This window comes from Myiozetetes cayanensis, unplaced genomic scaffold (genome assembly GCF_022539395.1).
Source record: "Myiozetetes cayanensis isolate MyiCay16 unplaced genomic scaffold, myiCay2020 scf24, whole genome shotgun sequence".
NCBI classification, from domain to species: domain Eukaryota; kingdom Metazoa; phylum Chordata; class Aves; order Passeriformes; family Tyrannidae; genus Myiozetetes; species Myiozetetes cayanensis.
Window position 1 is genome coordinate 2853253 of NW_026087456.1, and position 144179 is coordinate 2997431.

The 144179-nt window shown below is 41.3% G+C and overlaps 1 protein-coding gene and 1 long non-coding RNA gene across 7 annotated transcripts; one reads left to right on the forward strand and one right to left on the reverse strand.

Annotated features, from left to right (window-relative positions):
- Nucleotides 1-50257: 50257 nt before the first annotated feature.
- PCDH10 (protocadherin 10) lies at nt 50258-84430 on the reverse strand. 6 transcript variants are annotated; one of them, XM_050320485.1, is made up of 7 exons: nt 80744-84430; nt 79155-79213; nt 78474-78580; nt 69312-69617; nt 56176-56271; nt 54191-54265; nt 50258-51868 (listed from the first exon to the last, which is right to left on the reverse strand). In XM_050320485.1, exons 1-6 carry the CDS (start codon nt 83339-83341, stop codon nt 54231-54233), a joined length of 3201 nt encoding a protein of 1066 aa, XP_050176442.1. In that variant the 5' UTR covers nt 83342-84430; the 3' UTR covers nt 50258-51868; nt 54191-54230. The 6 variants fall into 6 exon arrangements, with proteins under 6 accessions (XP_050176442.1, XP_050176444.1, XP_050176446.1 ...); XM_050320487.1 differs by having other exon boundaries at nt 50258-51893; XM_050320489.1 differs by lacking the exon at nt 56176-56271.
- Nucleotides 84431-86932: 2502 nt separating this feature from the next.
- On the forward strand, nt 86933-102553 carry LOC126642707 (uncharacterized). The gene is made up of 3 exons (XR_007629506.1): nt 86933-87305; nt 102198-102259; nt 102416-102553. It is a non-coding gene; the product is annotated as an uncharacterized LOC126642707 (long non-coding RNA).
- The last annotated feature ends 41626 nt before the right edge of the window (nt 102554-144179 follow it).

Below are 144179 nucleotides of genomic sequence, written 5' to 3' on the forward strand. Positions count from 1 at the left end.
TCCTAAAAGGCTGTTGGCTTCATCTGAACATTAATGGCTGATGGCAGCACAGCAGCTGCAGTGGAGGACCAGTGGGAAATGTGTTGAGAAGCCCAGAATGGGCTCACTATTTAAGCACTAGATGAAAGTTGGGAGTTAAAAAAAACAACAGACTATTCAGTAGAAATTAAAAGACATTGAAAAGAGCGTTACAATCGTGACTTTCATTTCCACGTAATACCACACAGTGTTAAATTTTTGAAACAGCACATCTCAGCCTGTTGTATTTCACAGAAGTAGGAAATCGTAAACATAATTACCAGGATATTTATAAACTAAAGTGCATTTTAATAGCTCGCCTGACATGCTGCAAAGGAGTCCAACAGCATCAATTGTCAGATAGCACGAGATAAATATGTTTATATACACACTTGTACAAATATAGACTTATTCCTTGGATGGTTTTAAAATACAAAGCTACCACAGATAAGGGGCCTTTATTATACTACTATGCTATTTCTAAACAAACAGTTCATGTATGAGTGCACAAGACCCTACCCAGCATAAAGCAAACAGCATAACAGGATAAAGTCAAACACTGGGTTTTTTAAAATCACAATATATGAAAAACTTTCTTCCATCAGATTGTATCTAAAGTGGATAAGCATGGTAAGAGAAACTCACTTTGATGCATCAATATTATTTTCTGTCATCGCTATTCTTCAGTCCCTCTCTAATTGATATCACTTGTTCCTTTGTTTTGCAAATATTTATCTCCTGCCCAAGATTTGCACTGAATTACATCACCACAAGGTTAGAGAAAGAGTTAAAAACTTCATCTACTCTCAACAAATGTGTTGCATAGCTTTCAAGAGAAATATATTGCTGAAGGAGACTTTGCTCTGAGTCTTCTAGGGTAAGTCCAATACATACAGCAAATCACATCTGAACTCTCCTGACATATCACCAAAGCTTTTTCATGTCAGTGTACCTATATCTATAGCAAATGACATGTCTTTAGAGGATGAATACATAAATAAAACTAATCCCATATTACTCTGTTAAATGCCCAAGACAGTTCACAGTCTCTGTGCTAATGTGGCAAAATCCCAACTATGTTATCTGATATGCAATGTTTTCATTTCTTTACTAGCAACTGAACCAAGACCTACTCATTTCACATAAAGAAAACTGCCTGTTTGTTTTTAAAGATCACTGTAAATTAGTTTCCTTACAAGGCTGAAGTTGCCATGTCTCACTCTCTGTTCTCTGACCTTACCAGTTACCCAGCACAGCTCTAAGAAAATAAGTTCACGGCAGAGCCATAATTCTAAAGGTCTTTGTATACCCTCAAATCTTTAAGAATGGGAAAGACATCAGTATTAAAACAGACTGGACACAAATGTGATGAACAAAGTGATGTGCCTGATCAATTTTGCTCATTAAAAATGTAATGACTCTCTATCATTGCCTCTCAGTATCTAAATCAAGTTCAAGTTTCTCTCAATGTACCAGATAAAATTTGTAGTCTGAGTTAGAATTTGTGTTGCTGCTTCCTCAGTCAGAATTCTCCTGGAAAAAAGCAAACTGCCAGTGCCAAAGCACCTGCCATCCCCACCACTGCCACTGCACAGGGCCCGGGACAGCAATAAATGCCACCACTGCACATGCTGCCTGCAGGTACTGTGGTGCCTCATATCTGATGAGCAGCTATCACCCCAAGCAACTCCAGACCAATCACTGAGATATGTTACCTGGCTTGCTTTGCTGAAGTGATGGTGAAGAGCGCACTGAGCTCCATCTTTCCTACTTCACCCAACTGCTTTGTCAACCACCTCAGCATTAGAATGCTGGAGGACCCTCTGTTAAGTCAAACCCAGCCATTCAAACAAGTGCTAGAATTCCATCACAACAGCTACAAGATTTTGAAGCCCTGGTTTGCTTTCCCCACTTACGATTTAGTTTATTAGGCCTTGATCAATACCTTAAATTCTATTCTGTACTGCCTTTGAATATCAAATGGAAATAAGAATTTCCCTTAAACAAAGATTAACTTCCCAGTCACAGAACACCCTAGATGTTCTCCAACTGGAATAGAGCAGACTTCTGGCCTTTTTTATTGTTGTCATTTGGTTGGTTTTAATTTTTGGTTGTCTGGCTGGTTTTTTTAAGTTTAAACTCCCTAATGCTTCCAACTACTTAAAAATATTTCATTCATTAGCCTAAAGCTTTGGCTGCTTATGTGCCTATCCCTTCCTCAACATTTATTTGGACAGCACACAAATTGAGAGGACAGACTGATTATTCTTTAATTCCCACAATTAGCTTTACTCTTGCCAATAGCTCCATTAGAGTCAATGGAAACATTTCTTTGAGGGAAGTTCATGTGTTTTGTTTACTTTTCTTTTAGGCAAATAAGGTTGAAACAAAGAAGTTCATTAACTTCAAATAACTACATAGGGTGTCAGGGGTATGAAGTTGATCCATTGTTTAACATTACATGTTCTGACTCTTGCCTTTATTATCCTTTGAATAATTAAAACCCTAGAAAGCCTGTTCCATTAAACAGCTAACTTTCATATCATTAGTTGCTTGGATAGCTGAAAGGCCAAAGGTCATGTGAGCTATAGGTAGTTCTGAAAAAAAGTGTTCATTTTTTTATATTACATTATATATTAAATGACACCCACAAACCCTGTCAACAGAGATCTATACAGCCTATTTCACTGAAATACAATATTAATAGTATATTTGAGTTCAGCAGCAAAATATCACTGCTATTAATCATAACCTGATACTAAATTAAGAGATATTAAGCTCTTGAAATTTAAGATTTTTATGTTAACCACATTTTGCTCCATTTTTTCCCACATGCTCAAGTTATAGGGTACTTTTGATTTAGCAGAAGTACAGGCAATGTTTTTCCTCCGACTGAATCAATATTAAGGCAGGTATCGGCTATCATCTTTAGAGAAAGCTTAGACCCAAATGCACAAAGGACCCGATTCCTACCAATGTTCAGGATCAAACAGGAATAGTATTATCCCTTCTTTCTTCCCTAGAAAATCTTGTAGTCTATATATCATCATTAGTGGAGTGGAAAAAAAAAAAGGGTACCAAAATATCATCCCACACTTTCTTTAATCATATAAAAAAGTCATCACATAAGCATTATTCATTCAAAAACTGTCTCATTTTCAACAGCCTGGGGCTAAAGGAAGATACAGATGGGAGGAAGTTAACAGAACAATCTTCAGAGAGGAACTTGTCATGCAAAGCACTATTTCAAAGGAAATAAAAGATAAAGGAAGAGCATTCTGCACTTGCTCCACTGCTAAATATAGGCTGGAAGATAGCCATTTAAATGTATTTATTCCTATTTATATGCACATATATGCCAATTACTTCTGTAAATTTGTTTCCAAATCAAGCAGCTTTGTAAGACCATACTAAAAATTTGAGAAGGTTAAAGAAGTTTCCAGTATTGCATTTTCCTTACCCTAATGATTTACTTAAATAGTCCAAGTTACCGGATTCTTTTTTTCCATGTTAGTTATGAACATTCTTTAGCATCATTTTCTTTATGGCTTTATGAACTGTTGCAACATCCTTGACTATTTAACCAGTAGCAAAGACCTGGCTTTTGAGAACACAGCTATGTGACATCTCTACTGTCATAGTAGCAATACATTAATCATGTCACCCTTCCAAGTCCCATGTGTACAAACATAGCCTAGGAAAAACCTAAACTGAAGGACCCAATGTTCAAAAGGAATATTGCTGAGTAAAATATTTGATATGCAATATACATTTCACTATTAGAAGTGAAAGACCAAGCCCCTACTGCTGGCAAAGACGATCACAAAATCGCTGCCAGTGCTCGTTGAAAGCTCTGCTGTGTTACCAGCTCAGAGTCCTGTATTTCAACCGTGACACTTTTGATATGAAAGATGATAAAACTCTGACACTTGAGAGTGATGTCAATTGACAGACCTCAAGTACATGCAGGTAGCATAACCTGCAATTATCTAACCAGTGTCAAAATTTAGCCCCTTCTTTTAGAGACAGGATAATGATCTGACTGGGAGAAGCAATGTTTCCTAAAAAGAAAAGTTAGAGAAGACCCCTCTTAGTGAGGAACACTTCATAGTATAATGACCACTGGTTAAGAACAAGTATAAGCACAGAATGAGTCCCCTCCAATCTCAGCACAAACTATTATAGACAGTTTCCTAAAAAGCTAAGGCCCAAAAATCCAAACTGTGATACTTCTGGGGAGATGCAGCTTCAGCACTCTCGGTCCAAATCAGGCACGAACTCAACAGTTGTCATTCTTCTTGGATTTTGACCTCGACTGCTGGCTAACCTCAGAGCTCTCCCAAATACCATTTCACTGACACTAATTACTAAATTGGATAGGCTACAATGCATACTGTGAAACAATAGTAAAGTAAACTTATGATGTTCATAGTTAATTAATAGGAGAAAAACTAAGGCTCTATTCTGGCTTTTTTACTACTGCACTGCATATCATAGCAGGCTCGCTGGCATTAAAGGCCAAGAGCCAGCTGACAATACCTTAAATCTACAAGAGTTTTCACTGTGCTAAAAATGGTTAGGTCTTGAGTAATCCTATAGCAAAAAGATTCCTCACACTTTTCTTCTTTTCTTGACCCCATAAATTAGATGTGGTGTCACTTTTCTAACACCAGTCCATTCTAACCACATGGTATGTTAACAAAAAATCTCAGGTCAAACTGTTTCATGAATGTATCTTTTAAGTATAACTGGGATACTGCCTGATTTAAATGCAAATTGAAAATGTAAGTGTACACTAGAAAAGTCCCTACTGTAACATAGACAACATCCCCCCCCCACACTTTTCATGCCATCATCACCAGAGAACCCTTCTAGATGCGTGGAAGAGGCAGAAATTGAACAGCACATGTTAGAGGCAAGCAAGGAAAGAGCTGCTCGGCACGGTCTGCCTGAGCTACATCCCAGATTATGCCAGTTCGAAAAATCAGAAAGCTGCTGCCATCATAATTTTAAGATTATATCTTTCTGCTAAGCTACCCTTGATAGGCCAGCGCAGCTACAGAGTGCCTTGAGGGCAGAATTCTCTCAAAAACATAAGATCCTTTATATCCTTTTTTTTTTTTGGTCATAGCACAATATGGCAGCTTCAAGCATATTACCCATTGGAATATTACACCACTGAGCAGCACAAGATAGCATTCCCTTGCTGTGCCTCTAAAATAAAATTGCTGAAGAAGGAAATGGGCAGCAGGAGATGAAATGCACGCTCCAGTTTCCAAGGAAAGCATGTTAATGCCCAATACATGGTGGGGGGAGGAATAGTAAGAAAAATAAGAAAAAAAAAAAAGTATCCATTAGAAAGATGTTGCTCAAGTGGTGTCAGGGGAAGATCAGCAGGACCTATAGTGATCTGCTGAGTAAATGCCGGTCATGCAAGCTAAAACTGCCAAAGAGCAGCTTTCAGTGACATATCCAATTTCAGCGTTTACAATGCATGAACTATTAAACTCAACCGGTATGACTCCTTATGGCAGCCTTTCACGGAGCTATATGCTGACTAACACTTTAATATAGAAGAGTATTTTGTTTGCTTTTCAGAATATATTTCTCAAGGAAAAGCACTGGCTTGTAGTACAGACTGATTGAGATCCTGATGGCAGCAAGAAAATATCCCCAAACAAACTCCGTTTATATAAGAATTCCTATTCAGCAGCTACCTCCACACCAACATGACACCTCTTTTGTGGTGTTTTCTTTGAGAAAGAGGGACATAGAGTGTATAACTTAAAAGTAGCAAATTAAGTTTGGCAGGCATTCTTGTCTCAACCAAACGAACAGTGCCATTAATAAGGGACCGAGGTTAGGGTTAAATATTTGTCTGTATAAATGTTTACTTCTAATTTTAATGTATTCTGCTAATAATATAACACTATAATTATTTAAATATACATCTTGCATCTTGCATAAATATACATCTGGATGCCTTTATAAGTTACTCTCAAGCAACATTTTATCCTTAACTTCTCACTAGTAACCTAGATTTAGATGGTAGACAGGGAAGAAATGGCAAAGAAGAGCAGAAACAAACTCTGTCTTGCCCTAGTTCTTTGGTCTCCTTGTACACCATTTGATGTGTCAGCAAGAACCGCAAGATGGTATTACAAACTCTGGATTCAAAGTTGCACATTGTTGCATCTGTAGAATCAGGTTAAAGACCCACCAGCATTTACCACACTTGTGTAATTCCTGGAATTTTATTTCCTATGCAATTTAATGGCACAAGTACAACGGATTTCAACAAGGTCCACATTCCACTCCTGGAAGACATGTAGTGCATGAGCATTAGCCAAGAATGTGGAAAGTGATTAATAGTTCTAGATTTGCTGGTTTTGGTTTGGTTTTTATGCAGCATCGGTACTGCCATTTAGTGGTTAAGATTTTTTAAGTGTGGTTTCATCAGAGGGTTAAATTGATTTAAATTTGGGTTCTGAGGGACTGTCTGCCTACCCACTTTTTCAGATGAATCACAGAATATGCTGAGTTAGAAGGGACTCACAAGGATCATTGGGTCCAACTCCTGGCCCTGCAAAGGACCATCCCCAAGAGTCACACCATGAGCCCGAGAGTATCATTCAAATGCTTCTTGAACTGCCAGGTTTGGTGCTGTGACCACTGCCCTGGGGAGCTTGTTTCAGTGCCCAACCATCCTCTGCATGAAGAATCTTTTCCTGATATCCAACCTAAACCTCCCCCTGACACAACTTCAGGCCATTCCCTCAAGTCCTGTCACTGGTCACCACAGAGAAGAGTTTTCAATCATATCGGTACCTTATCTAGATCACCAGGCAATTATACAGATGCTCTGGGCACCTTAGGAATGCAGGTGTGGGAAAACAGAGTTTTGGGTAGGACTTCTTGAGAAAGAGCACCTTCCAGACTTCAGTGAGGTTCCTAATATTCTCATTACTCAAAATTTTATTTCAATGTTGGATACACATATCTCAGTCCAAATATGGTCTGGAAAGGTCATTGCTATTGAATCTGTTCAGCTGTGGTGCTGAGTACTCCAAAATGCCCATAAAAGTCACAGAGTTATCCCATCTCATTCAGACAGAACATTACTTACAGAAACCAGCCCTTTACTTGGCACTATGTACAAAGAAAAGCTTAGCAAAACACAGTTTTTTTAATGGACTGTTCAGTGACTCATGTCAGGCTAAATTAGGTTTTAATTTTAAGAAGGAGCAGAACTAACTGCCATGAGATATGGATTGGGAACAGCCACCAGGATCAGTACAAAACAGCCTCTCTCCACAGCACTACCCTTCAGGCTAATGGAGGGCCACACAGCTCTTCCCAATCCTTGCTTTGGGAAATTCAGCAATTCTCCTACAGAATTACTGATTGTGAGACCAGGTATTTTCCTCAAGCATTTAGCACTGTATTATTTTGTACTTATCAATACTGAAAAAACTCTTTTTATACTATCTACTTACCTAAATAAAACATCACTGTGCAGGGAATGCCCCAGGTCCTTTCAGTATACATTTGTGAGGTTCCTCACCTCTGATTGCCCTCCCCAGTGGGGTCTGGTAATTGCCAGCAACACATTTGTTCTCACTTCACAGTACGTGTGAACAAAGACTTGTTGAACAATATTAGTTTATCAAACATCTGCTGTGACACTAGGACTGACAGAAGGCCAACAGCTAGACTCCATCATTATCTAATCCAGCAGATTGATTTATTTCTACTTCTATCTATCTTACTATGGTAACCTTTAAGTTAAGTACTTTAGAAATTATTTTTCTCCCCTAATTAGTGCATAAAAATTCAGATTTTTATGTAATCATATGTTTACTCTCATTATCCCTCAAATAAAAAAACAAGTGAATTTTTCTATTTTTCAGGGTGAGGCCACTGTTATGTTTTGAATCTTGTTAGAGTCCACCTGCAGAATAAATTCAGATTAGTTCTATTAAATACAAACAGCAACTGCCAACCTTCCCCATGGGGACAGACTAGAATTGAACATTCAACCCATGGCCCAAAGGACAGCAAGAAGAAAACCAGCAACAGGTTAGTAAATTTCCTTGTGCACATGTAAAGACCTGTTCCATCAGATTGGAATCTGCAGCCAAGCTTGATAAGGAACTTAAACAGCAGTGGGAGGACCTACAAAGCCAGAAGAGGCAGAAACAGGTGCTTCAATGCAATCAAGTGTTACCAAAGCTTCAGAGAAATCTGAAGCTCAATCTCCAAGAAAAGAGTTTACTGGGCAGACTACTGGATTCCTTCTTCTCCTGGGAAACATTTTATTTTCCCTCTGATTCTACAAGGGTGGAAGATACTAGAAAGTTCATCCTTCCCTGTCTCGACGACATCAATAACAGCAGTTAGATGAAGTGAGTAAAATAATTACAGTCCATCCAAGAAATTGTTCTGTGCTGTAAGCAGAGCAACACCAGCAGTCTTCCTTGAAAGGGTATTTTTGTACATGCTGAGCCCAGTGGAGCAACAATATTAATACATGGTTACCATATTTAAAGTGGCCCATTTCAGAACTGTTCATTTCAGGCCAATTCAAAAATGAGCAATTATATCACCACCTGCAATTTCCTTAAGGAATATAGGAGATCACTAAAATGGAATGCCTGGAGCAACTGCCACTCATTCAACTAAGTCCAATAAAACATGATTCAAATTTAGTTGATGTAACTCACACAGTACAGAAAAAACTAACTGCTCATATTTTTTTTTTTTTTTTTCGTTCTCTGAAAACCACTATTTGTACACAACACCTGGATCATGGTAAAACACATTAGTAGCATGCACAAGTTCTTCCCTTCCACCCCAGCCTGCTGGGAGTGCAAGCTGCACACAATTTAAAAACTAAGCAGTTGGACTGGCTCTACTAAGATCTTCACCCTTGACAACTTCCAGAGAGTGTTACCAGTCAGCAAGCCCTATCAAGCCTGCTGACACCAAGCAAAGTGACATCAGTTGGTATAACAGCAATTTAAAATCTCTTAAAGAGACTTGTATGACTAAGTAGAGCGCTCTAGCACTTTTGGCATTTGTCTACATAGACTGAAATATTCCTGCAGATGGTCTCCACAAAGAAAGAGCACGCTGAAGCATCTTGGAGATACTTGGACATCAATGCGTTGATGGGGCAACATATGAAGCTAACTAATGCCAAAGTGTTAAAATAATGCCACTTCATCTAATGGCACAGATGGAGATTCTTACTACCACCGCTTTAGGTGGGTGTGCAGTCACCCTGACGCAGGAACAACAAATCATCCAGAGCCTTCAGTGCCTCTCGCTCAGCACGGTGATACTCGGCACTCCCCGTTCCCTTCACGGGTACACGATAATCACATTTTGTACAGAACTGCTGGTGCTGTTGCTGCTAATAAGGTTGCCTGTACTCAGCTTACAACTATTAGATTTAGAGCAAAAAGTTGAAAAATGTACCCACAAAAAGAGAACACAGAATTCACCCCGCATTTTTATATTAAGTCCATGCATGCAAATAGCCAAATGTATTAAAAACAAAAGAGCCAGTAGGCAAATATTTGCTTTTTTCCAAGTAAGTTTGATATTAAGAATTGCTGTTTCCTTGCACTAGCAATTTCTCTACAGTTGGACTGCATGAGCTTACCATTGGACTGCAACCAAAAGTCAAACTTTCCCCACTTCTGAACGGTGTTACTAATTTCTCCTATAGGCTGCACACTGGCCTGTCCTCTGAAATGTACAGTGAAGCAATAGGATACTTCCCCTGCCCTATAGAGAAATAATGTTTCTGATCATACTGCTGATGAAATGTGAGAATGTAAATTTCAACATGACCAGTGGCAACCAGTGACAGAACCCCAGGGAATGGCCTTAAGTGGTGTCAGGGCAGGCTTAGTTTGAATATTAGGAAAAGGCTCTTCACCCAGAGGGTGGTTGGGCACTGGAACAGACTCCCCAGAGAAGTAGTCACAGCACCAAGCCTGGCAGAGTTCAAGAAGCATATGGTGCTCTCAGGCACATGGTGTGACTCTTGGGGATGGTCCTGTGCAGGGCTAAGGGTTGGACTTCATGATCCTTGTGGGTCCCTTCCAACTCAGCACATTCTGTGATTTATACTGTCTGCATAAACCCAGGAGACCCTAAAGCTGATAGTAATTGCAGAAGGAGAAAGAGCTGGGTTTTTCCCCTGCTTTTTAACAGAAATAACTTAATAGGACTTTAGGAATGCCATTCCCAGGCAACCTAACTATGCTTTCTTAACATACTTCAAATATAGGATGTGACTACCAAATAAACAAAATTCTTTACTGTATGTGAAAGGTAAACTTCGTATTTTATTCATCGCAAATAATGACAACTACCATGAAATTTCATTAAAAGTGAAAGTGAGTTGTTCATAAGAGTTAGAACGCACATTAAGAAATGACTTTTTGATGAAAACTGATTCTCAACCCTACAAGTCTTAGAAGGAGGTCTAAAGAACCATGATTTTGAAAACTCAGTTCCACACTGAGTTTTCGAAGCCAATCAAAATGCCAACCCACTAACAGAAAAGAATAAATCTTGTTTTTTCTTCCCTCACTCAAGCCCATATTTCTCAAAATGATTCTAATAGATATATCCTTACTTTAAAGTATTTACCCATGTCTTTAAGCATCAGCAGCAGAACAGAATTGTATTACTTCTTGAGGCTTTCTCTGTTATGTATTTAGCATATTTTGGCAGGTATTTTTTTGTGTGTGTACACCCAATTGTCTTTAATTTAAAAAGTACACACGCATTTTGTGTAATATTTCCCCCTAAAACAGTCTCAGCCAGCCTGGGTCCTGCCCTGCTACCGCTGATTCAGCAACACAGCTACTCATGCCAAAGGCTAAAACAATTAGACATGAACTAGATGAAACAGCAGCACTTTCCATTTACTTAATGATGTTGAAGTGTTTTCCTATCTTCGAGTGTTTGTAACTGCAGGTGCCCTATGCATTAGCCCTAATGTTCTCCTCTGCCACTCTGACTTGTAACTGTGAACACAAGGAACAGATTATAACCTTGATAGTCTGATTATCTGTCGTGTTTCTCTGTGGTACTCTGTAATTGTACCAGTGATGTCTTCATGCCGACAACAGGATGCATTTCAGCTAAGCTGTCTAAACACCAGTTGTTCCACGGAGAAGAAAGAGAGGTCCCAAGCTCCAGAGCACGAGGAAGCAAAATTATCAGATACTTATTATCAGATAACATCAGGCAATCTGCAACAAAGGAATGTCATGCACATAGACCACACACAATATGCATCATTTTCACAATTACGGGTTAGTTGAATTTTATCAATAAATGTAGAACTTCTTTCTAACTTGAGTTAGAGTAACTAACTTGAGTACAGCTAAGAAAAGGGATCAAATTTCTATTCATACAACATTCAGTGATGAGGAAAAAAATACACCAGGTTTGTGGAAATTACAACAGAACATAAAAGAAAGTCGTACCTGATGACTGCAGAAGGTAAACCAGAGGATACTGTGTTTAGAAGTAGAGAGAGTCTCAGCAAGGTCATTTAGTTTCCATCTCAAAAGCATGGCAGAGATTTTAGTCTCTTGAAAGCTCAGGTGAGGGACATGGAAGTGTTCATGTTGAAAGAATTGAGCATGAGAATCAGGTCCCTGTTCAGACTCAGAATTTTGATTTTCACTTGCTATTCTATTCTTTTCAGGGCATAACAAGGTACTTTACTCCTTCAGTGCCATTTTCAAAACAAGGCTGCTGAGCAAACAAACAATGGAGCAGATGTAAAGTTGAGCACATACCACAGATCCTTCAGCTTTATCTTTGGAAACTGTTGCTCATCATCTATTTCTGTCACAGAAGCAGTGGATTTTGTTTTCTAGTCAAATAGTGGGGGTTTGTGTGGTAGGTTTTTTGGTGCATGAAATGCAGCCTTGAAAAGGAAAATATTAATACTGCCAAGGAAAATGTCAATATCAAGTAGCATCCAAGAAAATAAAAAGCTTTGGGAAATCCATGAATTTAACATTGTTCCTTTTCTCATCAGCAGCTGTTGCAAAGAGATGAAATGCAGGAAACAAACTGAGAAACAAATTATTTATAATTAAATTAAATATGAAGACAAATGAAGAGGCGCATAAAGACATTCAAAATTATATTTTAATCACTGCATCAATTGTTTTAAGTATTTTGGAAATGGTGTGTCTACAGAAGAAAATTAAAAGCTACAGAAAGCATACCTGTGGGCCATCCTTATGGGACAAACAAGGATATTATCCTAGAGCTTCTTAGGAGCAACAACTGTTACATGCAATTCAATTAGAAGACTAAAAGATACCAGCATAAGACCAAAGGCAACAAAATAGTGCTCAGCCTGCCAAAATAAAAAAAAAAAATTGAAGGGATGTTGCCAGATTAAGCAGGCAAGTGTCTTGTGTTGATAAATGCTGATATCATAGAAACCTTCACAGATGACACAAGAATTTGAAGACCAGTAGTTTGACTTCCCTTTTATTTCAAATGGGAAAAGAATTTCTTTGAGAAGACTCTTATGACATAAATAAATCAGGAAAAAGATGAAAGCAAGTAGTCGAGCACTGGGTGTACAGGTAAAGGATGAGCATAGTCATTAAGTTTTGATTCAGTCTAAATTCAGTAAGAAAATAAGTTTTTCCTAAAAGTATTCCACATCACATCCAGATGTTGAGTGACAAGGAGAAGTTACTGTATCTTTCAGATTTTGAAATAATATGTATTTGACATAATTGGCACTGTTGGAGAGATAAGTCATATGACAGTGTTGAATCCCTTGATAATAGTTTTTTGGGGAAGGACAGAGGGAACAAAAGGAAATGACGAGTGGGATGGCTGCTTCGTGAAGCCCAACCTTAAGAAAAGTAGAGCTTAATTTTGCATCACTGATCACTAAGAAAAAAGATAAAATAAAAACAAATACAGATCAAGATACTAGTGGGATGTTTTGAGAAATGATAACCAAATCTCAAGTAGAAGATATGGTTTACATGATTTATATTATATATATGATTTATATATTTTACAGGATTATGAGGAAGCTATCATAGAAGATAAATTTCATTGTTGCAAGGAAAATTTGCAGCTGTACTAGAATGAAGATGCACCAGAAGGATAGGTTCTAAAAGAGGACTTTGGCATTATTTAGCCCACATCACTTCTGTTAAAGTTAGGTAATAAACCCAAAGTTGAGTACCAGAAAGTAAGAGCAACATTTCTAGTACGAGCAAGTGCTAGGCAGGAGATGTTGCAGTCCAGCAGACACAGCCAGAGATTCTCACCATCCAACTCATCACAAACCCAGTCACTGGTAGTGACCTAACCAAGAGGAAACAGGAGGCTCGAATCTCTTCCAAGGGCTAGTTCTGTATTTTCCCCACCAATCCTTTAACAACAACATGCATGTGAAGCAGAAGGGAGTCCTTGCTTTGTCTTTCTGGAAACAGAAATCACAACTTTTAAACAGCAAAAGAAATCAAAGCATGAATTTGCATATCAAAAACTGATATTAAAGAAAAAAATACAATAATTCATCTTCCCTCTGTCTCATAATGAATGAAAGAAGTAGGGGCTTTAGAATCAGCAGTATGTTATTTATATAGCTGGGTTTACATAGCAAGAGGAAGACATAAGGATCCAACACTGGGGGGGAAACAGAACAAGTGAAAGCAAGTTCTCTTCTGAACTCCTCACAGAACTCTTGCAGGTGTCCAACATGCTCCAAAGAACAACAAAAATCAGAATGTTTGAAAGAGAAAGAAGCTTCCAAACCTCAGAAAAATAATTCTTTTTAAGCATTCCTTTTTCTTAAGCTTGGACACCTAAGAAAGAAGAGAGAAATTTTAAAAATTCTGAATTTTCTAGCTCTTTCTACAAAACAATCTCTGCCCAAAGGCAGAATGACAAACTGAGACATCACTTCAAGGAGACAGTTCCAAGTACCTGAATCATCACTGTAATACAAGCACATCTGAGCTTGGTTACTCTTCAGTCTCTTGGAAGAGCAAACCAGCACATCACTCTGGACTTTTTTGACTGACAGAAAACAGTCTAGTGCAACTGGAACACCAAAATGCTGTTAAAGAATTCAAGACAGTCTTACATGAAGCATGCATACACAGGAATTTATAGCAGTGATACATTTAAAAAAAAAAATCAAACTCCATTCCTGTCAAAAGTTCTAACTTCTGCTGAATTAAGGCAACTTCCTCACGTAGAACCACCTTGATCAACTGCCCACACAAAAGAATTACACTTTGACACAGTGTTCTGAGAGACATCATTGGGACTGAGTGCATTTAGTTCTCAGAGGAACTGAAGCAAACAAGTAAAAGATATGCTGCTTCTGAAGTATCCGAGTTTTTCAGAGGCAACCTATTCCTACAGTTCTGGAGCTTACACATCACTTCCTAATATCCCCACTGCTTCTGCACTTCAGTATTTTCCTTACAGCCACTAATTAACATACCAAAGTGTAGAAAAATTGACAGGTAAATTATCCTTTAAGAGCATTAAAAACATTTGCCAGATAAACAGTTATATGAAAATATGCTGAAGTGATGATTATTCTGTACAAAGTCAGGAAAAGTATTTCTAAACATCTACATTGCAAATTTGCATCCCACCTTAAGTTATCATTTGTAGTTTTTCACATAATGTACCTTCTAGAGTAACAGAAATCTTCCTTTCCTCCTTCATGCACTCCCTTTTAAATCAACAGGACCAAAAATACCCTGCCTGCACCTGGCAGAAACAGCTTCTCTGGTGATTATTCATTCTGGGCTCCTTCTCATCTGGCATCAAAGGCAAACCTGCACTTGGGTGCCAAGATCCCTCTTTACATAGTCAGTCAATGACCCCTGTCAAATTCACTTGGGTTTGTGTTAAGTGTACACAAAGCACATAAACCTAATTTTGCTCTGAATCCAAGATAAAAATAATAAAGGCATATTTTTACGTTGTTAGACCTCCCAAACTAACAGCTGTCATATTTCTACAAAGTAGTAAAAGTGGACCAGTTTTCTTTTAAACCTCTAAAATATGACAACAGCCTGTACAGAGCTGTTTCCCACTGCTAAACTACTTAAAGTATAGCAAAGCCAGTTTAATTATTTCTATTTCACAATATACCTCGAAAAAGCAAACACAGCCAAGTTTTGCCAGGATTTAAACCAACCATGCTGGTTAGAAGAATTACTGAATAAAGTTACTGTTAAATTGAGGGAGCGATTTCATGGGCCTTTGACTTCAGCTATCCAATTTAAAATTACATCTGAAAAGAAATAGAAAAAAATAAGATAACTCCCACACATCATGGGCCCCTGTGTTCCCTCAAAACAGGACAGAAAAAAATGCTTGTGTCTAAGAACTGGAGGAACATCACTAGGATATAGCCACAGAGGCACTCTGCTACCTTTTATAGCTGGAATGCTATGGCAGACAGACAAAATCATAGCAAACATACATCTGCCCACTGAGGCACATTCAAGCACTCTTTTGGACAGTATCACACAGCCTTGCCAAGCACATCTTAAGGGCATTCTATTAACAAGACATCTGCTCAAGATCATGTCTTTCGAGTATTATTTCTTGTGCTGCCTCTGATCTGCCCACAAAAGAGCCCACAAACAAGTCAGTAGAAAGCCTGCAACACAGTAAGAGGTCTTTTTTGTTTTGTTACACCATGTGGAAAGCAGTTTTAATTACAAAGATTTGCGAAAATAGTGTAATTAATTATAGGACCATTAAATTGAACAGTAACTGTTATTGATGGTAAAAAGACTGCTACATGTACCGAGCTATGAGCTGAGCCATGTACCAAGGAGAAAATACTAATTTTAGATCTCAAACTTCCCTTTAGAAACTTCTTCCCTTTTGAAACTTTTTCCCTTTTCTAAATATTGGAATAAAGAATAATATGCAATAAAGGAAGGATTTTCTAGTTTAACAGTCAAAGCTCACAGACAGAACCATCTCACACTCAGGAGTGCTTTAGGATGTGTCCAAGAACTTTCCAGGAGAAGCCCCGAACCATTATCTCCTCCCCTATCCCAGAGGAATCCAGATTTCATTTGGAGCACAATAGCTCCAGAGCATGAGCTTCACAGTAGTCACAGGCAAAATTCTCCTGAGAGACGGTGGTTTGACCAGCCTCAGGTGAAGAGAACTGAGCTCAGTGCTGCCCACAGCTCCAGTATGCACTTTAACAAACCAGTTACCGAGGAAAAAGAACTGCTGCGGTTATGACTGCAGGCTGCTACAGCAATATTTTACAATATGCAAAAAGTTATTAAAAATTCAATTCTTCCCCTTCAAGATTTTATTTGCATAGAAGAATTTCCCCATGGCTTAACTTACTGTCTTGCAATCTAGAGGGCTGAGTTGCATCGCAAGTCATTGGCTGGGATAAAAACCTTTCAGCAGGCTTCTCCACCAGCACTTGGAGGCACTGAGAGATTTCAGTTATTTAAACACAGAGCTGCATTTATAGCAAGGCAATATACCTTGTCACAATACCCTTGTCCCCCTCTCCAGATCTCGTTCTTGGCATTTACACTGAGTCTCATCTGCTTGGTAAAAGAATTTAGTACACACAAGGAGTAATCATCTCCTCTGTTCTCAAATCCCTCTCTGTGATCCAATACACATAACTGCTTTCCTACTCTGGCACAAACAACTAAAATCCCTCTAGGTCACAAAGACACCTGACAACTGACCAAAGTCTATTCCCATCTCACTCCTTTCACAGTCTCTTCCAGACAACTGCACCCACAGATTATACACAATATTGCTCTATGCAGTGCCCCTGACACGTCAGCAGCATTTTGCAGTTCAGGCTGCAACAATTCATGGTACTTGCCCTTCCTCTCAGTGAGGTGAAAAACATATCACAAGCTACCTCTTTGGTTACATGTCTTAGCCTAGGTCTCTTAGTAGAAAACAATCCAACCCCAAAAAGTGTTGAGATGACTTTCACTCCCCTGGGAAGCATGAAATCCATCAAACTACAGTCCTGCTTGTACTGAAGTATTTTCTATTGTTATGCTCTCAACAGCTGTTACTCTTCAAAATCTTGTTCGATTTCATTAAATATTATTAAAATCCCAACTGCAAATATAGAGTAATCAGTGCAGGCACTTACCTTGGTGAAGTAGCAATTGAATAATAATAGATTTGTCATGCAGATCTACACACAAAAGTATTTCCATCATAAGCTAACACTCAATACTGAATTGTATACAGGTTTGAGGTTTAATCAACATTATGTTTTTCTCTTACAGAGGCTGAAGCAGTCTCAGAGAGATAAGACTAGGACTCTGAAACATGCTAAGCAAGGCTGGAGAAGATATTGCAATAAGCAGTCTACCTTTCAGTAAGCCCTTATTATACCAAACCATTCTTTCCACCATCAGAAGACATAAATTCTGTCTAAGGGTTCAAAAAGAAAGTAACACACAACAAAAAGTTAACCCAAATTTGAAAATACCTGTTTAATAAATTAGTTGATGGCCTGTTCCTTTCCATCTTTAGTCTAAGATAGTATAAAAAACACCCAGAGTACTGTTAAAACACAAGGAGTTCTGATTTGAAAATGTTTGAATTACGCTGCTGTAGATAAAAATAAAACCTTTAGAAAATTCTGAATATGAAGTGGAGTACTCTTTTATATCACCCAAACAAGCTTTCTGGAAGCCCACACAGTTATTGCTTCATATTTTAGCATTCTGCATTTATGGTAGATTAGAGATCAAACTCAGACCACCTCCAGAGTGCAAAGAATTAAGCTTTTGCATTTGTTCCTTAGATTTTTTTAGTCACATCACTGTTTTTAGAGCCACAAAAATAAAGCTAATTTCAAAATAAGTTGTGAGCAAGATAATCAGAGTTTGTCTTCACCTGCACGCATGGGGAGTGAGGGGAGCAGAAACTGGTATCAGTTCCCCAAAAGCCTGACTGTATCCATTGCTCATTCATGCTTAGATAAAGGTTTGGATGAGATGAAAGTTTAGATATATTTAAGCCTTTAATGACCCATAAGAAAACCCTGCCTCAGCTATTTGTTTATTTCTTTTCAGCTAAATTGCTTTGGTAATGGATAATATGTTGCAAGATTGTAACAACCGATATAGAAACAACAGACAGCCTCACAACTACTGATCCACCCAGAGGGAACAGCTGTATCCCACATCTGGGTAGAAATTTAACTCTTGTTTATTCGTAAACAAAAACTCACCCACAATCATCTCATTTTTACCGAGAAATGGAAGGGGGGACACAAACTATTGTCACAGGGAATACACTGAGAAGACGGGTGGAATAAAAGTGTTTACCCACACACTTGTCCAGTTCTGACCACTGAAAGGTTTGGATCATATCTTTAATGCTATGAGTGTGGAAAAACCCACACACTAACTGGGCTTTTCGCTTGCTTAGTATGAGTTCTGTTTGGGATTCTGCAGAACTGTTTGAGGCGGAAAATTAACTCAGAAAGTTTCGATAAATCCTAAGATAGCTTTTAAATAGTCAATGATTTTTAACACCTTCACGACATTTATGGCCATCTTACTGAACAGGAGTTAAATAAAACATTAAATAAACACTTCTACATGCAGCAGTGCACAACCACTTAAAGCCCCCAAGTCTTTGAGTTCTCGCCACGCAAGTGCTTTGTGCCCAAGTCGGCACCTCATTCATTTAAATACTCTCTCACACAAATTCTCAGAGCCACTCAAAAGTTTGCTGGTTATTGCCCAAGCAGTTACTTCATTCAGGTGAATAAACAAGCCACGTGTCGAGGTGTTCATCAGCCACCCCATAACATAACAGGGTTCTCAAAGGCAAACTGGTGCATCTTACTCCAGTAGCTTAGCTGCCAAACCTGAATTCCCACACGCTGCCCTGCTGCAAGAGAAGAAAATAACTGACATCAGTCCAGACTCTGGCTTCCTCACATAAAGCCAGTTTAATTGATAATTTAAGATAATCCTCCATACTTTTTAATGAAGCACATACATTTCTCCCTTATGCCCTGGAGAGTAGATCAAAAAAAGGAATCAGATGAGAAGATGAACGTTAACCATTCCAGCAGGATTCTCCAGGGCTCACCAGTTAGCAACCATAATCAAAATTACTTATTGCAGCCAAAAGGAGAAATATTATTGTTATTAATGGGGGATTTTATAGTCCAGTTGAATTTCGTTTAATTTCAAATAAAAACAAAACAAAGGATAGGGTTGTGCACACAAAACAAAGTAAGCTCCATCTCCAGTGACCAGAGTGCAGTTGGACTCCAAAAGACAGCTATAAAAGAGACAGAGAAAAGGCTTTGGTAAGGACACTTCCCAACCTGGTAAAATAATTTCCCTTCTCCTGAGGTTCTACCTAAATTAAACAGCAGATATTTTCTCTACCCTTCCCAGATCATGGCAAACCAAACCAGGATTTGAATGACTAAGAAAATGTCTGAAAATTTCTGGTATCAATACGCAGTCCTGCTCATCAATGGAAGAACCTCAAGTGCAAACAGTCAATCCCTTGTTTGACACAGGTGTTCTATGCAGCCAAACTCCAATTCAGCTGTGTGTGGCTTCTTTTCCCCGAGGACCCAAAATACCTGGGTCTTGCATTTGCCACAAAGAAATCAGCTTAGGAAAAATGGTATCCAAGCATTCTTAAATTTTATCCACAACAGAGACAAATCTGTTTGATCTCAGACTTAGCCACTAGACATAGCCCAGACATTCAAGCACATGGGCACTATGAATTCAGGTGCAGAGTCATGCTACAGTGATATATCCTATCGTCTTTCAAGATAATCTTAGAGATGCAGAAAAAGCTAACATAATCTTATCAAAAGATATTTTCAGTTTCTTCATGGACTGCCCATTCCAAAACCAAAGAATTAAACTTTCAGGAATGTAGGCATTGGCTTTGGATGAGCAATATGTAAAGCAGAACTAAGGATTTACTTCTTGAGACTCAGACTTTCATTTAATGTCTGAAAAAACATGTTACATGTCTACCTTGTTCAGCTTACAGTGATCTGCAACACTTTATGAAGTGAGTATTTGAAGACATGAGAAATGTGACAGTAAGTTACTGGTAAATTGCTCTTATTCAAGGATGAAAACTATGCAGTCATTGACACAACTCAAGGTATAGGAATTAGCCCCCAGTGTGTGTTCAACTTTGGGTTTGTGGTTGGGCTTCGGGTTTGGTTTTTTGGTTGGTTTTTTTTTTTTTTGGTAGAAATTGAAAAGGTTTGAAAAGTCTGAATGGCTGTCTACAACTTTAGAACTAGTTTTGATCAATACTCTTAGAATTAAGCACCAAATCACTCTTATAATTTCTAAATCACTTCTGTTCTCCCAAGAAGTGATGCCCGCCAACTGAGCTGTGGTGTCATACTGTTAAATACGTTGTCTGCCTTTCCCATTTGACACCCCCACTTGAAGTGCAAAGCAAGCTTCAAGTGTCATAAACTCATTCCTGCAGAGAGGTCCCCACAGACATATAGATCCAGCAACAGAGGCTGACAAAAGTTATTTATGTGCTTGCTCTTCCATGGAGCTCTTGCCAGTCATCACAGCTGGGCACATCAGGGCTTGGCAGGCTTTAAGCCTACAGTATCTTCAGGTAGCAACAGCAGTCAGAATTTGAAGTGCAAAGTCTCTTACCAAGCCCTTGTGCAAGGGAGAATTTTAAATTTAGTTTTGCTAATGCAAATGGCTTACATCTTTCATGGACACAATCTGACAATAAGCAAACACCATAAGATGTAATAGCATTGAGTGAAGTACTTCATTTCATGGGGAGACTTGAATCAGGAGCCAGATAACACCTTAATGAGGCAGCTGCTGCCACGAGGCAGCTGATGATCTCTTCTGCACTATTTCATGTATCTCTCAGTATGTAGGAAAATGGTTGATGCAAGCTTATCCTTGCAGCAATCAATTAAAACATTTAGGAATCTTATTTTCCAAGCAATTTAAAAACCAGTGACACTTCTTTGTTAGAAGGCACTTTAACATAAATCCCACCTGCTATTTTGCAAATAATGACAATTCTGGAGTTAAGCTTAATAATAGATTTGATAGCCTTGATTCAAAAATAATCTTTCTCAAACTAAGTTTCATGAAAACAACCATTACTTGCTCCTGTAAAGTCCAACATAATTAATGTAATTTCCGCCAGATGTAATAGGAACAGTTTCAATTACCCTACTTTTCCATTATTCTCCATAATATCTTTTCTTTTGGAAAGACCGGAGTGTCTTTTATTAATAAAGTGTTAAACTGATAATGATGCTTTGAGAAGTTGGGGGGAGAGGGGAGGAACTGTCTACACAGGAAAAATTGTATCATACATTATTTACCCTATTTCACTCAAACTCCAAAGAAATGGAAAAGATAGAATAAGTGACTTAATGTGAATATCTGAATTGGACACGCAGATGAGTTATAAGGATTAAGGTCAAAGGATAGATAAAGGGCATAAATCTGCTCAACATTCATTAAGATGCAGATGTTTTATTTAAAGACACTCCTAATTCAGACCAATGTTAATAGAAAAAAAAAAAATCTGTTAAGACCAGCACTGTCAGATTTCTACTAAACCAAGATCTTTTTGAATCTTTTCATGTGACTTAAGCTAGTGGCCCAAACCCACAATTAGATAAAGTTCCTTTTTGACGAAGTGCTTAAATCCCATTTTGAGGTACTGTGGGAGTGTGGAAACACTGCATGCCATTAACAAATACTATGTCAACCCTTTACAGTCAAAATTGCTTTTTTCCAAGGAAACTTCCCTACCTGACTTAACCTATCAGCTAATTAGTAAGTGTTCATATCCACATATACCCAGTTAAAGATCTGTGAGTACAATGCACCTGCACAAGCAATAGCATGTTCTGTTCTGTTCTGAGGTCAAAGGGCCTTCAGAAAACAACAGTAACACACTTGTTCCAGTGATGTCCTGGTTATGCCAAGTGGCTTTCAGATATTAGAAGGGTTTTTTAAAATTCTAAGTAAAATAGGTTTCTGTGCTTTAATTTCTGCTTTTTAAAGTGCTGCAAAGATCCTTTCACATACTGACTTATGCAGAGGTTTAATATACAAAGATCAGCATGCATTCCTTTGGGGATTTTTTTTTGTTTTTCTTTTATTTTAAGTAATCTTCTACTTCAGCACTTTAGAATGCACCCCACTAATTTTGTTTGCCATTCCAGAAAGTCACCATCAACTTACTACATACCTTTTTGTGCTAGGCTTACTAGTTAAAAAGAGGTCAATTAAATTTTATGGACAAGCATATTTAGCAATATTTATTTTTACTATGCCATCAAATAAATACAGAAAATACAGAACAGAAAATTAAGAAAGTATAAAGACTTCTAAAGGTAAGAATTGGGATAAAACTGTGAGAGAAGTAATATTTAAACAAGAAACTCAAAAGATAACACGATATGTGTGAGTGGCACCTCAACAACATGCTACAGATTCAAAAGGCTATTCATATTTCCATTGTAAATCCTGCTTTGTGCAATTAAAGACTTATCAAAGTTAATTTCCATCAATGTGAAGCCTGGCACAACACTCCTCAATTTACATGCATCTACACTTTTCTAATTTTGAAGAACAGTTGATGTAAATCATTCCAGACTTTTTCATTATTAGATGAGAAACTCATAACCTTATTGCTTTTCTAAACAAAGAAAGAAAGCCAAATGACAAAGAACTGATGTAATCTGTTGAATCATTCCTTTTTTCTTATTTTCTATGAGTGAAATGAGACTCCAAGACCTCCATTACCAAAACTTTTTAACAAAGGCCTACACAGACTATATTCCAAAACAACAGCATCAAGTATGTAGAATCAAAAGGACACATCACGCAACACAATTTATAAATAAAACATATAACTGGCAAGTATGGTACCTTCTACTCAGGAAGAACTGTTTTTAATTTCAGCCTAGACAGTTGCAAAGTCCACAATCACTCTACATTAACGGCAGCCTTCTAATGGACAAGTTTTCTTATAGTGAACCAGTTTTTATGGGTCTTCACATACCAGAAGAACAGATTCACAAAGAAACAGTGATTGAACAATTCCTTGGAACTTCCTCACAATCTGTCCTGCCTTGCCAAGAACTGAGGTAGACTTTACAACAATACACTTCAGAACACCAGGTGCTTCAACATTTAGGGATCAGCAGATTTGAAATGCACTTTAAGAAGCTTTCAAACATACACATTTATTGTGCTTCATTTTGCTCAGTGGGGTGGATGTCAGGTTCCTTTTGGCTGAAGCTAAATTACAGCACCTCTTATAGTCCTGTCAACCAGATCCTCAGCCCATGGAATCAGATTAAAATTAATACAAAGTAAATAAATGAAAAAAAAAAGATAAAAGGTGCATTGATATGCTTCAAGCATACACATGAAGCCCTCAGCTCATCCCAGCTCACATCCATCCATCCACATTGGTTCCCACCACTTCCCTAGGTCAGTGCAGCCAGACAGAGTTCAACCAAACACCCAGGAGGAGAAAGCCCTGCCCTGGGTAGGAAACTTCATTCATTTGCTGCATGTGGCAGTCCCCATTTAAACCCAGCCAAAGCTTCACTAAATTGCCTGTATTTTAAAGATACACACAGAAAGAGATTATATTAACCACAGCAACCAGGCTATTGCAGCACAGTCCTCAGAGCCATTCACTCACATTTTCACTCCATTGCCAACGCTGTTATTTCACAGCTGAATCTGAATACCTGACCCAGTTATCAGCAGAAAACATCTTAGAACAAATTCAGAAAACGTACATAAAAGACAAATGACAGACAGCCACTCAGCTGTTCATCTAAAGGTCCTAAGGGAACTGAATACAAAGATGCTGAATAACTGCATCCTGTAACTTGTCATCTGCATGAGCATATACAGAAAAGAAGTTGTGTCTCTCTGCCATGTAATGATCTCTCAAACTGGTTTCAAGAGGACAGTAAATTGTAATCCATCCCTTGTGTGCAAAGCAACAAGTAAAATCCATTAAAAAAAAGAAAATTAGCAGGCAAGAACACAAACCAGGAAAAGAAGAGTGATTTGTTTAGGATAAGAAATCACTTCTCAGTTCGAGTTGAAGCCCATCAAAGGGGTCATGGAACACAGGGATAATCTTGTCAATAAAGTATACTCATGTTTCCTAGAAGCTTTTGTCACAAATCCTCATTAAAGTATCCTAAAGAAACTGAGTTGTAATTAGATGAGAGAAGATCTCACCATTCATTTCCTATCTTTTGATCACTTATTAATCAAAAAAATAAATTGTCCTTTCAAAGCAGTTGCTAAGACACTCCTTGAAATATATATATGGTTCTTAAGTGTTCAGGGGACTCAAGTGATCAAGATGGAGCAGAGAGGAAGAAGACACATGAAGAGAAAGTACAGTGGGATATCAAGTTTATAGTTAAAGAGCTGAGGACTACTGTGACAGCTTGAAAAGTACCTTAAGCAGATGGGTGAAGACAAAGATGAATGCAAAGATGCACATAAGAAAAAAAAATGGTTTCTGCCTCACACAAACATTTAAGGAGAAAGCTACCACTGAGGAAAAACACTACAATTAACTCACTATTCAAAAGTAGACAAATGGAAGGACTGAAATTACTAGGAAAGGAACAGTAAACCAAAAAGCCTCAAGATCTCTCCAAAAGACCACACAAACTATTAATCCCATTTCAAAAAGATCAAAAAATTAGAAAATATGCACAATGTTGTGCAGATATTCAAAGGTATGGGAAAATCTTCTTTAGAAAGGGATTAAGTAGATTAGTTGGCCATCTGAACACTAGGGGAGAGAAAGCAGTAGCCTACAAAATTGCGCATTGCATAAAGAAGCTGAAGAGGAGATTTACTCCCTCCTACAGCAGGGCAAGGGCAAAGAACAAGAGAGTCCCCAGTAAAGTCATCATGAAAGAAGTTTAAATGAAGTTAAAAGTAATTAATGCAAATTTTCATCAAAATTTTGGAAGTCACTGCCCAAAAGACACAGTAAATCTGACACTTCAAAGATTTGCAGAGAGTTAGTGTAACCACTATAACGTGACTGCCCTGACACAACTCCCAGATGGCGAGGTGCTGGTCAAGCATAGCTGGTCAAGTATGAATTCCATCTAATTCTTTGCCCATCCTCAGTGAATGCTGCAAGCTCTGGGGTGGTAGGGCAGAAAGATCCTTGGTTAGACCTGGTCTAGCAGTGCAAAGACAATCAAGTCTTTCTCTTAGCCTTGTCAATGATTGAGTGAAGGCAAGAGCAAGTGGCCTTCAGGCCTTCCTGCATTCTTAACCTCCAAATCCATATCCATGCAACACACACTGTGTCTTCAATTCTAGAAGGAGCCATAATCCTTCATAATCTGTACCAGTACTACTTTTACTCATGTTACATATATTACATGTGTTTGAGTTTCTGTGTTTGTTCGGGATTTTAGGGGAGGGGGTTTAAGATTTCAAGTTAAAAATATTTTGGTCACAACAAGCACACGCATCATTACAGGCTGAGGAAAGAGTGGCTGGAAAGCAGCCCAGCAGAAAAGGACCTGGAGGCCCTCGTTGACACCTGGCTGAACATGAGCCAGCAGTGTGCCCAGGTGGACAAGAAGGTCGATGGCATCCTGGTCTGTATCAGGAATAGCGCAGCCAGCAGGACCAGGGGAGTAGTTGTCCTTCTTTACTCAGCACTGGTGAGGTCACACCTCGAGTCTTGTGTCTAGTTCTGGGGTCTCTCACTGAAAGAAAGACATTGAGGTGCTGGAGCATGTCCAGAGAAGGGCAACGAAGACTGTTCTTGATGCCATGGTTTAGCTGACATGGTAGTGGTTGGTCAAAGGTTGAACTCAATTATCTTCAAGGTCTTCTCCGACCTCAACGATTCTACGATTCTATAAACCAGCTTGGAAGTACTTTCGCTTGGCCACTTCCTATGTTACACACAGAACAGTACAACCTGCATAGTGTTACAAGTGGGTTGGTGGAAGGGTTATTTTCCTATTCAGTTCCATAAAACATTCACTAAAATTAATGTTAGCATAAGACTTATTTGATAACTACAAATGTTAAGTTGAAGTTCCAGAAAAACAACAACAACAACAAAAAAGAAAACTGGTCACTGTCAGATACTTCACTATTTGCACTTACAGAACAGTTCTTTATTTTCTACACATTGTAGTCTATATATTCAAAACCAATGACAGTCCTTATCTGTTGTTCTCATGAGAGGCAGAAAGAAAAGCATAAGTGGCAGCTTTAGTATCCCTCACCTGCAGTTCCCCTTCCCTGGGTATGCAATTCAGAGAACTATTAAACTTCCACCGAAACCACCAAGACAAATGTTTGGATACTTAGTCATATATGCATCTGTTTCCTGTGTGATGCAAAACTTCATTTCATTTTGATCTGACTATGTCAGCTAAAAAAGGGTTGATGGAATTAACCTTAGAAAATTCAGAAAGTATTCTGCCCATATGTAACAGCAACCTAAAATCTGAAACTAGTCAAACAGCACTCTGAACTAAGTCTCTGCATAAATGCTGAACTACAGGATGCAAATAAAAGAAATACAAAACCAAACAAACCCCAACAGCAACAAACCTATAACCTGTGAGAATTAGCAACTGTTACACAGGTTTCCTAGTAAAGGGCTAACCATGGACTTTGGAGCAGCTATAAACCAGTGTGCCATGTTCACAAACAATTGGTTAATCAGAAGTCTGTATGTCTACTAGCCCACAGAGAACTGTACTACAATTGCTGGTTTTTATTATGGAGTTCTTAGGCACAATAGTTTGCCTTTCTTCCCACCCAGAAGCAAAGACTACTTGGTGCAACTTGGAGCAATCATATTTATTTCAGAAGTAATGCATCAATTTATATGAAGCATCAGTCTCACAATTTTTTTTTATTTTTTTTACACTAACAGGAAGATACTGAAAAGATTAAAGATCATGAACCATCCATTTAGTACAAAAGGATTCCCCCTTCAAAATCATTTTGACAAGGATTAGAAAAACATAAAAGCATTCCACACACTACTCTTGTTAAACTGAGCAACTCCTACAGCTCCTTAAGAAAGCAGAACAGAAAGGCATGCCTTTCATTGCAGGAAAAAATAATATATGAAGACCAAGCTCCAGCTTGACCTTTATCTTCATAAGTGATAACTCTCAAAAGTGACCAAAAGGTTAACCAAACTCTAAAAAGGTCATCTGTCTTTAATCTGGCTATATGGATCCTTTTCTGATGTTAAATAATACACAGCCACTGTTCATTAAATATCACCCGTCCATTCTGTGTTTTCACCTTCTGTTTTCAGCAGCAGCTAGATTTTTTGTTCTGTCATATTAAATAACTTGCAACTTCCTTCAGTCCAGCACATTTTCTGGGATAGGAGGTGTTTTATGGTTACATAAATAAATTCCCAACTGTTCTCCTTCTATAATACTTCTTCACTGCCAGATATATAAATATTTGTTCTGAGTACACTAGTGCCTTCTTTGGCCCACTACGAGTCTTTCATAGTTTTGAGGTATAGTAATCACCCCTTTTGCTCCTCACAAGTGATGCAGCTCAAATCATATTCAGCTAAAGCTTATTTCAAAACAAGTATATAAACCAAAGTTATACCAGAAATGAAACACTGAACTTCAAATTTAATACAGAAAGTAACAGTACGCAGGATCGGGTTCTTCAGATGTCTAGAGAGTTAAGAATTAACTGTGAATGAATATAAGACAACTTTTTTCTTAAAAAGTTGCACTGCTATCTGTGCAAACACACTCTGAAATCCACATTATATCTTACTGAATGACACAGGATACTCTTCTCACACTCTTCCAGTTTTGCTATTTTGCAAGCACGACTAGTTACAATTTAGATTCAATATTGCAGGGAATGAAGTTTACCACTTTTTCCCTCCTTTCAAGGACAACACTATTCTTCAAGTTTAGTCCCTTCCATGTTAATCAAAATCCAGCTGACCAAATATATAAAAAAAGGTGTTATCTTCTCATTTTTCATCAGGTATCTAATGAAACCCATGAAAAAGACTTTAGTACTTATCTGGTTAGCTTTCATGTTTTCTGCACATCTCCCTCAAAGTCAGTCTGGAATAGTCATTGTGAAGAACTTCACTTTTAAAGTTTTATAAATTTTATCCTTGTAAACTGAGAATTTTAAAAGATTATATATCACAGAAAAGCCTTTTAAAGACAAACTCCTCAAACTACCACCATTAACTTCTACAGAAACTATGTATCAAGTCACTCAAAGTCATGCTGGTACTGGCTGGGCTTCTCCAGTCCTCCTTGCTCCTGGAATTAAAAAATGTAAGGGACCCACAGGCAGGTGCTACTTGTTCACCTCACTAATAGCAGTACAGGAAGAAACAGAATGTACTTCCCCATCTAGACTAACAATTTTCTTCTCTCCTAGCTGTGTAATAACTGCTAATCATATTTATTGCAAATCTCAGAAGTAATTAATTCTTCACTGTCATGCCCAAATTTGCGCATGAAAAGTCAATTTGGTCATCAGTTGAAACCCAGCTCACCCCAAGCAGCACCGAAGAGCAATCACCATCCAGCCATGCTCGAGTGTGAAACGCTGAGGGAAGACAGGCTTTCAAAGCAGTGACAGATCTTGAAGGCAATGCCATCCCAGACAGACACATGAGAGATTCAAAAAGAGAGCAGGGGCATGATTTAATCCCCAGCAGTCACAGAGTAGCAGGCAGGGCTGCCTGTCTTAGGGACTGACGAAACAGACTCCTTCAAGTCCATGTTTCCTGGATGAAAAGCATGTAACTGTTCTATGGTTCCAAGAGAATCGAGGTTCAGGGTAATGAGGAACGCTCCTAACAGCACCTGGAAGTATGTCCTCTACTGGTCTGAATGCTGTACAATTCATAGCATGGAACCTAATTTATTAAGTAGCATTTCAGTCGAATTGCTTCAGGGAACAGTTATGAGTGAAACATCCTAAATCACGTAACTCACACACAAACACATGTACATTCCTTAAAAGAATTGAAGCCAAGGATCTGAATCACTAAGTACCATGGTTTACTGTGGTATCCTGAGATACCAAAATCAACAAAACTAGTGGATCCCAATCTACAAAAGGACGAAGCTAAGTAAGTCATAGGCATTTCACAACCTCGAAGGCTTCTGAGCAAGTTTGCAGAGGGTACCTTGTTAACCTGCACAGCTGTGTTTCAAGAGGAATGTTGGTTTGTGGATCAGTGGAGGCATGAACCTGCCTCGTGACTCTTGCCTCTCACCAGAGAAACAGCTTTCATGTCAAAGATAATCTAGTCTTATGACTCAAAGTGGAAGGAAGGATGGTTTCTCAAAAGCAAATGAGGATAGGACAGAGATGAAAGGGATTTAAGCAGAGGGGGTCAAGACCTCAGATGTTTATTGTTGCTAAAAAATGGCAAGAAAGGATCAGAATGGATGAGGCATATTTCTTCTGCCTAAAAACACAATCAGTCTAAGAGAAAATTACCATGGTGTCACTTCAGTCATCAAAATCCAACATTTGCTCATTTATTCTATTGCATCTTTTAGAAACAGGAAGAGGTTTGAGGGATGAACATACCATGTGCTACAGGTTAGCATCTTAAGCCTCAGGTGCATTTGAGGCTAATCACAGTCAGTCCATTGCTGGTAACATATTACAAAATTAATTATCTGCAGGCTTGGGACTGAGCTCATTGGAGACATCACCCTGCAAGGGGGACTTACCAGCCCACCTGCTACTATTTTCTTGTAAGAGGGCAAGCAATGAAGAGCTTCAGTCTTGGCATATGCCTTCATTTATACACAGACAGCTCTCAAGCACTGATTTTCAAAGAAATAAATCACTGAAGAGTGAGATGTAACATACCAGCCCACACAGCCATCAGTGTAGCATCCCCAAAATATAAATATAGTCTTAACCATCCAAAGGGTGGATAAGGGCTGCAGTCATTAAATACCTTCTTAAAACATGCAATGGCATGTTTGTTTATGTACATTTGCCTCACAAAAATAGTGGAGAAGATAAATATTAAGCAAGAAGTGAGCACCAGGGAAAATAATTTTCTCCCCAGCATGATTAAAGGCATTTTCACAGAAAAAGACTTTTGAGCAGCAGTTTTATTGTATGCAACTACAATAACCAGGTGCTTTAAAAACAGCAGTTTGAAATGCAATTTCTTTCAAATTAAGTGCGGTTATTTTGATCAGATAAGTTCAGAAACCTTACCCTCTATGAATGGAAAAGAAACCTGTAGGCAATTTAAAAGTAGCCTTTTTCTTAAATAAAGAAAAATAAGACTTTTATGCACCAGAAGACACAATCCCCCCTACATAACAAGAATTAAATGGCCAAGTATCTCTAACTTAAATTTGAAAGTATGCATCTTTGCTATTGAAAGAAATTATCTCCCATTCCTTCTTTCAAATTTCTTCTCCACTTTAAAGGAAAGAGACTAGGTTGAAACAAAATCCAGAACCATACTGAGACTTGAGCTCAACAAAACGTGGAGAGGGGGCTGCCTAAGCCTTTCATGCTTCTTCAAAGAGAACAGGCTCAGAGACTCAAACAGTATTGTATCAGAACGCACCAAGATATCATTTTACAAGAGAGCACATAAGATTTTAGCCCGTTAAAGTACACACTAAACACAACAGCTATTCTTCATGAGGTTATAGGACCAATGAGCTACTGAACATGGAAATATTCCTTCTTAATTACTCATCTTAAAACATATCAGCTACACCTCTCCTAAAGTTAGTTTTTTAGTAATTAGTCTGCAGCAAGTATCGTGTTTTGTGGTAAATCTGTTCTTTACTACACTATTGTCTGCACAACAATTGCTAGAGTTGCTACACTTGGATATTAGGAGAAATTTCTTCACAGAAAAGGTTGTCAAGCACTGGAATGGGCTGCCTAGGGAGGTGGTGCAGTGACCATCTCTGGAAGTGCCTAAGAAAAGACTGGATGTGGCACTTAGTGCCATGAGATAGTCGACATAGTGGTGCTCAGTTGAAGGTTGGACCCAATCTCAGAGGCCTTTTCCACCCTAATGGGTTCTTTGATTCTGGGAACTTTCATTTGACCAGTTGAGTGAAGCTATGCATCTGCTTGGAGCAAGGATTCTCTTTCAGAATGAAAATATACAATCTACTGCCTTCTCATTTCCATCAGGATTTTCATGAAATTTTCTGAAGTGGTAGGCCAAGGACAACTTTTGTTTATTTAATATCATTTCCTTGACTAAAAGCAAAAGCCAAACCAAATAATTCTAAGATACAAGATCTTACCAGAAAAATCATGCTTCTCACTAACTGCTCTCTCTTTTCCTACTGCCAGAAATTTGTTGGTTACAGGAGAGAAAATGTATTGTTCACACTGGTGTTCTTGTCACCTTTTTTTTCATTGCAGAAGTACAGCTAGCAGCAAAGAAAAGAACTAGCACCTAAAAATGAAAGTGGAACATATACCCAAACTTCAATATTCAAACTCGTGTCCAGTTTCTCAGAAATTATTAGGTCTTGATCTCAAGACCCCTTCAAAAAACTTAAAATATGCAAGTTTTCAGCTATGACTGCAATCTAAAAACTTCATTAAAACTTTCCTTGCCTTCACAAAACTTGAACTCTAGAAGCAGTTGCAAGATAAGAATCATAGCAAAGAGTATCAGCAAAGGGTATAACTAAGTTCATTAAGTATTTCCAAGCCAAATAATTCAGTTCTCACTGCCAGTGAATTTGAATTAAGATATTTGACCTCATGAAGCTGATAATCTAGTGAAGAATTTGAATATAGAGAAAGAGGGGAAGGAAATAGGATTGTTCTTTCTTTACCTTATCTTTTTTTCATTTCTATATTTGTGTATGTTTTATAATGTCCATAATTTATTAGCTCAGTAGTGCACATGCATAATTTATAAATACATACTTGTAGATTGGGTTTGATTTTTCTTTTACTGTTATGGACACAGTAGCAAAAAAGTTTGTGGAGCTGCTCTAAATAGTGTATCCATCTGAGAGTAACATTGTTAATGTCTGTAAAGTATTTTAAACCTGTGTCAAACATCCAGAACTACCACAATTTTCTGTTCCATCTCCAAGCCATACCAAACAACAAACAATTCAATAATAGTACCAGTTAAACACATTGAGCTACAGCACAACCAAATCCCAGTGTGTGTTCAGTCCTCTCTTTGTTCCTTTATAACCTCTGAAATGAGAGGTTCAAGTTCAAGTACTGGAGGAAAATGAAGGTTTTCAACTGGTCTATATATTAAAGTCTTCAAACTGGCTAGAGCAAGGCAGAGGTTTTTCATGGAGGTTGAATGAAAAAGAAGGGGTGGATACTTTTAAAGCTTGTATACAATCACCACCACCCTACCACGGCAGAGCAAGTTTCTTAAATTCTTAGATTTCAGCCTGTATTTAGCCAAAGCAAACCTCCTACTGCTTCATCCTTTAAAAAAATAAAAAAAGCTTTCATCAGTATACATAGAGAATTTCAAGATTCAGAAAATATTACCTCCACAGTAGTTATTTTCTGCTCAGCTCTGTTTCATTATTCATTACACCTCTATTTTTAGAGCCATCCCAATAAGCAGAGTACAGAAGCTGGCTTCTGTCTATCAACCAAAAAAACACCCCAGTGCTGAGGTTCAATGCTTGATACTGTTTTGGAAGAAAACCCACCTGTAGTAACACTCCAGAACACCTCCCTGCAGTGCTCCAAGCCTACAACAGTCCCCTGATTATGACATCTCAGTGGAGTTTTGGTGTCTTCTGGGGGTTTGGTTGGGTTTTTGAAGCCTCAGGTAAGGACAGAGGAAGCTCTAGCCCAGATGCCACCTATAAGCCCAGATTTTTCTCTTGCCACTCCCTAACCCATTTTTGTTGCCTTTGAACACTGACACATCACAAAAGAGCTCAAGCTTTCAGCCACAAGCAGCTCGGCTATGCTGCCCAGCCCTGCAGCATCTGGCAAGGCTCTGTTCCACAGACCCTACCACATGCCCTGCCCACCACCATCTCTGCTCAGCTATGCCAGACCCACCTGACTGTGGCTTCAACTCCCCATCAGGCCTTTCCTTCTCCCCGCCCTGCTTTAAAAACACTCCCCTCACCTGTCCCTCCAGGGTAGCTCATCCCACACCCCCTCATTAAACAGAGGGGTGGGCCTGAAGACTTTCTGGTGCTAATAGAGTCATTAGAGTTAAGTTTTTAAAAAGCCCCAGACAGAAAAATTCACTAGACCAAGTTGCTCTATGACCCATCCAACCTGGTCTTGAACACTTCCAGGCATGGAGCATCCACAGCTTTTCTATGCAACCTGTGCCAGTGCACACCAAATTCACAGTGTAGATTTTCTTCCTAATATCTAATCTAAGCCTGCCCTCTTTCAGTTCAAAGCCATTCCCCCTTGTCCTGTCACTACAAGCCTTTGTAAAAAGTCCCTCTCCAGAACCCTTGTAGCCCCTTTAGGTACTGGAAGGTGCTATAAGAGGTCCCCAGAGCCTTCGTGCTCCAGGATTAACAAACACAACTCTCATAGCCTATCATGAGTAGGGGAAAAAAAACCCCACCTTAACAATTCCATGGAGAACACATTTTAAGCAAAAATGGAATATATATGCTCATAATCTAGGCTGCATTAAAACATGCACATGAGAAAACAATTTACTTATGAAGGGACCTGGCGTATTTCCATTCATGGGAAGAATCTTTACGGCTATTCAATAATGGGACAGGGCACTACGTTCACAATATAATTTATTTATGCTGCTAAAAGAGCAGGAATAGGGCATATAGGAGAAGACAAAACGGCCTCAAGTTGCTCTAGGAGAGGTTTAGTTTGGGTATTAGGAAAAATTTCTTTGTTGAAATGGTGATCAGGCTGCCCGGGGAAGTTGTGTAATTACCATCCCTGGAAGTATTCAAAAAACATGCAGATGTGGCACTTGGGGACATGGTTTAGTGGTGGATTGCAGCTTTCCTGATGGGCTCCTTCTCTCACCTCACTTAGCAGCTGCTCACCTTTCAGTATTAAGAAAGGAAAATGCAAGATGATAAGCTATCCCCAGGCAATGTTCCTGTGCCACCCAAGACAGCCTTTATGGCTGCAAAGATCCCTCAATAACTTGTCAAGACCTGGTGTTGCTGCATAGAGCTGCATAGAGGTGTTCGTTCCTATATCTCATTTTAGACGGACACGCGTGCCACTTTCATATCCTCCAGCTCAGCCTAACATTTGCCCTTTCATGCTCTCCTTTAAGCCACCGGGAATTCAAAGCTATTTCAAAGCATAATTATAGCAATCTGCATATAAACGGCTGCATGTCCTGCAGAGGGTTCAGCTGTGTTAAAAAAAAAAAAAAAAAAGGAATAAATCCCACAACTAAGATTCAGTAAAGTTAACACGTTTTTCACCTGATGTGAGCACTCTGTGGATTCGCAAAGCCACCAGAAAATTGTCTAAGCCACTGTTCTGAGTCAGTCTGTGTACATGAAATAATTGTAGCTGCTACAAGGGACCCATGGCATTAAAGCTTGCTGCAGGTCGGGGTGCACAGCCAGGGTCCCTTGCAGAGCCCAGTAAACATTCCTTATGCTGAGCATGCAGAGTTAACCTCAACAAACTAATCAAAAAATCATTGGAGTGTGTTTGATTTACCTTATTCGGTTTATGGACCTAGCTTAAAATCTGACAGTTAAAAAAAAAATATGATTTTAAATTTAACGTTGAGCTGCAAGGAGTCACAGAGCTTGAGGAACATTACAATAAATTAAAATTGGATTATTTGCAACATAACCATGAGTGCTGGTAGTACTGATTTTCTGGGATTATTTTCCAGAGGTGGTTTACCCCACACAGCTTTTCCTTCTCCAACACTCTTATTTTCCTGGGATTATGTTTTCTGGGAATTAGGCTTCTGTAGTTTATGTTTCTTGGATTATGTTTCAGAGGTAGTTTCCCTACCACAGAGCTTTTCTTTCTTTCTAATTTTCCAGTCTCGTTCCCCACCTCCCCCCTCCCAGCTTCTCATCACACTCTCCTTCATGCCACTCAATTTTCAGTTCTCCTTAAGATCAGCCTCCTTCATCACCTTCTTTCTTCTTAAATTTGGACAGTCTGTAGAGGTTGTTTTCAGAGGAGCATAAAGGCACTAGGAAAGACATCCCAGCAGAGTTGCCATTTGTCTCTCCCACTACCTTCTGCAAAAGCAGCCAGCCATTCCACCCTCCCTTGGTGACACAACACAGACAAACCCGTGCCTTTCTGTTTTTCTAGGAAGAGTCCGGTAATCATTGTTTGGCTGAGAAAATCCTCTCAAAAAGTTAAAACTAGTATTAATAGATTCAAGAACTTGCATCCTGGATATCTAGAAATGCAGAGATACATGACTTTTTTATGAAGCTATGTTGTGAAGAGACCAGAACACAAGATTTCATTTTAATAATGGCAAGGGTAGTGTAACAACTTAGGGAAATCAGTCAAAAAAACCCCAGGAAATGTACAACCAACATTTCTGTATTTATAGTCCCTCAGTAATATGTCTGTTAATGTTTACCAACTTTGGTTTTTCTTTTCTTTGAGAAAGCTATTGCATTAATTTCTAAACTGTAAGAAAGATTTTTCAATACAGGTTCAGCTCTGATTAAATTTTTCTAGGCCAAACGACAGTAGTAAAATTAATAACAATGCTACTTTAAAACATCCCTTTGACTATAGGCAATTCCAGTGTGAGCATGTATTGGTGAACATGTATTACAAAAAATAAAAAGCTGGCAAAATGATTGCGAGTAGAAAGAGGGGACTTCTCAGAAGTTTATGACAGGCAGCATTCAGTCCTGATTAAAAGTGCTTTCTTGCTTGTTATTTGCAAACACCAGAATTTCCCTACATTTTAAAATCCTATATCTTTTAGAAAATGGGTAACTTCAGGCTTTTAGCACAGAGACATTGAAGCATATGGTAATCCCAGTCCCAAACACTAAAATGTGCCTGTCTGTGCCAGCTCTTAATTACCAGCTCATTAACACTCAGGTGTCAATTGCTGGTGGCAAAGGCAATACTCAGTTGGCCTGGTTTCTGTCATGCACAATGTAATTAAATTGACCTCTGCAAAAGGAGCCCTGTAGTTGCCTGATACCACTTGGACACCCATTGCCGCACTAATCACAATCGTGTAATTTACTGAATCACACAGTGTAATGAGGGAAAGACTCTGGAGAGTACCAAATTGTACTTGCATATGTAATAATGACTTTAAGGACAATTAGGGAAATGGTCGCTGCTCCGTTTTCTTCCAAGCTAATAATGAACTGCAGCAACTGCTTGACTTTCTGTTGGTTTAAAACTTTAGCTGCTATTTTCTATTTTAAAATAATGGTCAGAGGCAATTAAGATGTTAAAAAAAATTTTTTTTTGCTGGTTTTGGTTGGGGTAGAACTAATTTTCTTCACAGTACTTATATGGGGCTGCGTTTTTGGATTTGTGCTGTGACCAGTGTTGATAATTCAGGGATGTTTTCATTATTGCTAAGCAGCGCTTCCACAGAGACGGATATGCCACACAGAGATATAAAGTTATGTCCTGGTTCCAGTTAGGAGAAGGTTAATTTTTGCAGTAGCCATGAGGGGCACAGCCAGAACCCTGAGGTTATTCTACACCACCTCACATCATGTGCAGGGAGTGAGCAGGGAGGGAAGGGGTCCCTTTCAGTCAGGCCAGTGGTGAAGCGAGAGGTGAGCAATTGCCTGTGAATCATTCGCCTCTCTTGTGCACCCTGTTACTAATATTGCTGCTGTAACTGTTTGTTTTGCCTATTTCATTTGCCTTTTCCAGTAAATTGTTCTTATTCTCAACCCACGATCTTTACCTCCAGTTCTCCTTTCCGTCCTTCCGCGTGGGGAAGGGGAGTGGGACTGGGGACTGACTGAGCGGTGCATGGTTTGGAGTGTTTCAGTGGGAACACTGAATTAGGGAATACCATTGCTAAACCACTAGAAGCTACTAAAAAGCACCCAAAGAAGGGCTACAAAGGTGGTGAAGGGTCTAGAAGGGAAGTCATATAGGGAACAGATGAGGTCACTTAGCTTATTCTGCCTGGAAAAGAGGACACTAAGGACACTGGAGAAGTAAAGTCAACCTCAGAGGTGTTGACAGCTTTCTCACAAGGGGAAGTGGAGGGGCAGGCACTGATCTCTTCTCTCTGGTGACCAGTTACAGGACTGTTGTGACCCCTGTCTAAGGCAGGGCAACCAGGTTGATTGTTAAAGGATCCCTTCTGGTGGATTAAAGTGAAATGATGTTAAATAACTGATATAACAACACATTTTATTAGAACAACTGCTTTGAAACTGAGAAAAAATGTAACAGATTAGAAAGGGGGTGTATAGCCATCCTAGGATGTATGATCACCCTAAGAAAGGAACACTGTAAAGGGAAAAATAGAGAAAGAGTGAAGAAGAAATAGAGAGATATTACCACCCATGGCTCCAGCAGTGTGTGGGTGATTGTTTTCCATGGTTGTGATACACAGTCCTGGTCCATTGGGGGTAGGGGCCCACGTACGTACCAAAATTTGGGGGGTTTATAATGCTGTTGCTTCCAGTAAACAACCTCTTCTAGAGGAGTTCTGGTCATACACAGTCTTCCTGGAAGATTTTGGAAGTCTGGCAGCACTGGGAGGCGGGAAGGTGGGAAGGTATGTTTGTCTGTGTGTCCGGTTGTGCCTGGACAAAGTTTCCGAATGAAGTTACGGAGTAAACTGGCTGAGTTTTGTGACTGCCTGTGATGGCTCATTGTGCAGGAAAGAGACTGGCATAAGACCTGCTCCCTTCCTCTGTAGGGTCTAGAGTTAAATGGTAATTTCTTGTTTAGTTCAAAACCAGCTCTGTTTAAGGCAATGTTCTGCCACAAGGTCCAAGTGGACCCAAGGGAACGGCATCAAGCCATGTCGGGGAGGTTTAAGTTGTATATTAGGAAAAGGTTCTTCTACCCCAGAGTGTTTGGGCACTGGAACAGGTGCCCTAAGGGAAATGGTCACAGCACCAAGCCTGACAAGGTTCAAGAAGCATTTGGACAGTGCACTCAGGCGCATGGTGTGATTCCTGGGGTTGTCCTCTGTAAGGTCAGGATTTGGACTTTCATGATCCTTTTAGGTCCCTTCCAACTCAGGATATTCCATGATTCTATGATCTTATAGATGTGTATGAACACATTACTCGGTTTAGCCAAGATTAAAAAACGCAACTTTCTCTTGCCACTGTACAGCCTCTGAACTCTTCAGAGAGCTCTCTACCTTGGGACTTCAGAAGATGGGGCTCCCAAGATTGAGTTTATTGTACTGAAGTTTTGGTGCCTAAATGAAGTATCAGCATTTGGAGTCTACATTATCTTGAGCTGCCTCTTGGCCAGGTAAGGAGCACCAGAAGTCATTTCAGTGCTGCCTCAATTTCAACTTTCCCTGATACAATTCTCTCTTTCCCTGTATTATTTATCAACTTACTGACATATCCTAATGAGGTCACCTAATGTCAATGTCTAAACTTGGATGGGATCAGTCTAGGCTATGACATGCAACCACAATTCAAACTTGTGAAGTTCCAAAAGGTCAGACACACCTGACTTGAACATTTTGTCTTCATTAGTTCTGAAGTCTGTGAGGCCCTGGACCGATCTCTTCTTAGACAAGTACTGAAACTCCAGACTTAATACTTCTCTGGAGAAAAGCTCTTAAATTTTTTTCATCCCTGCTTACTGTCTGCCATCAAGCCATCTTTTCTATCTACCTTTTAAGAAGTACTACTGAATTTCAGTACCTCACAGATTGGTTTCCCACTTGTCATTGTTATTTTCCTCTGTGGTCCTCCGATTGTCTAAATCCTGCTATTGACTTTAATAATTAAACTGTTACAAGTGGGTGTCCTGTGTGCTCTTTTTTTACTAAAATTGATAAATAAAAATCTGATGTCTGCACCCAAGTATGAGAAAGAAAGGATATTTTGTCTTTGCACTGATTAATTGAATTAATTTCATTAATCAGCAAATCACGTGCAATATGAAGCAGAATTTTTATGATACATGTGATTAACTTTTTTATACATACTACAGAATGCCAAGTATATTTTTATAGGGACATTGGATGGCACCAATTTGTAACACACACTGAAATGTAAAAATTCAAGACTCTGCCGCAAGTATTTTGCATATAATAAAAATCTAGATCTTAGATTTTTCTTTTGCACTGATACCAGTAAGATATCTGAGCTCTGGGCTTGTGCATGATCAATTCAGTTGTCACGGTGAAAGGTTAAAAAACCACCACCAAAGACCGCAAGCTATCTGATGAATAGTTACTGAGCTGGGAGAAGAACAAAGGTGTTGTTCTTTTTTTTTTTTTTTAGAAAGTAGAAACTTTAGTTCTCTGAGAGTGAGGTAAACAGATTTGCTGACAGCTTTATGCAAAACATGTAGAAGGAGCAAAATAATTTCTAGAGATGTTAAAAACTCTAAAGAATAGATGAAAGCATTTTGTAGATGATGTGTTTATTAAAGATTGTGAATTCTGGAGAAGTGATCCATCTAACAAAGAGAAAGCAATGTTGTGCAGAGATTAGGAACAAAAGGGAAGGATCCTTCTTGAAGAGTGACAGGCCATCAAGGAAAGACACTTCCCAGTGAAGTGCTAACAGATGTATCAGATGAGACTCCATCAGTTGAAAGGTACCCAATCTACAAACAAGAGGAATTCAACGCTGTTTCATGCATAAGTTCCTACCTGCAAAACAGTGCTCAGCATGGATTGCATAAATATGCAGTTAAGGGAGGAAGAAAAATTCACTGTACCTTCCCAGCAGACATCTGTAAATGCGTCTTGTGCTCGTTGAACAAAGAAAGCTTAATGTTGAAGGAAAGGTGATGGAAAAGCTGCATCCATAATTGTGGGAGAAAGGAAGTTGGGCTCTTATTTAATGTAGTAACTTGCTTTTGAAAAACATTGAGTACCCCTGGCACCCTTTGACTCCTAGTTGCTCATAAATTTTAAAAATCATTCTTTGGAGATATTGTCCTGGTTCTGGCCAGGACAGGGTTAATTTTGCATTAACATGGCCAGGACCTGGAGGTTTTTCTATACCATTTAGTGTCATTTTCATGGGGGAAAATGAAATCTATCTACCTCCCTCCCTTCCAGGTCAGGGTAGTGTGGCACAGTCAGATATTGTCAGGCCCAGGTGGTATAGGGGTGAGCATTTACATGTGAATTGCTCATCTCTCTTCTACACTTTTGTCATTAGTATTGTTGCTGTTACAGTTCATTTTCTTACCTCACTGCTGTTTCCAGTAAATTATTTTTATCTCAACCTGTGATCTTTACCTTTTGTGCCTCTCCAGCCTGCCACAAGGGGAAGGGGAGGAGGAGAGAGGAGCGAGCTAGTGGCACATAGTTTGGAGTGGTTTCAGTGGGAACACTAAACTGGAAAATACCATTCCTGAGCAATGACAGCCAGGAAGTATTTTTAAATAAAAATTACATTCAACGGCTAATTTCTTTTCGGTTTCTTAGTTGTGAAGGAGCCGCTCTTCAGCCTGAGTTTGGACCAAGGGACAGTTCCATAGGAACGGTCTGCTCCCCAGTTCATTCAGAGAAAGGTGACCAAACAGTGGCTCCATGCTGAAGTCCCAGAGGAGTGAGCTTACTGTGCTAAGAAGCAGATGGTGTTATCCCCAAAATAGGTGAGTTAGCTGCAACCTTCTGAAACTCCAAACTTTTGCTCATTGTTCACTGTAGTAGCTGCTGTATGACACAAGCACACATAAACAAACCTAATAAAAATGCCTGACATTTAAAAGCACTTTCTTTCTCTTCAGTTTTTGAGAGGCAATACACAATGCCAATGCAGACAGAAGTACCAAGACACGTACAGGATCCGTATAAAGCACTGTGCCCCACATTCCTTGCACAATATTGATAGTTATTAATTCACCACCTATACTGCCTATACCACTCCATTTCTATTTTGTTTTGCTTTCTTCCCTTAAGGAACCAGGCTCTCATTTTTGTCTGTGTGTGTTTATCCCCTCCAACACAGACTACCACTCTTTCTGATCATGGCAGCTGCTGCTGATTTAACATACAAATGGCAGCCAGAAATCAGCAGGCTACAGGGTGTCATTTTTTATGCCATTTTGTCTTTGATTCTGCCCACTCTGAGGGCAATAAAGAGAAAGATGGTACTGATATAATTCATGATGATAAGCATATTCTTCTAACTTGAATGGGCTTCTTGTGATCTTCCATATTATTTAAGGGTTCAAAGCCTACTGAGGTTTTGATCTTTCAAGAAAGCCATTTTCTCCCAATTTAGCTTCTGTATCTTGAATAAGTGCAGGGGGAATACAACAGGGTGTTAAAATACATGATCAATCCAGAAAGGTATTCTCACCAGCAGCGAGACAGAACAGTCTCTGTTCTTTATTCTTTGAAAGCCCTAAGGGAACACAAATCAGACATCCTGGGAGCAGAGAGAGATCTTCACTTCTAGCAGTATAGACTGGAAGCAGTGTAGTCTCGATAGCTGCTGACAAATTGACAAACTTCTGCTACAATCAGCTTATCTCAAGAATGCAGTGATTAATTCAGATACGCTTTTATATTAGCTCTTTTCTTCTTCTCTAAATTGTGAGCTCTGTGCTATGACTTTGAGAGGGACAAACCCATACATCACTTTTTAATTCAGTTTGCATTCATTGACTATTTATGTATATTCACTCGACTATAAAATTGTAGCTCTACATAGATGTTTGGTATTTTGATTAATGGGTCAGTTTACCCTCTTTACAATGGCACTGGCAGGGCAAGATGTTCACCTGTAGTAGCCTTACTACATACCTTTATGCTCCTTGGTTTATTTAGACTAAACTGGAATTGAAGTAGGATTTTACCTGCACACCAAAAAATGCTCAGAATTCTTCAAATTAATTTCTTTTCATACATCTCTCATTATCTTACTTTGTCAGGCCAATTTAAGTGTCTTGGAGGAAGATGAAATAGGAGAAAGAGGGAGAGACAGAACTGTTATAGGTGCGAGGTTTTTCTTTGCAAGAGCAAGCCAAGACCAAGGAGATAAAAAAAGGATGTTGAGTAACATTAGTGACAACATATGCACAGGAGATGTTCTTGTTTGATTTATTTGAAACAGCTATTGTTTTGCAATCTAAATACTCTAATATTTCACAATAACATAACATCAAGGAAATGAAATTATCAAACCAAAACCGCATCTCAAAATGAAATATTCTTTTTCCATCCCCTTTGGGATCTCTCTTTTACCACGGAAGCATGTTGTGCCTGCATTAGTACAGTCTGTTAGGCAAACATGTATTGGTAATGGCATTCAAAGTGCTGATTCTGCAGCAAGGCAAGAGAAGTGGGAACAGTGACCTCTCTGACTGGTGTCAGGGGATGGGGGCTCCCCACGGCCATCAGGACAGGGCCCATCCCACTGTCCCTAGTAGATGGAAAAAGCCCCAGCCCTGGACACTGAGCAGCTCCCTGGGGACAGGGCTAGGACAAAAGAGAGCTGGAACTTTGGCCTATGGGTAGAGGTCAGCATCAGGCCTGGTGAGAGGAACCAAGAGAGATGCAGCTCCAGGATGTCTGAGACCATGGGAATCTGTGGGGTGGAGAAATCCTCCTTTCCTACCAGCAATTCTTACTTTGTGTCTTCTCTTTGTCTTTGCAGTGTACAATTCTAGTGTGCAGGTACTTGTTCCAGGGAAATGGTGAAGAAGTATTGTTTCCTGACTCAACTGGTATGGTAATTTCTGTCATCAATAGGATGACTCAGGGAAGACTTACCTTCCAGAAATTTATCCAATTGTCCAGAATCTCTGAACTTCTCAACATCTGTTGGGTAAATATCAGGTAAGTCCTTCCCAGCAATGTATTCTGTTAGTGTATCATTTTCAGACTACCACCATTATGTCCAAATATTTTGTGATAAGACAGTCATCAACGTGACAAACATGTCAGGGTTTGTTTGCTCTCCTGATCTCTCCCTTTGGCAAGAGGGAGAACTCTCTAATGATTTTGTTCCATGCCTAGTGCCACTCTCTGTGTCTTCTACAAATACCTCCTGAGGAGAACTTTTTATGCAGTACTAAATGCTCTCTGGAGAGTTAGAAAATGAGTCTGTATTTAATCAGTGATAAGACGTGTAAGGTGTCATGTGGGTCCAGTTCCTGCACTAAGAGATGTTTAAATGCTTTTGTAGACTGGAACAGCAGGAAAGGAGATAATCCTCCATCTTGCAACTGCAAGAAACTATTCTAAGGTGGATGTGGATGCAGAAATCATCTGAGATGAAAAGAACTGAATACAGATTTCTCATATTCTGAAGTCATATCATCTGCTCAGGAAACCTTAGGTATCTAGTCTTTGACATCTTAACAGACATCTTAACAGAACAGGATCCTATTTTTAGGTGTTTGCAGAAAACATGTATTAAACAGAAAACTGCCAAACAGAGCAATGCTGATAGAGGCCCTTTTTATGTCATACTGATCATTGTATTTGCTAATAATGTTGGCCACTGAGGACAAATGCTTCTTTAATATGATGGGATCTAAACCCAATTTCCTTTTCCCAACCCTCTCTAATCATCAAATCCAAAAGGATTTAGGCTCTGAGTGGAAAGATGAAGAGCTCTTCATTTTTCTCTTTGAAGATGTCCCATTTTGCAAAGAATAATTATGTATTCTTTTGACAGAGAGACCAAGGGCACCAAATTGCATATTGCTCTCTAGACTACTAGTTAGCTCATTAACCTGCATGTGGGGAGAGCTCAGTAGTGTAGCACCCATGTGATTTTACATTATTTTATTTTATAATCACTATTGTGGTGCTTTTTCTCTTATTATTTTGATTTAGGAACTGCGTTCTGTTCCCACCTCTGCAATAAACCGCATTATGAAATTTCTCAGTTATGCTTCAGGAAAATAAGGATAGTGATACAGGCATCTGTCATAACACTGGAGCATATTTTGCCTACTAATAAAGGATATAAGAGTGCACAGAACAGCATTCAATAGAAATCTATCTTTAAAATAAATGTTTTTTCAATTTCCATAGATTTTTCCAGTGCTCAAGGTTGTATTTTGCACAAGAACATAAGATTTTTGTTGGTATTTTTTTTTCCCCTGAAACTATATATCTATGAATATTAGCAATGTGTTCAGCAAAGTGGTAGATTTCACTCTGTGAATTAAACACCTAAAGAGTTTGCATGCAAATGGTGGTTTCCAGTTTATAACAGATAGAATGGAAACAGGAAAGCAATCTCCTCAGTCCAGTAAAACAGCGTGCAGACTTCACGTATTTTCTGTTACGGCATTTCATGTCCTTATTCCTGAGCAGTGGGAGGTCTGGAAATTATTTATATAAAAAAGAAAAAAGATAAACTACCTGATTTTGTGTGGATTTTTTTCCCAGATAAGTGGTACTTTTTGGATTAGATTTACTAAATAGAACACAATTTTATTTCATTCATAATAAAATTAAAATAATTCCCGTAACATGGGAAGTGACAACTGGAATTAAAGTAGCAAAACTAAACCTAGGAGCCTTCATATTGGTTTCTATATGATAAGGGCTAATTGAACTCCACTTCTAATTATAAAGGTACAATTTAAAAGTTAGATTGGTAAGTCTGTTACTAAACTATTCATAATGCCAGGAACACTCAAAAATAGCTGACATAAATGGTGAAAAGCATAATGAAGTATCATCATTAAAAAGCAGTATTTGAAGCAGAATACAGTAATATTATCTGGGAAGGAATTTTGTAAATTGTTAAGGACAAGGAACATTCCAGGATGTTCAAGGATGCACCCAGGGAGATGCTGGATGCCAGGGCTTCCCCCCCTTCCCGCCCCCTGGGAATAGGTCTAAGAAAGAATATGATACCTCAATTGCCATTATGTTTCAATTTAGCTGTGATTGATGGAATATAAACGAGTACTTGGAGTGCCAAGGAGTGGATTTATTTTTTGTTTTGGGCGTTTTGTTTGCTTGTTTGTTTAATTTTTAACAGATCGTTTCCAGCAGCTCAGTGAGGTTTAATGATACTATTACAAGGTATATTGCATTTCCTCCCTAGATTACATTAATTACCTATCTTTTACTTCCAGCACTCTAGCTCTCTTCTCTTTCTTTGTTGACAGCCAGAATATAAATCAAACCAACCCTCTCTCAAAAACTGAATGGCTGTGAGCTCCGAGGGCATCATTTAGCCTCATCTTCAGAGGGTTGAGAATGTTTGCTTGCATTCATTTTTTTCTTTTTCTTCAGACAGCGTAAGCAACAACAAATATATTGCTCTCATGGTGAAATTTTTCTCTTTTGCGATGTTTATGTTCCTGAACAAAGCACTGTTTAAGTACCAATTAATGTCATCTGTGAGACTAAGAAAAGCAGGGAACATTCTCTTTCCTCTCTCTTCCTCTATTTTTCTTCTTCACACAGGAACAGTGCCACACCACTGCTTTTCCATCAGCAACCCATAAAGCTTCAGACCTAAATTATTCTGATACCTGTCCAGAAAAGCTGTAGTGATGCAATTACTAGAGAAATGGGGATGGAATTACTAGGTAATTTTGACATCAGGTTTCATGTAGGTCTTTTTTCTGTGTTATTCTCAACAAATGGAAATACCCTCCCTCCACTGAGGTGAACATGCAAACCCCTCAGAGGACTGCTTTTCGACTCCAAGTAAAAGTTAGGCCAGAAAAGATGACAGGAAACATCTTTCAGTCTAGGTTTGAGAGGAGGTAATGTGCTTAGGACCTGTTTGTTACATTTCCAGAGCAAAACTTTCTAAACAGTCACTTTCTTTGCTTGTTTTGCTCACAAATTCAACCAACAGCTATGGCACTGTAAGAAGACTCTGCTCCAGTGGACTTTTAGTTTTCTGAACTTTGGCATAGTAAAGACATGAATCTTATCTTTTCAGGACGGCATTTCTGTTTTTGTTTTATTAGAAAACCTGAACAGTGACATCATTTAACTTGTTTTGAGATAAAATTTTCAGAAATGTCTGTTTTAAACTGACACATACACATGTCTAAACTTCCAAACTTGATTGAGCAGCTTTTTAACAGCAGAGCTAGTAAAGTTTCCCTTTTTCTGATGTCAAATAATTTTATCGTAGGCTGCTCTTGCTTAAAAATGCATAAAGAAATGAAAGCTTCCTTTGGCTCTCCTTCAGATCACTGCAGCTTGGGTCATTGCCTTTAATGGAATTAGGCTCTGATGCATATAAAATCCAGCTCAGATTTGCAACCTGAATGTTTGGATCCAAGACTTCTAAAACTTAAGGTTGGTTTGGTTACACTCCCTTTATCATGTTGTCGTAAGGCTTTGTTATACAATACATTGCTCTTTGCTGTTATTACAAAATATGCTTCTAAGTTGAGCATCAGATAAACTTTAAAGTGCATGTCTTTGAAAACGTTCGGTTTTTTAAATTGTTTGGCTTAAGTGGTTTTTCCATATTGTATAATATACATCAATACCATAGTATATATTAACTTACTGTTTTAGTCTCTGTTCAGTAGGAATGGTAAATGTTATCTGAGTCCTGTTTGCCATTTTTGGTATCTTCTGCTTGCCTAAAGTGGTTAACATCCAGAGGACACTTTAATCAGTGCTGGCACAGCGAACTAGAGAGCTTTAGCACAGTGTGTTTTCATCTTGACTCAGCAAGATTTCCAGCACTCACATTTATACAGTATTTGACAGGATGCTTCTTAAATGAAGCATCTGCCTTCTGGAGAACTACACCCACAGAGATTTCATTTTTCTTGATGTCTGTTAATATCATGAACTTTATTAACAAATTCAAATTCAAAAACAATTTCAGTTCAAGAAAGCTGTCCAAGTTAGTTCTTGCTCATTTCTTACATATGAGGTTATCTACAAAAGCACAGATGCTCAACAATGGCTGTGTGTATTTGTTTAAATATATGTATATATTTCTTAGAGAAAAAATGAAATAAAGGAGTTCTTTAAGAAGAATTTGATCTCTGATTGTAGGGATCAGTGCAAAGGATTTGACTCACAGTTTTAAGAATTTCTCATGGCACAGTCTTATAATAAAATCCTACTGGCTGCCTTTTACATTACTGCAAATAAAATAAGCAACTTTCTATTCTTTATAGACATCTGATGCCAATGTTTTGCAATCATATTGCAATAACTAAATGTATATCAAAGATGTTTATTTTGGCCGCTATACCTACATATAGATTTTAATTCACAAGTCCAAATGTCATAAAACTCGAGACTCAAACATGGAACAATGGCAGGGTAAGATCCACTTTCTCCATGTAAGACATACAAATATTTGACAGCCCTGCAAATTTGCAGTGGCAATTTATCAGCCTAGGAAGACTATCTATCCACCCTTTACCCTGAGGAATGATATTACTTTAAAACATAATGAAAAAAACCCTTCTATGAGCACGTAACATTTTGGAAGTCAAAAACCGAGATGTGTGCTTGGTTATGGGTCTAATGCACGAAGAAGGGGCTGAACGTAATTCTTGAATGCAAAACTCTGTTCTCATTAAGGACCAAGTCTAGTTTTGTAGTACCATACATGTGTTTCTGCCCTTCTATTTGCATTTAGTGAAAGGAACATACTCCTGTAAGAAAAAAAAAACCTGTGGCAACTTATCAGAATTTGAACTATAATTATATGCACACACACATATCTCACCTCACAACTATATAGTGGCTATAATGTGAGAATCTTTAAAAATTGTATTTATCTCTGTATTTTCGTTTCACTTGATTTTGCAACAATACCAATAATGCATTAGAACACCTTGTTCAAATAATTTGAGCATCTGTTCATGGAAATACTTCTTTTCTTTCCCTCAATAGGCAGATTAGTAAAAACTTGCATTAAATGACTGGAATTTTATTTCAGGCAGTGAAATGTTTTGGTATTTCTAAGTTTTGGAAGAATCCATCTGGAAGAAACAAAAGTCTGGTTTTGAAAAATTTGAATAGGCAAGCTGCTTAGAAATCCATTGCTATATATCTAAATCAGGAATTGAAGAAAGGATTTACAGACCTGATTCCATTTTGTTATCCTTTATAAAACCCTGTCTTCTGTGCTTGAACTCTAATTTACTCCAGTAAAGAAAAACAGTTCTTCACACAGACAGCTTATTCTATTATGCTCATAAATTGTACATTTAAACATTAAATATTGCTTCAAATAGCTAATTGAAGGATAAGAACATTCTTACCCCTACACCTGTGCACAGATCACATCCTCCAAAGCTTAGCATGCCCTACTAGGAACATTACAGAACAAGACTGAGAGCCTAGTCCATGCTTTTCCTCTGAGACAAGTTTAAATACCCTTATATCATCCCTGACAGGTATTTTTGAACTGGTTTTGAAAACTTTTAATGGAGGAGATTTCAGAACCTTCCTTATCTCAGTTTTATGGGTATTGATATTTCCCCTTAATATCCAACCTAAATGTTTCCTGATTACTTCAGTTCACTGTTGTGTCTAATACACAAATCAGAATCCTTCAACATTTGCATCACATATGCTTAAAGGAAGAGGCAAATACAAAAGCTGATGTTTAAAGGCATTTACATACCTATCTCTGCAGATAGGCACTAGTAGCATGATGGAATACATGGGAGATGCTGAGCAAGACAATTTCAGTGGGAGTTGGCCGGATGCAACAGGTCTCTTCCCCACTAAAACAGAGAAATGGGAGAAATTGAGCCTCTGTACTGCCCAATTTGGTTTTTAAGGTGTCCTAAGGCTTGTATCATCAAATGTTACTGTACTAAAATTCACAGTGAGCTAGGGGAATCGGCAAAAGCTACATCTTTGTCTCGAGAGCTCAGGCTGCAGCACCTAAAATCTTCCTTTTCCTTGACAGTTCTGCATGCTAGCATGATTCCCTCTGGGACTCTGTATCAGAGAACTCAGAAGGATTTCTGTGTATACATGGACTAGTGTCTACAGTATTTAATGTGAAATAAAACCAAAAAGATAAATAAATGTGTGTGTACATCACACTACTGATGGTAAGAGTTCACTTTTGGAAACTAATGACAGGGTATGATACAGTTGATTTTTCAGAAAAAATGGCATACAAAATGTGAAGGTAGTTTCATTAAATAAAAACACTTCAACTGTTCATGAAAAAGAAAAACATTTCCTTTTCTTCCAAAAGACCATAATTTACAGTAAATGTCCATATTAAAAAGTTAGAAACAAAGAAAAAAACAGTTTTAAGAAGGGCATGAACTTTCTTGCTTTAAAAGCAGAGACAATAATATAACAAACTCCTTTAAATGAAACACTTGTCACAAATTTCATTGCTTTTCTTCATAAAATTAACAATGCCTGTAGGCGATTATGTTGTGCTACCTACGGCTTGAGGAACAATTCACTGTTGTGTTTGCTCAATCAACAGCTATTGTTGCTGTTTGTCTGTTTGGGTTTTGTATAATATATACATTTTTAAAAGGACCCCATAAAACCATTTGTAGTTATACAAATGTGCTAGATGTACACATTAAAAGTGTTCAACAAGCATATTTTTTTTTGTTTGTTTGGAGTATAAAATTAACCTTCAGGGTTTGGTCCACTGGCTGTACAAAGAACTCTTGCAATTCAATAAGCAATTGGTTTGGATCCATAGCAGGGCAGTTTCCACACAGGTGATTTATATCCTCCTACCTAATAGAAACTGTGATTATAAACCACAAGAAAAACCAAAACCAACAAACAAAAGGAAGAAACCCAAACTCTATCACAGCGTGGCAGTGGCTTCTCACACATTCATCCTGTGGCAGCATTGGTGGGAACAGCAGAATTCCTATATAATGGCATGATCCAAATTCCACTGCAATCAATGGGACATTTTCTCTTGTCTTACTTAGTACTAAATCATCACTATGGATTGGTTCCTATTTGGCTAAACATTGGTTGATAACATAGTGCGCTCTCATTTGTTTTCGATATTTGATGTATTAAGATACAGTGGGGGGAAAAAAACCACAATACAAAAAAAAAAAAAGAAAAAAACATTTTACTAGATTTTTACATTTAGTAAATGGTACTTAAACTCCATGGACATGAAAGTAATTTTAAACTTTACCTTCGAAATTTTACTCTTTTTCAATATTTCATAGAAAAGAAACGCTCTAAGATACTGCTTCAGACCACAGAATTATTACAGAACATAAAGATTATATGCAAGGGCTTAATCCTTTTCCCAACAAAGATGGTGGCCAACACCATTTTTACTCCAATGGGAGAGGGGTCAGCTGAGAATGTGCCATGTTCCTAATTGGAAATCTCCTTTGTGATAAAAGAGTCAATAGTTTGGCATATACTTTGCCTTTGTAATTTCAATTCTATCAACAACTATTCCTAGCCACAAGAGAAATATTTTTAGGCAATATATTTGTATAGTTTCACAAAACTATGTCAAAGAGAGATGTGTGGGTGTTTGTGTGTGTGTATGTACGTATGTATGTATGAGTATTTATGAGCTTGGGATGATTTTCTTAAAATACTTAACTTCACTTACATTATATCTTACATTGCAAAATGTACAGACACCCAGTGTTCTTTTTAACAACATATACAGGTGAATTTATAGAGCCTTAAAAAAGATTTTGTGATTCCAAATTAAAAACCATAGAAACATAAGCAAAATAATGGAGAGTGATTTATACCTCTGATAGTACATAGCGCTCATTCGGGTAATATTGACAGCTGCATCTTTGGCATTGAAAATTCATTACAATTTTTTGACAAAATGTTGTTGCTTACAGCTTTTTTTTTTTTTTTTTTAAAACAAGAAAAATGGGATTGACCAAAATACGAATATTGGGGAAGTACTATTAAAGGTTTATTTTATTTTTGTTTTTAGCAAGGATAGCTTAGGAACCCTGAATTCTCTTCTCACTTTAGTGTATGGTGTAGACTGTATGAATCCATTTAAAAATCAACTAAGTTGTACCACGATTTTCGGAAAATTATATATAATATAATATATATATATTTTATATTTATTTAGAAGCTTTGAAATAGTACAGTAAACACTTTGCAACACGGTGTATAAACTACAGAATGTCTTTGATAATTCTGCGGGTCTTCAGATTAACAACATTTTTATGACCCACAGGTGAAAAGAACATGATCACAATCTCTCTTGTAAAGTTGGAATAGTTTGGGGAACACTCGATCACACAAAAATAATATAAAACAGTCAAGTTTAAAACAGTGATATTGCATTTATAATGCACATCTCTTTTATCTGTACGATTGGCTTCTTGTGGTGAATATAAACATCTAAAGGGCTCAGTGACATTTTGGAGAGAGAAAGATATATAGTGCTGTAAACAGGCACACACTGATCAGAGAGGCAAGATCAGTTGCCTCTGAAGTTTCTACAGTTCTACACATTTCAACTCATTTCTCAGGCCTGCTGAGAGCAATTAGGTCCTATTGTTGGCCATGATGTCTCCAACAGCACACAAATCCTTCAGTTACACAGAACTGGATGGCCAAGATAATGAAGTTGAAAGTTGATGCTTTTTGTTGGTCGACTTTTGTGCAAATCATGCTGCTTCAGGTAAGTCCTGTAGAAGTGACTAGCATATCCTTTTCCGTGCTGCGGGAAAGAAAGAAAGACACTTCTGAGAGAAAAAAAAAATAAATAAAGAAAAAAATCAGTCTCCAACAGTTCTTAGGTTTAGTATGTCTTAGAGGGTATGGAAACAATCAAAACTTGTCACAAACTGCCGCTTCAAATTCCCATTATAGCAAACAGCTTAATGTAGATTCACTTTTCAGAGAAAAGTCTTTTTGAGGCTTGATAGCCAGAATACCAAATTTCATAGGCTGTTTTATTACTCTGTCTAACATGTCATAGCAAGTATTTCAGTGTGCCTGTATGGAATTGGTAGAAAGAAAGGCAAATAGTCAGATTTACGGTTCAGTATTACTGGAATTTCACAGCCTAATTTTTCCCTAGTTCAGCTTGTTATTTGAAGCAAGAGCTAGAATTCCCCGAAAGATTCAGAAGCTAGTTTTCCTTCTCTTTCAAAGTGAACCATTATCCTCATCACCAAATGACCTTTTAGTCTGGTTTGACAGACGAAAAAATGGTGCATTAGTGCTACAATTCAAATTTCAGCATTTACTGTCAGGCTGGAAATTAACTCGTGTTACACGGATGAAGAAGGTCAGTGCATTAGCAAAGCCATATCCTAATCCACCAGCTGTGGTAGATATATTACCTCAAGACACTGGCTATTTTAATTGTAATTGGGAGCAAAGGTAAGAAATGATTTGTACTGGCATTCAGGAAGACCCTGGGTTAAATTCTGATCTCAGTCACACATGAAAACAAGGAATTAACTCACTTGCTGAAGTATTATTATTAGCATCATCATAATTATTATTATTTAGTAAAGCTTGTAATGACAAAATCAAGTTTTACCTTAGCTCCCAATCAACTAAATCCCTATCTGAAATGACGTCTATTTCTGTGCACGAAGCGTTACAACTAAAACAAAAAGGAATCTTATCTTCCAAACGAAACTTTGAATCAAGCCATCCATATATACAGGTTGATGTCTGCATGTTGACACATAAACACATCCAGTCTCCGTTCCATTTAACAGAAATATATACATTAGCCGCAGTTATTCCCTGTATATTTATTCACTAGTAAAGGTATGAAATCTATCTACTGCATCACAGGGAAGTTAGATTATTTACAGGTAAATGTTACCATGGGTGTTGTATGTTTACCTAATCTAGCCTGCCTGTACCACAGGACACACACAAGAAAATGTCAGAAACATTTCTGTATAAGCTTTCTTTGCAACATACAGACAATTGCCAGATGTGTTATTGGCATTAAAATTAAAACATCTAATATACTGTGTTTTGGATGTTTCAATTCTGTAGCAAATTAATAGCAGAATTAGAAAGAATTTTTAAAAGCTTCCACTGCGATGTTTTTTAAACACTGTAGTAAAGACTCATGAGATCAGAACCTTCATGATATTTTGATGCAGTATGTGATCAGATTAATCAAGTTTCTAGATGTCTTTTAAAATATCTTTTTAAATATTACAAGAAACCGTCGTTCCAATAACAGTAATAAAAATAGCAAAACTTATACTGGATCTTGTAAACTTTTTCCCAGAAGTTCAGTAGTAATTTCAGTTCTCTTGTAAATATTTAAGCATAGTTGTCTGGATTAGTGGCTGCCACTGAGGAACTCGTGCTGCACTACAGACACAGGAGGACTTTGACGGGAGAAAGATATACAGAGATGCAGTGGGGGCAGTCACTGCTTTCATGCAGCACTACTGTCCCACTCCCATCTGACAAGGTGCCTTGGTAGGATTGACATGGCACCACCTTGCAGATAATACAGAGATTGTGTTACTGGCTGTGTCTGGCCTTTTGCCATGTAAACTGATGCATTTTAAAATTTTTAATCTTCAGTTAATATGCTTATATTACAAAACAATCAGGCCCTTTTTACAGCAATAGCTAAATGTTGTGCATCAGGTTGTGGAACACCCGCAACTCTCCCCACCTACAAAAATCCTTTTCCCAAATCCTAAAGTATCCTCTGCCAACACATAAAATGCACTGGATTTCAAAGGCAACTCTTGTACTCCATGTTTGTTTGGAGTTTTTTTTCTGGTTTTGCACAGAAATTTATGTGCAAGCAAATCTCTCCATGTCTATACCAGTTTCCGTCTTTTTACAGATGGGGAATATAAATCAGAGAGGTTAAATGGAAAGGAGGATGGACTTAGCTTAAAACAGAGGGCAATGAAAATTCTGACTTCTGTTTCTGGCTCTGTGTGTGTGCATGCATATGTGGTCATAAATAAACTTTTAATAAGAAACACTAAGCCTCTCTGTATCACAACTTCTCCATCTGTAAAATGGGAATAATATTGCTTACCTATCTCCTAGAGGTGCAGGAAGGTTTAAATCACTATTCTTTATAATCCACTTTGAGATCCAGAGATGGCAAGTGCTATAGAAATGGAAGTATCAGAGTCAGTGTAAGAGCTGGAAAAAGAACACCATAATTTCTGGTGCCTAATATCTCCTCTGAGATCACAGCTCTCTCTTTCATCCCTGTTTTATCTCCTGGTCTGAACTCTTACTAATACACAGGGAAGCTGCAAGTCTGTGTGAGTACGTGTACTAGCCAGAAAGAGGGCTTTAATACTAAGCAGTTTCATAATTCTGCTAATGTAATTATACTATTTGTACATATATTCTAATAGTGTTTGATGTGAACAAGTATTACAATTAAAGTTCTTAGACTACAGGATTTGTGCTGTGCTGACTATTGATCCTTCCCCAAACACCTGCACAAAGATTTTGAGCATTACACTAAGAGTGTTTAATGCATAAAATTTATATGGAATAAAATAAAACAAAATAAAACCCAATAAAAATATATTAAGATTCATTTGATGCTCAGTACACACTAGGAAGCCTCCCATCCACGGTGAGCTAGTTCTGTAAACTGACAGGAGAAGACATGTAAAGACATCAGTGGTAGATGAACAGAAAAAGAAACTAACACAAGAAGCAGAAGAGAAAATAAAGTATGCAGTGATTATTCCTAGCTCAAGGACCAGAAATGAATAGAAAATACTGCAAAGTCCTTGTCTCTTTAGTAAATCTTCCTTTCAGCCTGTAGTGAATCATCCTATTGCATCCAAATTTGATGTCAGATTACTACTTTATAGCCATGAGTACAGGCAGGTACATTTCCTCTTTTGGCAAAGCCTAGGAGGGATTGCCTGTACTTGGAACACCTTCAAATTCTGCAAATCAAATTTTTTTCCTGCTTAGCAGTGGTAGCTAATCTATCGAGGACAGAGAAAGGGCCCACTGCTTCCCTCCAGAGCTGGCAACACAAGCAGCGAAAGAAAACACACCCTACACCTTTTATAACTTTTGTCACTTTCCCTCTGGACTATTTTTAAGAGCTCTATAAACTCCCCAGCATTGTATCTTTACGGAACAACTGTGGAGTCCTCCCAAGTGCCAACAGCCTGAAGAACCAAATGAACCCCTCGATAATAAAATCTCCAAAGAATAAGAAATGCCAGGCAGGCTGCTGCTGTTCCAGAAATAATCCTGATCCCCCTTCACTTAGGAGAAAGATGACCTAAGCCCCTCTCTTTTAAAAAAAAAAAAAAAAAAAAAAAAAAAAGGCAATGCAACACAAGAACGGGGGGAAAGCCAATATGTAAATTGTCATCTTCTGTTTCAGATCCAAATTCTTTGAGTTCACACAATATCTGAGTAATATTTGTCTCCATATAGGCTTTCATAAATGGCCTTCTACGCAAGCACTCAACTCACTGCATTTTCCTGTGCGTCCCCTGTAAAGACTGTGTGCTCCATCATGCCACTCACTCAGGTGTTCCCCACACAACACAAGGAACACAGAAAGCTTTAACCTCCTGTGCTGCACTCAGAAGCAGCTCAGCTAGTCTGGCTTCATTTGTAGTGAGCGATAATTTAAAAAGGAGTTAATTACCTCCTATGCATTCCAGCAATGTTGGTTCTAAATGAGCATTCATAATTTTAACTATCTTTTTTATTTTGATGGTTTGCCTTACAATCTGTATGTTACCTGCAGTAGATGAAATATGGTTCTTCACTAAATTCCATTAGCTTCAACAGAGGCATAAATGGACAATTCTAGTGACAACCAACAGACTACAAACTCAGCATTCCAGCTCTAACTCAGCCCAACTGAACACAGACCAGCACCTAAGCACTGGAAGAAGGTATTCTCTATGAAATAACCTGGCTGTTCCAGCTAACTTGGGGCTCAAGTTGAGATATCAGCAGCTATATTTTTGGAAAGAGGTCAACAAGTGAACGGGAATGCAGAGTAAACTGCCATAGCTCCCTCACCCTTCGTAGCGGTGCATCCAGGTAAAGGGTGAGACACACGGCTGGGGCTGGGGCTGGGGGATGGAGGATGGGGATTATTCTGCTGCCACCCATGTTCTGTGGATAAAAAAGTATTCCAGTCATTGCAGGTGTCAATTCAGTACCTTTTTCAATCCATAAAGCCTTTTTTTTTTTCTTTTTAAAATGAGCTGTTACTTAGAGAAGTTTGTTAAAGCATTGCTAATAATATGCTATGAAAATTCTATTAATGGCATTATAAATAGAGATTGTCTTATCCAGCCAAATAAAATTTGGTACACAAATATGAAAATAGCATTTTTCTCATATATCTTTTCCTCATGAATTAGTTTAAAGGGAACTTCTTCTTTTCTTTCAGGGTTTTAGTGAATAGATTTTGTGCTTCAAATCTATGTATTCTGTAGAGTACACTTGGATAAAATAGCTTGCATTCCAGATGTCCATGTTATATTTTACACAATCTATATGTTTGGGCTTTTTTAAAAAAAAGAGATGGAACATACTTACTTTTTTACTCAAAAATATGTATAAATAGTTAAATAAGATCAACCCTCCCTTAATGCCAGTGAATTCATTGGCTCTGGTGACCACTGTTTGTGTGCCCTATGTATGTCTGGAAAGTCCTGAAGGTGTAAGGTAAGAATGAGACCACACCCTGTCTGTCCAATTTAAGCATATAACAAGACAGGGAAGGCAGGAGAATCTCCCACACGTGAACCTGTCAGTTGCCCCAGGGCAGAATTTGTCCCTGATAACGATATGCCACTCAGTAGGGCTGAAATGTTCCTGCTGGGATCTACAAAACCCAGGATATAAATATTGTTTCTAAAATAAACCAAGAGCATTTGGACTGATGGGTACAATTACCCAGATTTCATGTGAAACAAAAAACCCAATTGTGAGCATCAGGTCTTCAGGCTGTGAATAAATTAGAGTAAGACAAAATGGAAAAGTTTTTAATTGTTGCACTGAAACTTTTCTGGAAACAGGCTTGCTTTTAGCTGAATAAATAACCCCCACAGACCATTAAAACCTTTCCTTCCAGAGTACATTTCTACTTCTAGACCAGATATGATTATGCAATCCCCTCCCATCTTTTGTCTAAAGAAAACTATGTGACCACATATATTGTCCTTTTCTTTGTCCTCCACTAAGCACATTTCCATGTTTATATTCACTTAAATCAATTCAAGAAACAAGGATTTCCAACCATGCCAAAATTTGACAGTGTTGGATACTCCACTGGCCATAACTGAAAGAACATGACAAACAACATCACCTACTCCAGGAAAAGTGGGCAAAATTGCACTTTGCAATATAAAACTGCCACTTTCCAAATCTGAACATCGTGTTCTAGACCAACAACTTACACAGCTTATCACTCTTTTTTTAAAAAAATGTAATGACCAAATTGCTGACTTGCACATACTGCCAATTAGATTAATTTTAAGATTGGAAGATACATTCTTAAAGGATATTTTGATGTTTGGAACATGTTTTGGTAACTATTTTCATATGGCAAGCAGGATGCCTGATACAAATGCTGACACATCATGACAGTCACTGAAATAATGTTTCTCCGCTGCTATTGAGTGCTCTGAGATTTGTATGTTACGTGGGTTTAGCTGATTCTCTGAAAAAAAACCAAACCAAAACAAATAACTTTTCAGTTCTTAAGAATAACTATCCAAGTCCCAGTTTGTGTAAGCACTAGATAAAATTGCTCTCTATTTAGGACTAGCCTCGAGCGTAGGCTTAAGTTTAAGCACTGACCTTAATCAACATGTGCTTTACATTAAGCACATGACTAAGAAGGATTGTCTTTTGAATCAAGTCCTGGATTTATTTTGTCATCAGTGTTCTGTGGCACACAAGATACTGTTATGTGCATTTGATTTTCTGTTCTAAATGCTGACAATTTTCTTTTCCACCGTCAGCAACAGCCCGGTGGCACAGCAGATGTCAGATATGATTTATCTCTGGTTGCCATTATTTACTACCGAAACAATGCTTTTTAGTTACTACAATTCAGCACAGAAAGTGCTAAGCTATATTCTATAATGTACCATAAAAATACAAAGACAGTTTTCCCACAAGATACAGTGGGAATAAAGCATCTTTGTCTTTCTGTACTATTATAACCATTATAATGGTTATCTACCTGAAAATTCTCAAGATAATACATTACATCACCATCATAGTCAGACAACCATGGAATATTTAATTCTGTAAGAGTTCTTATAATTATGTACTGTGTTAAGACCAGTTAAATAACTCCTAAATTACTCCTGATGTATGTCAAACTTACAGCAAAGAACATATTCCCTAAGAATATTTCCAAATTCTCCCTCAACAACTTATTGTAACTGGATACATGTTCTAATAGCAAATTCACATTCTTCCCAATTTACTTATTATAAGCTAATAATTTTGGTACTATCCTTAGTAATACCAATATTTGATTCCTTTTTTTTTCTATTTAAATTTGCTTATGTGCTTGCATGCAACAATCATTTCTTCTCCTCAGTCTTCTTCTCTTCTTCCTCTACGTGTTTTTGGGGGTGTTTTTTTTTTCAAAATTCATCATTTTTATTGCACTCTCCTGAAAACTACAGTATATATCTCTTTAAACTGACAAGCCCAAAACTTAACATGTCAGTTTGAGGGTTAACCAATGCAGAATACACTAAAGGCTGGCTACAACGTGACTTAAAATTTTCAGTGCCCTGGGGAGAAGAGGAGGGATAGGAACCCACCTCCTAAATTGCTCTGAAGTGCCTAAGTTCCCTATAGATTCAAGGGAGAAGCAGACATATAGATCACCATTTGGTGGCCTTCAGAGGTGCCTAAATTATTCATGCTGGATTTGGCCTGAAATAATTAAATTTACTTGTTCTTACATAAGATGACATGCATTAGAGCATTGTATCAGCATCACAATGTGTACTCCTAGACAATTTATGTTTGCCATGATGTTTTTTTCCCCCATTGCTAGCAGAGATCAGGTGTCATTAGGATCTGACAGGTATGTTCCGACTCTTTTTATGAAAGTTTTATTTTCTGTTTCTAAAGTATACTGCTTTCATGAGCAGCATACACTCTGATTTCAGAGTCCTTCTCACTTTACCAAGATAACACGCTTAAGTGTATCATATAACCTTCTCACAAGCCTTTCAAAACTTCTCTTTTTCAAAAACACATATTGGCTTGGTTTCTATCTATAAATGCAGTTTGCCCATCACCATTCTTTGTCACTTAAGACTACCAGAATGGAATGATTTATATCCACATTATTAAAATTTCTCAGCCATATCAAGCAATATATGGGGGCCATAGAGTGTGGTCATATTCAATCTGCTTTCTGGAATGGTCCCTGGCACCATTTCCCAGACTTGTTAGGGAAAAAAGTGAGTTGACAGAGGCTAAAGGCAGGACAGAGAGGGTAAGAGTACAGACCATAACATTCCACTGGTGGGAAGGATCCTATTTAATTCAACAGAGCAGCCATAAAGAATATTGGAAGTACAAAGCACACTGTCCTCTATCTCATGTAGAGCAGAAAAAAGTTATTACTGCATCTCATTTGTAAGGTAGAACCCTTTTAGATCTCAGTTCCTATCAATGCCCACAGCTGTGTGCAGCTCCATTCAATTGTCATCTAAATTCCATTTGAGAATAGATGGATGTCAAATTAAAGCCCAAATAGGCAACTAAAAAAGTCACAAAGTGACAGAATTTTACTCTCACAAAAGATGAATCCACAATATCAGCATCTATAAAATTCCTTATGAATAAAGAAAGGTTGCGTTCCAGCAGTTTCATAATGAATCCTTTTGCAGGGCTGAATGCAGCCGTGATGCTGCAGGTGAAAAGATAAAGTCAGAAGACTCGGCTCACTTGCAAAAACAGGAGTCTGTCACCCCTGTAACTTCATGGCTGAATCTACTCCGCATCCTTTATTTTTCCTTTCTAATCTACATTACTTCTGATAACCTGTGAAAGTGTCACGTAAAATAGCATCATTCACACATATGAAATAGATTCGTGTGTATGCAAGAAATGCAGATTTCCTCCTGCAACTCATGCATGCATGTATGTAACTTTCAGGTAGAATTTGGGAAGCAAGTTCTGAAAATGTCTCCCCTTTCTTCAACCCATAAAGAAATTGAAGAAAGAAATCAAATCACCTCAGAAGAGTCTGGTTTTCAGTTCTTCCAACATTTCACTAGGTATTGAAGTTAAAAATTGTAATATTCTAATTGTATCTCCTACTTCCTCTACAAGACAGTACCAATATACAATTTTTCACTCTTCTGACCTCACCATACTATGTTTCTAAAACAAATACATTCACAGTTACTTCCCAGCAGCAATCGTTCCACTGCTAGCATGGAACTGTGGATTCTCAGTGGCTGGTGCACAAATAGAGCTGTTTACAGGCTTGCCAGATAAACAGCAACACTGATCCCCACAGTGTGCTTGTCCAAACACCATAAACAGATGCAGCTCCCTCTCTAGTGGCTGTTTGCTGCATTCTTTAAATGGTTTTTCCTATTTTTCCTACTTTGGCCAAGAGGAAAAAAATAAAAAAAAAAAGGAAAGCCCTCAAAACTTAAAACAGCAGAAACGACTGTGGAAAATTAGCTATTGTGTACAGCAAAAGAGCCAAAACAAGTATAATTTCCTCTGCTCTGCAAGCCAAGAAGTTCCTTGGATGGAGGCAAGCAGAGAGGAAAAGACTTTGCTGTGCACAGACCCAAGATTAAGCACATGTTCAGTTCTCCAGCTCCTGACTGTCACAATAAGGAGGTTTGTACATTGAAGAACAGCATTTATTTATAATTAATAGAATTTGCCTATCAAAAATAAATAACTTTAGTGCCTTTGAAAATTTTAACTGCAAACATCTCATTGCTTTCCAAAGAATCTCATGTCCCTAAGTGGCTGGATTACTTTTGTCACAGGATTTAGATTTATAGGACAAGCGGCATTTTGGAATTTTAAATCAGTGTTACACAGTAATCTTAAAAATTACTTTAAAGTTTCAAACAATCTTTCTGCTTCTTCATATTCCACTGGTAGGAATCCAGAAAATGGTAGTTCATCATTTTAAAAAAAAAAAAAACATCTCCACAGATGGTATGTTCACAGCAGACATAAGCACTCTCAAAATTGACATAAATGAATAAATATAGCACTAGTCTGAGATAGTTAAGATATACAAGATTTCTATGTGTTCCAGTCAGAACTGGCAAATACAGACTTTTACAGCTATTAGAAGAAAAGAAATAATTCAAATTGTATAGTTTTAAAACAAACTAAAATATAATTTTCTTTCAAATAAAAGTTACTCTTTTTCTAAAAACTTTTTCAATTATTTTCCTGCACTGTAGTTGTAAAGAGCTCTAAAGACATCAGAGATAAAAGATGTTATGTAAATCTGAAATTGGGCACAATTTTTAACCAGGATTTTGTACAGAACTGGGTACTGTTAATTCTGTTCAAGGCCACAGTTACACAGAAATTGAAGCAAATAGTATTTAAATATAAGACCTGACATCTGTGCTTTAAAATTAAAAGAAGAATGCTTATTTCTTTTTCTTATATTCATTATTCCCATCAAAATTGATTAAAATAATGCAATTTATAGGTTTTGTTGGGCTAGAGCCACGTTATCTTTGCATATTTATATATTCCTTTCTAATTTGGCTTTCTGAACTACCCATTTGCTTTCTATTGCTGCAGTAACGCTCTGTGTGTGTTCTCCCCTTGAGCAAGAGCTGCAAGAGGAATACATTTGGATGAAGAATGCAAACCAGTCGTGAATGTGAGATAAAAATACCTTTCAGAGGTTATGCAATAAACACTGAACAGTGAATCATCAGAAGTGGTTTATTAAAAATCATAAGAGTACCTACAATCACGAGGAAAAATACATCACAGTCTTGCTGTCCCCCTATTGTATTTTAATTAGCGTAACTGTTTTATTTCAGGTTTGGGTTTAGTTTTGGGGTTTTTTTGGTAAGCTTTATTTACCTAATATTTACCTAACACTCATGATGTATCTGAAGTAGCCATATTGAGGTATAAGTGAATAAATCTCACTGTTTCAAATGAAGCAAAAATGGGAATGCTCTATCAGACGTCTTAGAAAATGAGAAGTTTTCAATTACGTTTCTTAGCATTATTAGAAGATGGCTTTTCAACTCAGCCTCTGCTTCTGCTTAGCAATTTTGGACGTGCAAAGTCATTCCCATCTCTGCAGAAATGAGAGCTGTATCCTGTCCCAGAGATAAATTCCTAAATATAAGTGAGGAGCTTCACTGTCTGTGGCAGGATATGCAGGATACCCACACAATTTTAACATTCTTTCTGAGCACAAAACTATTCACAAAAGAACAGCTCTTTGACTGTGCACGTACCATTTGTTCATTCATGGCAATAAAAATTTTGGTTTACTACAACTTCTTTTTTTTCTTTAATTCAGAATTGCAAGGTTTTTTTCTTCTTAGCCCAAGAACTGTAATATGTATATGCAATTTATTGGTGCTAATTCCTTTGCCTTTACTTCTGTGCCTTTTCACTTCAAGTCTGTGTGAAAATAACGAATTGAATTAAAAAATGATTAATGAAGGGATCAGACAGCTCACAAATCTATACCTGATTTGTGTTAGAAATCAAGTAGGCTAATTTTAAAAGCAAAAATGTAGACAGGCCTCATTTTTAAAAATTAATCAACTGTCCCATTCAAAATAGTTGTTATTGATGTTTATGCAGATGGAATACTATAATGTCCCTCACAGGTGTGATAGAACACAACACAAAAGACCACCCAAACAATTTCCAGAAATGACTTGTAACTAAACAAAAAAACCAAAGAAAATTCTTTTTCCATCATATTGAATGCAAAAAATTGTTATTCCTTCTCTTTTCTGATTTTAAGTTGTTTCAAGAGAGTAAAGACTTCTTGCTTAAAATATTGTTTCATATATTCATGTCAAACATCAGCAGAAAATGTTGTGTTACATATCCTGGCACGCAGAAATAGGCCTTTATGATCCTAACTAGATCAAAATACACAATAAATATTTACATGCACTTTTTTTATTCCTTTGAAAAATAATCAAAGGATTGTGAGGCACTTCTTGTCCTGGTATAAAGACATGAACATTTTTCTCCTCTAGGTCATTTATTCTAATCTAATTCAGGGAGATGCATAATGATCTAAGTTAAACTGTGCTCTGTGCTACCTCTGCAGCAGATTATCTGAAATAAAATGATGGTCCGACTCCTAAATATTCAACTGTGTAAGGACTTCCGAAAGGTTTTTCTTTTCATTTGTAAACCAACTTGACTTGCTTAGGTCAAGTTGAGCAGGTGACAAGTATTTTGTAGAACAAAAACATCAGGTTACATCTGTCCTTTCACAGAAACACGGGGACTTGTGCTCAGACCCAGCTGTGTTCAGACCTCCATGGTACCTCCACTGTGGAGTCAGTGGCAATCCCAGACAAGAAGCAGAGGCATGGAATGAGGCCAAACTCACCTTTGAATTCTTTGGATGACACTAACTAGTCTCATCCAAATCATTTGACTCTGCACCTATCAAAGGGAGGGCTGATGTTTAGCAACCAGGCCACACAAATCAAAATGTCCAAACAAAGTGATTTTTTTGACCCCTTCCAATCCACTTTGCTCGGGCACCAGCTCTTTGGGGAAGAGAGCAGCTTTTTAATTCTCTGTGTCCTACCTAACATGATAAAATCCTGGTTCATACATAAAGTACGTTGATGGTGTTGGTAATAATTACCATGATAATAATACAGTTCCATCAGTGAGAATGAAGACTCTTGGGTGTACATAGAAAGTGTTGCAGAGCTAATTAGGGGGCTACTTTATAACACAATTATTATTCCAGAATGTCTCCTTGTACAAACACTGTTCCTCCTTGCAGTAAATTGTGCCTTTATGTAGTTTATTTTAACCTGTTTTCAAAGTACATTACGGATTGCCAAAGTAATTTGGGTTTAGAGCAAAATAAGCATTTCTGCTTGGGAAGTTCATGTATTATGGTAATTTTTGACTCGTTTTAGTATATTTTAAAAAATCCTAACTTTTTAACAGGAAGAAAAACTATTCAATCACTAGTGTTAGTAGGTAACTTCAGGAAAGCTGTAAAGTTTTATAAAAGAACTGTCCATCTAGAATAAACCACAATTACATTAAAAAAAGAGAAAAGCTATTTCTTAGCAATTATAGACCAAAATACTCCTGAGGTGGATGTAATGTTGCTGTTTCCACTGTTACCGTCTCAGGACATAGTTTAAAGTATTAGATATAGAGCAGAATCAGATTGATTAGGTATTCATTGTGAAGACAGTCTCTGCTAGATATCTTACAGAATGTGGTACAACAGGGTTTGAATCTTGGATTAGGGGTTTTGATGACTATAGTAATATTAATTATAAAAATAATGGATAATATAAACATCACTGAATGAAAATTTAGATGGGAATTGTTAGAATCTATTTTAAATATACAGGAATTGTTTAAAAGCTACATTTTATTTTCCTCACCAGTGTTATTTCACTTATTTTATTTCTCCAATCAAAGTCCGAATCTCTTTCATGTTTTATGAACATTCAAACAACAAATTATGAAAATTTCTTAACTGTCTGTAGAAAGGCAGTGTTCAAACCACATGGATGAATAAGAAGCAGTAAGTGTTAGTTACACAGTAAGAAGACTATGCAAGTAAGAATCCTGGAGTCACTCTATGAGAAAACTGTTTCAAAAACCCTACAGTTTACTGATCCCATCACAATTTTATAACCTGTGATCATTGTAATTACTTGAAATATATATAAAAATATATATACTTCATGTTAGAGTACAAGGAGATCTACTTTCAGTGTACTCTGCTCAGTATAATATATAGAATTTGTATATTTATATGAGTGAGTCCAATGGATTAGACCAGCATGGTGAAAATCTGATAATGGAACACAAAGAAACCCTTCCAGGTATGAGGGTTTATATATTTTTCTACATTATAATTTGTAATATAGCTGCTGCTTTTTTCACTTAACCAAGCAATAACTTAAACCTCCATCAACAAAGAACCGAATACCCAAATGCTCACCATTAAGCCTTTAGTTTCAATCATGCCACAAAGTTTGACAGGTTGCTGTATTATTTGTGTCAAAAGGGTATCATTGTACCAAATGTGTATGATCTGATCAGACCATGACCTAGTTGTCCTTCAGCTGTTTTGCTGCCTTGCTGCTCTCTCGTTATTGAGAACAGCAAAGAAAGCGCCCAGCTCACCTTCTGTTTTCATGCAGCCTCCTTTACCTCATGTCCCTATCACAGCTTGTCTAAATTAATTAGCACTAAGCTTTTAGTATGACTTTGCACAGAAATATTTTCAGTATTGTTGTCGTTATGCCCTGTGTTTCTGTGGAATGAACAGACTGTCTAGAGCAACAGAGTGACATGTTCTGTGTAAGGGTTTTGGAATACTTTTTTTAGTGTATTTTCAATTCAACCCCTTTTTACAGCCTGGCATTTTTTTTTTTCCTTCTTGCTGGCTTTGTACTTTGGGGTACACTTCTAAGGGAATTACTCCATGGTCTTTTTCCTCAAGATGAGTTCAACTTTCTCATGATTATATAAATCACGTTTATTTATCTAAGTTTCTGCACTGAACATTTGAACACAGTGCAGGAATCACCAAGCAGACACACTGATACGGCACCATGAAAGGTCCACGTAGAGCTACCCAGTTAATGTTTGCAGCTGTTCACTAACAGCACAGCTCCAGTGAGTGAGTTGGCTCAGCTATTCCACTGTGCTGATACGGCTCTGCAGCTTCCCATTCCAGAGTGAGCTAGCTCGGAAGCAGACAAGGTTTTCTGGACCACGCCTCACTGCACAACATGGGTATATATAGTCTATTAGAGACTCAATGGACCTAAACCACTTCATGTCATCTGCAAACACCACCCCCCTTTTTCTCATTGCTGTTTCTAGATAATTAATTTTTTAAACTCCATGGATCTCTGCATAAACACTTGGGGAACTCTGCTTCTGCTGAAATGTTCCATTTATCCTTATGATTTTTTCCTCTCAGGCAGAGAGAGTCTGGTAATGCTTTGCCCTGTGACAACATGATTACTTTAGGAGCTTCTTCTACTACACAGAAGCTGTGCAAGGGCTTTTTTGACAGTTCAAGTATACTTTATTGATTAATTCTCACTCTTATCAAAATTCTAACAGATTGACAATCTTTCTTGTATGACTTTCCTGGACAGCTACTTTGTTCCTAAAACCCCTAAGTTACAAATTTATGTACTATGCTGAGGCTTCTCATGGATCTCTAATTTACAAGGTTTCCTAGTACATTTTTTAATGATAAACAAAACTTCTGACATTCTTTGGTTACTAGCTTTTGTTAAAGAAACACATAATCCACTGACTTCTTCCTATTTGTTTTAGCCAATTTTTTAACAACATCCTCTTCCATGACTCAGTCTAGCACATTTATTTGAAATGGTTACCTGGGATGGGTGCCTTCCTAAATACACCTCTTTCTCTGTTCTCCTCAGTAAATATAAATGAGAAGAAACAGTTTAGAATCTCTGACACATCCTTGTCCTCACTAACTGCAGCTCAAGAGACCCACCAGTTCTCTCCTTGCTTCCTACACCTGACATCTTTAAAGTTGTCTGTATTTCTTGTCTATATGTCTAACATGCCTTTGGCTATTTCCTCTGAGAAGTCCCTCTTAGGTCCACTAATTACTACCCTAAAATTTACTTGCTAGATTTTATGCTCTTTTCTGATCATTTTCTTTTGGAATCTTTCTATTTTTAAGAGACCTTCTTAGTTCAAATAGTTTTTTTGCATTCTGCAATATACTTTTCTTCTTCGCTACTCATTTTTCATGTGGCCATTTTCATACGTGTTATAACTTTTTATATAGTATTTTTGCTGAATATGAGGGTTCTGTTTCATATATTTTAATCACTTCTAAAAAATCATTCTACTGACAAACTGACTTTGATAGTCTTCTGTGTTAAGAAGTTGAAATTATTTTTATTTTTAATTGCAATTTTTAATTGCAATTACCCAGTGGCTCAACTAAAGTTCCTTCCTGAATCAACTTCCTCTTATGCATTTATCTTGCTTTATTCCTTGAATAAATTATTAATTATAAATTATTTACTCATTGCTACAACTACTGCACTCACTTTTTGTTGTTCCTGTTCCTTGCTATACAAATATAATCTAAATTAAAGAAAATATTAAATAAGGGAAAACAAACCAAAGCATTACTCTTCTTTTGTAAAAGTTTTGAGGATCAGGGGAAAAAAGCAAAACTAAATCTGGATTCTCAAGTGTGGATTATGTAATAACAGTTATATATGGTTACTCCTGACATTTTGCCTCCATTTTTTATGCCCATGTACCAGAAAAGTGTAAAATGTAGACTGATGTCTATATGTAAAGGCATTGTTCAACAAAACTACTTATGTTAGTATAACAAAATTTAAAATCCCTAAACTATCAACTAAATAAACATGTCACTGTTATTTGAAATAAAACTCCGAAGCCTACAACAAACCAGAACAGAACTACTATTGTGATGCCACCAGAAAACAGTAATCATGTCAATGTCCATACTGCATCAGAACTGGATTGTTATTAGACCATTTAAGGATGTACCAACTTGTTAAACTAAAATTAAACTTATTAACTGAGGTAACAGTATCACTACTGCTAAATTATGGCTTAGTGCCAAAGAATGTTTTGTAGAAGTAAATGATGAAAGACCAGTTTAGGAAAGACAGACTCATGAGCTGTTAGATCATACTGAAATCTCACATTGGACTTTAGGATATGACCAGATGATTGACACCTGATGTTCTAACTACACAAAATAAGCTAATTGTCTCAGGGTGGCTTTTGCAGGAATGGCTTTCACATATCAGAACTGGTAGTTGAATTTTGAAGTTTTCAGTAAAGCAAATCTAAAGACTGAAGAGGTAGAAAGACCTCTCCTGAAGGACTGAAATACCAGGACAGCTAATTAAGAAGGGAGAACTGAGCTGTCTATGCTGAGAATGATCTGTAGCAAAGATCTTCAAATATCAGGACTGCCAGCGTAGCACCCCTCTGAAAAACTGAATGTTTTAGAAAAATAAATAAATTATTATCATTCAGAGACATTCTTTTTCTTTTATTCCAAATCTGCTGCCCTGAAAGACCTTTGTTGCTTTAAAAAGGGTTGGTAATGCAATGTTAATGTCTTTGGCTTATTTGGATGAGATAAACATCATAAACTCTTGAAGTCAAGGAGATTACGGTCTCTAATAAAATAGAGAAGGCAGCTAAATAGAATGAAAGGACATATTAGATCAAAGTGTTACTCAAGGGCTCTACAGCTGGCTCAGACTCCAAAAGGAATTATGAAGGTCTTTTTGAGATCTATCACACTCTTTCATATCACCTAACCATAGTTGAAAGGCGACTAAAGAAAGAGGCAAAATTTTGGAAGGAGACAGAAGGCACGGAGGAGCACTGACAAGAGTCAACACTATGTAGACAGAAAGATGATCAGACTTAGGGCAAAAGTTTTTATCTTCTTCCTTCTAAACCCTTAAACTATGTCAATAGCTACTTCAAAATAATACACATACTGTTTATTCACAAGATACTTCTCAATCATAAAAAGAAGCTCCCAGGAAAGTTATCTCGATTTAATTCTAGTCTTAAGAAAACATAAGCCTGGCAATGCCAATGTTTACACCATCTATCCAAGAAAACTTTGACAATAATCCAGCATTAGAAAACAAAATTGAGCAACTCCCTCACTAATATCAGCTCATACGTTTGCTGTTGAAAATCATGTCATACTAAAAACAATCAAGGTTTTATCTTTTTTTGAAAAGCACTGAACAATGCCTTCTTCAGCAGTGCCTGAATCCAAGAGAAGCCATTTCTCCCCACTGCTCCTGAAATTGTGCCTGTATTATTCCTACCATGAATAGCAGAAAGAGCTAGTCTTTATTCCCGCGAAGGGAACACTTTCATACAGCTTTTTGAATGGTACTTACTCAAATATGGTGGTTTGTAAGGCGCTCGTGTATTAGACAGCAGTCCATCCAACTCCTTCCTCTCCAGACTGTTGTGAAGGGCCTTCTCTTTGCCGAAGGTGGAGAAGGACCTTTCTGCCCCCGGCTGGGCTTCTGGTGTTTCAAACACTTCAGTGTCTGGAACAGAGTCCATGCCAGGTACGTGCAGATTGCTGCGGTAATCTGCAGCTTGGCGTCCGTCGGATGGGACAAAGGAAGGCATCCAGCACCGATCTGAGTGGCCCAGTGCTTTACATTCCTCCGTGCAATTGGAGAAGAGATCCATGCCTGCAAGCATGAAAGAAAAAGAAACTACAGATATAAGCTTCAGCATCATGAACAGCTGCTGACAGATATGAAAGATTATGCCAAGGACAGAGAATCGGAAAAGGGAAATGGTGTAAGAATTTCTTCCACTGGTTTCATCTCCTCAACGACAACTACAAAAAATATCTGATTGTCTGGTCTTCAGAAGTCAAAGCATCCTTTAACAAGTGTAACTAAATGCCAGAATGTCACACAAGCACCAAAATACCACAAGAAGAGCATTGGTGGTTCTATCTCATAAAATCCCTTGCAGATCTCATTGTTTAGAACCCATTCACACAAGATTCAATTCCACCTGTAGGTGGGTGTCTATAGTTCAACGGTTGAAAATACTTGTTTAGGAACACATAAGGAATTGTTTCTCCAACAATATCTCTGCAAATCTATCTCTGACCAAAGAAATTAAGTGTCCGGATTGAGGAATCTCAGATTTCATTTATGAAATGGTGGCATACAGATAGAGCCCACTGTTATTAAAAACAGATGTTACAAAGCAAGAATCCAGCTTTCAAGTGATCAGGATAGCTTCTTTAATCAATTGTTACATCACTCTTTCAGAGACAGTTTTCACTGCTACTGCAGCAGTCCTTACTATCATCAAGTCCAAGAAATGGGAGAGGATCCTATAATAAAATACTGCAATTAGCAGTACAAAGGTACCCGCAGTCCTATATGAGGTGGTTGTGGATACTATCGAAAAGATTGTTAGTACTTCCCCTCTATAAACAAACACTTGTCTGTGCCAACACAGGAACTGTTTGCTTACAAATCCTTTAATGCTACTAAGATTTCAAATGACAAGCTATGCTGCTGTTGACTCCTTTCAGAGCGGCCTTCCAAAGGAACATTCCCTGGCTAACAGTTACTAAGCTGTTGGATTATACTTGTTTTGAGAGGAACGGTGTATGAAATCATAGGCACAGAGTAAAATAAATAAATCTCAAGTTGGTTTGTCCTGCTTTCGGCTGGGACAGAGTTATTTTCTTCTTAAAAGTTGTTACAGTGTTGTGTTTTGGATTTAATATGAGAATAATGCCTATGACACATTGATGTTTCAGTTGTTGCTCAGTACTGCTTACCCTAAGTCAGGGACATTTCCCATGTTCTGCCAGGGAGGAAATGCACAAGAAGCTGGGAGGGAGCATGGCCAGGACAACTGGCCCAAGCTGGCCAAAGGGCTGTTCCACATCACAGAGCATCATGCCCAGCATACAAACTGGGGGAGTTGTCAGGGAGGGGCCGATCGCTGCTAGGGGGTGAGCATCGGTCAGCGGGTGGCGAGTGATTGCAGTGTGCATCACTCCTCTGTCTTCGGTTTCATTCCTCTCTCTTTCTCTTTTTTGTTATTATTGTTATCACATTTGCTTTATTTAAACTATTGAACTGTTCTTGTTTCAGCCTGCAAATTTTGTTTTTTTTCTGATTCTCCTTCCAACCCCACAGAGGTGAGGGGACTGAGCAAGTAGCTCTGAGGTGCTTAGCTGCTGTTTGAGTTAAACCAGTACAATGTTCAACATCTTACAGGAAAGCAAAACAGTAAAGAAACATCCTTTTCTTGTATTTATAAGGAGAACTGTCTTAGGTGCATGTCAAAACTGAACTAAATCTGTTATAAACATTGCATTTACAAGCATTGCATTAGAATTACAAAAAATGACACTACTTGTAACAGAAATAGGAGAAAACTTTGAACAGTTGTAATAAGATTCATGTAATGTATCTCATTCACCAGCCTACATTGTGAAGAACTGGATTAGCTCGATGTCCAATGTGAGGATTAGTATTAAGAATTCTACTACTGTTTTGAACTGTAATTTGACTTATATTAGTAATATTTACATAGTACCTCACACTACGAAAAACAATCTCTTCAGCAAGGAAGCATTGTTATGAGCAATCAACAAGTGCTTGAGCACTAGAGGCAATAATTTAGACAGAAATAAAACATGAGAAAATGAAAAAAAGCGCTTTTTATCTCAGATTAATCTCACTTTATAATGACTTTTTAATTTAAAATTAAGCAATATACAATGCCAGGTCCAGTTTCAATTGGAACCCTGCATTGATAATTGGCATGCAGAAGTCTGAAAACAAATTACTGATCAGTGAACTGTTGAAGAATGCAAATGTGAACTGCAGATATGATTAAGGAATCAGATGAAGATCATCAGGCAAGGAGAAAAATAGTCTAAATATAAATTCTGTAGTGGTAGAAGCTATCAAAGACTGAAAAAGAAATATTTAGATGCAGAAAGAAATTAGCAACTAACAGTGTCTATAAAAGCACGTCTGTGTATCTTATGTACTGAAATGTCTGAAGAAAAATATTTCTTATGCAAGGAAAGACACATTTTATGGATCTAACTTTTCGCCATTCCAAAGATTTAAGGGAAAATAAACACAAAATGGTTATTTCAATTTACAGACTTCCTAGCAAAGTTACATGTAAACAATAGATAGCCCTACATTTAATAGGAAATGATTACAGTTACATTTGCTAACAGTGTATCAGTGACCATATTCATTCAACCTTTCCTGAAAGACAGCAGGAGAAAGAAACCTTAAGGATAAATATTAAATTATATTCTTTAGTCAATGGGGAGGGAGAGATTACACTAATATTGTTTTAAATATATACATTCAAATATAGACCCTTTTCTTCCCTTCATGCATCTTTATTTCCCCTGGAAAATTACCCTCCATTTTACTATTTTCTTCTCACATCAACTGCTATACTGCAAAATGTCTCTATCCAAATATTATTTTTTTTTGTTCCCTTTTGAATACTGCTTGTCTACTGCACTGCACTGAACAGTATTATATAACAGTTTATTATAAAAGAGATGTTATAGCCACTATAAATCAGGATTTTAAATAAACAAAGTAATGAATGTAGGAGACACAAAATGTAAGCCTGCACAGCAAACTTTTTCCCCCTTGAAGATGAGAACTTGTAAAAGGACAAAAAGATTATATACATCTAAATTTTAATATACACTGCTGGAACACACAGCTAGAATGTAAATGCTTGTTTAGGATGGGAACAAAATGTTCAGAGAGGCAAAGGTTAGGAATTGCTCCAGCTTGAATCAGTCACAACACTCCCTAAGAGTTTAGCTGAATGGGTACAGAACCAAGCCCTTGGGTTTAGTATTTTGACAGAAAAGAAATTCAAATTAGAAGCCTAGTTTCAAAATCCCTGAGCACCCATGTCTATTTACACTGCCTGTGGTATGAATGCTGGCTATTCCTCCTCCACCTTTTTCATGTGGGTCAAAGTATAGAATTCTCTGGTTCTAATTGAAGAAACATTTAACATAAGCCCGGGGGCAGGTAAAGGCAATTTGCAATTTTCCAAGAAGGAAGGACATATCATGGTAAATGAAGTAAGACACTTAGAAGAGAACTCCTTCATAGGCCAAGAATCATGTTCTTGATTTATAACAAAAAGAAATGTTCAGCAGTATAACACTTCCATCTCAACGTCCCTCATAAAGCTAGTTATATATATGTATGTGATCCTTCTGAACTAAACTATCCATCATAATTGAAAATCCACATAAAGAACAATGCTTTCTACTTTTCACTTAGTGATCCTAAGTTGGACCTTGCAGATAAACTGAAATTTTAAAGGTGACCCTGAAATATGAATTTAAAATGCCCTTTGTGGATACAAACAGATAGTATACTGAAGTTCTGAAAATTATAAGCATTGCACTATTCCAAATACAGCATACATATAAAACCTGATGGTAGAGGCCACTAGTTCATTCCTATTTGTTCAACTTTTATTACCAGATGGGCCAATGGCCAACATGAGCTTTCACACAACCTTAACTTTGCAGATTTTGAAGGAAAACAAACCCCTGGCCCTCACTCAAAAGCTGCTAAAAACTAGGAAAGGAGTTATTTATTGTTTGATGCCTGCATCTGAATTACCTGAACCCAGGTGCTTTGAATCACATTCGTGGTAGCACTGCATTTCAGAAGTAAATTCCCAATCTGCTTCCTTTTCATATTTCAAAAGGAAGAAGTCAAAATTTCTATGTGCATGAGTTTTAATTGGTTTGAAAGACAGTTTTGGTCAAAGCAAAAGGTAGACCTAAACACAATTTCAAATAATGTCTCCTTTCTTAATTTAATTTAAGGAGAAGAACCATACACCAAGCCTTTAGAGCAACGAGTGAACATGTCCTTATGTATTACTGAGCAAATGATGTAATAAAAATGAAAACTTCAAATTGAATGTTGACAAAGTATTTTTGCAATACCATTACCAAAAGGGATTTTTTTCCCCAACGTGTGTAATTTTTTCAGAACTTTGCCTTTTACTTGGAATTAAATGGCATTTCCCATTTCTTCTGTGCTAGTTATATGCGAGATAGGTGTGATGCAGGGAACCAGGTCTCCCTTTCAGAGCTCCATTACCAGGACAACTATCCCTTTGGGTAGATTATCATTGAGAAAGTGACTCATTTCCCTAGGATTCATGTTTTGTGTCGGTAAATACGGATAATGATGTCAACCTCCTTTGAGGAAGACTGTATCTACTGACGAACTGGACTTTATGAAACAGTTATTATCATTCTTGCTAAATAATTGGTGCACTGCCTTGGATAAAACTGACTTAATCTGCAAGAGAACATGAATAAAGACTCAAATATCTTCAATATTCAGCTCTTCCAAATCTCAGCTTCAAAGCCCTATCTGGACCACTGAGATGTGAACAGTATTAAGCATGCAGACCAAGGAAGAAGAGAAAAAAAATGAAATAGAAACAGCCCTGAGCTTGAGTCAAGGCACTTTTCTAAGCCATTTTCATGTTCACTCTCACTTTATCTGAGATAGACTCTTTGCCCAAGTGATCTTCAAAACAGGATTTAGCAGTCACTCTGCATAGACTCAGAAGGAATACGGGTTTTCTCTTTGCCTTTATCACTAAAATTCTTCCTCTGACTTCTCAGATTCTTCTCCTTACGGACACTGAAATATCATAGCTCTTTGGCAATAATGCATACAAACCCTCTTGGCATTTACCTAATCTGTACTGAAAAGGTGTGAGGCAATGTTTCACCCTGTGCCTTTGAATCAATTCCCTTGATTTTAGGTCTTAGCTTGTCAGCAATGCAAACTGTCCAGCACTGCACACAGGAGATGAACAAAAAAATCGGATGTATTTTATAGTACATGCACGCCAGTACATCTACTTGGCTTCACATCTTGGACACTCCTTCCTGAAGTGCATCTGAGACATCATGCCAATTCAGTGAAAAAAAAAGATAATACTCTGAAGAGCCCTGCTTGAGAAAGCTGAGTAGTGAGTGAGCAACCATATGAAATAAGTTGATGGCATGAGTCCAAGTCTTGCAGGACAGGTGTCTAATCATACAATTTAAACGTACACACATGCAGAGTATTAATTGGCACCCAAGCCGGCAATTTCACGAGGGAGGCCAAGAATTCAATCAACCATGGGAAATAAACTAACCTCATGCTTAGAAATTACTCCTACAGAACACGACTGAAATACAGTGTGTTAATAATAGATAGTAGTGTTGTGTTAGTTGTGTTTGTTCTATAACAAGTAGCAGGTTTTGTCTCAGCAGTCTTCAAAGAAGAGTACAAATCATTAGAACATGCACCTGGAGTTTGAGACCCCTCCCCCTCCATTTGCCACAAACTTCCTGCACTTCTTCACCTTTGGAAAGTCACTTCCCAAACAGCTCAGATTCCTATCCCAGTCTTTGAAGTAACTACTCAATCCACAAATATTAGGCTCTTGAGCCTCCCACTACTTGCCATTCCCTGCCAAAAGCAGATGGCAGTACTTTAGTACTTTGACAACGTTAGGTAGGTAAGAACGTGGATAATTATGAGGCATTCATGTGGTACTTTAATGAGAACAATATGAATCCCTTACATACTTTCCAGCACGCCTAAAGACATGATTAAATCAGTATTAAGAAAACATATTTTGTGAAAAAGTGAACTAGAATCTTATTTCAAAATACAACAAAGTATTTCATGATATGCAGAACAGCATAGTTCTGAATTTTCACCATAATTGTGCAAGATAAAGCTATGACAGGGTGATAAGATTTTCATTCTGCACGATTTCCAATTAGTAACTGACCACAACTTTTGACAGCCAGCTTGGAGAGCAATGGACTACTACAGAATAGCTACTTGTGTGCCACAGGACTGTTTGCTGCTGACAGAAGTCATGTACAGAACTGTAAAAAGATGTTTTGCCAGCAGCATATGCTGCTGACTGAGACTTGTACGATATGAGTTTTGTTTCTCAATGTGAATTGCCTACTAAATGTTTTTAGATGCTTTGGAAAACAAATATAATGCTGTACAATATCAGGTAACATCTTGAAAAAACCAGCCCAAACTCCTGCCATGTTATCAATCAGTGTATTTTCCTTCACTAATTTAGAAAGAATTTATTACAGAGCATCAGAATGACCAAAAAACTGAGAAGGCATTTCCTCTGGCATTTCCTCTAGCCATTTAAGATCAAACAAGATTTATGCTCCTTTTTTCCCCACAAAATTCCATCACCAAAAGCTAATAGGAAGAGTGAGCTTTTTATATCAAAACATCTTGCCATCTCTGAGTCAAGGGGTTATTCTTTGCATGAAGATAGGACAATTCAGCCCAAAACTTACAGGAAAAGTAAAAAACATGTATGTAGACAATTAAAGTCTACTATTAAATAGTTTCTAAAGAGATTTGTATTTAAATATTTGGAACTAGCATTAAAAAAATGGTGCATGCAAATTATTCTCAAATCACAGCACCAACATAGGAAATTGGAAGTTCTGTGTATTCTGAGGTTTCAGTTCAAACTGCTGATTGTGAGTAGACCAAGCCTCATTTGCAGCTTTCATTATTTCCTATGTCATCACTATTGGAGACACAGTAGTTCATAAATCACATCAGATTCTTAAATTACTTACTATAGAATACATTTTCCCCCTATTTGATAAAATAGAAATGAAGAAGAATTTACCCCGCTAAGGACCAATGCCAAGTTTGAAAAGTGTTCATCTCTGAGATAGACTACTTCTAAAATGGAGAGAAAGAATGAAGCAGAGAAACACAACAACAACAGCACTGAATGCATCTAAAAGAAAATAGCTTTCAGTTGATGTGCAACTCTGTGATTATATTCCCACCATCAGTCAAACCCATCCCCTTCTGCAGATGTTTATTCTTTTCTCTCCTGTTTGGTTATTACGGTTCATTATGTTGAGGGACTAAGCTGATTGAAATGTTCATGGAGATGACTGCTGCAGTAAAATGCGTAAAAGAGAAAAAAACCCCGGAATGCAGGGAGGGCAGGAGGAGAGGGAGCTTTTTATAACTTGATAGCAGTGATTGCTGCATCAGAAACAGTGCAAAAGAAAGAGTGGGGGGGACGCTAAATACATGGCTTTTTCAAACAACAATAAATCATACGCCATATATAGGCCAAAAATGAAAGAGGCTCTGTGTTCAGATGTAAACTTCTGGCAAGACCTGGTTTGTTGTCAGGTTCCCAGACACAAAATAGACACTCTGTTCACTTAGCATGAAGCCCTGCAAGAAGCAGGGAGCTCCGGAGACTCTTGGCTCTTCTCAAGTCTCATTAGGTCTGCATATTAATGACTTGCAGCAATAGAAAGGGGCCCTGTGGCAGCCTCCTCTTCCCCTGGTGCCTGGGTTTCCCATCGTTAGGGGCACAGTGACTACAGCAGCAAGGAAACGGGGGATGTTAACAGAGCAGGCGGGTGAGGCAGCGCTGCTGTGATGGTACTGGGTCCCCTGCCCTGGTATCTTATAAGATGGGGGTCAGGAAAAACAAAAAAAAGGACAACTGGCCGTATTTTGTATGACACACTGGTAGCAAATCCTTATACGTGACAGAGCACAGAGGAAACAATGGGAAAGAAATCACAGTATTGAACCGAGATGTACCAGACCTGTGGAGGCTGTGGTAGGGAAGAAAGCACAGCATTTATGGCTAAAATGCAGTGTGAGGGTGAGCGTGAATTCTAATGCACAGGCTCTGAACAAATGTCCCTTTCAGAAGCAAGCTGACAGTATGAGAGCAAAGACAGCAAGCCCTGCACATGGGAATAACACTGCAACATACATATTTTCTAGATGATTCACATCATAGTCTTTTAAAGCCTTTCTTTCCTGTCAGGATGGAAGAAATGTATTTAGTAATACCTTAGCCTTATTAACATGGAGATCACTTGCACTATATGGTGCCTCTATTTGAATTAAAAAACAATCCTCCAAAAATGCTAAGGTATTACATATTCAGAGCACCCAATGTGTCTCCACTGATCCCCAGCAAAAAAACCCTCACTGTCTGGCTGTCATTCAATCACTGGGTTCTTTCTTTCCCTTGGGAACTCCCCCTTCACTTCCCACTGCCATGCCAGCTGAAGTGCCTACTAAACAAAATTGCTTAATGCTCTGAAATTCTGCAAATCTGCCATAGAAAAAAATGTACTATGAAACGTACCAACAACTGTGTTTTAATGTGCAGGAAGTTTTGCTACAGCGAAAGATGCAGTATAACATACCAACCCCCACCCAGAATCAAATGAATAGAACAAACTCTGTTCCGTGAACAAAAGAGGTTCAAAATTGCCTCCTTGCCCAGGTAACTGCAGCAACAAGCTGACTTAGACCCAGCCTCCCACACAATACGATCACCTTATTTATGCCTCTCTAGTATTATATTCCTACAAGTAACTGTTCCTTCTAGTCTCTCTACTTAAAGATCTACTATTTCCATTCTCTTATCAGACTTACCAGAGGATTGACCTCGATTAGTGGCATCATGATCACTGTCTCCTTGCTCACTGTCTCCATGACCACTGTCCTTAGAGCTTACTATGTCTGCTTCCTGGAATGCAGAACTAGACACAGAAACATCTTTACATTAGAATAAACATGAAAGAGGAACTCATAAAACATTCTTCCGCCATCACATGGCCAAACCCGGTGCTGCATCCCCCCACTCCTGCCTGCTGCACGGCTTCTGCGGAGGTGCTCTGCCCACCATAAACTAAACCAGGAATTTTCAGACCTTGGGAGTCTGGCTGGAAGGAACAGCAAGGCCTATTGCTCTGCCTGGGTTTCATGCAGTCGGTGTAACTGATTTGGCAGCATTTACTTAAGCTGGACAGCTGAATTTTAACTCAGAGAGACAGTATCTTCTGGAAGACCCTACAGATGCATGTTCATGAGTATTTGAAGCATGTTTTAGACTAATACAAACCGAGATTTTGTTCTCTTTTCAGTCGGTTTTGAATCCAGTTCAGAAAAGCTGTAATTCAAACTCATTTAGCCGACTGTTTTATTTAATATGTCTAGAGACATCAGACTTCCCACTGCTTTACTACTCTGTTACATCTGCAGTAAACACATTTCTGCACCCCATTCAGACTTGCTAAAGCATGTGTGAGGAAACCAAGGCTAAGGAGCTCCTACCTGTTTACTCGTCGGGGTCTGTCAACTAGATAACTGAGCTCAGCACGCTGATGTTTCGTCTAGGAAAAGAAGAAAATATTGGGAAAGATTTTTAACTCTTGATATTTCTGTAACCAACCAAGAGAGCTTATTCACTATAAATGGTAATGCTTAGCTGCAAGTAGGCCTACACAATCTGTTCCTAGGATAGAAGGGGAAAAATCCCAGCTCTTAGTCACACAAATGGAAAGGCATGAGTGGTTTTTTCTGGGGTTTTTTGGGATGAGATTCTGACGTTTTCTCACAGTGCACACTGTTGAGCATCACAAGGACTCCCACAAAAAATTAGCATAACTATTTCTAGACTAGTGGACTACTTAGGCTAAGAAAAAAAACTTATTGTAATCTAGTTCTCAGCCTGTTTTTAATTTCAGTGTATAAAAATAGGGAGAGACAGTACTGTTATTGTACCCTAAGGAAAAAACTACATTGAGATACCCTCAAGTCATCAAAAAGGCAGCAGAAGACAGAATTTTATAGACATTTCTAGGCAAGGTCAATCTTACAATCCAGTGTTATAAATTTTACTGTAAAACATAACTGTTTAGAACATACCATTCAAACCACCTTTTCCAGACTGGACAGCATTCAAGTTTCAGTTAAGAGAGAATGTGATGTTTTCACTACTGCATAAGCAGAGAGGTATTGAGAGAAAGTATAAGCTAACCCAGTACAAAATGATTAATGGGAGAGCAATATGGAGGAATATATGCTTTGATAGAAATTCTCTACACACCAGGTATCACAACATAAGCAAACATGTTTAACAGGAGGAGACATTAGGTCTCAGCATATAATTTTACTGAAACTCTTGCTGCTTTCCTTTACAAGTTCAGCTTTGGTGTTACAAAGAGCTGTGCAGACAGAGTAAAGAAAAGTCAATTAATAAACTCTAATTCACAAATTAATTAAAGCTCCTGCTAACTGTAGAGATTGTCACAGTCCCAGAGGGGGTTTCCCCCAAAGCCTTACTTGCACATGCGAGGATTTCAGGAAGGAAAAAAGACATGGGTTTAATCGTTGCTTCAGAACATGCTGTGATTACACCCCACCTCACTCCACTCCTGTCAGCTGCAGAGACTCTGCGAAGAGCCGTAATCCCCACCCCCCTCAGCCCACAGGCGATCTGCTCACAGCTAACGCTGGCTCAGGGGAATCTCCGTGCCCCGGCCGGGGCCAGATTCCTTCAGAGGCACCGGGATGGGGGCGGGAGGGGGCGGGGGGGACAACAGAGGGACACGCTTGGCTGCAGCAGCTGCTGAGCCCGGGTGGGAGAGAGTCGGCGGGGAGGGGTTCTACCCTCCCCTCCCCTCTGAGACCGAAGGGCTAAAGCCTCCCGAATAGGAGAGGGCCAAGAGGGGAGAGAAGGCAGACGGATGGATTAAAGGGGAAAGGAGGAGGATGGGGAATGCAAAACGTCTTTCCCGCCAGGGGAGGAGGAGCGGGAGCTTCAGGAAAGCGGCCCGGGGCTTGGGGAAGGATGCTTGGGGATGGCTAGGGAATGAAGCCTGGCGGGAGGGGTGTGGGGTGGCGGGGGGTGCCGTCCTTACCTCGCTAGACAAGATGCTGCCGTTGGAGATGATGTCGGGCTGCTGGTCGGCGTAGCCTGTGACGATGGCCCCGCAGGGGTTGTGCTCGGCGTCGGTGCTGCGAGAGGGGCTGCAGGGCTTGAGGAACATCAAGTCGGTCTTGGCGGACTCGGGGGTGAGGCAGACCTGGTAGCAGTAGTTCTGGTTGTGGTGGTGGGAACCGAAGCTGCCCGACTCTTCCACCGGCACCTGCGCCGGGTTGCTGGGCACGTTGGAGCTCTGCACCAGCATGATGTCCGACTTGCTGAGCTTCTTCTTGCGGGCCCGCGCCTGCCGGCTGCAGCAAGGGCAGCAGCAGCAGCAGCCCAGGCAGCAGTCGCTGGCCAGGCAGGTGTAGATATTGAGCTTCTTCTCCTTCTGGCAGCGCACGGCCAGGACGATCATGGCCAGCAGGAAGATAAAGGAGACGGAGCCCAGGGCGATGATGAGGATGAGGGTGAGGTCAAGCGAGGTATCCCCCCCGGAGCGGCTGGGGCGATGCTCTCCAGAGCCGCCTCCGCCGCCCCCCGCGCCCGTCCCCGCGCCCGGGCCGCCGCCGCCGCCGGGCCGCTCGCCCGCCCCGTCCACCAGCACCACCTGGACGGCGGCGGTGGAGGAGAGCGGCGGCTGCCCGTGGTCGCGCACCTCGATGACCAGCTCGTAGGGGCGCTGCGGGTCGCGCTTGGCCGGAACCCTGCGGGCCGTCCGCAGCTCCCCGGAGCGCCAGTCCATGCGGAACAGCCCGGCCTCGTTGCCCCGCGCGATGCTGTAGGTGAGGCGGGCGTTCTCCCCGTCGTCGGCGTCCACTGCCGCCACCCGGCTCACCAGGTATCCCGGCTCGGCGCCGCGGGGCAGCGCCTCCCGCGCCGGGGTGCCATTGCGGCCGGGCAGGGGGCTGACGATGGCGGGGGCGTTGTCGTTCTGGTCCACCACGATGATGTGGACGGTGGCGTTGCCGGCCAGCGGCTGCGGCTCCTCGCCGGCGTCGCGGGCCTCCACCTGGAAGCTGAACTCCTTGAGCTGCTCGTAGTCGAAGGAGCGGAGCGCGTAGAGGAAGCCGTTCTCGGAGTTGATGGAGACGTAGGTGAAGACGGACATGCCCTGGATCTGGCTCTCCAGGATGGAATAGGCGAGCCTGGCGTTGGCGCCCTGGTCGCGGTCGGTGGCGCTGACGGCGTAGATGTAGGCGCCGGGCACGTTGTTCTCGCTCACGTACACCTGGTACACGGGCTGGCTGAAGCGCGGCGCGTTGTCGTTCACGTCGCTCACCCGCACCTGGATGGACTTGCTGGTGCTGAGCGGCGGCTCGCCGCGGTCCCGGGCCACCACCGTGAGAGTGTAGGCGTCGCCGCCCGGCTGCTCGCGGTCCAGCGGCCCCTCGGTGACGATGGTGTAGTAGTTCTTGAAGGAGCTCTTGAGGCGGAAGGGCGCGTCGCCCTGCAGCAGCTCGCACTGTACCTGCCCGTTCTCCTCCGAGTCGCGGTCCGAGACGCTGAAGAGGGCCACCACGGTGCCCGGCGCCGCCGCCTCGCTCACCGCCTCCTTGACGGTGGAGAAGCTGATCTCGGGCGCGTTATCGTTGGCGTCCAGCACCCGCACCAGCACCTTGCAGTGGGCCGGCACGGCGTTGGGCCCCAGGTCCTTGGCTTGCACGTACACCTGGTACACGTTGCTCTCCTCGTAGTCCAGCTCACCGCTCACCTCCAGCCGCCCGGTGCGCGGCGCGATGCCGAAGAGCTCCCGGGCGCGGGCCGAGATGTGGCTGCTGAAGGAGTAGATGACCTCGCCGTTCTGGCCCTCGTCGGGGTCCGTGGCGTTGAGCTGCAGCACCAGGGTGCCCGGCGGGGAGTTCTCCGGCAGCGACACGGTGTAGACGGGCTGCTCGAAGGCGGGGACGTTGTCGTTGGAGTCCAGCACCCTGACGGTGAGCAGGGCGGTGCCGGTGCGCTGCTGGGGCTGCCCGCCGTCCACCGCCGTCAGCACGTAGCGGTGCACCGCCTGCTGCTCCCGGTCCAGCGGCTGGTCCAGCACCAGCTCGGCGAAGCGGTTGCCGTCCCCCTGCGTCTGCACGTCGAGGGAGAAGTAGCTGTTGGGGGTGATCTCGTAGGTGCGCAGGGAGTTGGTGCCCACGTCGGGGTCGAAGGCGCTCTCCAGCGGGAAGCGGGTGCCCGGTGTGGCGCTCTCCGAGATCTCCACGGTGAGGTCAGGCTCCGGGAAGGAGGGCGGGTTGTCGTTGATGTCCAGCACCTCGATCTCCACCCGGAACAGCTCGAGGGGGTTCTCCAGGAAGACCTCCAGGTGCAGCAGGCAGGAGGGGCTCTGCTTACAGATCTGCTCCCGGTCGATCTTCTCGTTCACGTAGAGCACCCCGGTTTCCAGGTTGAGCTCCAGGTAAGGGCTGCGGGAGTTGGGCGCCGTCTGGAAGCGCCGAGCCGAAAGTTTTGTAATGTCCAAGCCCAGGTCCTCGGCGATATTCCCCACGAACGTGCCATGCTCCTGCTCTTCCTGCACCGTGTAATGGAGTTGGCAAAGAGCCCCCTCCACCATCCAGAGCAAGGCAAAGAGGAATAGCACAATCATCTCCAAACGGGGAAAGAGATCCCCCCCTCCCCGACACCACCTCTTCCTCCTCTTCCAAAAGCCACCACCACCACCTCCTCCTCCTCCGAAAATACACACTACAGTGTGTGTGTATGCGCGTCTGTGTGTGCGTCTGTGTGTGTGCGTGTCCGCGCCTGCAAGTGTGTGTGGAGAGAGCGGGATCGGGGGAGGGGGAAAGAAAATGGGAGAAGGGGGGGGGAGGTTGATCTGTGGGGGGAGGGGGTGTGCTAGATACTATTTCTTCTGATTCATGTTAGGATTTTTCTCTCCCCCATCTCCCTCCTTTTTGTTACGGGTATTATTATTTCACACGCTGACCAAATGAAGAAGACAGGCGTCCCCACTTCATCTGTGATCTTCGAAATAAATGACCAACTAATAATAGCTATTAGCCTGCTGTAGCTAGAGATACACAGTAGCCCGCTTTTATTTATTCCGAGAGTCTTGGCACTGCACCGCGGCAGCAGCAGTGGCGGCGGAGGGCAGCAGCAGCAGCAAATCCCAAGGAGGAAATTTTTATATTTCAAGATTGTCCTCGGTTTGTCTTCCTGGTGGGAACTGGAGGGGTAGATGCTGCTGGAACAGCCGGTGGACATACCCTCTTTAGATGGAAGAAAAAGGTAGAAAACCGCGAAATTGAAAAAGAAAAAAATTAACCGCAAAAAGATTTCAATAAAAAAAAAAAAAAAAAAAGGCAGAGAACAGCTTTGCTACCCAAAACTTTCATTCCCTGATGTCTCTGGGATTTCCTCTTTTTTTTTTTTCCTTTTTTTTTTTTTTTTAATATATGACGACTTCAGATGTTTCTCTCTTCTATTAAATGTCTTTCATTTTCTTCTTTTATTGCTATTAGCATCATCATCATCATTCTGCTTTTACGGATGTGTCGATCAGGGCGTTTTGTCGGTTGGGTGTTTTTTTTGTTGTTTTTTTTTTTTTCCTCTCCGTGTCTTGCTGCTTTCGCGTCTTACTGCCTTGTGTCTCTTGTCTGTCTCTTGCTGCTGCTGCCGCCGCTCGCCTTCGCGTCCCGGCTCCGGCGCTGCTCCCGCTCCCGGCTCCTCTGATCTGTGCCGGCGCTTTCTGAGCGGGCACCGCTCGGCCCCGCTGCTTTTGCGCAGCGCCAGCCCCCCCGCCAGCCAATCGGCTGCCAGCACCGCCCCCGGGGGCGGCGTCCCATTGGCTGCGGCGCGCGTCAGGCAGGGCTGCGTCACGGCCGGGCGGGCGCGCGGGCACGGCTCGGGCGGCGCGTCCCGGGGATGCCGCGCTCCCTCATCCCTCGCTCCCACCCCCTCTCCAAATCCTTCTCTCCCTCGCTCCCTGCCCGCTGCCCTCCGACGGTGGCTGGCTGTTTCCCACCTTTCCCCTCCCCTGCCCGCCGCCCCGCCGCAGCCGCTGGACCGGGAGATCGCCGCTCGCCACCGGCGCGCACACACACACACACACACACACACACACGCACGCACACGGGTAAACGTAAACAACCCTGCTCCTCGGAGAGGGAGTTTCCACCCGCCGCCTCCCAACTTTCCTTTCCAGTAGCGTTTTTAGAAAAGGCATAAACAGGGCGGGAGGGGGGGAGGGGGGAGGAACTTGGGATTATTGGTTTTTTCCTTCCCCCTCCCTTCGGCTAACTGGGGTGTTGGGTAGTGGAGAGAGCGCAACTTTCCGTGGCGGTGCGCACGGTGTTTCCAGCTCCGGCCAATTTAAAGTATCACGGGCCCGAGCCGGTATTTTCCGATTTCCATTTTGGAATTTCCTCTCATGTAAGAGGAGACCGTCGGGTACGGGGGAAGAGGGAAACTGGGAATACTGTGTGTCCCTGGGTACTCCGGGTGGCGCGCGGAGGGGGCATCCCTGGGGTGGGGGACTGGCAGGGAGGACCGGAGGAATCCAAGGGAGACGTTCCAGTACGGGCTGTCGGTGCTGGCTGAGGGATCCACGTCCGTCAGGCTACGGAATGAATAAAGTAAGAGTGAAAATAATTGTGTTGTAATTCTTGTGAGGGTATTTGTTTCACCAAAAAGCGTTACTGTTTTTGAAGAGCAACGCGAAGCAGGCACGAGCAGCTTCCTGCTCTTACCCCATCAGTCAGCAGCGGCTCCCTCCACACATCTCAATGAACTACACGCTCAGACGCACTTTTCCTGCAGAAACGCGGGAATCCACGCTAAGGCGGCGAGGGGCCGGCACGGATTTCCCAGAAAAGCTGTGGATGCCCCATCCCTCGAAACGTCCAAGGCCACGCTGGACGGGGCTCTGAGCAACCTGTTCCAGTGGGGGAAGGGGTGTCCCTGCCCGTGGCAGGGGGGTGGGAAGCAGATGGTCTTCACGGTCCCTCCCAACCCCAACGCATTCCATCATTCCCAATCCCGGATCCCTCCGTGGGGTCCCACCCCCACCCCGGGCCGCGGCCGCACTCGCGGGCGGTTGGCGCCCCCCAGCGGCCGCAGCGCCGCACTGCGCCCGGGCGGCGCCGCCTCCGCCCCGCGGGGGACAGCGGGGCCCGGGCCCGCCGTGGGACCCCCCGCTGCCACCCCCCGGCCCCCTGCCCTGCCTGCCCAAGCCCCTCCGCAACGCTCCCGGCACCGGCGCTGCGGCGGCGCTGCGGCTCGGCGTGGCGGCGGGCGGTGCTGCCTCGCCGCGGGAGGCGGGGGGGGGAAGAGCGGGGAACCGGCAACCGGCGCGGTGGGCAGGGAGATGCGTCCCTCCTTGTCGCCCCCAAATCATATCCTGTGCTTCCCGGCCCCCTGCGCACCCCTCGGCGCCGTGGCAGCGCGGGGCACAGCCGGCGGGGCGATTGCGGTGGGTGTTTTCCGGAGAAACGGATTTCGCCAGGACCCCCCGGCCGCTCCCGCTGCCCGCTGGATGCGGACGGGGGTGTCGGTGCGCTCCCTCTCCGTGCAGATAGCGCTGCCGCCAGCCCCGGGCACAGACAGCGGGGATCGTGCCCCTGCTTCCCGGGGAGCATCCATCGGGCACTGACCGCCACCCGGGGCAGCCCGGCTCCAGCCCTCCCTCCCCTCCCCGCCGCCGGAGCCCCGGGAGCGGCACCTCGCCTGCCTTCGAGGAACGCGGGCGAAACCCGGGGGACAGAGCCCGCCCGTGCCCGTTCCCCTGTCCGTGCGCGCCTGCGGGGCCGGAGGGAGCTCCGGAGGGAAGGGGAGCGCATCCCCAGCCTCCCCACGCGCGCTCCAGGCGCGACACCCACGCGCGGCTCCTGCAGCGCCGGCGTGATCTGGGGGGGCACAACCACGCGTGGACACGCGGATTTATACTGATACACGTCTGTAATCCCGGGGGGAGCCACCTCCCCCCCCTACCCCTCCTCCCTTCCCTCCCCGCGGCGCTGGCAGACCCGGGGGCCCGCAGCCAGGGAATGCGATCTGCCCCCGCGATTCCAAGCGCAATCGGGTCTCCATTTTGGGTCTCCGAGCCGTGCCTGGGAAGCGGCGGGGATCCGCGGCCGTCCTCCCGCTAATGCCGAGTGACAAATCGCACTTAGGCGATACATGAACGAGAAAATGATTTATGGATTTTCACGACGGTCTGAGGCGATGAAGGCGACATGAATTATCCATCCTAATGTGCAATATATCATTTTCTAATAACACTGGGTTAGCCCTAACGCTGTGCGCTGCTCCCTTCGATAGCAGGTATCGATTTCACACACTGTCCGAGCTCTGGCTTTCCACCGAACACGTACCTCCTGCAGCACCAGCTGAGCTCTGTGTATTTACCTCTTCCTAAAGCCCAGGGCTATGGACGGACCCCTGACACTGTGGCCTTTAGTTTTTCCATCTGTCATCATTTAATTTGGCAATTCCTTCGCCGAATGAAGACTAATCTTTCGCATCGCTGCATTTCACTCCGTGCTGTGATCTGGAGATGGAAATAGATGATGCCAGGTCTGTAAATCCCTCGTGCTGACGGGGATGGCACCTGGGTAAGTCAAACCTTTTTCCCCTGCCAAAATCCTCCTTGGCACCCCAAGTATAACGGGGCATTTTCTAGCAAGGAAGACAGATGCTAAATCATACTCCTGCTCACCCAGAACTTCCCTGGCACCTCCATTTACCAAATCTCACAGATTATCGTAAGGGTGAAAAACTTTGCATTTAATTCATACATGCTGGCAGAGTGAATCACCGACACAAAAAAGCCGTATGTGCATAAGAGGGGGAAGAGCTGCCAGATCTGCAGGGGGCTCAGCCCCAGATCCAGCCTGTGTTAGTGCCCCAAGGCCAGGGCATCCCCTTTCCCCCAACCGAGTTCTTTTGCCCTTCATCACAGAGTTAGCGATGAAGTCATAGTGACATAAGCTATGAACGTTCCCAATTATTTCAACAGTTCCAAGTCTAAAATATCACTTTGACATTAGGAAGGACGAACAAGTCCTGGCCTTACACGAAACAGTGTGAAACAGAGTTAAGAAAGATGGAGGTAAAGGATTAATGCATTCATTTGGGGGGGTTAAATAAGTGATTATTGGGGAAGAGGTGAGGAAATGCTTCATTTCTCATTAGCCAAGTGTAGTAACAGTAGCCAAGTGTAGTCCATTGTTCAGACACAAAAGAAGTCATACAAGTAAGAAAACACACAAATGCTGTGTTCTGGAATAAGCAATCACAATCCTAACCTGGAAAGTCATATTTTAGGGTGTAGAAAGCTAATCCCCATTGTTTAATTAAGTCACAAAAATGATCTAGTTCTATTTTAGGTATCAGTCTTGGTTTTAGGCTGAGGAACATTGTGGCTCTTTTACTGTCTGAATGTTAAAAACACACCGAGAAATGGAACCCCCGCCCCAACCTCCTATGTTGTCAGTACTTGGTTTAATATTAATTATCTAGGTTTAAAAAAAAAAACCAGTAACAAAACCCAGCCAGGTTCTCCCTCAAGAAAATAACAGCTCATGGTGCAGGAAAGATTACTAGAATCAATGATAGGAGTAGGATTGTAAATAAGAAGTAAAAGATAACACAGTTAGAAAGAGCCTGCATGGCTAACAGGAAGATGTGTATGTCCTGCTGATGGGGCCATAGGATGAAATCCTGCTTCAAAGAGAAGTCGATACGGAACAATTTCACAAATCAACTCAGAGGCCCGATTAAGGTTATTTGTATCAGAGGGAAAGGTTCACTGCCACCACTCCCTCCATGGATTTCTCTCTTAATTGCCAATGAGGAGACAAAACAGGAAGCCTAGACAATTTGGCTAATCAATAAAAAAAGCCTGCCTTCATGTTTGCCTGAGGAGCACTCTGTGGGTCAGATCGATGTAGAAGCCACCAAAGTTCTCGCAGAGGTCACCAGTGATTAAGACATTTTCTGATGGCTTTTAAACAGCACTGGAGCCAGGCATCTGCCACGGGGTTGCAGATGTAAGCAGAACTGGAGATGCGACGTTAATCATCATCCTCATGCTTACGGGAGTTCTCCTGGTGATAAAAACAACTTGTCATATTTATGACCTTAGACAGCTGTTTTAATAAGCCACGATAAAGTATGACTTCATTACATGCTCTGTACTGCTCTAGTGATCAGATATGATGGAGCCTCTCCAGAAGGTGCCGTGAGTCTTTCTGAATAAGAGTTGCAGTGGATACATTACAGTCCAGAACAGAATTACAGTGGATGCATCCTATAGGAATTTCTTAAGGCCAGCCTTCTGCCTCCATTTCCTTGCCCCCAAGCATTCTATAAAGATTTCAGAGTGACTAACTCAAGCAGGAAGAATCTGTTCAGTGTGAAACAGTAGATTGGTACAGTCTACTGCTATTATTCCACCTTCTCTAGCTTTCAGAGTCTATCATAATGTTTATCACAAAAAAAAAAAAAAAGAAATAAAAATCCCAGCCTGTTTCATTGACTTGTGGTTTTAGCTTATTCAAGTCTGCATTGAAATAAGTACAAGAAAACTATTTTCCCACGGTTAAGCTCTGAAGATTTTCTAGCAGTCAGGCCTTTGACTGAGTCCAGATCAGAGCAGCCAAGGTCCTGGTCACTTCAAAACACTTGTTTCTGTATGCATGGCTTTACAATAACCAACATACACTGGGCCTGATTCCTGTAAGCTTGTCTCAAATGTCCCATTATTATTCATGTATTAATTAGTGACAAATCTGACAATCTTTAACTTCACGGTTATTGTCATGCTGCAGATGCTTTATGAACCAATGAAAATTACTTTATACAATGTGATCAGTCAAAAATACATATTCCTTTTATCTGTTTACTTGCAGAGAAGAGGTGGCATCTGTATCTAACTTACATCAGAAAAGATATTCCTTAACAAAAGACTTTTCAATAAGGCAAATTACTTATCATCCAGCTGGAATTTTCAGAAAGATGGTTTACTCCATAGATAGAAACCTGGTATTGAATCAGATGAAAAGCAAAATATGATCACATTGATCTGGGCAAGCATCATCAAGACACTATATTCTCTATATTCTTTTTTTTTTTTTTTTTTAATGATATGGCTCAATCAGCTGCACCCGTTTCTTTGAACTTCATCGAAATACAGTTGACCTGTATCTGAATGCAACAAATGCTGCTAAGCTTGAATGATTACAAGAGCAAATGAGGACAAAACTACAGTGGAAAACTCCAGTTGCTCCAGACTCTGTTACTATACACTCAAAGCCATAGGTAGATGTAGATGCTCATGATAAAGAAAATTGCACCGTTGATTTTCTTTTCAACAGCAAATTCAAGCCTTGAACTAAAGCACAGTTTGTTTTGAGGTTCAGCTTGAAAGAAGTAGTTCAAATATAAAACTTCTATTCTTAGACTTATATTACTGTATGTCTAGTGCTTGGCGGAAGAAATATCCCCCTCTCTTCCCCCAAACTAGATTGTTTACTCAGAAGAATTTGCATTCTTGGGCCTCAGTGTTCCATGTATATATAATTTCCAGCATAACTCTATCATCTGAGTCATCATGCCAACTACACAACAGATAACAACTAGGAAGGAAAAAGAGAAAGATGGCAAAAATGATCTTTTAATTATATAGTCACTTAGGAAGAGTACACTCACCTGTGATTTTTATACCTGTTCTAGGTGGAGCTACTTTTGCTACCAGTAGTTAAGACTGTATTTTTCTTTTTGAGTCTTCCCATGGTAAGACCCTATATCAAGGGTTTTTTCTCTTAAAATTGCATTTGTCTAGGGAATACTTTTCCATAGTCTTACCCACCTCAATTTCAGTATTGAGGAAGTTCCAGTTGGAAAGCAGTTTAGTCACTTATGAGGCAATGATCAAGGAAATTTTTTCTTTTGTTTATACTAAAAGTATTGCAATATTGAATTCAGAAATTCTACCACCTTTATATTTTGGAAGAGTGACTTTAGCAGATGAAGGTCTCAGGAGTGCTTGTTGCCATTCTCAGGAAGATACAGCAAAGGGATAAGTCTTTGAAACTTCTTCCACAAAAGCTGTTCCTTGAAACACTTCCACACTCTCAGAAATTTATATAAGTCGGTCCTTGAAAAATCTGTACTCACAACTCTCACAACTGCTTAGTGGCTGGACAGCATGACAGCAACTGTGCAAGTTCACATGTTCCACACAATTGCTGGGGAGGATGAACATAATTTTTCTCAGAATAATTATTTCCAGGGTTCTGCAGGCTCATCTGTAGAGCTGGATATAGATTTAAACCATGTGCACACTTATCCACATTTGCTACTCCCACTGGTGGTAAGGAAGTAAGAGAAAGTAGGAAAAGCAAAGCATATGTATAGAACAACATAGAATAGCAGAAAAGGGAGGTCACAAGTACTAAAGAATAGAGAAATGTCTATAAAGTATAAGTGCAGCAAAACAAATGGTAAGAGAGAAAAATTAACTGTTTAGACTTAAAAGCAAAAGCAGTCAGGCTATAACCACAAAGCTAAATACCCTACCAGAGTTTTCAGCAGCCTCCTAAGTTCCTGCAGCCTAACAACAACAAAGCTGTTGAGAGTTCCCTTTCTCCTTTTATCAGCAGGCTTTACATATGCATATGGAAAAGCTCGTAACTGGGAGCTGTTACTTAATTAGGTGAAGTAGGAGTAGTCTGTGCTATAGATTTCAATGGTCCACACTCTATTCATTACGCACGCTGGGGCCTTGGTGTTGCTACAATTACAGTTTTTCAATTAAGGAATCAAACCATAAGACTGTCTCCCTCATCAGAAGCGGGTGCAGCAGTGGGATCTCCGGGAGCTGTGCCGGCCTCGCCGCCGCCGCCTCACGCAGCTCCAAGGTTGCTCTGATCAGCAGGATCTCGCAGCTACGGGGGACAGGGACAATACGCCTCACTCAGCAAAACTTTGGGAAAATGATTGGCAAAGTATGCAAGCTGCATAATCAGAACTAAGAAGTACTGGGTTTCGAAGTTCCCGACGCTGTGTTGCTTCTAGTGAGCCTGTACGTCGTGGTGATCTGGTACTGAAAGATCCCTTTCTGCTGCCTGTCAGTCCTGCGGTTTGTGCATTGGAACGAGGGACTCAAAGGGTACCAGATTTTTATTCTGGGACAAGATGTTTCCCAAGAAAGCTTTTGTTTGTTTGGTCAGTGCGCACCATGAGCAGTGCTGCTGATGCTGAATGGGAGCTGGTTAATACCTGAGGCGCTTTGGCTTCTGTTTCAGTGCACAGTGCGTAAGGAAGGAAAGACCCTGTAGTGAAGGGCGCTGAATACACTATGCTATTGTGTGTTAACGTACGTAAAATATGCCCACATTCTTTCGCGTTAAGAAGGGCTAAAACAGTGTTGCCGAAGGTATGTTGTCATGAATGGATGAAGCACTTGGGTATGATGAGAAGAGCTCCGGAGGTGATGATGATTTTATAGGAAGTGCAGGGTTGGCACAATGTGCACTGAAGAAGTCTGCAGCCACATGTGACGGTCTCCTAACATGCCCACAACAAGCTGCTGAATCACACCTGCTTCCTTTAATACTGGTGTTTTCTCATTTTGCAGGCTTTACTATGCAAATCTTCTTGAAGTAATGCATGCACATACAATCACACGCATGTGCTTTTATGTAATTACGTGAACCTTGATGTTGAGCTTGGAAAGAAATGACAGTACTGCAAAAGATGTGCGAGTGAGGGGAGAGAGGAACGCAGCTGCAACCAAGTTCAGCAGGAGCAGCGGCCAGTGGAAACCCGATCCCGCCGCTAGCCGAGAGCCTTTTAATTCAATGCGCTTCTAAGCTCTCGGGATAGGTTGATCAACCCCGCCAGTCGAGACAGCAAAATGTTACCCTCGTGACCGGCAGGGTCACCCTGCCGCGGTGGAGCTCAGCACGGAGCTGGATGGCCTCGCCGGCTGCTCCTCCCGGCTGCCAAGGACCAGTGCAGGGCAACGCTGCCCCGGGGAGCGAGAGCATCCTTCCCCCCAGCAGCAGCAGCATTCCGCACTCCCGGAGAGCTGCGAGCTGCACCAGCTGCTGCTGCTTGGAAGGGGTGGTCCGGCAAATCCTGCAGCTGTGGGAGGCAGCAGCTGGACTGCGAGCAAGCCATGTAATGACCACGCAAAAAAGAGGAGCTACGCTCATTACAAATAAAAGCAGCGGTGCAGCGTGCTGTTGGGTAGCAGTGTGCACTGCTGTGAGATCGCGAGGGGAGCGTCTGTCTCCAGCAGGCAGAGAGCTGACTGAACTAATCAGTTTAGCGGACAAAAACGCTACACGGGTGCTCTGATAACTCTGCGTGAGCTAAGCACAAAAGTGAAGAGGTTTTGCAGGAAAAGGCGGGAAAAGGAAGTGAAGACAGGAAGGACTCAAGTTGTGGGAAGTGTTAAATGGAAGAATGAGGCATGTAAATGTGACTTACAGTAGAGTGGGAAGATGTCAGAAATGTTGTAGGAAGGCTTGGATTTTCTTAGCTCCGAAAAGCATTTGAGAGTTTGCTGGCTTTCAGTAATTCTCATAGACTTCCCTGTAATTGGGGCAAACTTGGTCAAAGGGGACCGTTGCTTCCTGTAAAAGGCAGTGTCAAGAGCAGAGTGGAAATATTTTGGAACAACTTACTGTTCTTTCTGGTTATGCTCTACTAGTGGCTTTAACTGGAAAAGCTTCTTCTGGAAGAACGTGTCAGGAAATTGTCTGCAGCTATCCCTCGCTGCTTTAATGCTGGGCAGTAGGGATCTGGGGAGCACTTGTGTCCCCCAGTTTTCACCACTCTGTAGTTTCTAAAAATCTGGAGATGACCATGAAACTAGCATTCAGTTTGCTGGAAAGAAAGGATATATACTTTTGACTGGTTGCCATATTTTGCTCAGTACAGAAATGAGCAAAACACAATTAGGAAGGAAGAAACAGCCTTCATGGCATGACCAAAGTGCTGATAAATAGCTTCAGAAATGCAGTTCTTACTGCAAGCAAAGATAGAAAAGCCAAACAATAGTTGTATACATTGATTTTGCAATAGAACTATAGGCTTACAGGGCAGTATTGAAGAATATTAACTGAAAATCCTTGACCAGAATGCAGAAAATTATAGCATCATCAGAAGTCCTTTATCTACAGAACTGTAGTATAGGAAACTGTAAGTTTTAATGCCCCCCCTTTTTTTTTTTTTTTAATTTTCAGTAGGTAATAAATAACCACCTTGTGGTCTCCACGGGAAGAGGAAGGATAATACCTGATTGGTACCCTAATCTGAGAAATCAAAAAAAATTGAGTCTAGGGGAAAAGTATATAACCGTATTTTTTTTTTTCCCTGCCAAAAAGAGCTTTCTGGGTAATAATGTGATTCTGAAAATTTCTAGAGGTGATTGCTGCAATAAAACAGTTTCCAGAGCTTATGTGCTTTTAGGGAATATGGCAGAAATTGCCATTTGATGTAGTACCAAAGTTAGAAGACAGGATTGTGCTCTTGCTTTGCCAGTGGTGGTGATTTGGAGGAACTGCTTTATTTTTCCATGCCTCAGTCTTTGTATGTGTATAGTGTGCATAATATTTCTCCCATATGACAAAAGTGAATTAGGTCCATGAGAAAGAACGTTTGGTACAGGAACTGGAGAAATGAGACAGAAGTAAGAGATGTGTACTTTGGGCATCCTAACAGCAGAAGTTTGGGAACTTTTTGTAGGAACTTGGTGTGGTTTGGCAGCGTGAAAAATGCAGTGTTAGAGCTTCCAGTGCTGCATAAAAAATGCTGTGGCCATGCCAAAATACAGCCTGGTATAAATACATTTGGCTTATTCAAATGTCTTCAGAATATAGAGAGAAGTTAATTTTGTAGTGGCAAGTATACTGCTTGTCCCCTGTATGCTGGATCGTAGGTAACATCTGTCTTGAGGTGGAAGAAGTTGCTTGATGTTCTATATTGCTTGATTTGTCTAATCCACTAGGACTGGGATTGTCTGATTAGCTTGAAATTGATCCAGTTTATTCAGCTTGCTATTGCTGTGTGATGAGATATCATGTATATGGTCTATCAACTCATGTATAGAGGATGCTAATCATATTTTAGTGATCTAAAAGGCCTAGTATAAATTCATTAAAATACCTGTGAAATTAGAATAGAGGTTTCATTGGTACCATCTGGTTACCACGTGTGGCATTAGGCAATAACAGCTTTCAGTTTGTGAGAGCGGCAGAAAAAAATCTACACCATAGTTTAACCTTTTTGGCTATAAAAGCATCATGACCTTGGCATCTGTTCTAGGCCTACTTAAATCACTGGAGTTTTTGACACAGTTTCTTTTTATTTTGGGTATGATGGGCTCCTGCTTGTAGCCACGGCTTCATTTGTCCTACAAATCCATGTGTGCTTGTCAGCCAGTGGGCAACTGTTCTTTGATCATGTTTTTTGATTTTTGTTTTTCTTTTTTTCTCTTTTACAGAAACAATAGAAATGTATTTTCTCTGAAAAACACTGAAAAAGAGTAGAAGCCTTGCCTGAAATTAGGAATGATCAGTATCCAACCAGCATAACTTTTAGTTAAAATGTTTTGGAACCATGTTCCTTGTTTTTATCATTTGATGCTACATTCATTTTTTGGCCTTGGTCTACTATATATATATATATGCACATGCACGCAAACCTCCAAGTGAAAGTAAAACTGTCAGTTACAGAAGTCTGATCTTGCATTTAATGAACATATGAAATTGTGATGAAAAGCCTGTAGGTAATTGGGACATGGATGAAATGCAGAACCAGGACCCTGGAACTAGCAATAGAGAGAGCATTTTCTGGAAAGAAACAAGTAGGTCCTATTATCCCCCCAGTTTTTGGCAAATAATTTTTGTTTCAGCATCAAACAAGGGATACAATAGTAGTCATTTTCACTGTGAATAACGATAAATCTCAGAATCAGAAACAACCTCTATGCCTTGTTGTATCTTCCTTTCACTTCCTCAGACCAAATTAACTTGATTAGATTGTGGAGCAAAATGCTGGAAATTTCCTTTTTAAAAAATATGGAAAGTAAAGTAAATAGAAAGCAAGCATTTGTTCCTTTTTACTGTTTTTTTTATGGAGGTTATAACCAGAGTAGTTTTCTTCCAGCTTATGAACAGTTATGGAGTCAGTATGGACCAGATCCAAAGTTGTTCAAGCAAATAGCAAGATTTCCAGTGATTTCAGAAATCGCTGTTCTTTTGGTCAGAGCCTTAATCTTTTAGAAAATCATGAGTTTAATAGGACTGTTGTATACACAGTTCTTATGGAGTTCTCGTTTGTGACTAAGGGAGAAGAAGGTGGAGATTTACTAAGTGGTCGTCTGTATTGTTTCACTTCATTGTCATTCTATTCCCTCTCCAGCTGTTTTTGTATGTAAAAAGTTCAAGTAAAACCCCTTTAAAAGGTCTGCTGTTGTGTGAAGGTACTTAAAGTTTAAGATCTTTTTGTCAAAGAGCTTTTATGAAAGAAGATTTGTCCAGGCATATCCTGTAATAAACATCTGGAAACTGCAGGGGTTGGCTAATAGTGGCTATATAGCTAGATTACAGTTTAACTAGTTGGCTTTACATCAGAATTCATTTTCCCCCTTGGTTTGTTTTGTTGTCTTTTTTTTTTTTAATTTTTGTCAATTCACTTATTTCTTTAGTAATCTGAGTATTTATGTCCTACTGTGGTTAAATGGTCTTAAATAGCCTTCTGGTTGGTAGGTAGCACAAAACACCTCATCCTGGATTGATGCAGGGAGGGCTGTGTGAAAGCAGATGACATCTCTGCATGATTAACAGTGACTAAGTGTTTGAAGAGCAGAGTTTCTCATCTTTAAAGACAACTCCCTCTAGTACAAAATATATAGGAAAATGAGCATTTCTAGATCAGTCAAAAGAAAGAGCTGCCACAGAGGTAATAGGCATCATTTGTATGTGGGCCAGAAGTTTAATTAGGATTTAGCAAAACAGAAAACTAGAGCTTGAGCCTATCTGATATAAACCAGAAGTGAAAGCCCTTAAACAGTTTGGGGTGGGGAGGGAATTCAAGGTTTTTATGAAATTGAAGGGGAAAGACAGTGAATAGTTTCAGTAGTAATAGTGGAGATGAGGAAGAATTGCAGAAAATACCATAAAAGAATAAAGAAATAAAAGTTTGCAAAAGCCTCAGAGGGAAAATTATGTAAGGAAAGTTCTAGCAAATATGAAGTAGTAATTCCTTCACTACATTTATAGTGCTGTGAATGAACAAGAAAAACCAAAATCCGTATTTTGGATATGATGATGCTGAAGGGTAACGAGATACAATGGCAAGAGTCACCATCAGAGTTCTCAGATGACAATAGGAGCCTTTAGAAAATAATTTTAAGTGTATGACTTAATCGGTAATTCTTGGAGAATTATTATCACTGACAGTCCAGGAACAGATTAATTGAGTGGACGTGCAGAAATAAAGTTATCATCTCCCAAATTTAGCTGCACTTACCTAAAGCACAGCTTGACTCTTACAGACAAAATGGGGCTAGGTCAGTCAGGGTGGACGTGAGTGGAGTGAGTCAGCCCTTGGGCAGAGGCACAAACATAGATTCAGTCTTTTGAGTAATGAAAACAGCATTTCCACATGGCACCAGAGCTTGCTGGAGTGACACCAAGAAAGGTTTACCAGGAGCACTGCACTGTCAGTGGTACCATGGAGATGGTGCTGACTGAGGACCCACAGGAAGATGGTTCACCTCAGGACCTCATTGTCTCTCAGAACTCCCCTCTGATTATTCCCCACAGGCCTTCCAGCAAAAGGAAGATTTTAATTGCTTTGAGGAAGAAGGAGAAAAATAGAGATGGAAATGAGAAATGCATGTGGCTACAGATGCTTGCAGGTTTTCACTGTAAGTCCCTTTGTTCAAAAAGTCCTCATCCCCATTTGACTCTGAAGGAGGAAAAATTGTGATTCTGAGATATTTAAAACTAATTTTGTTCTCATTTGTATGAGAAGATAAATTGTGATACTTACTAAACCATTTCATTTTAATTGTGTATGCTAAAATACGTTTAACATACAGCATGGTTCTAGATTTAGTCCTTGAAAGTTTTATTTTTTTGCTCTGTGCATTTCTCCTGTACTTCCAGTCTGGGGGAAAAAAAAAAAAAAAAGCATATTATGAAACTGCAGGCATTGTCTCACTGTATTTCTCTGCTGTGGTACCTCTGTTTTTCCTGAAGAGTCCTGCCTTAAGAGGCCACACTTTCTAAGCCCATAGACTGTCTTGTATCTCAAACTGCTAATAAAGGCCAACTCATATTAGTTACGGTGTTGATGTGTGGTTCACATAAAGAACAGCAGGATTACTTTTAGAACTGGAGTGGATGCAGTCTGTTGCAGCACTGTGAACAGGTAGCAGGTCTTCTCAAATAGTGGTCAGCCATAAATAAACTTTCTCAGACCAGAACAGTGCAGACTTGAGCATTTTGAGGTTAATCAGCGCTCACAAGGTGCCTCTCCTTCCATCATCAAGCTTTTAACAGAAAAGAGTGCAGGGAAAAGCCTGGCATCATCTAAGTTTGGGTTTTTGTTTACCCTGTGCAACCTGTGGACTCATGCTTTTATCTGTGTCCCGAGTCTGTAGGGAGAGAAGACTGTAGGAGATGTTAGCACTGCCCTTCTCCCTTCCACCCAGCATAATTTGGATGGGATGATGGGAGTGCTCGGGTGAGTTCACTGCCCTGAGCACGTGGGGAGCTGGGTGGGATCCCTTGTCTGTTCTCTCCCCTTTCTGTTTTACTGATGTCCTCCTCCTAAGCCATTTTCTCTTTTTACTCCCTGCTTTCCAAATGTGATTGTGCCACATTTTATTATGTATGGAGGTGACTTCAGACCTATGTGGTTTGTGTTTTTCTCTCTTTGCTGGCTTGACAGGTTGTGTGGAGCCTACTTGTCCACAGGAACACTTAAGTGCCCAAGGTTAGCCAGTGGGGAATATGCCTTGAGCCCTCTACCACAGAATTCCATGTGCTAGATCAGACATAATACATGCCTCAGATTCGATAACTCCAAATATTTTAATTACATGGATGTATGCTGCTAATGAAGGAATGTAGTAAAATTTAATTTTACTATTGTAATATGTACCATGGATTTGTTTTTTAGGTTGAGATGGTTATATGTAGGATCAAATCCTTCAGAGAATTCCATACTTAAAACTAATCGATTCAGACAGTTTTTTTCATAGTTGAAAAAAATCTAAAATACTTTTTTGAAACTGGCAGAAATGAAGTTTAGTTCTGTTTTTCACAGTTCCTGTGATGATGTGAAAGAGTGGAGTTTAGTTTAATTGACCATGCACAATGTGTTTGCACATTACTAATTTTAAAATCCAAGGCTTAATGTTAAAGTTAGAATTTGAATAAGATAAGTAGACAAATACAAATTTTTTATATACACTAAGCTTTTCACTTCCTGTGATGCTGATGCTTAGGTACCTTATTTAATGATAGTTAATACAGTGATACTGATTTTGTCCCTGCTGTGTTCATTATTAACCCCAGAAGGTAATGGAAATTTTATTAGACTTGGTACTGGATATTAATACTGTGCCTGACTATGTTATGAAAAAAATTAAGAAAGAGCCTGCAAACATTTGTAAGTTAATTGCCTGACTTGGAAACCACTAACGTACATGAGCAACATTTACTCACAGAGATTGTCTTAGCAAATTCAAAATCTCTCTGAAGGGTGGTTGTACATATAGGCCATGAATCACACCTTTATGCAAAGTCTAAGAAATGTTAATGGAAAGGCACCCACAAGGTATTATGGAAACTTAATAAGTTTTCATGAACAGTATTTTAAAGTCATATATAATTAAATAAATGAACTGGTCAATGTTTAAAAATAACCAGAAGTTGAGCTTAGTTTGCATATATTATAAAAATAGAATCTGGAGCAGCCATCATCTCATGGTAGCTATTTATATTCTACCTGACAACAGCAGCCACCATGTCCCTGTTCCTTCACACCTGGTACACCACACTCAGTGGCTGAGTTACATGTGCCTGCACGTGGGTTTTTCATTTCAGCTGTGCCTTGTGTGCCTGAACAGTGTAGTGATCCCTAACAGAGACAATGACAAGCTGATGGCCAAACACAATTCCTGTCTCAGGAAAGATGACTTCTTATACCACCTGCACATGGTTATCAGTCCCCATCTGGGCTGGTTTATTTGGATGCCTGTAGCCAGGTGCAAAGAATCTCTCCAAGCTTGGTAGAGGATTTGGGAAGTTGACAATCATGTCAAGGGAAGTTTTCCAGGAGGGTGTGTGTGTGAGGGAGGATGCAGTTACAAGGCACATGGTGTCTTTGCAGCATCCCTTGTGCAGTTGTGGTCCTTCTTTGTGGATCCTGGTGTAGGGAAAGAGGTCCATCCCAGTGGCCTAAGGGATAGGAGGGGCTAAGGGTTGCCTTGTAGCCAAAATGTGGGGTTGCTTTCCCCTGTGACCTGGGGGAAACCTCTCCATCTTTATTGTGAGTGCATGAAGCCCCTTCAGCACTAATGCATGTTCCTCCCCAGGTTCCAGGAGTTCCTGTGTGCCCAGCTGGGGAGGATGAGTTGAGCTGTGCAGGCCAGAGGGTCAGTGCAGCAGCCTGAGGTGGCTGATGGGGCTGCCCAGCTCATGTTGGAGATAAACGTGGGTGGGATTGTGTGGTGGCAGGTTGTGTGCAGCCCTGTGACCCATGGCATGACATCACAGTGGGACACCCACATCCCAGGGCAGTGTCCCTGGACCACACCCTTTGGAGAGGACTGGATAACACTGGAACTGCTCTCACTAGCATGCAGCTGTTGCAGGAGCTACCCTGCTGCCAGGAGGCGAAGGGAAGCTGTGGGAGAGCATTGGAGACACCACTTGGAAAAGTGTTGAGAGGGAGGAGAGGAGCAGAGGGATTTTGAGCACGGCAGGCACCTTTTCTGCTCTGTATTGTAGGATCTGCCCTGCTGCCAGGAGACAAAGACAGACTTTAGGAGGGCATTGGAGATGCTGCTTGGGGAGAAGCATTAAGGAAAGGAGAGGAGCAGAGGGGTTTTGTAGCAGGACAAGAACCTCTTTCTCAGCTGCTGCAGTGCAGGGGGGCAAAGATGCAGAACTACATGCTCTATAGTTCTGTAGGGCCAGAGGAGCTCCCAACCCTCAAGGAGCTCAGCACCAGTGGTAAGGTCAGGGGCATCCCTTGCAGAAGCACTGTCAGGGCCAAGATTATATGGAGATGAGCTGTGCAAAGCCTGAGGCTGGGGCCATAGAGGGGATTCTTTTGGACAGCACAGGCTGCAGTAAGGAGAGCCCTGCCTTGTGGTGCCTTGGGGCTCTGGGGTAGCTTTGACAGCTGTGATGTCCCACCCTTAAGGGGAAGGGTAATGCCCATGGTAGAAAGGAACAACAAAAGTCAGGGGATCCACAAAAACTCATGATGTTTTATTAGTAAATTACACACTTGGCATGGAAATTTCTATGTTAGTTTCTGATATACTATATAAGCACATGGCAGTGAGTTTTGGATAAATGGGTAAGATGAGAAGGGGACAGAAAGGAAGAGATGAACTAAAGAGGAAGAGAGCAAGAGAAAGAAAAAGAAAGGAAAGAGGGAAGGAAGGAAGGAAGGAATCAATCACCACTTCTGGTTCCAGTATCAGCCCAGCGAATGGGATGTCCTGGGGGCACCACCTGGGCTTGGTGGGGTAACCTTTTTATAGACAGGTTTCTACACCCCAAAGAGATTTCTCGCTTTCCACACAAATTAATTATCATCTGCAGTCTATTCTTTCACACCTTTCTGGAAATGGGTTGAAAGACTTCAGGGGTCTTTGGTGTTCTTCTTTCCCCCCCACAGTCCATGGTCACTTCTTGGTCTCATTCCTGTACTGGAACTATACTGTGTTGTGCTTATCCCCAGGATTAAAAACAAGGATGTTTGTCCCAGAAAAGGGCTCCTCTACTTCCTCGTCGTCCCCATCTCCAGCCATATTTTGTTCTTTCCCATGGCGTGCTAATACCAACAATCCCTGGTTACTACCAACAATCCTTGTGTGTTATCAACAATCCTTAGTAGGCTCCACAGCCATCTGGCTATGGGTCTTTGAGACATACACATGATAATCACCTTTTGGGATTCCACAGTAGCCCAGGCCTCCAGGAACTGTCAGTGTCTAGGAGTGGAAATCCCCTTCCCTGAATAACTGCCTGCCTTTCCTACCCAGGCCTATCATGGACACTGGGTGGATTGCTTTGAGCCTTAGGGCAGACAGGAATGCAACTGGCCAGCCCTGCTGATGAGAGTGCTTACTCAGGGCAAGGGGGGCTTGAGGGCGCTCCACTCTCACCTGTGTGGGCGGGGGCACAGGGGGTGGTGACTGTCCCTGAATTAGGGCATGGCAGGGCTTTTCCTTTGCCTTCCAGAAATCTGCAGAGTCTGGACTGGAGCATCTCGCTACATCCACAGACAGCTCTTGCAGAAGAGGGTGAGTCCTGTCTCCTACATGTGCCTCTCACCCTGTCCCTCTGGGCCTCCAGAGCAGAGGCCAAAGTGCCATCCCCAGGACCATGCCAGTCATGTGGCAGCCACCCAACCTCTGGGCAGCCCTGCCAATGCTCCCTCCTCTTGCTTGTGTTTCCAGGCAGTGGACATTGGAGTTGGGACATTTGCACTTGTCCCAATGCAAGCTGTTGTGGAAGAGGGCAAGGTTTTGACTGTTGAGAGACCTGCGTTCATTGTAAACAAACATCTGAGGACATTCTACCACCTTGAGTGTGACGAAACCAAAATTCCTGGTAAGAAAACGGGATGCTTTCCCTCCACAGCCCTTGCATTTGGCTTGTTGCCAACAGCTCTGACATGGCCAAGGAAAGGCACCTCCAACCTGGAGAGTGCTGAGTGTGGGCACACACAGGGGAGCCCAGCAGCCTGCCCCTCCCTGGGGAGCCAGACTCATCTCCCCAGCTCCCCCTGTGCTCCAGCTGGTTGATTGCAGCAGGAGGCAAAGCTTTGCTTGGCCTCTCCTGACCACCAGCTCTGTTCTGGGAGAGGTGGCTGAAGCTGAAAGGGGAGCACTGTCTGGCGGAGTGTTGCCTGAGGGCTCGACACTGATGACCCCTAAACTTGGAATTGGCTGAACTGTGGTGGCAGACACCCTTTGACTTTATGCTTGCGTCCTAGATGAGACACCTGTTGTTCAGCTGGACTTTGGGGAGATTGCTGCAGACACCCACTTCCGCCGAGAAATTGTGGAGCTGTGTGTACACGAGACCCTGCTTTGCTTTGCTGGGGCCCTCCGAGACAACAAAGAGGTGGAATTCACCTTCAAAGGCATCGGTATCCTTGCCGTGCGAGGAAAAGTGGTCAGCATGACCTTCTTTGATCGCTGCCTGCTGAAGCTGGATACGACAGAAAACATGCTGAAAGCTCTTCTTGGGGTGAGCTTGTCATTTCTGTGGGATTCCTCTTCATGGCTCTGTGGCAACGCTGTCAAAGCTCTCCTGCTGCCTTCTCTCAGCTGGCATGACCTGCCTCACCACCCAGCCTAGGCACGCTCCTGATGAGCTCGGCCAAGTCTGGCAGCGCCTCGGCGCCTTTGAGAGAGGGTCTAATGACACCAAGGGAGAAGGTGGTGTGAGGCTTTCTGGGAAGCAGCCTTTGTGTCTCTGAGCAGCAAGATGCTTTGCCACCTTTGTGGGCAACCAGCACGTTTCTGGGTGTCTGCTGAAATGTGGCTGTCCCCTTCCAGGACTCCAACATGATGAAGATCGTGGCCTTTCCAGGCCAGAATGATTTTAATCGGGTCAGTCGAGATGAGGTCATCACACTGCCAAGGTGAGCAGCGTGGCTTCTGCAGCTTCTAGCTCATTGAGCCTCCATTCCAACCAAACTTGGGCAGGATGAGCACCTTCCTAGGAGAACTTCCTGCTCTGTCCAGCGCTCACTCCTCCCTGACTTGGAGATTGCAGACAAAGTGGCCATTCTGCTTTGAGCAAGGCAGGAGGGTCTGTGGGGACACTGAGGAGGGCATGTGTGCCGTGTCCTCCAAGGACTTGGCAGTGGCTCCCAAAGATGGGTGCCAGCAATTACAAGTGTGAGCCCCCAAGGGAGTCTGGTGCCCCAGCTTCACCCAGTTGGTGCCTTCTTGTTTCCAGTCTTGTAGTGGAGATCCCGCACCAGCCTTGGGCCCCTGTGATTTCCCTGAAGCCCAGCAGAGAGTCGGCGCCCTGGGGCGGGGGTTCCCGCCGAGGTAATGTCCCATCTGAGGGCTGGCGGGGACTGAGGGTGCTCTTGCCCTCATGAGAGGGCAGGAGGTCTGAGGTCACTGTGGGATGACCCATTCTGGAAGAGGCTCTGAGCTGTGGGCAGCCCCTGCAACCCAGTGCCTCCTGTGGGCCCTGGGGATTCCCAGTACCTCCCAGTTCTTCCTCCTAGTGGGTCCCTTCTGATGGCAGAGTTGTGAGAAGGAGAGGAGGAAAACCATGTCTCAGAGAGATGGGTGTCTTGGTGGGAATTCAGCTCTGGAGCAGATCCATTGTGGGCAAGGGACAGTGGCCTGCCTGGAACTTCAGCTCCCAGGGCTGACAAGGACTGTGGGCGAGCCTTGCGTGGCACGACTGAGCAACTCTGCCCGTCCTGCTGGCCCGCATGATTTTAAAACACTGTGTGCTCTTCCCTTTCTCCCTCTTGCAGTCAGCGTGCTGGATCCGGTGTTCCTGGCTCGGCGGAGGGTTTCCCAGGCCAGCCAGCAGTCGATGGAATGGGATCAGCCTAAAGAGAAGGAGACCGGCCGAGGACGGTGAGCCTTGTAGAGGGATGGTGTGGCTGAGGCTGTGTGGGGAACACTGTGCCCTTGTGGTAGTGGGGGAGAGATGCTTCCTTTGGCTGGGGTGCACGTGCTGATGCCAAATGACCTTGGAGACTTTGTGCTGCTGAACTCGTGGTCCTTCTGCTGTGTGGTGCCATGGGGCAGGATGTGAGCCCATCCCTCAGCTACAGGCTCAGACTGGGCTCCCAGAGACTCAGACTGCTGACCTTCCTCTTTAGATTACTGCCTGTAATCCAGGAGAAGACTGATAAGACGCTAATGCAACCCACACCTCATTCTCAGTCGCTGTCAAAGCTCCCTGAATGTACTCCGCGGCCCTCAGCAATGGTACGTCCTTGGGTTTTGCCAGCCCTGTGTCACAATTTGGGCTCTGGACTGGGGCGGGAGAGGCAGCAAGAACTGCCCATTGTCCCAGCTCTCCTGCCCTACACAAGCTCAAGGTGGCTAATGGTGCATGTGTGGTGTGTGCATGGGCTTCAGGGAATGCACTCCCTCTACAATGTGACGGAGGAAAGAGAGCTCCAGCTGCTGATGGCATCCAGGCGCCACGAGGTGGAAGCTGAAGTGTGGCGCAGGTACTTTGGCAACCGAATGAGACAGGACACAGAACAAGGACAGGTACAACCTGCAGCCCCAAGGAAAGGGGTATTTCTCCTCCTTGCTCCCTGTTGTAACACTGGCCCTGGAGCTGCCACACCTGGGAGGGAGCAGGGAAGGTGTCCAGGCACAGCGGCAGTGCCATGGCCTGCCCGCTGCCCTGCAGTGGGAGCTGTTCCTGAGCCCCCAGGCTGGAGCGTGCAGCTGGCTGTGGCATGGGCTGTCAGCTGTGTGCTCTCTGCGAGGGGTCAGCGCCACTGCTTTGAAGTCCAAGCCAAGCCTGTGCAAGTCCCACGCCTCAGCTGAAGCTCTGGGAGCAGCCCCAGCCCTTTGGTGGCAGTGCTTCAAAAGTGTCCTCTGCCTTTGCAGACCTCCTGCCCCTACGTGTTTGAGGATCCCTATCGCCCTCCCTACCTCCTGAGAAAGGCCTATGCCGAGAAGCTGAAGAAGGGGCGAAGCACGGCAAGGCAGAGCACGTTAGAGCAGCAGGAAGAGCTGCAGCTCCCGGGGAAAGTACTGCAGGAGTAAGTGTGGTTGTGGCACGAGGGCCCATGACAGGTCCCGCAGAGCAGTGGGCTGGGCTCGACAGCACTGCCAGGAACTACCGGCCTGAGCCAGGCTTTGGGGCATGGAGAGCCCTTTTCCCTGGCTACAGAGCTGAGGAGGCCTTTTCTTCTGTCTCCTTTAGCAAGGGGGTGCAGACAGGTCTGCTGGAGCAGCATGGGGAAGGCCCCGGGAGTGCCAGCCCTACCAAGAAGATGTGAGCAGCCCTGGAGAGACCCTTGTCACAGCATCCACCCTTTTCAACCAGAGAGCTGCCAGGAATGGGTGGCAAGGGCAAGGAATGCCTTAGCAAAGGAGAAGGTGCCAAATAAAGACTGCTGGTACCTGATCCCAGCTGGAGTGACCATGCTCCTGTGTTCACTGCCTTTCTGTGCAGGCCAGGGGGACAGGAGGTGCCCCTGCAATGGGCAGCAGGCAACATGGGCTTGGAGGTACCTGGTCCTGCCATCCAGTGGTGACAGGCCTTGGGACTGAAAGGAATGGTGTCCCTTGTAGTCTGAAGGGCATGGGGGCTGCAAAGCACAGCTCTCCTGCATCCAAACACTGCTTTCTAGGGATAACCAGAGGTCTGTGGTTGGTCACAGCACTGTTGGTGTAGATTCGATCTGGCCAAAGGAAACAGTTGGCTTGATGCTCCTTGAAGAGCTACACTGACATGGAGAAATGTGCTTCATTGATGACATTCCTTTAGTTGAGCCCTTAGCTGACCCTCAGGACTGTTCAGTGGCCTTCTTGGGTGAAAGTTTATTCATTTTGGAAAGAGAGAAACTTTTGAAAGTGTCAGAGCCCTTTTTTTGCAAGGTAAACTACAGCATGAAGAAGAAAGGCATGACCTGGAAGGGTAAAAGAGCACTATCAGCAGCATATGCAACTATACCAGACCCATTTCACTCCAAGGTCTCCCCTGGGGCTGCTACTACTGATTATTCTGTCCCTTAAAGCCATGGCTAGTGGGATTGAGTACAGCCTCAGCAAGTGTGCAGATCTCTTGGGAGTAGGAGTCAGGCTGACGGTTTTGGAGGTAGATCTTCAATCTGTGGACTTTTATTACAGGAGTTATCCAAGCACTGAGTAGCTAGAAAACCTCTTTGGCTGCCCCTCCAGATGCCAAGGGCTTCCAAACTGTAATTTCCTGACTTTTCAGCTGGCTGGAAGCATATCCACGGTGGGTGGTCTATAGCCAGCAGGTTGGTGGAATTAGAAGGGGACTTGACGGGGGCAGTTGTAACACAGGGTTCTGGGGACAGGCTTAGGAGATCGAAGGCACACTGCATTTGTATTGCAGACTTAAATGATTAATGTGTGTCGGTTTTTATTTGGTGGTTTGGAGTTTTTTTTTAATTACATGAGGCACTATTTCGGTTGAGAGGCTAGGGGAGCAGGAGGTATTGGGTATGATGAAACCATTCACATAAGATGAACTGCCGCAGCAAAGACGCTTAGGAGCGAAGCAGGGGGACACACAGAGGACCGGGGAGGCGGGGGGTGCTCCTGAAGCGCCCTGCCCCACAGCGAGCGCGGAGAAGGGCTCGGTCCCCGGGCGGGGCGCGCTGGCAGCCGGAATGGAGGTGGCTCTAAGGGAGCGCGGGTCGGGATCGCTCCCGCCCGGTCCCGGGAGCGCTGCCCCCAGGGCAGGAGGCGGCGGGAATGGCGCGGCCCCGGCAGCTCCAGCGACGAGCAGGGCGCGCTGTCTTTGCCCTCGCAGGGGGAGCCCCCGCCGTGCTGTCCGCTCGGCAGAAAGCCGCGTCCTCTGCGCGCTCCGGGCAAGATGCGGCGACCCCAGGCAGAACTCCCGGGAAAACCTGCAGCCATCTGGGAGACGGGAAGGGCCAAGAGCCTGACGCTGGTATCGGAGGGCAGCAAACACCAGTGCGACCAGGTGGACAGTCTGCTCTGCTATAAGCTGAGAGGCAGTGGGAAGGTTAAGAAGCATTAGGGAGGCTGAGGAGGAGATTGGTGCGGCCACGCTCGGCAAACCCCGAGGCAAATGCACCAGCCAGGCGCATCACAAGGAGCGAAGGATCCCCTGCTCTCTCGCCTGCAGGCAGGAGGGGACCTAAGACGGGGAAATGGGAACAGATTTCTCGCAAATCACCTCCCCAGGTGCCCTTAAACAGTAGGTAGGAGGTTCTGGAACTTAAGGGCCAGGCACATGACACTATGGACAAAGGTCCATTCAGGGTGGAGGGGTTGCCTGGGCGAGTCAGTTTAGTTCCCTCATCATTGTGACCATCTCTGATAAGAAAAAAAGAAATGGTAATTGTCATTTGTGACTCCATTCTGACAGGATCGGGGCTCCTGATAGGCCACAACCCATAGAGAAGTGTGCTGCCTCCCTGGGGTTCGGGGTACTGATACTGCCGAGAAACTCTCCAGCCTCGTATAACCCTCTCATTATTATCCTGTGCTGGTGTTTCACGTGGGCAGTGATGATATACCAGCAAGAAGTCTTAAGGACAATCGAGACTTGTCAGAGTCTTGGGACAAGTGGTTGCAGGGATCTGGAGCATGGGTAGTGTTTTCATTATTCTGCCAGTGCAGGGAATGATGGGGATAGAAACAGGAAAATCCTACAGATCAATACCTGGATTGAAGCCTAGTGTTATCAGCAGAATTTGGATTTTTTGATCACTGGTTGGTTTATATAACACTTAGGCTGCTGGCAACAGATGGGGTATGCCTGTTTCAAAGTGGGGAAAAGGTATTTTGCTCAGGAGTTTGCAGTTGAAAGAGCTTTAAGCTATAGTTGAAGGGGGAAAGGGATAAACCCAGGATCACTAGAGATAAGCCTGGGGGTGGCATGCCACTGTGTCAGGGATGGTTTGCTAGCAAAGTCCCTCAGTATGCCATCTCAGAATAGGTAGGGAACGGAGATCCATGTAGCAGCAAGAATGCAAGAATTATTGAGGTATTAGAAACCACAGAAGTGCCTGTGAATGGTCATGCAAGAATTAGCAGTTCTTCCCCCAGAAAGTCAGTGGGACCAATGCAGGCAGCATGGGCAACAGACAGGAGGAACTGGAAGCCACTGTGTATCAGGAAAGCTATGACATATTTGCCATCACAGGGACACACAGCTCGAGTGCTGCAACAGGTGGCTGTGAATTCTTCAAAAGGGACAGGACTTGAAGGAGAGGCATGGGATTGCCTTGTAAGTCAGAGAGAGTTTTGATTGTTTGGAGCTTAATGGTGGTGTGATAGGGTTGAATGTATCGGAGTAAGACCCACGGGGAAGGTCAACAAGGTAGATATTGTGGTGGGAGTCTGTTACAGGCTTCCCAAGCAGTATGATGAGGCAGATGAAATATCCTATAAGCAACAGGGTGATCTTAAGATCACTATCCCTTGTTCTTGTGTGGAATTTCAACTTACTAGATGTCTGTTTGAAATATAGCACAGCAGATACAACACAGCCTAAGAATTTAGGAAAGGCAAATCCTGTTTGACCAACACGGTCTCCTTGTATGGTGTGGCTCTTTTGGAAAATATGGAATCCAGCTCCTGGGGGACCTGGGAGAGTGAGCTTCCCATCTCTGTACATGCTGCTGGTGCTCTTGCACCTGAGTGTGTCTTACCCTGAGCAATGGTGGGACAGGCTGCTCTGTGATGCTGCCCAGTGCACTGGCACCTGTACCCCTCTTCTGGGGGAGCTTCAGCCCTTCAGGGCCAGCTTGTTACTCTGGTGTTGGGGCTTGGGCTCCTGGGGCCTTTGGTCGGTGCTTGGGTAGCAGTCTTCTCATTCCTTGTATCTTCAGGGCTTTCTCCTGGTGCTGTTTCTAGCATATCTCTTGCTCCTGGATCTGTGCTCCGGGTCCCTATGGGATAATGGGACCCTGGGAGTTCACTGGAGAGTCTGGGAAGCCAATAGTCACGTCAAGGGAAGTTTTCCAGGAGGACGCGTGTGCGAGGGAGGATGCAGTTACAAGGCACGTGGTGTCTTTGCAGCATCCCTTGTGCAGTTGTGGTCCTTCTTTGTGGATCCTGGTGTAGGGAAAGAGGTCCATCCCAGTGGCCTAAGGGATAGCAGAGGCCTAACCCTATGAGGGTTGCCTTGTAGCCAAAACATGGGGTTGCTTTCCCTTGTGTCCTGGGGGAACGTCTCCATCTTTATTGTGAGTGCATGAAGCCCCTTCAGCACTAATGCATGTTCCTCCCCAGGTTCCAGGAGTTCCTGTGTGCCCAGCTGGGGAGGATGAGTTGAGCTGTGCAGGCGGGAGGGTCAGTGCAGCAGCCTGAGGTGGCCGATGGGGCTGCCCAGCTCACGCTGGAGATAAACGTGGGTGGGATTGTGTGGTGGCAGGTTGTGTGCAGGCCTGTGACCCATGGCATGACATCACAGTGAGACACCCACATCCCAGGACAGTGTCCCTGGACCACACCCTTTGGAGAGGTCTGGGTGATTCCAGGATTGCTCTTACCAGTGCTCTGCTGTTGAAGGAGCTGCCCTGCTGCCAGGAGGCAAAGGGAAGCTGTGGGAGAGCGTTGGAGACACCACTTGGAGAAGCATTGAGAGGGAGGAGAGGAGCCAAAAGGATTTTGTAGCAGGGCAGGCACCTTTTCTGCACTGCTGTGCAGGAGCTGCCCTGCTGACAGGAGACTCTAGAAGAACATTGTAGACACTGCTTGGGAAGAAGTGTGAAGGAGAAGGAGGAGAGGAGCAGAGGGGTTTTGTAGCAGGACAAGAACGTCTTTCTCAGCTGCTGTAGTGGAGGGGCGCAAAGATGATGAAGTACATGCGCTATAAGCCTGTGGGGCCAGGGGACCTCCCAACTCTCAAAGAGCTCAGCAACAGTGGTAAGGCCATGGAGGTCCCTTTCAGGAACACTGTCAGGACCAAGATTACATGGAGATGAGCTGTGGAAAGCCTGAGGCTCTGGGGTGGCTTTGGTAGTCCAGGCCTCCAGTAAATGGCAGTGTCTAGGTGTGGAAATCCACTTCCCAGAACTACTGCCGATCATTCCTCCCCAGGCCTATCATGGACACAGTGTGGGTTGCTTTGAGCCTGGAGTCAAACACACAGCTGGGCAGCTCCGCTGATGAGAGTGCTTACTCAGGGCAAGGGAGGCTTGAGGGTGCTCCACTGTCACCTGTGTGGGCAGGGGCACAGGGGGTGGTGGCTGTCCCTGAATCAGAGCATGGCAGGGCTTTTCCTTTGCTTTTCAGAAGTCTGGAAAATCTGGTCTGGAGCATCTCGCTACATCCACAGACAGCTCTTGCAGAAGAGGGTGAGTCCTGTCTCCTGCACGTGCCTCAACCTGTCCCTCTGGGCCTCCAGAGCAGGGCCCAAAGTGCCATCCCCAGGGCCATGCCAGTCATGTGGCAGCCACCCCACCTCTGGGCAGCCCTGCCAATGCTCCCTCCTCTTGCTTGTGTTTCCAGGCAGTGGAGATTGGAGTTGGGACATTTGCACTTGTCCCAGTGCAAGCTGTTGTGGAAGAGGGCAAGGTTTTGACTGTTGAGAGACCTGTGTTCAATGTGAGCAAGCCCCTGCAGGCATTCTACAGCCTTGAGTGTGATGAAACCAAAATTCCCGGTAAGAAGATGGAATACTTTCCTTCCACAGCCCTTGCATTTGGCTTGTTGCCAACAGCTCTGACATGAGCCAAGGAAAAGCACATCCAACCTGGAAAGTGCTGAGTGTGGGCACACACAGAGCAGCCCAGCAGCCTGCCCCTCCCTGGGGAGCCAGACTCATCTCCCCAGCTCCCCCGGTGCTCCAGCTGGTTGATTGCAGCAGGAGGCAAAGCGTTGCTTGGCCTCTCCTGACCACCAGCTCTGTTTGGGAGAGGTGGCTGAAGCTGAAAGGGGAGCACTGTCTCCAAGCTGGCTGAACTGAGGGGACAGTTCAGCAGACACCCTGTTGCTTTGTGCTGGTGTCCTAGATGATACACCTGTTGTTCAGCTGGACTTTGAGGAGATTGCTGCAGACACCCACTTCCGCCGAGAAATTGTGGAGCTGTGTGTACACGAGACCCTGCTTTGCTTTGCTGGGGCCCTTGCAGACGAGAAGGAGGTGGAATTCTCCTTCAAAGGCATCGGTATCCTTGCCGTGCGAGGAAAAGTGGTCAGCATGACCTTCTTTGATCGCTGCCTGCTGGAGCCAGATGTGACAGGAAACATGCTGAAAGCTCTTCTTGGGGTGAGCTTGTCATTTCTGTGGGACTCCTCTTCATGGCTCTGTGGCAACGCTGTCAAAACTCTCCTGCTGCCTTCTCTCAGCTGGCATGACCTGCCTCACCGCCCAGCCTAGGCACGCTCCTGATGAGCTCGGCCAAGTCTGGCAGCGCCTCGGCCCCTTTGAGGGAGGGTCTAATGACACCAAGGGAGAAGGTGGTGTGAGGTTTTCTGGGAAGCAGTCTTTGTGTCTCTGAGCAGCAAGATGCTTTGCCACCTTTGTGGGCAACCAGCACGTTTCTGGGTGTCTGCTGAAATGTGGCTGTCCCCTTCCAGGACTCCAACATGATGAAGATCGTGGCCTTTCCAGGCCAGAATGATTTTAATCGGATCAGTCGAGATGAGGTCATCACACTGCCAAGGTGAGCAGCGTGGCTTCTGCAGCTTCTAGCTCATTGAGCCTCCATTCCAACCAAACTTGGGCAAGATGAGCACCTTTCTAGGAGAGCTTCCTGCTCTGTCCAGCGCTCACTCCTCCCTGACTTGGAGATTGCAGACAAAGTGGCCATTCTGCTTTGAGCAAGGCAGGAGGGTCTGTGGGGACACTGAGGAGGGCATGTGTGCCGTGTCCTCCAAGGACTTGGCAGTGGCTCCCAAAGACGGGTGCCAGCAATTACAAGTGTGAGCCCCCAAGGGAGTCTGGTGCCCCAGCTTCACCCAGTTGGTGCCTTCTTGTTTCCAGTCTTGTAGTGGAGATCCCGCACCAGCCTTGGGCCCCTGTGATTTCCCTGAAGCCCAGCAGAGAGTCGGCGCCCTGGGGCGGGGGTTCCCGCCGAGGTAATGTCCCATCTGAGGGCTGGCGGGGACTGAGGGTGCTCTTGCCCTCATGAGAGGGCAGGAGGTCTGAGGTCACTGTGGGATGACCCATTCTGGAAGAGGCTCTGAGCTGTGGGCAGCCCCTGCAACCCAATGCCTCCTGTGGGCCCTGGGGATTCCCAGTACCTCCCAGTTCTTCCTCCTAGTGGGTCCCTTCTGATGGCAGAGTTGTGAGAAGGAGAGGAGGAAAACCATGTCTCATGGAGATGGGTGTCTTGGTGGGAATTCAGCTCTGGAGCAGATCCATTGTGGGCAAGGGACAGTGGCCTGCCTGGAACTTCAGCTCCCAGGGCTGACAAGGACTGTGGGCGAGCCTTGCGTGGCACGACTGAGCAACTCTGCCCGTCCTGCTGGCCCGCATGATTTCAAAACACTGTGTGCTCTTCCCTTTCCCCCTCTTGCAGTCAGCGTGCTGGATCCGGTGTTCCTGGCTCGGCGGAGGGTTTCCCAGGCCAGCCAGCAGTCAGTGGAATCTGATCAGCCTAAAGAGAAGGAGACTGGCCGAGGACGGTGAGCCTTGTAGAGGGGTGGTGTGGCTGAGGCTGTGTGGGGAACACTGTGCCCTTGTGGTAGTAGGGGAGAGATGAGTCCTTTGGCTGGGGTGCACGTGCTGATGCCAAATGGCCTTGGAGACTTTGTGCTGCTGGACTCATGGTCCTTCTGCTGAACTGCTGTGTGGTGCCATGGGGCAGCGTGTGAGCCCATCCCACAGGTACGGGCTCGGATTGGGCTCCCACAGACTCAAACTGCTGGCCTACTGTTACACACCAGTCCAGCTCTACCAGGTGTTATATTTTAATTTCAGACTTCAAGAGATTTTCCTCACACAAACTCTTGCAAAAGCTTTTGGTTTTAGATACCTTGAGTTCACATCCAGAGAAAAGACTACGTGCTTTTCTCTAAGAGATTTCTTCTAATTTGTTGAGAAAACAGGTGTTTTGCAGAAATGGTTTTACAGAGAGAACATGCAAACCAATGAAGAGCATTTTACTACAACACCCAGTACAAAGAACTCCATTCATAAAAGCATTACAACAGATTACTAGGACTAGCAAGCATTGCTATGGGGTAGGGAACCTTTATTGCACCCAGGAAACATAAATTCCGTACAACTTAAGTGAAATACCCATAAATTAAGTGAAATACAGAAAATAGGCACATAAGTTGCCCACAGGAGTAAAGGGAGAGAGATTAAGAGAAGAAAGAGTAGAAAGAGAGGAGAGAAAAATATAGTTACCACTCTGAAGGTCACATCTTGGCAGCTTTAAGGACAACAGGCCGAGGCAAAATGGACACCTTGTGCGTGTCTGTTTATAGAGTTTGGCTATTGTAGCCTCTCCCTCTAGGCAGGACTTCAGGTTCAGACTATTCGCTGTCCCCCCAGCCAAAGTGAGGGGCGTCACAGCCAGCCAGAGGCTCTGGGGAGTGGTGTGTGCGGGCCACCAGGCAGACCTTTCTCACTGACAGCCCAGCCGCATGGCTTTCCCTGCCATGTGCTCTCGGCCATCTGGGCTGCAGACCCAGGCCTGGGCTTTACCCCCTCCACACACACACCCCCCACAAGGTGGTTCGGACCCATAATCACTGATCTGGTGTCTAACATCTTCCTCTTTAGATTCCTGCCTGTAATCCAGGAGAAGACGCAAGAGCTGCTGATGGAGCCCACACCTCCAGCTCGACAGACCCGCCGGTCCAAGCTTCCTGCATGTGCTCCACATCCCTCAGGAATGGTACAACCTTGGGTTTTGCCAGCCCTGTGTCACAATTTGGGCTCTGGGCTGGGGCAGGAGAGGCAGCAAGAACTGCCCATTGTCCCAGCTCTCCTGCCCTACACAAGCTCAAGCTGACTAATGGTGCATGTGTGGTGTGTGCATGGGCTTCAGGGAATGCACTCCCTCTACTCTGAGAGGGAAGAAAGAGGGCTCCAGCTGCTGATGGCATCCAGACGCCGTGAGGTGGAAGTAGAAGTGTGGCGCAGGTACTTTGGCAACCGAATGAGAGCGGACAAGGAGCTCGGAAAGGTACGGCCTGCACATCAAAGCCCCCAGGAAAAAGGTGTTTCCCCTCCTCGCTCCCTGTTGTAACACTGGCCCTGGAGCTGCCACACCTGGGAGGGAGCAGGGAAGGTGTCCAGGCACAGCGGCAGTGCCATGGCCTGCCCGCTGCCCTGCAGTGGGAGCTGTTCCTGAGCCCCCAGGCTGGAGCGTGCAGCTGGCTGTGGCATGGGCTGTCAGCTGTGTGCTCTCTGCGAGGGGTCAGCGCCACTGCTTTGAAGTCCAAGCCAAGCCTGTGCAAGTCCCACGCCTCAGCTGAAGCTCTGGGAGCAGCCCCAGCCCTTTGGTGGCAGTGCTTCAGAAGTGTCCTCTGCCTTTGCAGACCTCCTGCCCCTACGTGTTTGAGGATCCCTATCGCCCTCCCTACCTCCTGAGAAAGGCCTATGCTGAGAAGCTGAAGAAGGGGCGAAGCACGGCAAGGCAGAGCACGTTAGAGCAGCAGGAAGAGCTGCAGCTCCTGGGGAAAGTACTGCAGGAGTAAGTGTGGTTGTGGCACGAGAGCCCATGACAGGTCCTGCGAGCAGTGGGCTGGGCTCGACAGCACTGCCAGGAACTACCGGCCTGAGCCAGGCTTTGGGGCATGGAGAGCCCTTTTCCCTGGCTACAGAGCTGAGGAGGCCTTTTCTCCTGTATCCTTTAGCAAGGGGGTACAGACAGGTCTACTGGAGCAGCATGGGGAAGGCCCCAGGACTGCCAGCCCTGCCAAGAAGATGTGAGCAGCCCCGGAGAGACCCTTGTCACAGCATCCACCCTTTTCAACCAGAGAGCTGCCAGGAATGGGTGGCAAGGGCAAGGAATGCCTTAGCAAAGGAGAAGGTACCAAATAAAGACTGCTGGTACCTGATCCCAGCTGGAGTGACCATGCTCCTGCCTTCACTGCCTTTCTCTGCAGGCCAGGGGGACAGGAGGGGCCCCTGCAATGGGCAACAGGCAAATGGGCTTGGAGGTACCTGGTCCTGCCATCCAGTGGTGACAGACCTTGGGACTGAAAGGAGTGGTGTCCCTTGTAGTCTGAAGGGCATGGGTGCTGCAAAGCACAGCTCTCCTGCATCCAAACACTGCTTTCTAGGGATAACCAGAGGTCTGTGGTTGGTCACAGCACTGTTGGTGTAGATTCGATTGATCTGGCCAACAGTTGGCTTGATGCTCCTTGAAGAGCTACACTGACGTGGAGAAATGTGCTTCATTGATGACATTCCTTTAGTTGAACCCTTAGCTGACCCTCAGGACTGTTCAGTGGCCTTCTTGGGTGAAAGTTTATTCATTTTGGAAAGAGAGAAACTTTTGAAAGTGTCAGAGCCCTTTTTTTGCAAGGTAAACTACAGCATGAAGAAGTCATGACCTGGAAGGGTAAAAGCACTAGAGCAGCAACAGTTTCTCAGGCTCACCCTTCCTAGCTGAGGAAGCCTCAGTCAGGCCTGATCACGTTCATCTCTGCAATGAGGAACCTCCATCAGCTCTGTGTTCCTGTGTGCTACTTGCCGCTGGTTTACAGCAGTGGTGTGAAAGTCTGACAGGTTTGCACGCAGCTAAAATGATGAAGAGGGTGTAAGGGCTGGCCAGTGACTGGCCTTTGTACGGTTTTGAAGTGTAAAGCTGGCTGGATTTGTCAGTCTTCTAAGCATTTCTAGTGTAGTGTACTGGAATTGCCCAAGCAATGTTGAAACAACATGTATTAATTTGCAGCATAGAAGCACAGCCAAAAGGAGAAGAAAGCTGGGGTGCTTAGGGGAGATGATTTCACTCTTACCCTGAGGAAGACATTTGTAGAATCATAAGACTATCATAGCTGGGTTTTGTTTGAAGACAGCTGTAGATGGTTTAAAGTAAGGTAAAACTCTGATGATTGACTGTCCTATTAATGCTTCAGCATTGTCATTTTAAACTCACACCTTCTGCTCTCACAAAACTGAGGCAGGGCTTTAAAATGAACTGTGTGTTTAGCCAGAAGTCAAGGAAGAACTAATTGCCAGCAGAGGAGCTGGACTGCCTTGGGAATGGTGCTGTTTATTGTGCATTGTTCATATTGGTGGAAGTTAGTGGTGCAATCTGCTGGTCAAACTGGTTTTGCTTTGATTAGCATTTTGCTTCTGATGATCACTTCCTTACCAGGGAGCACAGAGATTTTGGTCTATAAAATGTTGGGTTAACCTTTCAGAAAGGTGGTTGTTCACAGATTGCTCTGCTTTCAAACAGTTAACGTATAATTGGGGTGCTTACATTAATGGCTTTTATCATGTCAAGTGACTGAATTAGTGGCTGAAAATGTTATGTGGTCGCAAAGAGGGAGGCCTTGTGCAATGAAAATGCAAGCATGACTGCATTTAATAAATATTCTGTTAAAAAATAGTCTGTTACCAATAGAGTATGGAGAGGTAACCCTTGCTCCTGAATGTAGACAGTAATCTAACTGGAGCTGTAAAAACTGACTTCTTGAACATTTGGTGAAACTTCTAATCCTTCTGGGGAAATAATTGTGTGTTAATTAAGGGCCAGAATTCCATGAAGCTTATTAGTTGTCTAGCTGGATCTGAGAAGCAGAAGGTTGAACAGAGTTTAACTAAAATTTAGAACTGTTAATTAGTCTGCTTTCTTCCCAGTCTCCTTTCTGTTTTCTTGGGTTTGGTTTGTGTAGCGCACTTTGAATGACCCGTGAGAAACTACTGTGCTTCTGACATGATAGCTCCCAATTGTAAATGCTGTACTTTACTAGCTGTGAAAGAATAAAGCTTTAAAAGCGCTTGGCTTCCCTTAGCTACAAGCTAGCTTGTTATGGATGAAGAAATGAGAGAAAGTGGAAAAAACAGGCTGGCTAATCTTGTTAAATTGGCTGAATAATGTTGCATTCACAATTTGTGAACTCCATGCTGGAAGGCACAGATGTTTTAATAAACTTCAGATGACCTGTCTTACTTTAGTGCCTTTTTCAGCACTCAGAAAATGTTTCATGGGCATGAGGAAACCTAAATATGAAACTGCCTTCCTTATAGACCTCTGTTTTGGGAGTTAGGAATATGGGAATGTGTGAATGTGTGGAAGTTGTGCTTCACTAAAGCGTGCCTGGGCAAGATCAGCAAGGGGAAGGTAGACCCTTAAACCTGTTTTAGTAGCTTCAGAAGTTTGTTAAACAGCATTGTGAACTGTTTCCTGAGCTTTTCACTTGGATACTATGGTTAAGTTTACTTTCTGTTGGGGAGGGGCGAGAGGGATGCTAGCATGCAGTACAAAACTTTCTAATATGATGTGAGGTGAGCTGAACTAAACAGCTGCTATTTGACCTCAGTAGCCCCCATGCCCCCCCCCCCCCAGTGAAACAATTTTGAATCTGCTGAGTAGGAACGGTTTAAAAGTCTATTGTAAAAGACACAAGACTTCTATTCGTTAATTGTCAGAGTCTGCTTTGTATTTCCAGCAATGAATAGCACTTCATTCCCGGGGTCTAGTTAAGCCCTTCAGCTAACTTGACTTCTGGCTCCTGTCCCCTTATGTTTAATGCCTCACTTTTATATGTTTTGTTGTTCTAATCACTGAAATGTTTATGTTTTCCTTTCAGTTTGTAGTATGTCTCAGCTAAGACATTTGCATTAATATAAATGCATTTGCCTAATAAGATGCATTTCAAAACAGAATATGCGTCAGAATGACTATTCCTGGTAACCTAACTTGTTTCACACCAGTATGCTGTGCCTGTATTTTAGTTCAAAACTTTGGTGGGTGGGGGCCAAGTGGGAAAGGGCATTAAGTGTAGTGTAGATAGCCCCTGAGTTATAAATGGAAAGACAACTTGGATCTGTAAGAATGTTCTAATCATGCAGATTAGAACAGTTGTGTTGTATGACTGTCACGCTTCTACAGTCCTATTTTTTCCAAGCATTTGTGGGTGATGGATTTTTTCCCCATACCTTTAGTTATTTCCCCACTCCTTTAAAATACATATTTGCTTTTCATTAAGAGAAACCTAAGTATATATATCTTAAGTCTAGATTTGAAGAGCCCCTGAAACAATGGGGTGGCTGTTCGTAAATGTGAGAGTCTAGGTACGCACGAATAGGAGTCCCAAAATCTCTGTTACAGGGAGCACTTACTGCGTGATTCTTTTGGCAGTGTTTGAATTCTCCCAGTACTAAATCTTGGGTTGGTTCATTGTTACTGCACCAGCTTTTCTGTCAAGTATACTGCACAGCACTCTGATCTGACAGCCACTTGGCAAGAGTTGCTTGCTTAGAACTATACTAAATGCCTCTAGTTTAATTTTAAAGGTAAAGATTTGTTTTATAAAGGGTTGTTCTTGGTTGTACACAGGTAAGTCTCTTAAACTGTGTTGTTGGGAACAACTAAATCCTCTTGACTTTGACAGAGGAAGGAAACTACCTTTTAAATGTATTAGTGGATTTATAAATCCAAGCATCTTTTAGTGACTGTGATTTGGAGAACATATCTGGATGGGAAGAGCTCAGGTCATAAGGCAGCTCACCCAACCCTGTTTGCTTGACAAACATCTCTGCATTCATGCCCTATTGCTTACTGCAGGATCTTTTTTTTTACTAACTTTCTGTTCTGTTTTACCCTCTGAGAAACTGACACTGAACCTTCTGACATTTATGATCTCTAAAGTCTCTCTGCATTGTTGGAATTGCCTGGATATAATTTATTCCCACTTCCCAGTTGCAGACTCCTTGCAGACTTCCTGCAAGCAAAGGTACTGCATTGTCTTGAACTGCTACAGTGAGGACAACACATTGGTAGGGGCAACGCAGACTAACAGAGGTAGTTTTAAGGTTACAGCATCAACAAATAAAGCTGTAATAAATTTTAATGTTTTGAAGAAATACCTTTATAGTGGTACCAGTTGAGCTGTAGATCCTGGCAGGAAGCAGCTGGTTACTTTAAAAGACCACAGATTTACAGAATCACAAAATATGCCAAGCTGGAAGGGACCCACAAGGATCATCGAGTCCAGTGACAACAAATGATTATTTTAACATTGAAGAGGAAGAAAAAAATCCTCTCTTTGAGAAAAATACTAATAACATGAATACATGGTATTGTAAAGCACCATTTAGAATATGTACAGTTACTTCCCAGAACCTAACAGAAAATATATGCCTGACTACTAGGAGATACACAAATACAGACCTGAACATGGAACAAAATTGTAAAATCTCTGGGATAATCCTGAGAGACAAAGTAGGTAAGTGTTCTGTTGTTCTGTTATTTTATAGTTCCCTGGGTTGCAGAATAAACTTGACAGCACTCCATGGTGACAGCTGATGGACTTGGTGAAGACCTATAGAAAACCATGGACATCTACACAGATGGAGATACTGCTTCTATAATCACAGAATCGTATCATGGAATGGTTTGGGTTGGAGGGGACCTTGAAGATCAATCATCTCACTCCAACCCATGGGCAGAGACACCTTCCACTAGACCAGGCTGCTCAGAGCCCCATCCAACTTGGCCTTGAACGCTTCCAGTGATGGGGCATCTGCAGCTTCTCTAGGAAACACGTACCAGTGGCCCACCACCCTCACAGTAAGTATTTCTTCCTAATAGCTGGTCTAAACCTTCCCTCTTCCAGTTCAAAGTCATTCCCCTCCATCCTATCGCTACATGCCCTTGTAAAAAGTCCCTCTAGCTCTCTCCTAGCCCCTTTAGGTACTGGAAGGTGCTGTAAGGTCTCACCAGAACCTTCTCTTCTCCAGGCTGGAAAAACAAAACTCTCTCAGTCTGATTTAATCAGGGAGGTGCTCTAGCCCCCTGAACATCTTGCTGTTGCAAGCTTCTGTCCCCTCTGTATGTGTTGGGGGGTGGTGGTGGTGGAGGAGGAGTTTGTGGCTGTTTGGCTGTAGGACCACTGCATACTGTGCTTTGAATCAGCTATCTAATTCTTTCTCAGCCTCCCCAGTGTTCCACTGCCTTCTCACCACCTCATGCAGCTCAGTCACCTGCAGGTTCTCCACCTGGGCCCAACCTTGCAGGCAGGTTTGCAGCCTGTCCCTCCTGCCCCAGAGAAGGGTTTCAGTGAGGTCTGCACGGCTCCCTCTGGGTGGAGACATCGACCATGGGCGGGGTAGCTGGTGCAGACTCCCACAGTGTCTTTGCTGCTCAGGTTGTGCTGGGCTGGGTCAGCACTGGAGGTGCTCCCCCGTGGTTCCCCCAGCTCAGGGAACCCCTTGTGTGCCACCATCCTCTGTCCTACTGCGGGACAGGCCTGCCTAGAACAGGGCACCTCAGCAAGGCACTCAGCTCTGACTCAACTCAAGGTTGAGCTTTCTTCAATGGTCTGGAAGGAACTGCATCAAAGGAGGATACTATAAAACCAAAGTCCTCTAGCTTAGAATGTGTAAAGGAACATGAGACTTGCTTTCCACACCTCTTTTACCCACTTTTATTACTGCAGTTAATTAAAAGTATGCCTTCAAAGAGGATATTAGCACAAGAATCTAGACCAGCTATGAGTGTCCTATTCAGAAACATGCCAAAGACACCGTGACCTTATTTTCCTAGCTCTGGTGTGTTACTAATTTGCTTGGGATTGTACCCTGTAATTCTCTCTGCTGAAGCAAGCTGAATTTCTGACTCTTTCCTGGTAAATTGAAAGTGCCCTTTTAGGATGTAAGGTAAGGACTGACCCTGTCTGCTTTTCAGGCAGAAAAGAGAAAGACATGAAGTTTCGTAAAGTAGCTTTTAAGTTTGGAATGCTGTAGTGCCCAAATAGGAAACCCATACTCATCTGAAGTGATGGCATCAGCCTGCTCAGTGTGGGACAAAACAGTCATAGGCTCCTCTCTGTCACCCAGAGAGTATCTTAGATATGAAATCTCTGTGCCAAAAGAGGGAGATGAGCACGTGGAACGACACCTTTGTGTATAGTTCTGTGGGGTGTAATCCAATCTATAAATCCTCCTCCTGAAAAGAAGCAGAAATTATTGCGGGTTTGGTATTCGGAATAAATGAACCTGTATGACCTACCCCTTTTTTAACTCCTGCAAGCTGAAGTCAAATGAATACAAAACTGGAAATTCTTTAAAGCTGTTGGCTTTCTAATGGCTAAATGGCTGAAAGGTTTTAGAAAAATCAAGAATTTATGAAGTGCAAGTCACCAGTGTTTTTATACTGTAGTTAAAAAATGCTATATCTCTATCCCAGTTCAGATCAGATCTGACAGATATGTTTAGCCTTTGTGCCTTAATGCTACTGCATATTTATGTGTATATAATATTCAAAATATGTATTCAATAGAAATTGAATTTCAGTTAATATCTGCATTAAAATCAAGGATTCATGAGTGATAAATTGCTCACCTTTCTTTCCTGACCTAGGAGATGTACAGAAGAGAGCCAGTGATGATATGTTGTCAAGGTAAAATGACTTTGCTTAGAAAAGGGGAATATTTGGAGTTCTATTTCAATGAATAACAGTACTGGAATGCTCACCCCATCAGGCAGCTCTGGAAAACAAGCTTTCAGAAGGTCATCAGCTTGAGCTTGTAACCTTGCTGCCATTTGTCTGGTAGGATCTCTCTTTATCGTAAACCTGAATGCGTTTATTAGGATTGCAGTGAAGAGAAAGTCTGAAGAGAATATTAAAATAGTTGCTATTGTGCCAGGAAGAAAATGTTTATTTCTGCAAGTAGTGGAGCCCACAGAGCTGTTGAAATGAAAGGTCATTTTCAGACTGTGGAACTAAATAGGATATTCTTGTGAAAGAAAAGAGGAGAGATGTGAAGGGGGAGAAGTGAACATTGTTTCTGTTACCCTCACAAGGAATCAAAACATTTAGATGTTCACTTTTAAAAATATTTATTTTATTTTTTAACCTATAATAACCAAATACTGTGTCTAAGGGATCCTTCAGACAGACACAAGTCTGATCCTTCAGACAGGCACAAGTGGGGTTTTTTTTTAGCTGCAGTGAGTTTGGAGAAAGAGGCAGGATGAATGTAAATACTCTTGTTTTCTCTATCAAGCTGATACGGAGTTCACTAAGGCTATTTATGACTGTGAGGGACTTTTTGAATTGGAGAAGATAAGACACCCCACTTGCACTCTGTTTTAGGATTGGAACTTAAAATTGCAGTGGAGCAAACAGGTATAACTGTTGTGCCCAATTTACTTTAATAGGCCTGTGAGGTTGCAGAAGTCTGGTCTTAACGCTGTCAGCGACAGGAAAAGTCAGGGATGTTCTTCTGAAACTATTAAGTTGCTAAGGAGAAAGTAAAGGTTGGTTCTCCTTCTTATTTACTTATCTGTTCATATCTATTTATACGTTATTTCTAAGAGGGCAGGAAAAGTTCTTCAGATGAGAATTGTGGATTATAATTTGATGCCTTTAAAGGAGGAAAAGTTCCATCTTTCATTAGTTCCATCTTTCATTAGTTCCATCTTTCATTAGTTCCATCTTTCATATGTCTGCCCCTGGCAGGGGGTTTGGAACTAGATGATCTTTAAGATCCCTTCCAACCCAAACCATTCAGTGATACCTGTGATACAGAAGCAACCATGGTTCTAAAGGAACATCTCACATGTTTATTCTCTTAAAAAACACTGTCAGACCTAATTTCTTGTAATCTGCTTTTGATCAGTGAGCAAGGGAGAAACGTGTCAGGAAGCTAAACTGAAGTAAATTTCTTTCTCAACTGTGCAATAATCTGGATCCCAGTTTAAAGTTCAATAAGAAAATGGCCAAATGCTGTTCTTGTATGTAACACTTCCTTTTCTTTACACATCAACAATCTGAGCCCATTAGACAATTTTTCTGCTCTTAAGCATAGTTGTGGGGTTTTTTTTCTCCAAAAGGGGTCAAGATAGTGAAATTTGGCAGTTAGGCACCAAAATCCTCCTCTAAGGAATTTAGTACTATGCAGTGTTAAGGGATATGTTGACATCTGCTGCTATAGATGTGTTTCAAATTCAAGAGAACATGGACAAAGATCAACAATGAGACTGTTGGTTTCATTGCATCAGTAATAATGTAATAATAAAAGTCAGTGAAATCAAGATGTGTGCTAGTTGAAACTCTTCATCATTTTTTCATCTGCAGGTGAACAGTTGTTTGTATTTATTTCCTAGATGTAGTTTCCCTATTTATTGATATTCTCACAAAGGAGTATACCAAGAACCTTGTAATCTTGTAACAGTTCACCTTCATGCTTGAGTCGAGGTTTATGGTGGCAAATGTGGGTGTTTAGGGTGAGAGAGGCAAGTTTGGAATTTCATGAACAGTGCTGGGAAGGGTGAGCTCCAAAGGTGCTTCCGCTGCTTCCATGGATACGGGTCATGAAGAATTAGGCAGTCTCACCCACGCTCTGTGGAACATCATCAGCAAGCTTCATTTTTTTCTTTGAAATGTAAATCATCAGCGTCTCAACCACTTGAATACTAAACCCAGAAGATCAGAGTGAGAGTAATGCTAGATTCTCTTTAACTGGCCTGTCTTCTGTTTTGTTTTCTTTTCCTCACCATATACTACTCTTTCTGCTGAATCTTGATTTATCCTTTCTAACCTTGTGTTGGTGAAACCTGACAGCCCTGAAAAAGCTTTATTTTGTTAGTAGGTTTTTGTGGGCACATTATACATAAAGGTCACTCAAACACAGATTTGCTGTACTGCATTTGAGCTCGACACTGTGTTGGTTCCAGATTTTTATGTAAATGGTGTTAGGATAGTATATTTATTACCAGCGAAAAGACAGCGCAATCAATTTAAAAAAGCAAATGGTGCTGCACTATATCACACACTTTCTCGGCTAAAAATAGCAAGTCAAATGCTGGGAGTTGCTGAATTCTTTCAATCCTCACTCTAAGGTAGAATTCCAGATTAGCAGTATTTCCTAATATTAGGTCCCTGATTTAACAAACTACTACTTTCTGGGCTTAAATCTTTTATTATATGGTAAAACAGTTAAATCACCACCCTACATGGAAATATTGGCAGAATATTTCTGGAACTGGCAGTGTATTTTAGAAAAGAATTGTAAGGTAAGATCACAGTAGCTCTTGTCCTTCCACCTTCCCCCCACCCCCCTTCCCCCCAAGAACTGTGTGTTTGTAGCACCTGCTGAGAGAAATGGTATCTGTAAGTCCCTAATAGCCTTTAGACTCTAATCTTTGGTATGTAAGAGAACCATCTGGGTAATCTAAAGACATTCTAGAATAAATAATGCTTTTTTTCCTGTGTATTAGCAGCAACCTTTAGAGAGGTTGCATGCATACTTTCTCTTGAAGGTAATTGTGCTAATTACATTTTTCAATTATTTTTCTCATACTAGAAACATACCTAATAATCCCATTTATTTTGTTTATTGTACAAATGTTGAAATACTAACCACAGTATAAGAAGTGGGAAATACATTACTTCCATCTGCTTCATTCTGTGTGCTAATAACAATGAATTTTAAGTTACCCATGCCAGCTTTTCTTGGCTGTATATTACTAGTAGGAAAAGACAGTGGAAGCAGGACTGGTATTGCCTTGGAAGTAAAAGAACTGTAGGTGCTAGGGAGAAAGAGACATTGGATAGACTGATTTTTTTTTTTTCCTAAATTAAGAATGTTTTCCTTTTATTAGGCCTTCTTATTAAAAATGGGCTGTGTTATCAGTAATGTGAATCTTAATTGAGTATTCTTTTGTGTGCCTGGATAATTTTTAGCATGCCATAATATTGGCTATACTGTTCTGGAGGTTGTTCCGACCTAAAGTCTTAAGTAAAATAATTTCTTACATAGGGCAAGATACCCTTCATATGTACCATAATTGTCCTTGGATTTCTATACATCTTGCAACTCTCACTAGTGTAATATTTTCTTTCCCTCCATCATTTTCATGGGGTTCTGTGAAGTTACAGCCTAAAAATGGTTTGGTTTTTTTAAAGTATTGTTGTTGTTGTTATTATTAGTAGTATTATTTTCTAGTTTTATAAAATCAATCTCATGAAATGACTGCACACTTCCAGGCACATGGGCCTTTCTTTTTGTCCCCCAGAGCCTCCATCGTGGGCCACTTGCCTGCCTCTTCCTCTAGTACAGATTTTTTTGGAGATGGTCCTTAACTTATCCCTCTATATTGTGAAGGAATTGGAAACTCCCTTGTGCAAGATTATGGATCTAGACTTGTGCAGTTCCCAAACAGCTACTGAGGATGGAATTTGGGCCCTGATGCTACCCACCATGTTCCCTTCTGCCTTGTGGCCTTCTGAGAGTTAAACAAGATACTGAATCTTGAGAATTGACTTTTTTTTTTTATTCTTAATATACTCATTGTATACTCGTAATATACTCATAATATACTCTTAATATTGCCATTTCAGGAAGCTCATGCAGTCTGTTGCTCACCTCATGTTCACATATTAGTCTGAAACTTGCTTAGCAACTCTAAGAGGAAACAACGAAGGGAAGCACAGCATAACATGGTGTTTGAACTGTGACAGCAAACACAATCCCCATGAATATTCACGTGAAGCAGACAGTCCTTTTTCTATTTGATGTTAATGTTTCACATTTTTCTAAATCTGACAGCATATTGCTTATGAGAAGAACAACATGAGTACAAAGACTGAGTATTTATATGTATTTCAAATAAGTTTGGAATGAGAACCTTATTTAAAATAATGGCAGGTATTACAATAGCAAAATTGAGATGTGGAATTCTGATCATGCCAGTTAAAGAAAAGATTGTTCTCCTTAATTTATTTTTTTTTTAACCAACAGCACAGTAGTGGCTCCTATTGATTTGTACTCTGGTGCCAGACATTATTACCACTAAAATATAGTCCATGTAAAAATCAATGCATGCATACTACAGTACATTAATTACTGTATGTTTTTTGCTTCCCAACTAGGTGCTTACTGATTCCATATTAGCTCTTCAAATTATAAAAATCTAATGAGACTTTCTTCTGTAATGTGTTATACAATATAACTGCAGATGTAGAACTAATTTGCTCACAAACTTCAAACTTTATGGCAAGTTATGCTATGTAGTTGCCTCCCAGGTTTTGAAATTATTCAGCTTGTTCAGAGATGGTAAAATGCATCCTAGAAAATAATTGCTACAGGATTAGATGAGTAAGTGGAACGTGCATGTGGCTGAAATGAGGAGCTACTAAAATTTATCATTAAGAAAAATACATTTCTTTGTACATTAAACTGCACATGTATTTTCTCTCTATGCATACTCTATTATTAAGACCATCAGAGAGGAGTAGACAGTTTACCATTTTACCTTGTAAAGGAATGGCCTTCTTTTGCAAAATTCTCTTTGGAGAAATCATCTTGCATTAAAGCTTGGTTTTGTACATAAATCTGTAATACTTTTGAAGCACTTAGCAGTGTTTCAAATGGGCATGAAAAGCAGTTCATGAATGTACACAAACTGAAAAGATGTATTACAGAAGCAAAATCCCTTGCCATCCTCTAAATAGCTGCCCTCCTAAGAACTAAGAAAATGTGTTACTTAGGATTACAGCTGGATTAAAACAAATAATCAAAACACATTTCCCTTTTTCTAAAATAAATGTAGATGAAGGTGATTTTGAATTGGAAATAATTGCAACTTAAAAGCACTCTGCTGAACAGACCCTAAACCTGATGTGTTTAAACCTTGTTGAACACATTTGTCTCCTGACATGAGTGCTTTGAAGCTCAACTTCTACAATTTAAACTTGTTTGGCTTAACTATTTGAGCATCCAGCTCACTCACTCATTTTACTGTGATATGAAAATAGTTTGAATGATGCAGTAAGCAGTTTATAATGTTCTTTGCATGCACTGATGTGACTATTCATGAACTGGATAAAGAAAATGTTTTGTGAAGCCTTCCTAAAGGAAGAAGATATTTTGTTAAATTCTATGTAAAACTTCTAAGAAATAGAAAACATGTATTTTAGCTTATGGAGTTTCACAGCTGTTTTTTTTTTTCATTATCCAAATATGCAACCTATCTGATGTGTTCAGTTTAATGTGGTGAAGTCAACTCAGTGGCAACGCTTCTCACTGAGTATTTCTATTGCTGAGCTGCTGCTATACCCATTATGTTGTATCTTTCTAGTCCAACCAATCTCGCTGGGGGTATGTTTGTAGTGGATTTTGCTTGTCTTCCACTAATTAATGGCTTCATTTTAATGGACGTATTTTGGGGTTTGGGGTTTTGTTTGGGGTTTTATTTTTGGTGTTTTTTTTCTTTTTCCTTAGTCCTGTCATAGTTTTTATAGTTTTCTGATTTTTTGCCACTGTCTATAACTAAAATTTTGTACAGGTAAAAAAATCAGCAAGTTATTTAGCAGGTTATTTGTTTGGGTGTTTTTTTTATCAAGTTCGGAAAGAATAGAGATGCAGTTTCTGATGAGGAAGACTGACCTAGAATGACACTAAGACCTGAGTACTGCACGTGTGATTCATACACACATTATATTTTATTCTGTGGGTCCCTGCATTTCTGCATTCATTCTCTCAAAGTCAGTGGCACGCTTAGCAATGCCTTTGGTGCATTAGTATCTTCCAACAAAAAAAAAGTTGTCCTTTGAAACAGATCTTAATTCTCAGAACTCATTTCATGGCTGGGTGATGACCAATTATGTCCCTAAATTAGATGTGTAACTAATGTGTTGTCTTATAATGTAGAAGCAGCAAATATATTTTTCCAGGAGTAAAATTCAAATGACTTTCCTTGTATTTCAGTCCTTTCAAGCTATAAGGTAATCAGAATTAATTAGCAGAGAGCATGTTCTCTGGAAGGGTCTCTGGGCCTAAAATTTTGGTCCCTGCTTGCTCACCAGGAAGCATCCTATGAACAGGTTCCTTCACACAAGGTCTTGAGTTTGATCTTGGCAAAAAGGACAGGATCTTCATTCCCACTTCATAAATCTAGTCTGTCGTTAAGTCACATAAGGAAGGAACGTGTGCTTTCAAATTCTCTTAAAAAATAAAAATATGAGCAGGAATTACTTAAAGGTGTCATATTAGTCCTTTCCTATTAGGCATGTAATGAGATGAAACTGCTGTATTAAAAGTGGTAAAGAGAGGAAGAAACTTTAAAGGATTTAAAAAATCTAATAATTTCTGGATTATTTTATAATCTACGGCTGATATCAAGTATACTCCCATACGAAGAAGACTAGAAACTCACTTGAACATTTTTCAGATAACATGCCTTGAAAGGCAGAGTTTTTAAAAATAACAACAACAACAACAAAAAAAAACAAACCCCAAACTCAGTTTAAGAAAGCTTTGCAGGTGAAATAATTTTTTATCCTTCACATAATGGGAGAGACGTGGGAAGAGCTGAGGAGTTGTGATCATCTGAATCGTGACTTTTCTGCAGCGCAGTTGCATGTCCTCATGACAAGATCACAGATTCGGAATATAAAATTATAGATTAGTTATGCATATTTGAAAGCTGTTTAAGAGACTTGCTAAGCTCTAAATTGTGGTGGCATTGTTTCAGCGATAATTCAGAATTAATTTGCAGAGTTTATGCAAGCTAAGTTTGACACATAGGCCATGATGGTCGAGTGCAGATGTCTGCAAATACCATGATATAGGACATGCTCATTTGGAAGGCTTCTAATTTTGACAGTGGTTTTAGAGTTTGAATCTACATTTTCCTGTGTTTTTCCATGGATGTGTTTGTTCATCTCTATTTCAGATAAATATAGCCACTAAGTAGAGGTGGATTTATCCTAGCAGTAAAACTGAAATTCAGTTCTTTTTTTATCAATGGCAAATAACAATTTTATTTTTTTTAGAGGAGAATGAATTTGAAGACATTTCTATTATCTGATAAGAATATACTTTTGTGAATGGTATTAATCCCCCCAAAGGGAACTGTTCAATATTTGTCTTTTGAATCCATTTTATGTCTTTGTGAGTTTTGAATGATGGCTCACATTGATTGCATTAAACTGAATAAAATGACATCCTCAGTATTGTGTCTGTCTCCTCCCTCTACCTTTCACTGACTGTACAAGTTTCAATTAAGTTTGAGGCTGCCAGAATATTTTGTAAGCTCCCTTACAAGAAACAGTAGATATTGCTGTAGGGAACTGGGCTATTTGTTGTTGGTGAGCAAAGAAAATGTTAACCTGTGAAGAGAGTTTTTTTAAATGTATATGATTAACTAAAACAGTCATTGCCGAGCCATACCATGGACATTCATAACTGTTTAATTCTTATTATCTTTGATTTCTAATTCACCTTTTTCTCTTTTAAATTGCAGTTCAACTGTTTGGAGGTTTGAACGTATAATTGGATTTCACTCACAAAAGAAAAAATGGATTATTTTCTTGACGGTAGGTTCTCTGTGGGACTATATTGTAAATTCCATAATAGACTCTAAACCAGACCATTACATAATTGTACATACAATTTACTGTAAAATCTGTAGGCTGTCAGATAATGCCAACATGCTAACCTCTGCTAGCTTGGTCAGGCTGAGCTCTGGAATGACTGCCTAGACCATGCAGTCACACCTGAAGTAGCACTGAAGGTGTGTAAAAAATTACTATAAGGGCTAAAAAATAGAAAAAGGGGTTTGATAAAGGCCTTTGCGGTACCTTCCTTGTTAAATTTTTTCCAAAATTAAAAATAATCCACTTATTTTTTATCCCCAATCTTTTCCCCCTGACAAAACTGCTTCTTTGATATCACTTGATGAACAGACTTTTGGAAGTGTTTGTTTTGTTATTGTGGTCCATTTTGTCTACTGCATCAGTGAGTTCACTGTTAGTGAAATGGCCGGGCTGGGGGGCAGTTCTTATAGGAATGCTGGTTATTCCCACAGGCATCTACACATATTGAAATAATAAAACGTGGGAAGTTTCAGTTTTAACTGGCATTTCAGAATTTATTAATGCTTATACTCTGTTACTTGCTTGGAAGATGAAAGAGAAGTCTTTATTTCTAAGAGGTTAGATCTTTCTGTGGTTAATTAAAACAGAATAATTGAGTTCAGTTGATATGAAATGGTTCAGTTTAGTTGGTGATCTGAACAGCTCATTCAGGGTTTTATCACCTGATACTTGAAGTTGTAAGAAAGCAACAAACAAACAGAAATTTCCATGTCAAGAAACATGTGGAAATAGAGGTATAAACTCTGAAGTACCAGATGTGAGCAAGTACCTCTGAACCCCCAGAGTCCCTCTCGTGTTTTTTTGAGTGCTGGGGTGAGGATTATTTCTACTTTTTGTTTCTGATATTTACAAGTTTTTATTCTATTTCCCCACATTTTTGTGTTTGTTTTATTGGATTTTCCCCCTCCTTCTGTTCTTCCCATGGCTAACATGTTTATCTCTCGCTGTGTTCGCAAATAACTGCTCAGCAGGCAAATGCCTAATGCAAGAATGTGGCAGAAGTTCAGGCTGATGACTCAGGACTCCATAGGAAAACATTTTCTCCACTGTCACTGCTCAGTGACAATTGATAGGCTGCTTCAGAGAAGAATTATGCTTTCCTGTGTCGTTGCCGAATGACAGAGGGTTTGGTTTTAATGGGATTTTGTTGCTGTATGAGAATGATGGTCTGTAACTCTTGGCATAATATGAAAATAAGGATTTCCTCAGTAATGCTCTTGCTACATGGAGTGGATGTTGCATAGGTTTAATTTCACATTTTGAAAGATAAACCTTCAGGGTTCATGAAAATCTGAAATAACAACTTGCAGAATAAGAGTATGTGGGGGACATGGAGGTTTTTTGACCTTCCTATTGCACTGGTTTTGGTTGAGGACAGAGGGACAGAGCAGTAAACATCGTTTACACCTTCTGCTGAGGCTGAAAGATGCCTCTTTGATCCCTTCAGAAGAGGACAGTGATTGAGAGAGACTTTCCTAGATTGGGGTGGAGTCATTCACTGTCTTGCATCCACATTTCACTGTAGCAGTTCCACTGGAACCTAAAGGGAGGTAATGGAGAAGTAAATTAGCCTGTATTTATATTGGATTAATTTATTTAACACAGTAATATATACCTCAGAAGATCACTGTCCCCTTATGGAGTATGTCTTGCTATGAATAATTAGTATTCTCAATGTCAGGATTTTGTTATTAATACAATCTTCTTGTGTTGGGTCATTGAGACATAAAATATTTCCAAAGTCGTGCTATCTTTGGATTTATCCCTGTTCTCAAATTGCAGGCTTTTTTCCAGTGGTGCCTGAGGCTTGCTGGGTTAAACGATGTCTGAGGAAGGCTTTAGTGTTCACTGACTGCTTTATGTGGAATTAAATGTGCTTAATGATACAGTGTTATGGGTAGTGATGAACAAAACAGAACTGCAGTGTACAACACTGATTAAATTACTGTAGCTTTTCTTAAGCTAAACTTCTGCATCAAGATTTGTAGGTTGATTAATGTTAGTCATGCATGAAAGCCTGTCTGAATTATGTTCTCAAAGCTGCTATAGGTTATGCTTAGAGAATTCTGATGTGTTTATAGTATTTGAGGTCATCTTCAATAAGATGTGATGCAAGTACATGAATATGGAAGAGGTTTGAATTCCACTTTTTTTCCCACTCTAAAACGTTTAGGAAGGTTGCAAATATTGCCACTGTCAAAGTTATACATGTGTTATAAAATATGTACTATTGATGCTCTTAAAATGACAAGTGTGGCTGGTTTATATGGTTCAGGAGTTGTACCAAGGATATTAAGAACATTCAGGTGTTGTATGTTCATGACCTTAATAAACACAGAACAGCTTTTATTATCTGAGGTTTTGAACCCCAGTCTGTGGAAGGGAGGGGTGGTGCTAAGTGAGGCAGAGAGGGGAGGGGGGCGAGCTGTTGCTTGTTTGGTTTGCTTGTTTGTTACAAAACTACTCAAGCATAACTTTCTTCATGACCTTTTAAATTATTTGGTGCTTGATGATGTACTTCATTTGAGAGTGTGTCTTTAGCCTTGAGACTTAAAGTGGTCGTTGCAAAGGAATATTGATGTGCAGGCAGTTAATAGATTTTGATTCCATTGAAATGCTGTGGGTAAGCTCAGTGATTTGTTTTTTGACACTGACTGTGGTGTGATACTCAAGTTTCACTGGATTAAAGCAGCTGAAACTTGTTATGTGTTGACTTCAGTTTCCTTTTTTGTGTTACTCCTACTGAACAACAGGTTTTAATTCCATTAATGCATGGCACTACTGTATTTTGAATTTGTAAATCACTTTCTTGGAATCTATAGAGTGTGTGAGGGGTTTTTTTTCTGCTCATGAATCTTTTATGGATTGATTCTAACTTTTAGATCTCTCTTCAAATTTTCTTTGAATATACATACGTAATTCTTGAGTATATCTTACTTGCATGTAACTTATTTCAGACAGTCCCAGTATTAACATAGGTAAAGATAGCTGTGACCTGGCTAACCAGAGGAAAGGAATGGATATGTGATAATTTACCTTTCAAAAAAGTCTTCCATTCTTCTCTTCAAACCTACACTAATAATTTCCTCTTTCAGGAAGGATGAAATATTTTTTCTGTATAGCTTTTATTTCTTCTTAAGAAAAGCTTTCCAATTCTATAGCTTATAAAGTTCCCATTGGTGTGTGAACTGATACAATAAGTGTAGTTTCTTTTCAGTTGTAATGTCATTTTTGTAACAAGCTCTGTATATGCATTCCCATCTAATGGCTTCTTTATTTTTGAGGCTCACTTGAGAAAGATTTATTGAGTGGAGAATTGGTTTGCCAAGTTCCAGTTAAGATTGAAATTTCAGTAGAGTTATGAACCCCTAAATACAGAGACCTGTTAGGAAAATGCTGACAAACATATTGGAGGTATAATTCCCAAGTAAAATGCTGAGAATATCCTACATGCTGCTGCGTGTTCTTTTTGTCATTTGTACAAATAGAGTATACAAGCAGGGAAAGAAACCTCTCACTGTAAGATATTACTTCCAAGAAGCTGCAATAACTAACCCTTTTCAACACTTGTTTCTGGGAAGAAATGAAAGTTGCAGTTAATTCAGCTCCACTGTGTCAACAATTGAAATAGGCATTAAAAATAAATCTCATTCAACTATGAGGTGCCTAATTTTGACATTGCAGTTCCAGATCATCACACAGAGGACAACACAGGGCTCAGTTTAATTGGATTGTGTTGGAAAAGGCTGTCACTGGACCAGATTGCCCAACAGCCTTAAACACAGCATAATTCTTTTCACCGAGTGGGTGGGAAATACCATCACTCCTGACATGATTGTGTTTTACACTCGGTTTGCACATGTGCATGTGTTGAGACAAGGTTCAGAGCAAAATAAAGGGTAGCTCCTCGAAAAGTAGTATAAAGAGGAGTAAGATGCTCACCTCACGAATCAGGTAAATGCACAGAACCAGGAGTGTAGGACAGATAATTCCGATGAATATGAAGTTTAAAGATTTCTTTATAACATAACAAAGCACATCACTCTTTCAGTATTAGCTTAGTGTGCATGAGGAAAAAATATAATCCACATGACAACTGATTTTTCTTACTGTTTTCTTTAAAGCAGAACATAAGAGATCTGGATTCATACTGGTTCTCCGGTGTAAATCAGATTAATCTTGCTCTAATTGTTTTCTCTTGCCATTCTTGGAGTCATCTGACTTCTTCTGTTTTAAAATCACTAAGAGGGTAATCTGCCTTCTATCTTGGTCTCTCAGTTTCTCTTCATGCTAGAAATGTGGGGGGGAAAAAAAAAAAGTCTTAATGCTGGTCCTTTTTTTGTCTCCAGGGTGGTGACAGCAAGTATTGTAAACGTACCTGTCATGAAAGATGAACTGGATAATTCTGTGTTCAATTGCACCATCAAGCTGATAAGCCAACATCACCTGTGCTGTACTGTGCATTAAAGAACATGCTTGACTGTTGTTTCTGAGAGGGCAGCCAAAATTATTAGTTCTGGTAAATGTCCTTTGTTCTTTAGGATGGCTTTTCTAATGTCTGTGGATAACTCTGGAATGTGGTCTCTAATACTGTATAAACTTCAATGAGATTTTTTCATGAGCCCGACATTTGCAGGCTTTTGTGAGACCCAGTTTTGGACAAGCTGTCCCCTACAGCACTTCCTCATATTTTTTCCATACGTCCTCCTAAATAGTAATTCCATGATAACGTTCTGTCAGTCTTTCAGAAGGGGACGAATGGGCTCCACCAATCCCACAAATTGCATTTGTGCCTTTGTAGTTCTGTTTTATAATTACAAATCCAACTCATACCAGGAACTAATGTGTCTTTCATTCCTGAGTTTTTTAAAATCTCCAAACTGTGCTGAGAATGGCTACAGGCTCATTAGTTCATTCTTTTTCTGTTACCACTTTAGGAGCTTGTTGGCAACTTAAGATGACAATCATGTCATAGCTGTCTCTTTACTTGACTATTAAAATGTTGTTAATTTTGGAAATATAGCATCTAAGTATCAGAAATGTGAGTGAAACTTTGAACTGATATGATGTGTTTTAACATTTTAATTAAAACTGTATTTTCAACAAGTTTATTAGCCAGAATGCCCAAGTTGTTTTTTGAGCAGAGAACAACATAAACTGGGTTACCAAAACTGCTGGGGGAAAAAAAGTATAACAAAAAAGATGATTTTTTTCTTTTTTGGCTTCAGATGACTTGCCAGTAAATGTCCTCCTTCATAAAGTCAGCCACAGCAGATTGCTGACTCTAAACAAGCCATCCCAAGCGAACTTCTTGGCATAGGAGAGACCCAACTCTGATGAGAACTTTAAATTAACTCCCATCCCCCCAACTAAAAAAACCCACCTTACACAAACCCACATTTTATGAATGCCTTTTTTCATTGGTGGTGGGAGGAAGATGGAGATGGTGCAATAATGAAGACCTGGGAAAAAAATGAGGAGTGGCAATCAAACCCGAGTCTGAGTTTAGTATTCTGTTCACTAGAGTGCAATGCCTTTCAAGCAGACCAAGAGAAAGAACAATCAAACAGTGAAAGAGACTTCAGATCACAAGTTCATTAATTATGAAAGCTAAAGAATAGATAACATACACTTTAGTGAAGCTGCAGTGAACAGTATACACCATTACGTGTGTACAATGCAAATTGCCTTGAACCCTCTGTGAAAAGTAGTGAGCTTTTTGGGAAGAGAAAAATAATGAATACACTTTAGAAAGGTAATGACATGCCTATGTATCACTGAAACAGGAGGCAGAACACAAAACAAATTAATGATTATTTGTAAACCTAATAAGGGAATGTCAAGGACAGGTAGTGCACCAGACAGCGCATGAATGGGAATAATAAAAGGGAAAGCAAACAGCCAACTAAGAAAACTACAGGAGAATTACTGTAGTAATCATTAAAACCATATATAAAGAGGAATTATGATTAGTTAGAAAGACTAACTAGTAAAGGCTAATTAATATTCAGTAATGTTTGTCCAACTTTAATGATGTAATTCTCTGCTGTCTAAAAAGGACCTTTTAGGGGGTGAAAGTAGTGAAAGAGAAAAATTCTTTTGTGAACTTCTGTGGCTGTGGGTATGAAACCACCCAACCTCTGCACAAAATTTGTTTAACATGAAAAAAAATTCTCAAATGTTAACCTTTTAAGGTAAATCTAGTTTTTTGAGTTGTTTTGTTTTGTTTGTTTGTTTGCTTGCTTTGTTTTTGTGGGGGTTTTTTGTTTGTTTTGTGTGTTTGTTTGTTTTTTTTTTTTTTTTTTTTTTGAGCAATGGCTGAGACATTGTTTTAAAACTTAGGAAAAAAAAAAGGCATGCCTTTTCTCCTTTGGAGGAAATTCTGTACATTCTCCTACTGCACTTGGTAGAGTGTCTCTGATCTCAGGCTTCTTCATGGAGGAAAAGAACAAGGAGAGGTCACCTAGGCTGGATATCCCATATACTCTTCATCCCTTGTTTTTCTAGAAAACCTTTACATTACTTTGGATTCTTGCTGTTGGAAAGACAGCCAAAGGAATGCTTTTGCACTGGGAAAATTACATTTCTTTGCAACTGCAACCTCCTCAAGGAATGGACCGATTTTTGCAAGGTCTTCCAAAATACAATTAAGAAGAAAATAGTATTTGAGGAGTGCTGCGTTTTTCCTCACAAGAGAACATTTTGGTTTTTCCCCCCAATTTAAAACCATGAAGTTTGTAAACCTTATCTTTTATGCTGTAATATAAATCTTTAATAATGAGGTAAGAGAATTGTTGCAATTTGTCTGTTTTCAGCCCCAAGTTTCAACTGACTCTAGTTACAGCCTAATGAAATTCAAATAGCTGGACTGAAGGTTAGAAGGGGGATGACACATGAGGCTGATATTAATAATGTATGTGAGCAAATAGACTTGCAGTAGCAGTTCCAACAGTGTGGAACAAGTTACAAAGAGAGGTCTGTCTCAATATGACCTGCACTAGAAAACAGGATTGAAACTCAAGGTCTGCAGTTTCAAAACACAGCTTTCCTGTCTGCTGAGCTCCTGTCCAGTTAAGACATCCCCTGCTGTGCAGCAAATGCCCACATCATTTCATGACAATCTGGCCAAATAAGCAGTTACAGATTTTTCCCCTTCTGAAGCTGTCAACCTTATCAAGTGTGATGTGGAACTGAATTAGTATCTATGCTTGATTGTTTGTCACAGTGGAAATAACCAGTTTTGGTACTGGTTCAGTGTCAAAGCGATAGCAAAGTGTGTGAACTGAATTACCCCATGCTCCAGAAAACATGAAACTGCCTCATGTTTTGTGCTTCCCTAGCAAGTAGAAAATCTTTGTAGTTTCATTATTTGAGTGTAGATTTCCACCTGGCTAAATGGTCATGAAATACAGCATGAAGACCTTCAGGTTGCTTTAGGTTCTTCTATTTAATAATACTGATTTCTTTTCAGATAAGGCTTTCTAGCTGCCTGTATTGTTCATCCTAAAATCTGTCAACGACCTGAAAGGAAGATAATCTTGTGTACCATCTTCTCTGAAAGTCCAAGAAAAATAAATGCATCAGATAATACTCATGTCTTACATGATTGTTTTTGTGTCGGGTTCTGGATACACCCATGCCATTTTCTGGAAATATTTAGCTGAGGATTCATTGGTGAGATAGTCTTCAAGTCTTCTTGAACTCCCTTCATGCCCACCCCTCCATCCCCTCAGAATTTGTGTCAATTTTTCTTCCCAAACACCTGACAAGTATCTTATATAGTGAATTAAGATAAGCTGGTAATTTGGGAAGTCCTGAATTAATTAGCACACTTTACATTTTGATAAAGTGCTTCGGTGATTTAGAAAAAGTTGACTTTGCTGAGGAAAGCCTAGATCTTTATTGATGGGCAGCCGTTTATCAAACAGCTTCAATGGGTTCCAAACTTCAGAAAAGTGACAAAGCAAGCCAGTGCTTGCACAGATAACACTTGAACAGAGTATTTATTCACTGTTGTCAACTTTGATCCATCAGACCTAGACGCAAGTAGTTGATCTGATGGTAAGTACAAACTGTCTTTTGTTTATAGGAAAAAAATCTAATAGTCTTCTATCACAACATTCTCCTAAAAGTTTTACTGGTTGTCTTTGTTGCTCAGTGAATTTATGAAGTCTCTCTTCATACATCATCCTCCTGACTCAGCAGTATCTACTGTAAAGATGAATGCTGTTGCACCAGAATGGATTTATCTTCCGTTCTGGTCTGAGAAAAATCTTGCATTATGTGCCACCAAAAGAGCAAGAAGTGTGGTCTCTTAACACTTTCAGTTATGTAACTTCTTCAGAAGTACTCCACTTACTCAGTGCCCCTGGAAAGGGCTGGAAGATTAGCTGCCTTTCACAGAAGAAAGCATCACAAGTGTCAAATGTGTGCTGTTCTCTTGGGGATTTTATTTGGCTGTTCAACACTGACTGCAAGATGCATGCTTCTCTGAATGGAAGTACCTTTTTCAAACAGTGAAAGTTAGATTGGCAATTTCCCTGCACTCTTCAAGTGCTTTATCACCGTGTAAGATTTTCTGGAGTGTTAACAGTATCTTGCAACAAGTAGCTTGGTCTGATATGTGTACTGCTTCTCTCACATTAGGCAATTTTTTGGTAGCCAAAGCACCACTGAAGGAGAGAAGACGAGTCACTCTGTATCTCATCCCTGTATTTGTAGTTAATTTAATCCAGGAAAGTTGCTGGCTGATTTTCTCAAGGGCAAAAGGCAAGCAGGGACTAGCATCCAGAGTTGCTCAGTCTACTAACAAGCAGTCCTCATTTGAAAAAGATGTACATGTGCTCATGGTCTCTCTTTATGGTCTTGTGCTACCAGACTTCAGCACATTTCTTGCCCTCTGGGGAACTGTGAATAGTCAGCTCTGTCACTGCAGTTAGCGTGGTGGTGTGCTGAGATCATATATCCTGCTGAGAGGAGACCTTCAGACCTCAAGTGAAGCAATTCACTAGCTATCACTATCCAGATTTTGGGAGTCCTGCTGGTTTGCATTCAAGCCTGGTGCATGGAGAGAGGATTAGAGGCATGGATTAGAGGCATGGTGTCAGCTTTGCTTGCCTAAGAGAGCTGTTGTAGGGATTGTTTGGCAGCAGCTCTGGTTCAGCTCCTCAGAATCAGGTGCCGTTTGCAGGCGTGAGGAGCAACACCCACTTGGGATGTGGGAAGCCTTGGAACCCTTAAGCTTTCAGTGGTTTCTGAACCATTCTGCCCTGCACTAGTCACTCTTGATGTTGTATTCTTATTTATCTTTGTTAACTTGCTTCATTACTCTTTTATTTTTTCTCTGACAGCTGTTTAAGTTGCTTTCATTCATGGAGAACAAAAATAAATTCTGAATTCTTAATGTAAACTTTCCTAAACTGAGAAGCCAGCCCTGGGATATAGCTCTCAAAGTATGTCTTTAAAGATTTCTCTTCCACTGCCCTGCTCCTGTCCTTACTCTTCATGTTTATTCTGTTGCTGAGGTTGAAGCCTCATTATCCCTAAGGAGTGAGTTTTGGAGTTTATGATAAATAGTTCTGGGGAAACCTCAGCCCAGTAATAATCAAAAAAGAAAGCAGAGTGTTAGGGGTTGTTGGGAAAGGAACAGACAAGAAGAGTGGATTGTGTATTAAACCCTGGTTTGCCTGCATCTTGTTGGATGCTGTGTGTAGTGCTGGTTCCTGCTGATCCAAAAAGGGAATGGTACATCTGGAATGGGTTCAGAGAGGGACAGCACTAAACTGTAAAGCTGAGGTCTGGTTTCTGTTTAAGGAACAACCAAATGTGGAAAAGCAGAGTTTCACAGTTGGAGAGAGATGATAGACAGGAATGGGGGTGTAATAAATGCACAAAATAAAGGGATTTTAACAGGGAGAAATGAAAGGAGTTGAATTCGAGAGAAAAAAAGCACCGGCTTAACCTACTGCCCTGAAGGGCAGTGAGCAGAGAGAGGGAAGGCTGTGCCTGTCCCCTCAAGGGGGAAATGCCAAGCAGTAGGAGAGGACCCCCATGTTGCCCTCCCTTTCTACATCTTTTGGGGCCAGTGTCCAACTGTGGAGTCCAGGGTGAGAGCAGCAGAGCAGCAACCTCCTGTGCTGGGGCAGAGCTGGTGCTCACTGCCTGGCCTCTGAGATCATCTCTGCTTTCTCCTCCTCTGGCGAAACCTGGGGTGGTCAGGAAGCCATCGTGGGGCAGGAACTCCTGTTACTGCTGCAGTCTGACTGCAGATTTTGGTAGGCCCTGACCCTTCTCCCCATGCTACATGAAGAAAATCAGGAATACAAAAATTAACTATGGGTTCAGGGTATATTTTTGAATGCTTTTTTCTGTGATCGAGCTCCATTTAAGAATATTTTTTTTTTTCCACGTGGAACGAAGTTCCTTGTGAGGGTGGTGAGGCACTGGCACAGGTCACCCAGAAAACTGTGGATGTCTCATCCCTGAAAATGTTAAAGGTCAGGTTGGACAGGGCATGGAGCAACCTGGTCTAGTGGAAGGTGTCCCTGTCCATGGCAGGGGGGTTGGAACCAGATGATCTGTATGGTCCTTCCAACCCAAACTGCTCTGTGATTCTGTGACTCTTCTTTTTTTTTTTTTTTTTTTAAAGAGAGGAAAATCTGGAACTCTCAATGATTATTTTTCCTTTCTTTGATGATACTCTGTTACATAAAGGGAATTCTGATAGAACACTTGCCGGCTGATAGTTTTAAAAAAAAAACCCAGGCAGTTTAATAATTAAATTACAAACCAATTACATATTGGCAAAACCAGCAAAATATAAATTGGGTTATAACTAGTAACTATAGCCTCAGGCTGCTGCATCAAGTAGTTTGATAATTATTTTCCTGCTTGTCAAAAGTGGAGAAGTGCTAAAGGCAAGCTCTGTACCGTGTAACACACATGCAGGAGTCCCGCATTTGTCCTGGCTCACACGCTGACACTGCACTCTGGAAAAATTAGTGATGCCAAAGTCTAATAGCAATTGTCTTCCAGAGAGGGCTATTAAATAAGGCAAGTCAGCCTTGAGAGTGCTTTGGTTGGTTGGTTGGGGGAGGAGGGGGTTAGAACAGGAGAAATCAACTCTGATTTGTGTTGTATTTTTAAAATTTTCCTCTGGATTTCTGAGGAGCAATGCTAGGAAAGTAGTTTTTCCACTCTCAGATTCTCAGCACTAAGTGAAACTTTTCCTTTGGTTTCAGAGTCTGTAGAATAACTATGTCTTATGTTTACATTTGGAACCAGCTAAGCTAGTTTCAACATATCCCAGTTTTGTTCATCTCCACAGCAAATACAACCCACGCCATCCTCAAATCTACCTGGTAACTCTGATTTCCACAGACATTTGTAAACAAATTAAAACTTCAAAGTCTTATTTTTTTTCTCTGTTCTGTTTTTGAAGGAAGGCAGTGCTTTGCTTGAAAATAAGTAATTGCCATTGACATGGGACTGTTGGAATTGCCAAGATGTTTGAGCTTTTTGGGATAGAAATGTATCTCGAGCCTTGGATTCCTCTTAAAAGTCCTTAGAAAGAAATCCTGTTGCACTACTGAGACTCAGGGCATCAGGTGAGGTTTGTTAACAAGAACTAATGCTTCTAATAAAGCCAAAATTACACTGAGATCGCTTGCAGAAAGAGAAATTGTAATATTCATGGTGTGTAAGGCTGCAGATCGTGCAATGTTGTGCAGTTACGACAGCTATCTACAGTTATCTGTCAAAAGATAAGAGTCTTCCCCTGAAGGCTTGAGCTGAAGAGGCAAGACAGAACAGACCCGGGGCTGGGTGTGACTTGCAGCATCCTTCCTGGGAAAGGCTGGGAGCTCCGGAACCAGTGATTCATGTATACTACTTATGAATTACTTTTTTTTTAAAAGTTGCTTAATTCATTAATAACTATAATCACTTACTTAATGACCGGGTAGTGAAACTTGATCTGTTTATGCCTATGAAATTAAAAATTGCATGCTATGACATACCTGTCTGCAGCTAGGAAATATGTTTTACACTGTTTATTTTACTGGGCTTGAAAGATTATTTTATTGAAATGAGGATAATTTAGGTTGTGGCACTAGTTATTAATAAGGCACTAGAATAATATTGCTAATAACAGACTAAGAAAATTGCATTAGGATTCAGAATAGGAATCAGAGTTTAGAATAGGCTGTAACATGGATCTGGTATATCCTGAAAATTGATATACTGTCCCTGCAGGATTTTCAGCTCAAACACTGGAAGATTCAAATGTATCTTGGTCAGAAACTCACAAAAAATGTGTGTTTAGAACCAGGACAAAGGGAAAGTAGGGTTGCATTTTATCCATTTGTATTGTATTTAAGAGCAGGTATTTAGTACACAGATAGTTCAAATATTCTCATGGACAGCCGAGGTGAAGTTTGGTAACATCTTCCTCACCATTTACTTTTGCAAAGAGGCAAAGGTTGTGAAGAGAGGGGCCCAGAAAGATTTGGTAATGAAACAGATTGAGGGAAAAAAAAGGAGAAAAAGAACTAAGGGAGATTCACAAAAAAACCTGTTTTGTTTGTTTGTTTGTTTGTTTCAAGAAGGATGTGGCATATTAATGTGCAGAAGTGTGTTCACTTAAAATGTGTTGTTGGAACTTAAAGGAAGTTAGAACAGATGAATGTTTTTCAAAATTATGCTAATACCAAAACTTTTAATTATCTGGATGTGAATAAAATACAGCTTTTGGTCAGTCATTCTTATTAAGGAAGGAAGTTAAAAAAATGTCCTCAAAGGATGTGTAATTTGGTTAAATTAATTCAGAGCTGAGAAACCTAACCACTAAATTCCTGCCTCTGCCATGGCTATTTTTTACTAATATGTTTTTATGAAACCATGTAAGCTTATTTATACTTTCAAACATGTAGCTTGTCTAACTTTCCACTAAAAGAACTTGTGTCATGCAGTGAATGTACTGAAACAAAGAAAAGCGCATTTGGTCATTGTATGCAGAAATAGTATCCCTCAAACAAGCCACTTAACACCAAATCAGGTTCAGAAGGTTTACTGAATAATTTCAAGGGACGGTAGAAGTTGGGGAAAGGTTATCTCTGATACATATTGAGTGGCTACCTGGTTAGGCAGTCAGCTTCCAGCGGGAGACCTGGAACTGTCTTAAGCATCTAAACTTCCAGCATGGTATAGATGGAGGATTGGACATCTGTGGTTGCAATACTGGGTCAATGCATGTCATGTAGACAAGGTATTGCTGAACTTAACAGAGGGAAGCTAAGAGTGGGAATGGATCTTTAAACTCCTGTAAAGCTAAAAGTTAGACCCCTTTTTTAGTTCTTCTGGGTGATGTACTTTTGCCTTGTGACTGACAAAACAGAGTTATTTTCTGGATATTGGTGCCTAATCTGTTTTTTTTCCCACTTTGTTTTGTTTCTTTAATGGATTGAGAGATTTAGGAATGCAAGTATATGCTCCCCTTGGCCTTTTCCAGCCTTTCCCTTGCTTAGTTCATGAAATGTAGCTCACTGGTTAGCACACTTATGGAGAATGTGAAATCAAGGTGCTAATTTCTTCATGATGGGAGTTTGCTATTGTTTCTTTGTTTGTTTGTTTTGGTTTTTTGCCTTCTAAACTATTTTGCTGAGCTAGTCTGTGGTATTTTCTAGCTCTTGAATTTAATTTTGTTATGAACAGCAGAACAACATCAAAGATTAATTGGTCCAAATGCACATTTCTCTCCCTTCCCAGGAAAGTGTCCTGATTATTAAGTACAGGCCTGGTTCCTCCATTTCATTCTTCAAAGATTACTTATTAATATTATTGAAATTATTTATTCAATATGAAATGGAACGCATGCTTTAGGATGCAGACCTACACAGCTACCAAATGACAAAGCAGTGAGAGCTTCCTCCCTCTGGTCTGTTGCTTCTTTAATATTATTAAACATTATAATACCTTTAATCAAAGGGTTAGAGAATAAATCTGCCTTAGAGGTGTCCATTGTTTAG

Excerpts from the sequence above, each read along its gene's own strand:
- PCDH10 (XM_050320485.1), bottom strand. The coding sequence starts at position 83,341 with ATGATTGTGCTATTCCTCTTTGCCTTGCTCTGGATGGTGGAGGGGGCT. Across the intron at positions 79,214-80,743 it reads GCAGCATCTTGTCTAGCGAG|ACGAAACATCAGCGTGCTGA; the intron begins GTAAGGACGGCA and ends TTCTTTTCCTAG. Across the intron at positions 56,272-69,311 it reads TTACAAACCACCATATTTGA|AACATGGGTGGCAGCAGAAT; the intron begins GTAAGTACCATT and ends TTTTATCCACAG.